This window comes from Nelumbo nucifera, chromosome 1 (genome assembly GCF_055504915.1).
Source record: "Nelumbo nucifera cultivar China Antique chromosome 1, China Antique-T2T, whole genome shotgun sequence".
Classification (NCBI taxonomy): domain Eukaryota; kingdom Viridiplantae; phylum Streptophyta; class Magnoliopsida; order Proteales; family Nelumbonaceae; genus Nelumbo; species Nelumbo nucifera.
In genome coordinates, this window is record NC_142649.1 from 7,770,508 (window position 1) to 7,892,403 (window position 121,896).

The 121,896-nt window shown below is 38.8% G+C and overlaps 1 protein-coding gene and 1 long non-coding RNA gene across 5 annotated transcripts; one reads left to right on the forward strand and one right to left on the reverse strand.

The window, feature by feature from the left end:
- The first annotated feature begins 16,406 nt into the window (after positions 1–16,406).
- Positions 16,407–121,671, forward strand: LOC104586983 (kinesin-like protein KIN-14K). 4 transcript variants are annotated; one of them, XM_088896425.1, is made up of 22 exons: positions 16,412–17,451; positions 17,525–17,682; positions 17,792–17,902; positions 20,352–20,655; positions 26,023–26,150; positions 26,261–26,344; positions 26,431–26,508; positions 26,609–26,701; positions 26,828–26,854; positions 43,594–43,932; positions 44,026–44,107; positions 44,190–44,285; positions 44,367–44,546; positions 64,318–64,424; positions 64,584–64,762; positions 110,992–111,156; positions 111,243–111,496; positions 111,671–111,792; positions 119,076–119,659; positions 120,394–120,569; positions 120,712–120,798; positions 121,327–121,671. In XM_088896425.1, the coding sequence occupies exons 1-21, from the start codon at positions 17,337–17,339 to the stop codon at positions 120,768–120,770; spliced, it is 3,441 nt and encodes a 1,146-aa protein (XP_088752551.1). In that variant the 5' UTR covers positions 16,412–17,336; the 3' UTR covers positions 120,771–120,798; positions 121,327–121,671. The 4 variants fall into 4 exon arrangements, with proteins under 4 accessions (XP_088752553.1, XP_088752551.1, XP_088752550.1 ...); XM_088896424.1 differs by having other exon boundaries at positions 16,413–17,451; positions 111,629–111,792; XM_088896427.1 differs by lacking the exons at positions 120,394–120,569; positions 120,712–120,798; positions 121,327–121,671 and adding an exon at positions 115,310–115,445 and having other exon boundaries at positions 16,407–17,451; positions 111,629–111,792; positions 119,076–119,215.
- LOC148802872 (uncharacterized) lies at positions 19,644–111,409 on the reverse strand. Its single transcript, XR_016081248.1, has 3 exons — positions 111,274–111,409; positions 19,875–19,957; positions 19,644–19,774 (listed from the first exon to the last, which is right to left on the reverse strand). It is a non-coding gene; the product is annotated as an uncharacterized LOC148802872 (long non-coding RNA).
- Positions 121,672–121,896: the final 225 nt, after the last annotated feature.

Consider the following 121,896-nt stretch of genomic DNA (forward strand, 5'->3'; position numbering starts at 1 on the left):
GTGATTTTTATGGGTTTCATGTGCAATTTCACATGGGTATGAATTGTAACTGATATAATCGTTGTTGGACTGTTGTAGCATAATAGGGATATTAACTCAAACTTCTTTTTATGGATAGATGAGGTGAAGTTGTATCTGTGTGGACTTAGAGTTTGCCAAGTGTTTTCATCGGAACAATCTAATATGCTAAACACTTTTGGATTTGACAAAACTGAAAATGAGACCTAATATGAAGATAAAATAATTAGATACAACTGACTGCATAGGCTGATAAAATCCAATCACAGAAGTGTTGAGGATTTAAATGGAATTTAGAAAAAGAGTAAAGCTTAAATACTGACGAATATAAACTTGATGATTAGGAAAATCTTAATAAATAAAGATAGTTATATAAACATTGAACCCCTCCCTGCACATATGGAGGAAACCTAATGAGGTTCCAGAGAGAGAGAGAGAGATAGAGAAAGCAATGTTAGGTTTAAGATGTGAAAGATTAAGAAATTTAGAATAAAGAGGTCTTTGTACAAGGGAGAAATGGAATGTGCATACAAAAGGTGATGGTGGTAGCATTTAGAGGACGAGTGGGAGAGAAAAATATTTAAAGAATATCGGCTTGGAAGCCTAACCAATTAGCGGTTCCACCTCAAATGAAGAATGGTGATCGTAGAAATACAACTATTGAAGCTGGAAAAGATATACAAATAAGGGATTGAGAAAGAACTCAAACTATATTTATATTAAAATGGAAAAAATCAAGGGAAAAACCAAAAACAAGTTTTTCCACATCTACAGTGACATTGGCGGCCAAGAAATCACAAAAACCAAATAGACTCAAAACATTTTTGAGAATTGACTCAGTATTTAATTTTCTGTCTTCTTGTTTGAGCAAATAGAAAAAAATTTCATATTTAATTATTGGAAAGTGATTCAAAACATTTTTTGAAGCAAACATATTCTGATTGGATTTGACAGCAAACCAAATCTTAAATGTTACAGATATCCGTTATAATGTATATGCATTCAAAAACCTCATATTTACATGATTATATAAAATGGATCCAAAAAATAATATTTAGAAACATTAGTTTGTAATTTCTTTGTCAATATCTTCGACTTTACTAATAGTAAGCTGCTTTTGATTGTTGGGCATCATAGTTAACTTGACAAAACCATACTGCATGATATATGCAAAACAAAAACCAATTTGTACAATTATCAAATACCCAAAATGGACATTGTTTTATTTTTGGGTCATTAGGTTGATTTGTGGGGTTGAAGAGTTAAAGATTCTCCAGATTGATCCTAACTTTTGTTCCAACATGAAACTAATTATGTTGAATCATAAAAGGAAGCACTTATTTTCTCAATTCACCAAATTATGTAGGGCCACTTGCTTTGACTACAGGATGGTGGTTATTACTGGCCTAGGGTTATTTTAAGACTAAAAGTAAATATTTGTTAGGTTTGGAAAAGTCTTGAGGCTTAACTGCAATAATTGCATATTTGCCTAAACTGTGAAAAGTTTTGAATTGGGAAACATATGTATATGGTTGGAACTTTTCAATGAATCATCCATCTGCACCATCTTTAATTTTTGTCAATCTAGCCATCTTATATACTAATCATTTAATCTTAGTATTTTATGTGTTTAATTTCTTTTATTTTTTATTCACTTTTCACTTTATAATTTCTATGCTACGAATTTATATCCCTTCAGATGGCTAATTAAATTAATAGTAAAAATTACACTATATTTGAACAACAAAATATGATCAATGCTTGAACAAGAATTCATATTAGAGTTAACCTATTGTCTATTTGCTCAATCTTTGCAAATAAAAAAAGAAAACATAACCCATTACAAAAAGCTAAGGACAAGAAAAGGGAAAAGAACTCATAATCGATACTTAAGTACATCTACAGTACCAATTTGATCCAATCCAGTTCTGGGCCCAGGTGATAATTTAGCATCCACCACTACTCTGATCCAATCCTAATAAAACTCTCCCCTTCCCTAAAACACTACAAATCAAATACTATTTCTGATTGCAGAAAATGTTAAAAAAAATCCTGTGGCATAGCCTATAGTATCTAAATAATGATACTATAAAGTCTAGCTAGCGGAGTTTTGAAGCCCAAAGGTACTCAGGTTAAACCAGTTCAGAGATTGTTTCAAACTTACTCTGATGTTGTGATGTGAGGAAGACTTCTGTAATGTGAAGAAGAGCTAGTGTGATGTGAAGAGAAACTCTAGTTAAGAGAGTATTAATATATTCGTTGCTGACAAATTATCACTGAGCCGCTCCCACCAGCCATCACTGCAACCAGTTAGCCATCAAGTCAATATTTCAGACTTTCAGTTGTCGCGTATCAGAAAAATAAAAAATAAATGAAAATATATAATATTAATACAATCAATAAATGAAATAAAAGAAAAATTAAATTAATTAAGGCAAATTATCACAGAGTATTAATATATTCGCATAAATTATCACTGAACCGCTCCCACCAGTCATCACCGCAACCAGTCAGCCATCAAGTCAACATTTCAGACTTTCAGTTGTCTGCTATAAAAAAAATAAATGAAAATAGAAAATATTAAGATAAATAATAAATGAAATAAAACAAAAATTAAATGAAATCAAAATAGGCAACACGTGGCCTTCCATCCAATACATTGCCTTAAATCAAATCAAATTAAATATACATTAATTCTAAATAAAATAAAAATTGATGATCTCGCCGAAGATTTTGAAGGTTGAAGCGTTGAATGCACCCTGTTAGACAACGTGTCCATATCAGGCAACATGTGGCCTTTCATTCAACACGTTGCCTTATTACTTGCATATTAAACCAAATCAAATTAAAAGTATAATAATTGTAAATAAACTAAAAATTAAACAAAATTACTACTTAACCTGATTTTAGTATTGTCGTGTTAGATGTCCTTAGCTTCAATCAAAATAATATACATTATGAATTTATTGTAAATGAATAAAGTACATATTTGATTCATGTTCCTGTGGTGTGTTTCTGTGTAATTCCTTTAAATTGGACACTTATGAGACTCATGTTAATTTAGAATGTTTACAGCCGTTGGATAAGTCTGGGGAGATTTATCCTGCCAAGGCTGACACTGATGTGCTGCCAAATGTTGAGGTGGCCTGTCTCAACCGCCAGGGTAAGACCAAAGGCACATGCAGTGTAGGATTAATTGAATCTTTGAACCGGACCAGATTTCCAGTATTGCCCTGGACCTTGGAGATTGATGGGCAAAACTGGAAAGTTACACTTGACCCCTAGACTCGATTATGATACTGCACTAGGTGTCGGATTGGGCTGTCTTTGATATGCTAATCAGTGAGATCCTTAGCGGGGGTCAAAACCTGGGTATGTTGGGACAGTCCGAGAATTCATCTGAGTGGGTGATCATAGTAATAGGATCAACCCCTTTGTCGGACAAAGGTAATGATCGGGGATGCACTCTCTCTGATGGAAACCAAAACTGTCGGCAACCGATTTCAATCGTTGAAATTTGTTTTGCAAAATATATTTTATATGAGATATAAAAGTATATATATTATGGTTTCTAAACGTTTGCAAAATGTTTTAATTCCCGGGATCCATATGAGTAGAGAGTGCAGCACTGTTCCTTGCAACCGAGGGAGATGTCCTCTCTTGTCGGGCAGTGTTTGATCATTATGGACTGAAAGGTTAAGTGTAAGACCATTAAGGGTAATACCTGATGGGCTAATCTTGCATCTGTCCACAGTCCTTGGGTGTTACAAGGTGGCTTGGCCCAGGGACCACTTAGGGTAAGTGTTGGGCCCATAGAGCCCATGTGATGGGTTTCAGGGGGTGCACTGTCCATAACAGTGTATTCGACCAGGCCTTGTAACAAAGGTTGGGCTGAACCCATGTGGCTGATGTGTAGATCAATGTTTGGGTCCCACGCCATACAAGGAAGCCCAACTGGGCAGCAGTTTAGAAGGCTAATTGAGCACATAACCTTATTGGGCCTAAAGCCCATTTCGAACTAGGCTGATTTGATTAGTTAAATGAAGGACGAATTCTGAGATTAGATCAGCAGATAGGATTGGGTCTTAACCCTATCCACTCAGAGAGTCTAGATATGAATGTGATTCAGATCTAGAAATCTCTTAATAGGATTAGGAGGGGGCCGATCTAATCTGCAGATAAGATAAGGGTTTACCCTCATCACTTAAGGGGAATTCCGATTCAAATATGATTTGGATCAGCAACTCGTAATGGGATTAGGAGCTGATCCTTTTAAACTTATAAAAGGAGGAAGGGGCGGCAACCTTTAGAAGATATTCATAATCACATTCTGTCTTCAGAGCTGAAATCATAGAAGAGAGAATTCAGCATCACTGTGCTAAATCTCTCTTTCTACCTCCTTCCTGCCGCCGTCATATCTGCCAGTTCGATCTCCTCTTGTCAGGAGTGATCAAGATTGGATCTTGATATCAGTTCTTTGTGAAATGACTGATTGGAAGTAGTGCTCACATGTCGTCCAACTGATTCTTGCGAAGGATCTGGTTCTTTTGAAGAACACTGCTGATTCTGCTCCATCCTACACTGTGCCATCTTTAGTAGAAACAATTTTTGGTTCCTTCCTTTGGCGTGAACACCTCCATTGGGAGATACTATTTCTCCGTATCAAGTATATCCCTTTCCTACTGCTTTTGTTTAGATCTGGTTCAGTTCATGATTCAAGATTGATCATTGAAAAATATGATTTTTCTAAAATAGGGAATACGATTTCGTAGTAGGATGGAGAGAAATTTTTGAAATTCGCCCATTTTATTCCGCAAGATTCGGACGTCCATACAATGGATATCTCCTCCTTTCATGTCGGATGCCCATAACACTTGATCTAGATCTGAACATAAAGGGGCTTGAAGAATATCTATGCGTAGCACCAAACCTAACTCTCCAGTTCTCTATCCTAACTTTACATCTTCAGAGAACTTCATCTGGAACACCAAGATCAGCACCAACTTCCAGATCTAAACAAAGGAGGTCGAAGAGAGCTTCATCTAGAATACCAAACGAAGAAAGAGGGAGAAAGACAGAGAGGAAAGTGGACAGGGAGAAAGCTAAAAATGAAAAACAAAGAAAGAATGAGAGAGGGAGAGAGACGTCTCTGTAATAAAACGAAGAGAGAGAGAGAGACAAGAAAGGGGAGAAGGAGAAAGAGAAAGAGGGGATGCGAAGAAAAAGGCAGAGAGGGAGAAAGGGGAAAATGAAAAATGAAGAGAGAGGGAGAAGGGAATTGGAGCGAGCAACACCAGATTTGGAGAAAGGAGCAGGCAGCACCAGATTTGAACAAAGGAGCTCGAAACCATAACTCTCCAATTCTCTGTCTCGACTTCAAGAGGGTAGCACCAAGATCAGCACCAGATCTGAACAAAGGAGCTCAAAACCCTAACTCTCCAGTTCTCTGTCCCGACTTCACATAGAAGAGAAAGACAGGGGATGAAAAACGAAGAAAGAGGGAGAGGGGGAGAGAGAGAGGTCTCCGAGAGAGACTGAAAGAGTGAGAAGAAAAGGGAGAGAGAAAGACGGGACACAAAGAGAAAGGGAGAGAGAGGAACAAAAAATTGATAAACACCCTTCGGCAATTTCATACGTGCGCTACAAGATTCCATTTACTCAAACTATAAATTGCCACGAATATATATATATATATATATATATATATATATATATATATATATATATTGTTTACTTAAATATATCTTATATAACAATGCTATGTTTTGATAACGTAGAGGAAGGTAGATGTAAATTCTATGTGGACGGGAACAAAGCATAGGGAGAAGACTCATTAAAGGAGAAACTTTTAAATTTTCCAAGTCTTTAATTGAATTAGTATTAAACCGAACAAGGACAAGACAGGGTACTTGCAGTACTAGTAACTTGGCTTTCCATTGCAAAGACGAGCACGGGAAGACCTTTGTTGGTTTATTAAATTGTTGGTTTCTTTATCATATAATATGCTTATTAAAGTGTTGGATTTTGGATATATACTATCGGAATGGATAAATGTTGTATTAAATATGACTAACTCATTCATTTTCAAAGTTGAGATTACATGAATGAACTGTCTAAGTGAAAGTGAAAGGGTACTTTGTATATATTACGTCTATCCTTTTACAACTTTAGAGAATCTAATAAATTGTTATTACATCTGTCCTCATCATGTCTAAGTTAGATGGCTCAGGTTTTCCACCCCTAGCCACTAGCCACGCATTTTCATATAGAGAACCATTGTCTTTTTTGCATCCTATTATTAGTGTTGCACTAATAAAAGGTAATTTAAAAGTTCATAGACTATATATCAGATAGTCTAACACGTTAAAATTTGTTTATTTTTCATTTTCATTGGTCCAAGTTTTATAAAATATTCTTTTAGGTTTAGTTAGATCCGGCAAAAAGTTGACCCAACCCGCAACCCAACCCAACTCGAAAAAACAGGGTTAAGGTCTCATATTTAGCTATCTGAATGTGAGAATGGCCCGACCCAAAAAAAACTGGGTTGGATTGGGTCATGGGTCAACCCACTGACCCGATTTTCATGTCTAATTGAGACTATTTATGCATTGTTAGAAGTTTTCACTCTTTAATTTTTTCTATTTAATCTTTACTCTTTAAATTGTTAAATGTTCAAGTTTTTTTATTTTATATTTGGAATTTTAAGGTTAATTCCTTTAATTTTGGCATTTTTCATGTAGTTTTACTTTATTTTTTTTAAATTTCAATTATTTTTTGGGATGACCAGAATTGACCAATGGGTCAACCCTAACCCGAACATTTAGGGTTAGGGTCTAGCATTTGATAACCCCAACCCGAATATTTAGGGTTAGAGTCTAGCATTTGATAACCTAACCCGAACCTGACCCACCCAACCCAATATGTTCAAATAATCACGTCTTTTGTTGTTTTGTGCAACAGATGCACCATAAATTTTGCCCTAGAATAAATTAGCATATTGATATGAAAATTGGCCATAAAATTCTCTAGATTAGTCCATTCACTAGTTGTTCTGGACCCATCATCCATGTGACATTTCTTATTCCTTGTGGCTAATTGAATTAATGTGAAAAATTATGCATAAAAACCAAATGTGACACCTATAAGAGTGTAGATAAGGCTACTACCTACTATAGAGTTGTAGTTTTGAGTTGGGGATGCTAAAAGTCTATCTAGCATAACCTAAAAATTGTAAGGCTGAATTATTTTATAATTACATGACGAGAGTGATAATTTAATTTGACCAAATTATCTAAAAACCTCTCTTTGCTTAATAGACAATGTCTAAAATTTCCCTAGCTTTTAGATATCTCTATAGAACCCCCTGTAAAAAGAGTGATTATCAAATGACAAAATGACCCTACATGCCCCACTTAATGTCATATAATCTATTTTTAATGTGACACAAAATGTTAAAAAACTGGCCTAGATTTCTCACTTCATCCAACTTCTAATTCCTCATTAATCCCTTACAACATAAAGATTGGCATAGCTCAAGGAAAGGCCTGGGAGCATAAGATAATGAGAATAGACTCCTCATGATAGAATACTTAACTTCTATTGGACATGCATGCATCAATAAATTCTCTCTCCTATATGGGTTTAAAAAGTCCACCCAAAACTGAAAAATGCCCAAGTTTTTAATTTTGTTATTTTTGTAGTGTAATAAGAACATATGTACAAGGACAAATGTTTTTAATAACCCTAATTCAACCCGTTAGATTCTTAGCAGGACAACTATTTTAATAATCAAATGTCTAAAATGTAAATTTATCCATTCTATAAATGTAAGGGAAACCGATATTGTAAAATGTAAGAGCTAGCATAATCTCTCCTAATCAACCATAACGATCCTCATCTATATTAACTAAAGTGATACCAACATGTGATAGAAAAGTTAAGTTTGTGTTCATTTGAGGTGTAAAGGCAAAATTCTATCGGTGTAAAAGAAGACTGGTCCATCATGTAAGCGCAAAAAATGAACCGGGGATAGATGGAGCTTTTACACTGTTGTGCGTTTGGAAGAATAGTGTAAAACATTAGCGTATTTTTTGTATGCGTTTGGATGAACAATGGTGTAAAACTATACCCATGCATCGATGACAAATAAGATTGCCAACACTATAGTAACTAAGAGATGAAGCAACAATAATTAATTATATATTTATTTCTATTGTTGTTGTTTTGCTAAAGCTTCCTCCCTTACTTTCTGTGATAAATTCGTCACAGACCGTGTGATTGGTGGTGTTGGAGTGTTAGTATATAAACACGTCTAAGGTCTAATCCAATTCGTCAAACTCAATCAACCCACAAAGCTTGTATCCTCCACACAACCCTCTTGTAACAGTGCTGGCTTTAGCTGTAATCTATGTGTCTTCCACTGAACGTCTTCGACAGTAGAAGATTATTCTTCCACTGTAACAAGCATGTGTTATCAAACCCAAGCACATGTAGGTGACCCAAGCACGTGTTATCAAACGTCTTAGTTTGGCTTTAGTTGTAGGTGACCCAAGCACGTGTTATCAAACGTCTTTAGTTTGGCTGTAGTTGTAGGTGACCCAAGCACATGTTATCAAACCCAAGCTCCAGGATTGTAAAGCCAAACTACGAAGGAGATATTCCTCATTCAAACATTGCTCGCATTCCTCTGAGCGTCTTTGACAAGGTCACCTACAACACCCACATAGCTGTAACCTATGTGTACCGACCACCAACCCCTCCAAATGCAACCATAGAGCAAGGCCTCGGCAAGGCCCAAGCAGAGTATGGAGAGTGAGCTAGCAGATTGGGAGCAAACGACAAGGGTGACCCTCTCATTCTGCTCAACAACCATGGCATCAATTTTGTGGAAGCATCGCTCGACTGCATGCTCGACCAGACCATGCCCTTCAAGCCATCACTAGCTTTGCTGAGCCTCCACCCAATCTCAAGGAGACAGAAGCCTTCTGCAGGTTCAACTCACAAGGTTCACTTGTGGGTCATTGGTGGTAGGGTTTACATCCCATCACCTGGTTGTCGACGACCATTCCACCAGTAAGCTGGAGCATCAAGATCAACCCTCGTCCCCTGCACAACCACACCATGTTTGCTCCTCGAGACCCTCCTCTGATCGAGTTCAAACACAGAGGTGTGAGGTACATGAGTAGGAAGTTCACCTAGCCCAACCAGTAGAGCGACAGTGAGAGGGGCTTGCGGAGTGCTTGACGGTGAGAGAGAGACGATCAGAGGAGACAAAGACGAAGAGCCATTGGCTTGATAATCAAAGTAAAACAAAAACGGAAATCACTTTTACACCGGTTTTCGGTGTATTTTTACACCCCATCCAAACGATCGCAAAATTGGACCAGAATGTAAAAATACACCGAACCGGATTTTACACCCCATCCAAACGCAACCTAAGGGAAAATTTCACTTTAGTACCTTGAACTTTGGGGGTAGTGTCAAGTTGGTACCCAAACTTTCAAATGTGTTACTGTAGTACCTAAATTTTCAAAAAGTGTCAAGTTGGTCCTTACCATTAACTGACCGCCAGTTATCTATTGAAAATGTCAAAACCACCCTTCAAAAGATGACACGGTTCATTGTCTTCTACCTTGAGACTGAATCGGTTATCTTCAAAGAAAAAGAGAGAAAAACATGAAATATGATAGAGGGAAACAATAACTGAAAGCAAAAAAAGAACTAGACAATAATGTATTTCAGATCTAAAGGTAGACGACAATGGCTTCATTAGTCTAGAATCTCAAACACCTAAACTGGTTCAGTCTCAAAGTAGAATACAATGAACAATGTCTTCTTTTGAAGGGTAGTTTTGACATTTTCAACAGATAAGTTGCAGAAATTAGGGTTTCAAGAGAGTGAAAGAAAGGAGAGAAGAAAAGAAGAAGAAGAGGAAGAAGAAGAAAGGGAAGTGTCAAGAGTGTGTAATGTTCACTTTATAATTAAAAATTAATAATTACAAGAAGGCCCCTATCCGGGTGCCCAAATACAGAGAGAGTACAAGAAAGGAAAAAATGACCAAAAACACCCCTATTTAACCATTCTCAACAGTCCCCCTCAAGCTGAGCATATATGTCAATCATGCCCAGCTTAGAAAGGTTCTTAGCAAACTTTGGATGGTGAACACCTTTAGTGAGGCAATCAGCTAGTTGGTTTTCTGACCTTACAAAAGGAAGGCAAATCTCTCCACTAACAATTCTTTCTCTAATAAAGTGTCTATCCACCTCAATATGCTTTGTACGATCATGTTGGATAAGATTGTGAGGAATATTTATGGTTGTTGGGTTATCACAATATAGTCTCATTGGAACATTTGCTTGGATGCCCATCTCAGTCAATAAGGTCTTCAACCAGAGTAGTTTAGACACTCCATGAGCCATTGCCCTGTACTCTGCCTCAGCAGTAGAACGAGCAACCACAGATTGTTTATTCTCCAGGAAACCACATTGCCTCCAACTAAGGCACAATAACCAGATGTAAATTTTCTATCATCGATGAACCTTGCCCAATCAACATTTGTATAAGCCTCAATCTTTAGATGGCCGTGGTTAAAATACAACATCCCTTTGACAGGGCATCATTTCAAATAGGCTAAAATTCTGTTAACTGCCTGCATACGAGATGTCCTGGGTTCATGCATATATTGGCTAACCACTCCAACCGCATAGGAAATGTCAGGTCTAGTCAAACAAAGATACAAAAGGCGTCCTACCTATCTCTGATATACCCCCTGTTTGGAAGAACTTCTTTTTCAGTAGAGTTCAACTTGTGGTTGGGATCAATTGGAGTTTCTATAGGCTTATACCCTAATTTCCCAACCTCATGAAGCAAATCAAATGCATATTTCCTTTGTGACAGAAACCCCTTCTTGGATCTTGCAACTTCAATGCCAAGAAAGTATCAGAGATCACCAAGGTCCTTAATCTCAAATTTAGAAGCAAAGAATGACTTTAACTAAAATATACCTACGATATCATCACCTGTCACAACAATGTTATCAACATATACTATCAACATTGTTACTCTACCATCAACTCTTCTAATAAATAAATTGTTGCCACTAAATATTGAGAAAAACCAATATTTAAGATGGCATTCTTGAACCAGTCAAACCATTCTCTTGGAGACTGTTTTATCCCATACAAAGACTTCTTCAAGCGGCACACTTTTCCATCACTATTAGGGAAACTTACCCAGGTGGTAAGTCCATATACACTTCCTCTTGTAAGTCCTCATTAAGGAAGGCGTTCTTTACATTCATTTGATATAAATGCCACAAGTAATGGGCGACAAGAGACATGACCACACGAATAGAGTTCATTTTAGCAATTGGAACAAATGTTTCCAGATAATCAATGCCATAAGTCTAAGTGTATCCTTTGGCTACAAGCCGAGCTTTGTATCTTTTAATTGAGCCATCTACCTTGTGCTTAACAGTATAAACCCACTTACACCCAACAAGAATCTTATCTTTGGGGCAAAGAACAATCTCCCAAGTTTGGTTCTTTGTTAGAGCCTTCATTTATTGATTCATAGCTTCCTTCCAGTGGGGGCACTACATTACCTCTGTAACATTGCGAGGAATGGAAATAGAAGAGATAGCAAAAATATGGGCACAATAGGAAGGTGAAAGAGCATCAAAAGACACATAGTTCATGATAGGATACTTGCTACATGTCCTCTTCCCTTTTCGAATGGAAATAGGAAGATCAAGGTCAGAATCAATAGTAGGATTGTTAGGAGGTTCAATGTTACCTAAGTCTGGGGAATCAGATTGTGATGGGCATTCTGCTTCAAAAGCCACCCTCTTATTGTGCCTGATGAAAAACTACTGCTAGGACCGAGGTCTATACACAGGAGGAGGAGGAGAAGGAATAGAGGTAGGAACAGGAAGGCAGAAGGGAGTCCGATTTTCACTTGCATTCTTCCCCTAAAGAGAAGGATGAGATGACTGGAAAAAGGAAGAGGATTCCAAAAATGTAATATCCTTAGAGACATATCTCTTTCTAGAGAGAACATCGAAGCATCTATAGCCTTTCTGGACTGGAGAGTAACCAAGGAATACACACTTAACGGATTTAGGATCAAACTTGCGCTAGGAAGGACTCATATCATGAACAAAACAAATACAACCAAAAACCTTAAGGGGTAGATTAAAAGGAGGTTCATCAGGGAAGAGTAGTTGATGAGGAGAATGAAGGTTAAGGACCCTTGATGACAGTTTGTTAATGAGATATATACAACTGTCTCAATAGCATCATCCCAGAATCGAGTTGGAACATGAGTTTGAAACAACAAGCCTCGAGCAATTTCAACCACATGCCTATTTTTTCTTTCAGCCACCCCATTTTGTTATGGAGTATGACTATATGAACTTTGGTGAATAGTACCCATGTCTTCAAGAAATCTATGCAAATGATGTTTAAAGTATTCATTGGCATTGTTAGATCTTATTATCTTAATTCTTTTCTCAAAATGTGTCTCGATCATATTCATGAAGGTTTGAACAATCATAGGAACTTCATTTCTACTTTTCGTCAAGTAAAGCTATGTAAACTAATTGTAATCATCAACGAAGAGAATGAAATATCTATACCCCCATACAGGGGACAGCATATGGGCCCCAAACATCAATATGGATCAAATGGAAAGCAACATTACTTTTTTTTATTCTTTGCAAAATATGTGTTTCTACATTGTTTGGATAAATGACAAACTCCACATTCAAAATTCAATTTGGACACAGAACCAAACAATTATGAAAACAAAAACTTGATAGAATCGACAAACATATGACCAAGGCAACAATGCCATAATTTCAAAAGACTCATTTTCTCATTGGAACAAGACTTAGTCTAGCTTGACAATCCATGCTCTGAAAGTCCATTTAGGAGGTAGACTCCATCCACTTCATGCCCACTTCCAATCGTCTTCCCCATGCTCAGGTCCTCAAAAACACAATGGTTGGGAAAAAAAGGTTACTAAGCAATTGTAGGATTTTGTTAGAGAACTAACGGATAATAGATTTTTTTTTGTAGCTCAGGCACATGTAGAACAGAGTCAAGAGAAAGGTTATTAGTGATTTTGACTTCACCCTGACTTGAGATTGGTGTATGAGATCCATCCGCAACAGTAATCTTGCCATTCCCCGGGGTTAACTTATATGAGGTAAAATGTGAAGACATACGAGTCATATGGGCACTAGCCCCAAAGTCTACAACCCATGGGCTAAAGGAGGTGGAACAAGCAAATGCAGTACCTGTCTTGGCATATGAACTAGATAGATTACTAAGTCCAAAACCAAATGATGAGGATGTAGCACCGTTCTCTGCAACAATATATTCTTGAATTTGTCCATCACATTAGCGGATTCAAGTACATCCAAGGGCTGAGCATCATTACCAACTGTAGCCAAGTGACCATTGCCCTTCTTCCCCATTTTGTACTTCTCCGGTTTTAGATGATGATTGATCTTCTAGCACCTTTCTTTAGTGTGTCTTGGCTTTTTGCAGTACTCACAAATAACATCCTCGACCTTCTACACAATGGGATGTTTGCTAGTATTTTGCTTGGGTCGAGATGACATTAAGGCGAAATGATCACTCACGGAGGATTGCATCATGGCGGTTCTTCAGTTTTCTTCCCCTTGTACAAGAGAGTAAGTAGTAGCAAGAGAAACAACGCCTGCACCGAGAATTTGTTGTTTGGTGAAATCAAACTCTGGGTTCAAGCCGACTAAAAAATCAAAGACTCTAGTCTCCTCTATATACTTCCTATACTTCTCACCATCTTCAAGGTCCTTCCAAACTAGAACTTTCAAGTGATCCATTTCTTCCTATATAGCCTGTAGAGAAGAAAAATGCATAGCAACTGATCTCTACCCTTGACGTATATTGCAATCTTCCCTCTGAAGCTGATACACTCTATCAATATTGTTAACTTGGGAATAAGTAGTAACTACCATATCCTAGATATCCTTGCCAGATGGAAGAAAATGTAATTTCGGGCAATATGAGGTTGCATTGAGCAAATCAGCCATGACATAACAAGGGAGTTGTTCTGTTCCCACTTTGCAAATTTCAGGTCTTTAGGATTTGGCTTTACTTCCCTTCCTGTGATGAATCCCAGTTTACCCCTCCTAGTAATGGTAAGTTTAGTAGACTGAGACCACTTTAAGAAATTAGTTACATCCAGCATAACAATGGTTATCATACCACTGGAAATATTTGCAGTTCTTGGGAGCACACCGGAAACCATCTGAAAATCCTTAGATGATTCCAAATTCTAATAAGACACCTTTTCACCAACCAAAAAGGACCTCCAATACTTTAATTGCGGTTCTAGTCCCAAAAACACGTTACCCCACGGTTAAGAACCAAAGGGAAACCCAAAAAACTAGGTTTGCGAAAAAATATAGGGACAAAAAAATCTCCCAAAAATCACATAGTGCTCAGAAAATTACGAGACCACTTCCTGTCAATCCCAAATTGAAAAGCGACGTGAATGGTCTAGGTTTTACAGCTGAAAAAAATCATTAAACCTGTTGTACATGGCTCGACATCAGATCTGGAATTTCTGTGGTTTTTTTCCTTGAAAAATCCACCAAAAATCATAGAAATTTCATATAACGACAAGAATCATACCAAAACGTTTCTAGAATTAGGGCGAATCAAATTGTGTTGGTTTCATAGATTGCCGCCGACACCTGTGTGGACTACTGACGTCATTCGACGGCGGTCTGACGTCAGCAATTCACCTCTTGGTAGGAGATCAACAAAAAACTAACTCCTAGATGCTTCTACCCGCTTTGATACCAAGTTGCAGAAATTAGGGTTTCAAGAAAGTGAAAGAAAGGAGAGAAGAAAAGAAGAAGAAGAAGAAGAAGAGGAAGAAGAAAGGGAAGTGTCGAGAGGTGTGTAATGTTCACTATTCACACCCTCAAAAGTTCACTTTATAATTGAAAATTAATAATTACAAGATGGCCCTATTTGGGTGCCCAAATACAGAGAAAGTACAAGAAAGGAGAAAATGACCAAAAACACCCATGTCTAACCATTCCCAACAAACTGATGGTTAATTAACGGCAGGGACCAACTTGACACTTTTTAAAAGTTCAGGTACTATAGTGACACGCTCGAACGTTTGGGTACTAACTTGACACTACCCCCAAAGTTCAGGGTACTAAAGTGGAATCTCTCTAAATATTAATTACACATTAAATTTGTAAACTTAAGCTTTAGTATTTACAGTTTAGGCTAAGTTTGGAAGGAGTACAAATACAAATATTTAGAGTGCAAATTATGTATTTTATATTATTGTGTATGTATTTGCAATGTATATATTTGTATTTGTACTTTTTTCAAATTGAGCCTAAGGAAAATTGTCTAAAACTCACCACGGCTTTTAACCATTTCTCTTAAACTCACCATAACTTTTCAAAACGTTAAGGGAACCCCATGTAAGTAAGTTGACGTTAAATAGACTAATGGATATTAGTAGATTACTAATTTACCCTTTAGTTTGTTGTAAATGAAAAATAAAGCAAAACTTTGATAAAAACAACAAAAATACATCTCATATATTTCAGTATACAATTTTTTCTTGCCCATTTTACATATTTAAGTAGAAAGGGAGCTTCAAATAAAAAAAAAAAGAACTCTTTTAATTCAAATCAAACTCATCTAATGTTCTATACCTACTTGCACGTTACAACTGTCACTTTATCCCTTCAAATTTCAAATGCAACAAGAAATGTGATCAATAAAAGATTTATGGTCAAGAAGATGATACGTGGCTCACAAAGGTGTTTTGAATAAAAATTAGGATGTCATAAAAATATATTTAATAAAATTGACATCCCTTCACGGGCAGTTTGATCATAAAAATTGCATTTATGGTGACGTGGCTCTTAATAAACACTATTGGTGCTCCAAGGGATGGTGGGTTTTGGAAAATAAAAAGTCAATGACATGGGGTTCTCTCAAGGTTTTGAAAAGTTATGGTGAGTTTAAGAGAAATGCTGAAAAGTCATGGTGAATTTTAGACAGTTTCCCTTACACTAACTTAAATTTATATTTAGTTAAAGTAATAATTGATAGTAATTGTAAATTAAATTATATAATTATTATGTATATAAATAATAAATTTACTCATATGATTTATCATATGTAACATTTTTATGTAATTAATTTTAATTTTTATCCAAAAAACCATAAATAACGAAGGCTCTTCTTAAGCTAAGGCTACTTAAAGAAAACCTCCTAATCGTATTATTTTTTCTTTCCTTTCTACAAAAAAGAAAAAGAAAAAGAGTTGTATTTTTTTTGGTAAGTATAATTATGGATTGAATGAATGGCTCATGGCTGGTTTAGACTTCTGTATTTTCCTCTCTACCAAAAAGAAAAAAAAGCGCTCCCACTGAAGTCCTTATATCCACGTCATCAACAACAAACAGACTGGCGCAAAAAGCGCCAATAGTCCCGCCATGATTAAGCTCCTTAAAACCCGAATCCCAATAGTCAGGTCGCCGGAAAAATCGTCTTCTCCGGCGCCGATCACAACAGCATCAATTTCTTCCACCGCTAGAGCATTGACAAAAATTTATCCCATCAAAATAGATCTCCCCGATACCATGCAAAGTATCTAACATCAGGCCCAGAGGGAAAAACACCCTTGGTTTAAAGTAATTGTCCAAGGCACGACCAGTGAAGTTTGAAATTCGGATTGATTGTTGGTCGGTCAAAACAGTGGTTCCATGGGCTCCGGGCAAAGCAGCGCCTAGGAGAGCTTCGCCGTGAACAACAGCATCTCCGGCAACGTATGCCACGACGAGCCAACAATGAGACGACGTCGATTGCGTTTTAGGAAGACCTTTCCGGTCCAACGAACCAACTAAAAGAACTAACAGAGAGTCACTTCTAGTGCATGAAATTGTCCAGAAACCGGCCTTCAATCTTCATGGCTTCATAATTGTCCTTAAAGAAACCTGACATCGAAATGCCAAAAGTTGATGGGTGTTAATTGCTAAATGACATGATCTTTGTATCTTATATCAGGCATACAATACAGAATATATGGAGTTAATTACTTGCTCATTGGTGGCGCATTTCTTTTTCCAGGAATGCTGCATTTGTGCTTAAATATATGCACAGAGTAGGTTATTGGTTCATTGGAGATAAATTGTCTCCTTTGATTTACGAAAGGACGGGATTATTTGCTTTTGGCATGGCAATCAAGAATTGAGCTCTGAAGCTAAATGCCCCTTCTCTGACAATCTCATCATGAATTCTCAACCCGAAGGTCGAATTAGAGAAAATGGGGATTTTAATAGCTCAAATTCTTCTCTATATGGGGATGTTGTTGATACGACACTAAATATCAATATTGAAGCTGAGGGTATGGAAAGTCGCTCTATCATCTTCCGTCTTCTGCTCTTTTTTATGGCACTGACTTGTAGTTTGTTTTACAGATAAGAAACGAGCAGATTTGGTGGAGTGGTTAAATGGTATTCTTCCTGATTTAAGGTTGCCGTTGGAATCTTCTGAACAGGACATAAGAGTATGTTTGATTGATGGGGCTGTTCTATGTTGTATTACAAACAGGCTCAGTCCTAGGCCTGTAAATGAGGTTGGGTTGGATTCTTTTATCCATATCTGAATGTTCAAATAAAACATTAATGCTGTTAATTGTTAGCTTTAGAAGTTGGGTTTTTCATTTAGTTTTATTTTTCCTGTAGGGGAGTAGTTATGGCCTTTCTTCTGAGGTGTATATGGATAATGTTAAAAGGTTTCTGGCTGCCATGGATGAATTGGGGCTGCCCAAGTTCGAACTATCAGATCTAGAGCAGGTATATTTTTGTTTGATGGACTTGTACTTGTTTTCTTTTATGTTTTGAATGCAAGGACTACAAAGCTGAGTCATGGATATCTCATGTATGCTTCCACAATGTGCAATTGTGCATGGTGTGTCAAGCAGTTCGAATAGAAGGAAAATAGATCTGCACAGGTGTGTCTGACTGATGACGTTACTCAGAATCCAGGTTTATTAAAGTCAAAATAGAACGAAAAAGGACCATCCTGTCCTTGCATAAGAATTACATGCGAATACAAAAGAATGATCTAGTATGTAATCTCATTTTACAATAGATCACCCAGTCTACAAAAGGTCAAGAAAGCCCATGAATTGATGATCTAGTATGTAATCTCACGATACAATAAAACGCCCTGAAATTGATTCTTTGATAAAAGCATCAGTTTGCCTATGAAAAAAAAAAAATATGCCTGGCATGTGTCCTTGCTTTAGTAACAACAACAAGCTAGAACAAGTTCTCTCACCCCAAAGCAAATTGAGAGAGCTGTTACCATCTTCTAATATCTTGCCCTTTTGTTGTGAATCTTTGGGAAAAAATTTTTGGTCTTTTTGGGTGTAAGTGGATGATGCCTCTACAAATCAGGGGGATTTTCGACCCTACAATTTTCAGGTGGTCTAAGATAAGAGGTAGAGCATTATGGAGATGAGCTAGGGCTGCTTTAGTTTGGACAGTTTGGGAGGAAAGAAATTACAGGATTTTTAATGGTAAAGAAAGGGATATAGCTATTGTTTAGGAACGTCTCCTAACAAGGTTCATTAACTGGGTCAAATCTATGGACTTATTCTCAACTTTCTCCTTTGATGATATGTGGAGAAACTGGGAATCTGTTGCAAACTCTTCTTCAGTTAAGGACAAACCTGTAGTAGACTGGAAGCCTCCAGAAGAAGGCTTTATAAAGCTCAACTTTAACGGCCTAATCGGAGTGGGGGATGTGGTTAGTGCAGAGGTGCAAGCGGCTCTACAGGGATCACAAATTACTAAAGAGTTGAACTTTAGGAGGTTGATCATTGAAAGTGACTCTAAAGTGTAACTGGGTGGCTGAAAGAACTGGAAACAGTAGCTTGGTCTTTTAGGGGAGAGATGAGAAGATTCAGGTGGCTTACCTCTAATCTCACTGTGAGAGTTCAGTGGGAGAGGATGTCGGCATTTGGGCTGGCTGACCTACTAGCTAAGCAAGGGATGAACAAGGATCACTTATTCTGGGCTCAATTTTAATTTTACTTTGTATGTAAGGCAGCAACTCGCGCCTTTTGGGAGAACTCTGTTTTTGTAACCACTTGTCAGTGTACTTTATACATTAAACTTTATCCTAATAAAATTCTTCATTATTCATAAAAAAGAGTATACTTTATTAAGAGAGCATGATTATATACATTCACAATAATGCCCATGAGGCACTGTACATCTATAAAACAGAGAAGAAACAAAGAATATGATACATCCCATCCCACAATATTACAAAAGGACACATGATTAAACTAGATTATGTACACATTTGTCTGGACTCCTCCAATTGAGGTGGTGACACCATTAGTTTATTCACAAGAAAGTTGTGTGGTGAGCATGTTGTAGCCTTAGTGAAGATGTCAGCAATGTGCTGGGATTATGTAGTAGCCCCAGTGAAGATGTCAAAAAGCTGAAGATCTGAGGAGACACGAGGGAGAGAGACAACGCTAGCAAAGAGATGATCTCAGATAAAATGGCAATCCACTTCGATGTTTGGTGAGCTCATGAAACACTGGGTTGGAGGAAAACTGAAAAGCATTCAAGTTATCTACATAAAGAGGTGTGGGGGCGGAGAGAGGAAAGTGAAACTCTTGAGGTAAGCCTTGTAACCATATAATTTCACTGTAGGCAGCAGACAAAGCACGATACTCAGCCTTTGCATAAGATTTAGGAACTGTTGGTTGCTTTTTAGCATGATACTCAGAGATAGCATGATACTTACAAGATTTAGGAACTGTTGGTCACATAAGAATTAGCATGATACTCAGACATAGCTTGTTGCTTCTACATGGTGTATACCTGATCCTACACATATAGTGTTCATCTTATCACACACTAAAACATATATATGTATATACTTATGCATATTAGTATATGCATGTATGTGTTGCACTCACAATCATACAACTTTGGATCTGCTAGAAACAACACATGGAAAGCAGGCTGGGAACATCAGTCAGAAGTAAATACGTCAATGTTCTGTACTGTTATCAGAAATACCATCAACTGGAATGTTTACTTCTGATTTGGTGTTTCTAGTCTGGCTTCCATGCCTTGTTTCTGGCAGATCCAGACTCCAATCATATATCAAAAGAGTTGTTCTTCGAAGAACATTGGCCCTTTTTTGTTTGAGTTAGTTCTCTACAACATATCCATCCACTTCTCTCAGTCTTTCATAGTTTATTTGTGTATCATGCAGGGATCTATGACTAAAGTTTTGGAGTGCCTTTGGACACTTAAGCAACAATTTGGTTCCAGTCTTGGGGGAGATAATAATTTGGTTTCAATTTCCAAGCCTGGAAGCCAGCAGAGGAAGAAATGGAGAGTTTCAGAAAATGAACATTTGGAGGGAAATACTGGCAGCCAAGGGGATGCTACTTCATCTGGACAGCATACAACATTATCCGTAGAAGAGAGACAGAAGAATCTTTCAGACTATCAATCAAAAAAGAATAGTTCAGACTCAAAATTTCAGCATGTTCTGCATAGTCCTGTCATGTCAGGTATGGTTACAATTGTTGTTATGGCGGGGGGAGGAATGTATCTTGCCAGAGTTTCATGGGAGCTGTTCTAGTTAGATGTTTACTGCCATATGTCTTGCAAATGACCATTATTTGCTAGAATTATGTATTTTTTTTTTGAAGGATAAAGAGAAAATTCATTAAAAAAAGTACAGCAGAAGGTCATAAGACATCACCAAAAGCATGAGAGCCAAACCCAAAAGGCTCAATGCAACCACAGCTTACAACCGTGATCATTATTGCCCAATCACCCAAAAGAAAAACGAAAGCATAGACCCAACACGCCCCCCCCCTCCCCCCCACAAAAAAAAAGGGCCACTAGCCCGACCCTAACCAAAATCAAAGGTCCCTATCCTAAAGCACCCATCAGTCTTCATCTGTGAATTCATCTTCTTAGGTTGAGAATTCCTCGTTCCATTCCCCTCTCCGTTGTGGATGAGCTTTGTTTTTCTCTTTCTCTTCCTTTTTTCTTCTTTCCAATTCCTCAAATGCCTTCCTAGAAAATCCCTCACCACCAAGAAAAACAGTCCCAAGCTTTTCCCAATCGTAACTTCTCTGTTGACTAGATTCTGTAAAGTCACTCCTTTTAATTCTTCAACTGCATCAGAGTTCTGCAGTGGGCTGGTCACAGTAGGGTCAGAAACATCACCAGTCCTCTTGTCTTCCTGACGTTTCTTCAACATAAGGGTAGCCGGTGACTGAATTGGCAGTCACCCCTCTATGATCAGCGTCAGTAGTCCCATTGCCTCTCCATCTTTTTCTTCTATATACCCATTTAAATTTTTTTGTAGGTCCTGCCACTGCCACGCCAAGTTTGAGCCTTGAAAATATCTTTGTCACATGAACAATGTTGTGAGATCTCGAGTTGTGCAGTTTCTTGATGATTATCCCATTATTCTGATCCTCCTCCTTTTCATGATTAACCCTTTGACCCACATCTCCTTCCAACCTGAATCTCCTCATAATGCAAATCTTCGTCATCCAAACCTTCTTCAATTTGCCTTTCGGCCTGTCCTCCAGTGAGCTCATCACTGCAAGAAATTTCCTGTCCCTCATCCTCGCCCTCAATTTCCATCTCAAAACCGGTGCTAATAATTCTTTTCCGAGTCTTTTCATCCCCCCTTCCAGCCTCACTGATTCAATTGCTAGAATTATGTATTCCTAGTTAACCAAGCAAAGTTACCTAGTATTCATTATGCATTTTGTTTTTGGATTTCTCTGTCTCTCTCTCTCTCTCTCTCCCCACTATTAGTTGGTGATGCCTAAAAGGTAACCTAAGGAAACATTATTGTTAGGGGTTTCTTTTTTTTTTAATAAATAACTGAAAAAGATTAATTAAGTAAAATAGGGAAGTACAAGGAGAAGGGAGAGATAAACTCTCTTAACTCTCCCTAAGCAGTACCATAAGGCTACAACATAGCCCAAAATAGCTAATTCTTTCCCACCCTTTTATAGCCAATACATCACCAAAGCAGTTAGCATCTCTTTTCACCCAAAGCATATTCACTTCTATTCCTTGTGTCAACCACTTAAACCTTATTCTTTTATTAATTGTAGTCCCACCAACCCAGCTCCTCTTCCTTATAAAGCCATTTTATAACCAGTTTTGAACCCCCTTCAATTATCATTTTTCGAATATTCTTCCTTCAACATTTCTGAAAACTCTCCCAATTTCTGATCAAAGTTCAGCTTAATAAAACCACTTATTGGAGGAGACCAAAGTAGCCTCATGACAGCCTTAATAGGAGCAGAATCAGCCACTTCCTTCCAACTACTCATCAAGTCAGCAGCAGAAATATCCTCAAATAATTTAAAGATTTCACCCAGTGGATCACTCTAATGGTGATGGCTTTGATTACCAGTCATATGATTAGATGCCTCAGGGTCATTGATTGAGGAGGCCTTAGGAGGGCTGGTGAAAACATGTAGTGCATCAACTTGTTTACTTGAGCTCACAAGAAAATATGTAAAAGGAGTTGAGTGTTTCTTTCCAACTGTTGAAGGGCCGTACCATACTGTTCTAGCTGGTCATTAAAATAGGAGTGACCACATGCATGGAGAAGGACTTAGCCAAGTTTAATTTTGAATACAAGGTTCATTTGGAAAATGTGCAGTCACAGATTTTAGGCCCATTTCGTACCTGAACCTATATGTTTTGCAAGGAAGGACATATGCCTCTAGAAAGCTTTATGATTCTTCTTTTCAATGCAAGAAATGGAGTATGATTTGGCATTTTCTACATAAAGTTATGACCATTTTTTTTCCAAGGGTGCAGAGCTGACTGCCAGAATTTAAAAATGTATTAATTCCGAGTTCTTTGAGTTTGTCCATGCCTTTTCAACTTTCTAAGTCCAGTTTTTCTGGAGTAGTTCATGAATCTTGTTATATGTGATTCATTGTAATTAGTTCTCTTGGAAATTACTCAAGCTTGGGGGGTTGTTTGAAGCAAGTCTAGGGACATGTAAGAACTAATAAAAAGTAGGTTGGTATGAAGTCTAGGGACATGTAAGACAGAAGATAAAGTAATATCATTGGTCACTCTAACTGTCCCCTTCCTAGCAATGGGGATATGTGAACCATCTGCTGTAGAGACTCTGTCTCTATCAGAGCACAACTGATAGGAACTGAAAAGGGTAGGGACATTAGTCATGTGCTCAGTTGCTCTTGAGTCTATAATCCAGGGAGGTCCCTCCTTACCTGAAAGTGGATGCAAGATTTGCAGTTGCATATGAACTACCTGTATGTGCAAAAGAAGTGGTGTAGTTGGCTCCTGCACCCTGTTGTCCATTTGGAAGGCTAGAGCTAGTTGTATCTTTCTTACTCATAAGCTATCCAAACCTCTCCAATTCTGTTCTCACTGCTGCTACTGCAATGGATTCCCAATCAGTTTGGGAAAGAGGGGCCAAAGAGTCTTCTGTAGTGGCCACATTTGCATTTCCCTTCTTGTTCCTTATCTGGACAGACAGAAGATTTAGATGAAGCTTCCAATAAGTATCCCTGGTATGCTTAGGCTTCTTACAATAATCACACACCAAGTCCTTCTTATCCTCCCTTCTAGTCTCACTGCTCCCCCTATCTCCATTTGGCTTAGGTTTGGTTGTACTAACCATAGCCGACTGGTCAATCCCAGGCTGTCTCAGCATGACGTTCCTCCTTCTCTCCTCTCTAGAAACAAAGGCATAGGCTTGAGAGAATGTCACACTCTCCCTAGAAAGAATATGCTGCCTAGCAATGTCAAATTCAGGGTTCATCCCTACCAAGAACTCAAAAACCTTATTTTTCTCTACCAGTTTTTGATAGGTTGCTGCATCATTTACACTTTCCCATACCATAGTTTCTAAGTGATTTATTTCCTGCCAAAGGGTTTTTAGCATGGAGAAATACATGGCAAGGGTTTTTTCTCCCTATTTTATACTAATCACCTGATTCCTTAACTGATAGGCTCTGGCTACATTTTGCTTCTGAGAGTAGGTTTCAGTCACTCCATCCCAAATCCCCTTAGCAGTATTAGCCCATAGGAAAATTTTTCCAATATGAGGTAACATAGAATTACACAGCCAGGACATTACCATGTAATTCTCTTGCACCCATCAGGAAGAATCTGTATCAGGTTTCTTCTCCTCCCCAGTGATGTATCCTAATTTTCCACGGGCACCAATAGCCATATTGGCTGATTGTGCCCACTCTAAATAATTTGTACCATCAAGTTTTACTGTAGTAATGATTCCAGACCCAAAAATATCATTACTACCTCCAACACCCAATCCCATGGTATCGGTGGATTCCACTTCGGTACTCCAAACTCTCCATCTTACTTTAAACAGTTCAACAGTAAGGTAAAAAATAGATTGGAGATCTTCCAAAAGCAATTCAATATCACACACACAGAAACCAACCCTTTTGGAAGAAGAAAACCCTATTTGGAGAGAAATCTCTCTCCTCCCCATGCTTCCCAATAGAGAGAAGAGTGAATCGATCACTCCAGGAGGCTCAGAAAAATCCAGAAACTTAACCACCCTCTTTAGAATAACAAAAGAAAACTAACAATATCTGGGCGCCCAAGATCAGATAAAAAACAAAGAGTCCAACTTTTCTGGGACTCTTCCCTGTACTCCAGTTCTTCTTGATTTTGATGTCGAACAGTAGATCACCTTCCTGATGACTAGATCCCACCAAAAAATCCAAGAATTGGGCAATCTATAGCAAATCGATCAGCCCTTTGTTACTTCATGCAGTCGGCCGATCTAGGGCTGCATGAGAATGCTTCAAGAAACCCTAGCCGATGGCTCTGATACCAAGTAGAAATCTGCTGAATTCAAAAATATGAACAGAAAAAGTAGTTTCTTGAAGAGAGAAGGAAGAGAGAAGGAGAAGAAGAGATCTTGAAAAGAAAAGAGAGCAATAATCTGGCCGCCCCCTTCACTTATTATTTATACTAAAAATATAAGAGCAGTACAAACAGCATATATAAGACTCAAAAACATAATAAAATTTGGACTCACATAACTACTGTGGTCCCCACCACCTATCTAACAACTAACATAAAACATCTAATCATAAAACAACACAAAACTGATTAATCTTCAACACTAAGAAGGGATTCTTGTATCTTGCTCTTATCTCTTTGGTGGATTCCCTGAGTGGTGAGAATGCCTATTTGAGTTCTATTTTGTGTCTCTTCCTCAGCCTTATTGTGAGATTTTTTTTTTCTGACATCAAGTTGGTATCTGAGCTTTGTTCATTACTTTGGGAGTTTTAGGCTTTTAGTTTGCTCCAATGGTTCGTGGACATGGCTTGGTGAAGTATTGATTGTTTTCCACGAGAGAGAGACCTGTATGATGTTGAAATGGATGAGTTGAGGAGGAAAATGCAGCAATTCCAACAACATCTAGAGTGCTTTGAAGCCTTGAGTCATGATGCATCATGATTTTGATCAGGAATAGTTTCATGAGGAAAGAGAAAAGATTAACCCCTTCCATCATGAAGTATTGAGTGAAGAGGCTTTTTCCTATCATAATGCTCTAGGGAATGATAGCTTCCATTGAGATTTTCACAGCAAGGTGGAAATTTTTGAATTTGAATGAAGGATATACCTGATCATCTAAAGGTGAAGCTTGTGGCTATCAAATTGAAGAAACATGCTTCTATTTGGTGGAAGCACCTCAAAATCCAGTGCTAATAATGAAGCACAAAATAGAACTTTACAACAACATTGATGTTTATACTTTTGTAATGCCTAGAAATGAACATGTCTACCAGGGTATGAGATAGATGGAGGGTTGTGCATCAGATGAATATTTATATGCTTTTTGTTTAAATAGTTTATTTTTCTGTTGCATTTCTTTGTAGAGTCATCGGCTGCATTGATACATCATGTTGGACATAAATTCCATGAGGTATTTCAATTGAAACAAGGATGTTATGCTGATCTTCCTCCTGCTAAGATTTCTGAAATGCTGAAATCAACCAGTTTAGATGTAATTTCCTGCACCTTTTTCTTGTAAATAATACTCAATATCATGCCTCCAATTCATTCTCACCTTCCCCCTCTTTCTTCTTATTCAATTATGTTATTTATTTATTGCAGAATGCTCCCACTCAGTCACTGTTAAGTGTTGTAAATGGAATTTTAGATGAAAGTATTGAAAGGAAGAATGGGGAAATACCTCATGTATGACAGTGAGCAAACAAATCAATTTTATATTAATGAATGAACATGTGAATAACAGAACCTCTAATGCAATATTCTTTGTGAAGCGTGTGGCATGTCTATTGAGAAAAGTTGTACAAGAGATTGAACGGCGGATTTCTACTCAAGCAGAGCACTTAAGAACTGTAATATATTTCAAGGAATTGGTTTTTTGAAATTAAATTATTTGTTCTCTTTTATAACTATTATTATTATTATTATTATTATTATTTTCTTGTTCTGCAGCAAAACAATCTCTACAAGGCTCGTGAAGAGAAGTATAAATCTAGGATCAGAGTACTTGAAACCCTTGCAGCTGGGACTAATGAGAAGACCAAGGTGTTTGAGCAATTGATAATCATACATTTTGAACTGTTTGGGCAATAGGCATGGGCATATTTTAGGTTCTTTATTATACCAGTAATGTTCACTCTTTTAATTTGAAAATGGTTTTTCTTGGTACAGATTGTTAACGAACTTCAGCAGACAAAGGTCCAAATCTGGTTATTGATCTCATTTTCTTCTTTCCATAGATAATACCAGTTCTTTATTACAACTCTTGTTCATCTTCAATTTCATCGTCTTTTTTCTATTCTTTTTTTTTTTTTACATAGATCCATAGATCCTTGGTTCACACTTTATATACTGCTATTTCTTTGTGCATATCGCAATTTTTTAAATCTGGATTAGAGATCAGACTGGGAAGCAATGCAGTTCCTGGTTAATCAAGCAGTTCAACCTCTTGACTGGCAAAATGCCTCTAACACATATAATTGGAAAGCTACCTGGTTCCTGGTTTTCTTTTCTAATTGGATGATCCAGTTCAGTTTTCAAAACATTGATGTATCATATCTTTCATTTTCAATATTTTCTTGGATCCATCTGTATAGTTGCAAAATTTGTTAATGAAAATTTTTGCCTCTGAACTGGATGAACACATTTTTAGGACACTGCAATATGCAATGAATTAGGATGTGGTTTATTTTTATAGTACATAACTAAAAGATGCACCTATATGTCTGGAAATCTGTTAAATGAATTATGATTTGGTTCTTTTGTTGATTCTGGGAGGAATTCCTTACTATGTGTCTGTTGATTGTGGGATTCCATATTGCAAATTGTATGTTTTGATACATAAACTGGTTCTGAGTGGTGGCTTCCTATATTGGTTGGATCTTTTTTTAATCCATTTTATGAGGGATGTATTTATTGTTATAATTAGGTTAATAAATTAAAGGGTAGGGAATCCATACATTCTCTAAACCTGATTTTTCATTCTTTCAGTCCCTGCTTCTTATTCTCCTCCACTTCCTCCTCTTTTCCTACAATTTAACCTTGTATAAGAATTAATTCAGAGGCAACAAAGAGACTGAAGATAAAGTAGAGTGAGGTTGTTGATGTAGGACCAGCTCAGTTCTAGTCCTTAGAGAATGTTGAATTGTCTTCTTTGATCAGAATTTTATGGCTGTTGATGGCTGTAATGGCTTCTTGAAGGAATAAGAGATAAAATAGGGAGAGAAAATACCTGGGATCACACTAGGGCATACTCACCATAGTTAGCATAAGCTGAAGAAAACTCAATAAATTTCTTTGCTCTTTGTTTAAAACGTCCATACATACTTATAGACTCTAAACTCATAATAATCCTAGGAGTCAAACTGTTTGACTCATAATAGTCATAGGAGTCAAACTGTTAGACTCAATAATCCTAGTAGGACTCAAACTAAGCTGTCAACTGTCATATCTTATTTCAATTCAAAGAAGACTCAATAACTCTAATCCTAGTTATGCAATGACTCTGAAATTTTGGACATAAACAAAATATAACTAGACAAGTTAAACCCTATCATTGGACCCCACAGAAAAGTGCAAAATGACAAAAATACCCCTACTGAGTACTGTCAAAAAATACTGAAATACATAAAATTTCATAAACTTCCAATTTTGACTCTTCAGCTCCTGCATCATTTGTCCACACAACAGTAGAATTCAGCCACAAGTATTAATGATCAAATAAAAACAGATGAATAGAAGAAGCAAGAAGAATTCCTAATATAGTTGTTGACTATGGTAGAAACGGAAAAGAATTCTTTTTTTTTTAAGATAACAGAAAAAATTTATTGAAACAAAAAGAAGATACAAGGAAGCTGAAAAGCAATCACCCGAAAAGAAAGGTCGACCCAAACAAAAACCCGATGAGAACAAAACAAACTCAAATCAACCATCAAACTAAAAAGACCCAACTAACGAAAGCCCCTTACCCATAACAATACACTACAGAATAAAAGGCGAAACAAACCAGAAATCAAAACAGCCCAATGCCCAGCAAAAACCCAAGAAATACACCCAAACCGCAACTTGCCACTTCAAGCATCTTTCTCAGTTTTTTGAGTACAGTTTTGTTGTCGTTTGTTGACTGATCATTTGGGTTTTCTGACGAGCTTGTTAGGTCCCATTTCGAATAGTCCACCCTTTAACCTTGTGAAAACCTTAGAGACTGGGATCTGCTGTTGGGATCTTTTATTCCTTTGATTTCTGAAATCTTCTGATTGTGTTTAGATTCCCCACCGCTGCTTTAGGATTCCCTGCTGGCTTTTGACCCCTGTCTTCAACCACCAACCCCTCAACCACTTCTTTTGGCTTCTCTCTGCAACCTCTGGCAATCGCTTCCATCTCTTGCCTTGTTGAGTTATTGCAATTAGGATTAACCGCTGGCAGATTTATCAAACCTTCATTCTTCCCAGATGTTTCCTCCACAGATCTAAAGGCTTCTTTTGCAAATTCCTCCCCTCCTAGAAAAAAAGGCCCAATATTTTGCTAACTTTCACTCTCCTATTCACTACTTCCTCAATGTTAGTAGTGTTTTCTACCAAATGGGGCTCATTGATCATTGGTTCAGACTTATTTTCCTCCCCTGAATCCACTTCCATCCCCTCCTCTCTAATCTCCTCTAGAGGGAAAGTTCTATACTTTTTCCTTTTATATGTTCTAACCCCCCCCCCCCCCCCCCTCAATTCTTACCTTCTTCACCTTCACTTTGCTCTCCTTCAATCCCCAAATCCTTCTTCCCTCCTTCCTTCCCTTCTACACATCTGTCTCCTCCTTCTTTATTCCCCCACCTCTCTTCCACAATTCTTATTTCCTTTGCTCCTTCAGTCTCAATCCTCTAATCTCCCTTTAAGTTCTCCCCCTCTTTAGTGGCTCTGCTTTCATTCCTTCTTCTCAAGGTTAGAGGATTGTCTTCCACGATCTTTCCTTCTATTGCCACTTCTTGCTCTCCCCCAGCCACTCCCTTTATCCTTTCCAGACCTTCTTCTTTTTTATTCTTGGTGACCAACAATTCTTCCCTATCTTTCTTTTTGTCCTGTTACAAGATTCTGAACTTAGACTCCGCTTGCGCAGAGTTGGAGCAGGCGTAGGATTAGGAAATCATAGCGAAGTGCTGGCTCGTAGGATTAGGAAATCCCTACCTTCTATCATTGCACCAAATCAAGGAGCCTTTGTGGAGGGGAGATAAATTATCAATCAAACCCTAATAGCAAATGAAAGTGTGGAGGACTTCAAAATATCTAGTAAGGAGTGGTGTGTAAACTTGACTTGGAAAAAGCTTATGACATGGTGGATTGGTCTTTCTTACTTCAGGTGATGGTGAACTTTGGGTTTGGAGACAGATGGTGTAAGTGGGTGATGGGATGCCTTAGAACTTGTCATTACTCCATTTTGGTAAATGGGACAGTGGTTGATTTCTTCCCGACTTTGAGGGGGAGAAGGCAAGGAGACCCTCTTTTTCCGCTTTTGTTCACATTGATGGCAAGCGTTCTGGGAAGATTAGTTACTAGAGCATATTCTAGGAATCTAATGAGAAGGTTGAGAGTGGATAGGGACAGGGCATCATTGACTCACTCAATCAATTGCAATTTGCGGATGATACAATGCTTTTTTGTGAGAGTGGTGTAGAGAACATTAATGTGGTCCCCACCTTGCTTATGTTTGTTTATTTATGTTTAGTTTCAGTCAGTAATTATTTTCCATTTGGTAGTTATTGGTAGTTATTCTCTTTTCATTGTTTATGTAAACAGTAGGGGTAATTCAGGCTTTTCCCCTATTGTTTCTGAGCTTTGCTGGAACTAGATGAGGATGTAACTACCAACAAGTGTCTTTAGTATACTTTGGTTTCTTGCAATGTTCATGTACTAGCTCCCTCTTATCTTCCTTATTCATATCCCTCTCCTTGTCACCCCCAAACTTTGGTTTGACTACTGCCAAGGCTGATTCAAAATAATGTTGATGCTATAGCATAACTTTTCTCCTACTTTTTTCACTGTGTATTAAGGTAGGCTTGTGATAAGGTCACACTTTCTCTCGTGAGAAGTCTCACAATATCATATTTAGAATTCCGACCAGCTAGGAATTCAAACACCCTATTAGTTTCAACTTGCCTTCTGTAGTTTGGGCATCCTTCTGACTTTCCCACTCAATTGTCTCTAGGTGGTCAATTTCATGCCACAAGGATTTCAGGGTTGAGAAGTAAACTGAGATTGGTTTCTCTCCTTACTTAAGGTTGTTCACTTCACATTTCAGCTCATAAGTCCTAGCCACATTAAGAGGTTGGGAATAGGTTTCTTTCATGATGTCCCAATTTTCCTTAGCTGTTTTTGCCCACAAATAATTTCGGTTGATGTGAGGCTGCATGGAGTTGCACAGCCATGTCATAACCAAATAGTTCTCCTGAACCCATTTGGCATAGGTCGGGTCCTCCTTAGTTGGTTCTTTCACATCCCCCAACAAATAGTTCAGTTTTCCTCTACCCCCAATGGCCATCATGGCTGATTGGTCCCATTCCAAGTAATTTGATCCGTCAAACTTGACAGTTGTAATCTTAAATGTGTTCTCGGACATGTTACCAGAACCACCAGCCCCCAAAACACCTTCCCCTTGATTCTTAACTCCATTCTTGTCAAGATATTGGTCAAAAAGCACCCCTTTTAGCACTGAAATAAGTGAAACTGCACCCAGAATTTGTTAACAGTCGAACTAGGAGGGTGAATTAGGTTCGGCAACTACCCAGAAATATTAGAACAGCTCTGCTAGATTTCCAGAAAACTAAATCACTTAGTCTGGAATGGTGAAACAGGTCCAACTACTGCTCCGGAATTAACAACAGTCTTGAGTTTTAGGGTTTTCTCTTGATCTACGATTAGTCCTGGGATTAAAACCCTAAAACTCAGGAGAAAAGGGGAGATTTCCCAGCCGCATCTCTCAGAATAATCAAAAAAGGCTTCTTTTCAGATCGATCTCAAAAAAAAAAAATCAACTTCAGAAAAAAAGTCTGGCCGCCACCTTCAAACTGATGTCTGAACCCAAATCTTGAGGATTCTACCCTTCTTCTGATTCTTCCTGATTGCTGGATCTCTCCAAGGCTCTACAGTCCCTTGAGTAGCAGCTGCACACTGCCAGCAACCTCCAAGAATCAGCCGATGATCTTCTTTCTGCTGGAACTTCCAACCCTAGGAAGTTCTCATGTAGTCGGCTTGATTAGACTAACATGAGAAGCCATTGGCTCTGATACTAAGTTGTATAGTAGGACTGCAGTCAGTTCTAGATATAATGTACAAAATAAGAAGAGTAGTTTGAGAATAAGAGAAGAAGGAGAGAAGAAAAAAGAAGAAGACGAAGAGGAGAAGTCAACAGAATTGTGGGTCATGTCTATGATTGTCGCGTCACAACAATTTATATTAACAACTGAAAAATAGGGGAAAAGCTTGAATTACCTCTATTGTTTACATAAACAATGAAAATAGAATAACTACCAATAACTACCAACTGAAAAATAGTTACTGACTGAAACTAAACATAAATAAACAAACATAAACAAGGTGGGGACCACATAAATAAGGTGGGACCACATTAATGTTCTCTACAGGTGGAAACCTTAGTTGGTTGAAAATTATGAAGCTGACTGTACAACTTTTTGAGCAAATGTCGAATTTAAAGGTGAATTTTGACAAAAGCTGTTTAAAAGGTCTAAACATAGAGGAGAGGGAGGTGGTTGAGTGTGCATGCTTATTAGGTTGTGAAGTTTCCAATTGGCCTTTGACGTATTTCGGATTGCCCCTCAGCGATAACCCTTTGAGACAAAATTTCTGGGATGTAGAGATATTTGAAAAGAGACCAACTTTGTGGAAGAGAAACTATTTGTCTCTTGGGGGAAGAGTCACTTTAATTAAGTCCACATTAGCTAATTTGCCGATCTACTTTATGTCAACTTTTAAAGTGCTAGAAAAGATTTCTAGGAGATTGGAGAAGTTAATGAGAGATTTTTTGTGGGACCCAGGAGAGAGAGGAATGATCATAGGGTTAGGTGGGAATTGGTTAGTAAAAGCAAGGGGTGTGGAGGTCTAGGCCTATGGAATATTCAAAATAGGAATTTGGTGTTATTGGGTAAGTGGGTATGGAGGTTTCCCTTAGAAAAAGAGAAGTTGTGGGCAAAGATTGTGACAAATATTCATGGGGTTGCTGGTAATGGCTGGGATGCTGGAATGTCGGCTAGGACTACAAGAGCTTCTCCTTGGAAAGCTATCCATGCCTCTTGGCCTCACTTTTTACTCTGGATCATGTACGATTTGCATTCTGGCTACCTTAAAGTTCAGATCTGTTAGGGTTGATCAATCTGATCAAACCAACCCAGAAAAGATGTATATATATTAAACTTAAGTGAATGGACAAGATTGTCTTTACAAAGAAAATAAAAGAGATGTACACTAATGTACACGCCTATCATAGTACAAGAAAGAATAATAAAATAAAATAGAATTACAAAACTACCCTTTTTTTCTCTACACTCCCCCTCAAATTGATGCTGGGGGTATAAGCATTAGTTTGTCCACAAGAAAATTATGTTGGGCTTTGGTGAAGAGATCCACAAGTTGTAGGCCTGATGAAACATGTGGGAGAGAGATGTGACCCGCGTGGAGAAGGTCACAAATGAAGTGACAATCCACCTCAATGTGTTTAGTACGCTCATGAAATATGGGATTGGATGCAATCTTGATTGCACTCATGTTGTCAGCAAACAGAGGAATAGCAGATGAGTGATCAATATCCATGTCATGAAGTAGCGCTTTAAGCCAGACTATTTCAGTGCATACTGAGGACATGGCTCTGTACTTGGCTTCAGTAGATGACTTGGAAACCGTTTGTTGTTTCTTGCATTTCCAAGAAATCAGGGAATCACCAAGGAATATACACCAGCCAGTAGTAGAGCGATGAGTGTTAGGGCAACCTGCATAATCAGCATTTGCATAAGCTTAGACATGTGTGGAGGAAGAGGATGGGAAAAATAATCCATGTGATAGTGTACCCTTGACATAACGAATACTCCGGAGAATTGTAGAGTAGTGAGGCTGATGTGGAGCAAATACAAATTGACTCATGATCTGAACTGCATAGAAAATGTCTGGTCTAGTCATGGTTTGGTAGATAAGACTACCTACAAGCCGCCGATATAGGGTAGCATCAGGGAGAAGATCATCCTCATCCTTACTCGGCTTACGGTTAAGCTCCAAAGGTGTATCAAATTGTATGGAGTCAGTTAAGTGAGCAAGAATCACCAAATCAGAGGCATATTTCTGTTGGTTGATAAACTAACCTTGATGACTTCTTTGAATTTCAAGCCCAAGGAAGTATGTCACTAGCCCAAGATCTTTCATTTTGAAGGAGTTACTAAGCAGAAGTTTCAGTTTGTTAATACCATCCACATCATCTCCAGTGATAAGGATATCATCAACATAAACTAAAAGAAGAGTCAACCCTTGAGCTCGCTTGAGAGTGAAAAGAGAGTAATCCGATGTACTCTGCTCAAAACCAGCCTCCAACAATATTGTACGAAAGCGGTCAAACCAAGCTCGTGGAGCTTTTTTAAGACCATATAGGGATTTCTTCAGTTTAGACACCAATTGAGGGTTGTCACAGTAGCCGGGAGGTGGTTTCATATAAACTGTCTCTTGTAACTTTCCATGGAGGAAGGCATTCTTGACATCCATCTGATGAATTGTCCATTGTCTAAGAGCAGCAATGGCTAGTAGCAAACAAATTGTTGTCATTTTATCCACAGGAGCAAAAGGTTTATCATAGTCAATTCCATACTCTTGCTTGTAGCCTTAAGCAACCAAACAAGCCTTATATCTGGCCAAAGTACTATCTGATTTGAGTTTCACGGTGTAAACCCATCGGCTACCAATGATGGAGGCATTTGGGGGAGGAGAGACAAGATCCCATGTATCATTTCCAATAAAGCCTGAACCTCTGAATCCATAGCATCTTTCCAATGCTTAATTGCTACGGCCTGGCTGTAAGACTTAGGAATATCTATGGATGACAAAACAACTAAGAAGGAGCTATGACTAGAAAAGAAGCCATAGCGATAAGGTGGACGAGAAATACGTGATGATTGACACAAAGGAATAGATGAAGGTAAATCCTCGGGAGGAGAATTTGTACTTACAGTAGTAATGGATGGAGAGGAATGACCAGTCATTGTTGCTGGAAGTGGAGGAGGCATAGGTGATGGGCGAACTAGATGCTTCTTGAAATACATCTGAAGTGGTTGAAATGAAGAAGGAGAATCACCTGCAGAGCCAAAGTTATGTAGAATAGAAATGGGTGGTGTAGGCAATTTACTAATATGTTCAAAGAATGAAAGGTTCTCAAGAAAGATGACATTGCAGGAAATGCGCAACCTACGGATTTTGGGATCATAACAAAGAAATCCCTCGTGTTCCATACTATATCCTGTAAATGCACATATAGCTGATTGAACTGTTAGCTTAGTGCGTTCATGGGGAGGGAGATGAACAAAACAAACACATCCAAAGACTTGAAGTATGGATAGGTTTGGTGGGTGATGAAATAAGGATTGATGGGGAGAAGAATTTCCAAGGATAGATGTAGGAAGAATATTGATGAGGTGAACAACTGTGCGGGTTGCCTCCACCTAGAAGGTAAGTGAGCATGAGAGTCTTGTATCAAGGATCTCACCATACTAGCAATGTGGCGATTCTTGCTCTCTACTACTCCATTTTGTTGAGGAGTACCAGGACAAGATCTCTGGGACTGAATACCATGTTATTTAAGATATGGTTGAAACTCACCATCCTCACCATCATAGTACTCTCCCCCCTGAATTTGACCTCAAAATGCTTATGGTACTTTTAAACTGGGTCATTATCATAGCACGGAAATTCTTAAACATGGATAAAACTTCTGATTTCTTTCGAAAGAAATAAACCCATGTGTATCGAGTACAATCATCAATGAATAACACAAAATACTTATAACCCAAGCGTGAAATAACTCGAGACGACCACACATCACTGTGAATAAGGTAAAAAGGTATAGATGGAAAAGGTAAAACATCACTTTTACTATAGCAGCAAGTTAAACAGGATTTATCAACATTCTTAAATGAAGTAGTGATAGGCAAACAACCAGAAGAAAATAAGTAATCCAAATTTTTAGCACGAGTGTGACCCAAACGTTTGTGCCATTAGTTCCACACATTATTACAGGAGGAAATAGAAGAACTAGGGGTAATAGACAACAAATAGGAGTCTAGTGAATCTCTCTTATTCTTGAATTCTAGAGCAAACAGCCTTCCAAGCCTATACCCCTTCCCTTTTAGCTCCCCAGTGTGTTGGTCCTGGATAAAACAACCATCACGAGTAAATAAGACATTGTTACCATTATCAACAAGTTGCCCAACAGAGATAAGACTAGTAGTCAATTTAGGCACAAAGAAGGTTTTGGGAAGATGCAAGGGTTTGGACATAGAAGTGGACAAAAATAAATCATCACAACCACATATAGGTATAGGATCACCATTAGTAGTAATAATATGGTTGATAGAGGTGTAAGGTTTAGGAGACTGACCAAAGGAGGCTTCAGTCATGTAATTTGAGGCCCCAAAATCAATAATCCACATGTGAGAAGGAGATGAATACAAATAAGCAGACTTACCAGCCAGTCCATAAGCAGAAAAAGCAGAGGAAATAGCTAAAGACATGAGCTCACGAATCTTTTCTTCAGTTAGATTTCCCTATGCACTTGGTTTATGAGCTAATGATGAGGTGACAGTATCAGTAGAAACAGGTTCAGCCAAGGCTTGATAAGCCTTATGTTGTCCTTTCTTGGGAGGCCTAGTTGGGCATTCCACTATAATGTTTCCCTGCTGTTTGCAGTAGGTACAAAAGTTTTTCTTCTTGACGTGGGATGCCACGTGACCATATTCTTTGCATTCATAACATTGCATCTTCGAGAAGTCTTTCTTACCTTTCTGTTTGGTAGCCAAAAACATTGTATCAATCTCATGTTCCTTCTTTTAATCTAGTGTAGACAAGGTAAGAAGACGAATTTCCTCCCTTAACAACTCTCCAAGAATTGCATCAAGATTAGGCACTGGCTCTTTGCTGAGTATACTAGAGCATAGAGTCTCATAATCAGGCCTGGGGTGCATCAAAAAGTGCATGGTCTTTCTCTTATGGAGGTGTTTCTTCATAGTTTTCACGCAACGGTCTATAAACAGATCCCCAAAATGAGTCAGTTCATATTCAGTCCAAAGATTCACAAACCCCGCATAATATTCCTGAATTCGCTTCTCCCCTTGAACTTAAGAGAAGATATCAATTTCAATTTGATATTGCCTAGTCATATTCAATTGCTGATTGTTGAGAATGGCTACACAGGGGTGTTTTTGGTTTTTTTCTCCTTTCTTATACTCTCAGTATTTGGGCACCCATATAGGGGTCTTCTTGTAATTATTATTTTCTCAAATTATAAAGTAATCTTTTGAGGGTGTGAACGGTGAATAACACACACCTCTCGACACTTGCTATCTTCTTCCTATTCTTCTTCTTCTCTTCTCTTCTCTTCTCTTCTTCCTCTCTCTTTGAACCCTAGTTTCTGCAACTTGGTATCAGAGAGGGTAGAAGCATCTGGGAGTTGTTCTCTGCTGATATCCTACCTAGAGGTGATTGCTGACGTCAGACTGCCGCCGGATGATGTCAGCAGTCCGTACAAGTGCCGGCAGCAACCTATGAAGCTTCTATGATTTTTGGTGGAATTTTTAAGGAAAAAATTACAGAAATTCCAGATCTGATGTCGAGCCATGTACAGCATGTTTAATGATATTTTTCAGCTGTAAAACCTAGACCATTCAGGTCGTTTTTCAATTTGGGATTGACGGGAAGTGGTCCCATAATTTTCTGAGCACTATGTGATTTTTGGGAGATTTTTTTCTCCTTCTATTTTGCCGCCAGCCTAGTTTTTTCGTGCTTCCTTTGGTTCTTAACTGTGTGGTAACCTAGTTTTTAGGTCTGGAACCTCGGTTAAAGTGTTGGGGGTCCTTTTTGGTTGGTTAAAAGGTGTCTTGTTAGAATATGGAATCATTTAAGGATTTTCAGATGGGCCTAGCGTGCTCTCGAGAATTGCAGATATTTCCAGTGGTATGATAATTATTGTTAAACTAGATGGAACTAATTTTTTAGAGTGGTCTCAGTCTACTAAACTTACCATTACTAGGAGGGGTAAACTGGGATTCATCACAGGAAGGGAAGTGAAGCTGAGTCCTGAAGACCTGAAATTTGCAAGGTGGGAACAGGACAACTCCCTTGTTATGTCATGGCTGATTTGCTCAATGCAACCTCATATTGCCCGAAATTACATGTTTCTTCCATTTGTCGAGGATATCTGGGATAGGGTGGTTGCTACTTATTCCCACGTTAACAATATTGCTGGTGTGTATTAGCTTCGGAGGGAAGCTTGCAGTATGCGTCAAGGGGAGAGATCTGTTGCTATGTATTTCTCTTCTCTACAGTTTATCTGGGAAGAAATGGATCACTTGAAATCTCTAGTTTGGAAGGACCCTGAAGATGGTGAGCAGTATCGGAAGTACATAGAGGAGAATAGAGTCTTTGATTTTTTGGCAGGCTTAAACCTAGAGTTTGATTTCACCAGGTAACACATTCTTAGTGCAGGCGTTGTCTCTCTTGCTACTGCTTATTCTCTTATACAAGGGGAAGAAAGCTGAAGAACCGCCATGATGTAATCCTCCGTGAGTGATCATTCTGCCTTAATGTCATCTCGACCCAAGCAAAATACTAGCAAACATCCCATTGCAGAGAAGGTCGAGGATGTTATTTGTGAGTACTGCAAGAAGCCAAGACACACTAAAGAAAGGTGCTGGAAGATCAATCCTCATCTAAAACCGGAGAAGTACAAAACTGGGAAGAAGGGCAATGGTCACTTGGCTACAGTTGGTAATGATGCTCAACCCTTGGATGTGCTTGAATCTACTAATGTGATGGACAAACTCAAGAATATATTGTTGCAACTAGAGAAGGGTGGTACATCCTCATCATCTGGTTCTGGACTTAGTAATTTATCTAGTTCATATGCCAAGACAGGTACTTCACTTGCTTGTTCCACCTCCTTTAGCCCATGGATTGTAGACTTTGGGGCCAGTGCCATATGACTGGTATGTCTTCACATTTTACCTCATAAAAGTTAACCCCGGGGAAGGGCAAGATTATTGTTGCGGATGGATCTCAGACCCCAATCTCGGGTCAGGGTGAAGTCAGAATCACTAATAACCTTTCTCTTGAATTTGTTCTACATGTGCCCCAGCTACAAAAGAAATTATTGTCTATTAGTTCTCTAACAAAATCCCATAATTTCTCAGTGACCTTTTTTTTCTAACCATTGTGTTTTTCAGGACCTGAGCATGGGGAAGACAATTTGAAATAGGCATGAAGTGGATGGAGTCTACCTCTTGGATGGACCTTTAGAGCATGGATTGTGAAGCCAGATTGAGTCTTGTTCTAATGAGAAAATGAGTCTTTTGAAATTATGGCATTGTCGCCTTGGTCATATGTTTGTCAATTCTGTCAAGTTTTTGTTTCCAAAATTGTTTGATTTTGTGTCTAAATTGAATTTTGAATGTGAAGTTTGTCATTTATCCAAACAATGTAGAAACACATATTTTGCAAGCAGTGAAAGAAGTAATGTTGCTTTCCACTTGATCCATACTGATGTTTGGGGCCCATATGCTGTCCCCTTTATGGGGGGGGGGGGGGGTACCATAGTTGTCAAGGCAACGCCTAGGCGATGCCTAGGCGACAAGGTGCCCTTTGAGGCTTGCCTCGCCTAATCGCCTAACAGTTTTCTACTTCCTACTGTAAAGAACTTTTTTATTCGTTCTTTTTTGAGATTATAATTATAAAATAGACATTATTAAACTATAATAATCATTTTGTGTGTTTATATACTAATTTCTTTTTATTATTTTCTTATTTATTAGGGTTTAATCAACATAAACATTGCTAAATGCTGCATTAAACCCTCAAAGACTTAAAAGCCTGAACCAATAAGTAAGGAAGAACTAAATGTTTTATCTAATCAGAACATTTTCCTCTTCCATATATTCTTCTTCTACTTCTTCTTCTTCTTCTTCTACTACTACTACTATTACTACCAATACTTTTTATTTTCTTCTTTTCCTATAACAAAAATAAGGGTTCAGCCCCTATATTTTTTGAGTTTTATTTTCCTTATTCCTTTTCTTCTCATGAATATGTTGATTTTCTATACTTTAATATGGAATTTATACTTTTCTTATGAAAATCATGAATAATTATTAAAGAAATATGGTTATGGTACCTAGGGAACTGCCCTAGGATCTATGTTTTTAACATAAAATATCCATCGCCTAGGCGGGCGCCTAGGCGACTAGGCGACTAGGCACCCCCAGTCACCTAGCCTCACCTTGGTGCCTTGAAAACTATGGGGGTACATATATTTCATTCTCTTCATTGATGACTACAGTCGGTATACATGGCTTTATTTGATGAAAAATAGAGATGAAGTTCCTATGATTGTTCAAAACTTCATGAATATGGTCGAGTCACAATTTGAGAAAAGAGTTGAGATAATAAGATCTGACAATGCCAAGGAATACTTTGAATATCACTTGCATATATTTCTTGAAGACAGGGACACTATTCACCAAAGTTCTTGTAGTCATACTCCACAACAGAATGGGGTGGCTGAAAGAAAAAATAGGCATGTGGTTGAAGTTGTTCGAGGCTTATTGTTCCAAACTCTTGTTCCAACTCGTTTCTGAGGTGATGCTGTTGAGATAGCTGTATATCTCATTAACAGACTCCCATCAAGGGTCCTTAACCTTCATTCTCCTCATCAACAACCCTTCCCTGATGAACCTCTTAATCTACCCCTCAAGGTCTTTGGTTGTGTTTGTTTTGTTCATGATATGAGTCCTTCCTAGCGCAAGTTTGATCCTAAATCAGTTAAGTGGCTGTTGTGTGTGAAGTGGTTGTTGTGTGTGGACTGCTCTCCTGCTCGCATGGGTGTTACTTCAGCGATAAGGTAAGAGATTTCAGTGCATGATTTCTGTTATGGATTAAATAGGAGGTGTGTTTCAGACCATTTGCTAGGGTTTCGGCCAGTAAGTGCTAGGGTTTATGTTGGTTTCTTTGTGCATTTTGAAGGAAGAGATATGAGCATATAGTGGTGAGATTTCAGGTAGTTTTAGGAGTAGGGTTTGTGGTGTGAGCACACTTTTCAGCAACAACAAGTGCTGAAATCAGTGTGACAGGTGTGATCTAGGGTTTGTGGTGTAAAGAGCACACATTCCAGCAACAATTAGTGCTGCAATCAGTGTGACAGGTGTGACCTAGTGGTGTGTAGTGTGCAGATCTCAGTGATAATAGAATTCAGCAAGTGTGCAGAACTGGTGATAACATAATGGGAGACAATAATGATTATAAACCTAGTGTGATGGTGCCTACAAACTACCTAAATGTTCAGATGACCTCCATTAAGTTAAATTGAGAGAATTATGTGCCTTGGGCTAAATCCGTTGAAGTCTTTCTGAAGGCAAAGAAGAAGGTAAAACACATCAGAGAGGAGAAACCCTCCTCTGACTCTCATGAGTATGAAGACTGGGAGCAAGAGGACGCTCAGATCATCACATGGTTGTGGAACAGTATGGAACCCAGGATTAGTGTGAACTTCATGTTCCTTGATACTGCCAAAGATGTGTGGGACCATGCGAAGAAATTGTATTCGGTGCAGGACAATACAACCAGAGTTTATCAGCTTTATCAAGAGTACTTTAATTTGCAACAAGGCAATCAGAGTCTTGAGGAGTACTATGCCAACATGAGGAACATACGTAATGAGTTGAATGTCTATCATCCTCTCACTTCTGATGTCAAGATTCAACAACAACAGAGAGAGTAGCTTGATGTGACTAGATTTTTGGTGGGACTAAAGTTTGAATATGAACCAGTACGGGCTCAGATATTTGGGGGATCAGCTCTTCCGTCCCTAGAAGAGGTATTTGCTCGACTTCGGAGGATTTCTATTGGATCTACTGAGAACTCTAATATCTCAGATAGATCTGCCTTTGCTGCATCGAGAGGCTGTGGTGGTAGAGGTGGAGCTCGGGGAGCTCAGTTTAGTCGTGGTGGTGGTAGTGGTTCTGCATATGGCCGAAGTGGCAATGGTGGGTCTACTTATAATCGTGGTGGTGGTCGTACTGGGAGCAGAGATTCAGGGGGAGCCCATGGTAGAGGACGTAGCTCAGGCTCGAGGAAGTGCACTCATTGTGGTATGGATGGACATACCATCAACTATTGTTATGATTTACATGGTCCTCCCTCAACCTGGGCCAATCATGCCGTGACCGGTGACTCAAGTTCCAGCTTTAGACAGGAGAATCATTCATCTGACCAGTTGCCTCCTACATCCACAGATGGTCCCATGAAGGAGATGGTGAGTGTTCCCCGTGATGAATATGAGAGGTTTATCCAATCACAGCAGAACACGACGACTTTTGCTCACTCAGGTATGGCTTGTCTGGCATCTACACCCAATCCTTGGATCATTGACTCTGGAGCCTCTGATCACATGACTGGAACTCCAGGTGTGTTTTCCTCCTTATCTCATTGCTCAACATCATAATCTGTCACCCTTGCTAATGGTTCCACATCCTCAATTTGTGGTGTTGGTAATGTTGACCTAGATCCTATATCCCTCTCATCAGTTCTGTATGTTCCTAAATTGCCTTTTAACCTTATGTCTGTTAGTAAGCTAACCAAATCACTTAACTGCTTCATTACCTTTTATCCTTCTATGTGTGTCTTTCAGGATCTCAAGACGGGGATGAAGATTGGTGGAGGGCATGAAGCAGGTGGACTGTATTATCTTGATCGTTGATTTTGGTCAGCAAACCGCTGACCCGGGCGGTTAACCGTTCGAACCATTCGAATGGTTTTGACCGTTTTTTATTTTTTTATTTTTTTTGTCAGAACGGGCCGACCGTTCGAATGGTTTTGACCGGTTTGTTCTCCAGGTCGGTTTTAAAAACCTTGTTGGAAACCCATGTCCTTCAGGTATTGGGGGTGTCCTAAGAATTGAGGAGGGTAGGGTGTTAGCTATGTTTTCAGGGCCAATTGGAGTGGGTGATGCTCTCCGGGCTGAGATCTCAGATGTCCTAGAAGGAATTCAAAGGGTTAATGAGATGAACATCACTAAATTGGTTATAGAGGGAGATTCTAAATTGTAGTGGGCTGGCTAAAAGAAGATAATGCTAGCTTTTGGAACTACAGCAATGAGAAGAGGACATTTATGTGACTGACTAAGGATACTGAAGTCAAACTGAACTGGGTAAAAAGAAGTGCGAACTCCTTTGCTGATGGGTTAGCCAAACAAGGGATGACTAGGGACTCTATGTTTTGGGCTCACTTGTAATCTTGTTCTCTTTGTTTTTTTTTGTTTGTCTAATGGTGTGGGAGTAAAGAGATTTTATCTCCCTTTCTACTGTATTTAGTTCTTTTTATTAATGAAAGTTATGAGTTATTGATAAAAAATGAAATTCATTCTGTTGTTAGAAAAGAAAAAGAGAAAATAGGGAGAGCAATAGACATTCAACCTAATCTTTCTAGTCCACCCAAAAAGGTGTCTATTATAATAAATGCTGAAATTACAACTCTGCTCTCATAGTTATAAGCGTGTAACCTGTATTCTAACAATCAACATATTACTAAACTACTATTACAATGCATTAATCATATTCTTGACATATTACTTTACATGTAACATGTATTTGCATATTTAATTGCTGCATTACTATTCTCATTATCTATTGCTCATTGCAGACAGAGAAGACCAAAATGGAAGAGAGAATGAAACATGAGCAGGATGTGCTTAGACTAATGAAAGAGAAGGACCTCACTGATAGTGAAATATCTTCCCTGAAGCAGGAATTAGTAATGGCCAAAAGGACTTACGAAGAGCGTTGTTTGCAGTTGGAATCGGAGGCTAAGGGAACTAAACATGACCTGGAGGAGAGATTAAAGGAGCTTGAATTCCTTTTAAAAACTTCACAGGAGGAAGTTAAAGAATTTGAGGCATTTTCCAGTTCTAAAGCTGAAAATTGGAAGAAAAAGGAATGCAGCTACCTGAGTTTTATAAAGTCTCAGTTTGAATCTCTTCAGGTTTGCTAAATTTACTGTGTTCTGAACTCTTTCCTCATCTTTTTCAGTGCTCTTACACTTAAGACCTTTCATTCATGCTTTGAAACCATTCAGGAACTGAGGGTAGCTTCTGAGTCCATCAAGCAAGAGGTTATGAGTACACAACAAACCTATTTAGAGGAATTTAGTCACTTGGGTATGATGTATTAACCCAATAGATTCTTATTAGAGTTATACTGGTATGTCCAATTTTTATTCTCAACATTCAATTTGTGCAGGTAAAAAGCTTAAAGGATTAGCAGATACAGTTGAAAATTATCACGTAGTTCTTGCAGAAAACCGGAGGCTTTATAATGAAGTTCAGGACTTGAAAGGTGCCATTAATTAGTAACTTACAATTAATGGCTGTGTTATAGTTAATTATTTTGCTTCTTAGTTTTGTTTTTCTTTGATAGGTAATATTAGGGTGTACTGTCGTATAAGGCCATTCCTTCCTGGGCAGAATGGAAAGCAGACAACCATAGAATATATTGGTGATAACGGTGAATTAGCTGTTGTAAATCCCTCCAAACAAGGAAAAGACAGCTGCCGGATGTTTAAGTTCAACAAGGTCTTTGGTCCAACTGCTACTCAAGGTTTGCATTTTTATTTTTGTCAAATTTATCAAATTGTTTCTGTTGTTAGAGTTGTTATTTTTCTGCTGTTAGAGTGCTGTCAGCATGTTCTTATCCTCTATTTATTGTTTTATTATTAGGGTGTGCTGCCAGGGGCAAGAATGTCTTTTTTCTTCTTTTATTTATTTCATGTTATTAAAAATAAGAAGCTGGGCGCCGCCAGCCAGAACTTTTGACCCTCAAACATCTTTCTCCCTCTCTTCTTCTCTTCTCTCTTCTCCTCTCCCTCCTCTCTCTCTTCTAGAAAGAAAACATGGTATCAAAGCACAATCTGGGCAATAGGAATCCTTTTTTCTCTCTGAATCACATTCACTTTACTCAGATTTCTGATTTTTGGACAGGGAAGACAAGAAACCCTAATCGGACTGGTCAGAACACTCTTTTACTGGTTTTTTTGGGTTCTTGGTCGTAACACCAAGGTAACCCTAGTTGGAGGTGGCCGATGCTGTGAAGGCTCTTTTCCTTTGGGTTTGCACCTTCATACAGGTGCTGTACAGGGGTGCGTGATCCCCTTTGTCACAGGTATGCGCTGTGATTACTTGGTATGTGTTGTGTGTGATACCCTTTGTCACATGCATGTGCTGTGATTGTTTGGTATATGTAGTGTGTGGTCTAATGGTGACTAGAACTTAAATTTCTGGACTGTTTAATTGCTGCCAATGGGATTTCAGCAGTATTTTCTTTACTTCAGAAGCAGAATTTTTGGTGTTTAGTGTCCTAATTGTGACTGTGAGTGGTAGTAGCTGAGTGAGGACAAGTCTTGTGCACCTGTGGTTCTTGTTTTTTGTCCTATAGAATTTTTTCTCAATGGCAAATGATGATTCTGCTTCATCCGGGTTTCCTATGCCAATTACCCCTTTAAATGGCCTGAACTACCAGAGTGGGCTAAAGGTGTAAAATTTTATGTTACAACAAGGGGAAAAGCTGGTTACATAAACAGAAGAGTAAAATGAAGGACCTAAGAGTGGGAAAACTGAACATGATAGGTGGGACCAAGAGCAGAGCATAGTGATGTCCTGGCTTCTTGCAGCCATGGAACCTGATGTGAAGAGCTTTATGTGGGTAGAAACTGCTAGTGAAATGTGGGAATAGACCAAAACCACCAACTCTAAGCAAAGGCACTATACCAAGATTTACCAGCTACAAGCTGAATCCTCAACCGATAAACAGGGTAACCGTAGTTTGTTAGCCTATTATTCAGCCCTTACTTCAGAATGGAAGGTGTTGGACCACTATCAGGCTATAGAGTGGAAACTTGATGATGATGCTAAAGCCTATAAGAAGTTGGTTTCTCAGCAATAGGTTTTTTCTTTCTTGTTGGGACTAGACCCCGTATAAGAATCTCTTAGAGTTCAGATTTTGGGAAGTAAAGAGTTGCCTTCAATTCAAGAGGTGTATGCTCTTGTCCAGTTTGTGGAAAGTAGATGGAGTGTGATGGTTATAACTAAGGGGGCCGGGGAGCAACAGGTGGCATTAGCTACAGTGGGTGGTAACAATATGGGAAAGAAGAGTGATTCCAAGATAGTTGACGATAAAGACAAGTTGATCAGTACTCATTGTCGGCGTTCAAGACATATACCTGACACATGCTGGAAGCTCTATGGAAGGTCAAAGTGGGATGTAAAGAACCAAGAACAGGTTAAGGTGTAGGGTCAGAAGAAGTCTAATGCAGCAAATATGGCAACCCCAAGATACTCAGCCTGCTAGGGTGTCAACTCGTACTGCTCAGGAGCACTTCACTGGTTTTGACACCAAGGAAGATATCATTAATTCCTTTCATGGTCATTTGGTAGGGCCTTACGCTAGATGGATAATTCAACTATTGGTATTCCTACTTCATTTGCTTCTACATCAGGTAATGTAACCTTTGCCTTCCATTTCTCCATTGCCACTGATTCCCCTTGGATCATTGACTCAGGGGCCTCTAACCACATGATTGGTAAGCCAAATCTTTTTTAGTCTTATAGCCTTTTGTTAGAAAGGGATAAGGTGAAGCTTGTAGATGGATCATTCTCCTTCATTGCAGGCTAATGATCAATATCCTTTCCTCATGGACTTAACCTGAATAATGTGTTGCATGTACCTCAACTTCCCATCAATGTTCTTTCCATTAGTATCATCACAAGCTGTTAAAACTGTAGTTTAACCTTTTTTTCTTGGTTCATGTGTTTTTCAGTATCTAACTTATGGGAGGACAATTGGTAGAGGAAGCTTAGTGGATGATCTCTACACTCTTGACAACAAGGCTGGTTTCCCAGTGTCATCTCTAGAGTCACATAGTTAATCAAATAGGAGTATTTTTTCTGTGGAATAATCGGTTAAGTCATGTGTCATTTTAAGTAGTGAATTCTTTGTTTCCTTTTTTATTTAAGTCTTGTTCAATGTTAGATTTCTAGTGTCAAACATGTTAGTTGAGCAAGCAATGTAGAATAATATTTCATTCAGGTAATAAAAGATCAAGTTTCCCTTTCCATATTGTGTATTCTGATGTTTGGGGGGCTACTACTATAACTTTAGAGGGTGGGTATAACTACTTTATCACATTGATTGATGACTTTTCCTGCTATATAGGGGTATTTCCCATGCGTAGCAAAGACGAAGTTCCAAAGATTGTGAGGGATTTCTAGAGGATGGTGTTTACGCAATTTCATGTTGAAATCTATATTTTTCAATCAAATAATGCAAATGAATATTTCCATGGTGAGCTCAATGAGTTTTTTGCTTCTCATGGATCCCTTCATAGGAGTTTATGTGCGAGAACACCACAATAGAATGGTGTTGCAGAAAGAAATAACAAACACCTTTAGGTAGCACGAGGGATGATGTTACAGATGAATGTACCAAAATGATTTTGGATAGATGTTGTACTTGCTACTGCTCATGTCATCAATCGCATGCCCTCCAGAGTGTTGAACTAGAAGGTTCCTCATTAGTTGTCCCCTCAGTCTCCTTTATTTTCCATCCCCATGAGTGTTTGGTTGTCATGCTTTTGTCCATGATTTATCTCTGTCTCATGGTAAGTTAGACCCTTGGTCTATTCCATGTATCTTTTTGGGGTATCCCTCCTCTCAAAAGGGTTACTGATGCTTTGATCCCATTGGTCATAAGTTTTTTGTCTCTATGGATGTTTCCTTTATTGAGTTTGAACCATTCTTCCCTGCTTCTCCTCAAGGGGAGAGTAGCGTGGAGGAGGAAAAGCGGGTTTGTCAAGTATCCCTTGCTTCTGTTCTAGATCCTGCTTCTTTTCATGCCTTCATATGTAATTGCCGTAGAGATCAGCAACATGATAAAGATGTGGAGCTACTAGATACTGAGTAACCGACACCTTCAGATTCCCAAGAGGTAAGTCCAAATGACTAGGCACCCATGCTCCTGTTGATGCCCCTGCTCCCATTTCGGTTGTGGATGACCTTGACATTCCTATTGCTCAAAGAAAGGGAGTCTGGTCATGCACTACCAAACACCCCATTACCTAGTATGTATCATATGATAATATTTCCCTCTCTTACCGTGTCTTCCTATCTGTAGTTGATAGCATTCCCATGCATAGAAATGTGGCAAAGGCTTTAACTTGCCCTAAATGGACAGATGCTATGAAGGAGGAGATTAATGCCCTTCATAAGAAGCACACTTGGGAATTGGTGGATCTTCTAAAAGGGAAAGACCCAGTGGTGTGTAAATGGGTGTTTACAGTAAAACACAAGGCGGATGGAACAATTGAAAGGTACAAAGCAAGGTTGGTAGCAAAAGGGTACACTCAAGTCTATGGTGTTGACTATGATGGAACATTTTCTCTAGTAGCTAAGGTGAACTCAATTCGGGTTCTTATATCATTGGTTGCAAACCTTGATTGGGAATTGCATCAACTTGATGTAAAGAATGCCTTTTTAAATGGTTATTTGGAAGAGGAGGTGTATGTGGTTCAGTCACCAGGTTTTTGTGCCAAAGGAAGTGAAGATAAGGTGTGCAAGTTAAGAAAGTCCCTCTACGGCCTAAAACAATCTCCCAGAGCATGGTTCAATAGGTTTCATATGGCGGTGCAGCAAGTTGGATTCAAACATGTCAGTCTGATCAGACTCTCTTTGTGAAGAGGTGCCAAGAACAAGTTGCAATGTTTATAGTGTATGTAGATGATATCATCATTGTAGGGAACCGGAGCTCGAAAATACAAAAGTTGAAGGAATTCCTAGCTTCCCAATTTGAAGTGGAAGATCTGGGTCCACTAAAGTACTTTCTTAGAACTGAGGTTGTTCGCTCAAAAAGGGGCATCTTCATTTCTTAGAGGAAGTACATCCTTGATCTGTTACAAAACACATGCAAGTTAGGTGCAAAGCTAGCAGATACTCCTATGGATGTTGACTATAAACTGGGTGATTGTGATGGTGACCCTCTGAAAGATGTAAACCAGTTTTAGAGGTTAGTGTGAAGGTTGCTTTATTTGTCTATGACATGTCTGGACTTTGCTTAGGCTGCATTTGGCATTCCTTATTTAAGGACTTATCTCCTTTTTTCTATAAAAAACTCAGTATTAATAGGAGCATTTTAATTGCAAAAAGGAGATAAGTCTTTAAAATAAGGAATGCCAAATGCAGCCTTATTCAGTTGGGGTCCTAAGCCAATTCATGCGTTCCCCTAAGAGACCACACATGGAGGCAGTGGAGAGAATTCTCAGGTTTTTGAAGAAGTATCTAGGAACTAGTTTGCTATTCAGTAAACATAACCATTTGAAAGTGGAAGTCTATACAGATGCTATTTGGGCAGGTGCTGTGGATGATAGAAAATCCACAAGTGGGTATTGTACGTTTGTGGGAGGAAATCTAGTGACATGGAGAAGTAGAAAACAGAGTGTAATTGCAAGGTTAAGTGCTGAAGCAGAGTATAGAGCTATGGCACATGGGGTGGCTGGAGTATTGTGGCAGAAGAATCTTCTAGGGGAGCTTGGGGTTACTGTTCACAGCCCTATGTCCCTCTACTGTGACAACAAGGCAGCCATAAACACTATTAGCAATCCTGTCCTACACGATAGGACAAAGCACATTGAAGTGGACAAGCACTTCATAAGAGAAATTGGAAAAAGATGAAATTTGCACTCCTTATGTCAACTCCAAGGAGCAACTGGCTGATGTTCTCACAAAAGGGCTTCCATACTTGCGGCATAATGAGCTGTGTGACAAGTTGGGCATGATAGATATATTCAGCTCAACTTGAGGGAGAGTGTTGTTAGAGCTGTTATTTTTCTGCTGTTAGAGTGCTGCTAGTTTAGGGTGCTGTCAGCATGTTCTTATCTTCTATTTATTGTTTTATCATTAGGGTGTCCCACTAGGGGCAAGAATTTATTTTTGCTTCTTTTATTTATTTCATGTTATTATAAATAAGAAGCTGGGTACTTCCAGCCAGAACTTTTGACCCTCAAACATCTTTGTCCCTCTCTTCTTCTCTTCTCTTCTCTCTTATCTCTTCTCCTCTCTGTCCTCTCTCTCTTCTAGAAAGAAAACAATTTCATTTTCTTTTATTAATATCTCCATTTTCCACTCATCGACTGCATGGAATTTGAAGCCTTTATCAACATTAATGTTCATTCGAACAAATAGAACTATGAACTTTATTATTATAAAACGTTCCAGATGTACAATAGAATCTGTTCTTAGTGATGAGACAGACTTTGAAATGGTCATATTTATTGTTCTACCTAGTTAGGAATGAGGAGGTCCATAATCACCATGGAACTAATCAGCATCTAATTCATTGGCTAATCTAGGAATGCACTTGAATGAGCTGTTCAACCTAATGCCAAAGACCTTACTTCTCTTACTTAGTGCCTTGGGAATGAGGAGATAAGTAAACCAGGATTCCAACTAACCATTTGGTACCTCTCAGCATCAACAAGAGGATGCTCATTTTGGTCTCCGAAGTGATGATTTTGCTCGATTGGCCCTGGTTTTGATCTCAATGTTCCTGTCTCCTTTAGTAGATTCCCCTTGTCTTTAATCCCAAGAAAATCCCCCTTTTGGATCTTTTAACTTTAATCCCAAGAAAGTATCTTAGATTCCCCTTGTCTTTAATTTCAAACTCTTTTACTAGAAAGGATGTTATCTGCTCAATTTTCTTGCAATTTTCTCTAGTTATAACAATATTATCAACATAACAATTGCTGTTGTCATACCTATAAGACCCTGCTTAATGAAGAGTCTGCAAATTGCTTGATTCTAATTGTATCCTATTTTTTCCATAGCACAACTGAATCCCTCAAACCTTGGTCTAAGAAACGGTTTCAATCCATATGGTGCTTTTTTCTACTTACACAGCTTTCCTTAAGCATTAGGATAATCAAATCCTAGTAGAATCTTCATGTATTCTTCCTTTTTCAAATTCCCTGAAGTTGTCAAGGCAATGCCTAGGTGACAAGGCAAATGTGGAGGGTTGCCTTTCTTAAGTTCCTAGATATTTTGTATATGGTATTATAAAATATTATTATAATCTTTATTTTTTAACATTGTAGTGATAAAATAGATGTTAGAACAAGTTATTAGTTTATTATTTAGTGCTGCAGGGGCACTGTTGTAATTTTCTATCCTTTTATAATGTTTTTTGGTCGCCCTAGTATGAATACAACAGCTGGCACCGCCAGCCTAACTTTTTGACTCTCTAAACTTGTCTTCTCTCTTCTCTTCTTCTCTTCTACTGTGTTTCTACCAAGATAACATGGTATCAGAGCATCGGTTTTGGGGTTGAAGACAGTCCAATCAAAGTCTTTCTCCAGATTTCTTTTTTTTTATCAAAGCAGGAATAGTACAGCATCGACTGATCTGTAAGTAGTTTCTGTTTGCTTTTTTTTTTTTCTTTTTTTCTTGGTCGTGTGCCAAGAAATCACCTGGAAGAAGGGTGAACAGATGCTGTGAAGCTCCTTTTTTCAGTTCCTTGTGGATCGTGTGATCCTTCTGTACCCAGGTTGGTGAGTTGTGTAGGTCTGGATGACCTGTATTTGCAGTAACAGCATAATTGGGCATTGTCTTTGATGACAGTAGTATCCATGTGCCCTAGAAGACGTGTGTTTGATATTCATAGAGCCTATCCATACCTTCTTGATCTGTTTTCTATCATTGTTTGGTTTCTGAATCAGTTCCAGAGGTGTTCCAGTACCTGTGTTGTGTCTGGACAGTGGTGAATATTTTTTTTGGGGGTTGTGAGTAGTCTGGTGATTGTTTCTTTTGCTGGCTGTGTGACTGATCTGTAGAAAGAGTCCTTGTTACCATGTCGTCTGAGAATTCAGCCACATCTGGTGTGTGTTTGTTAGCCATGGTGGAGTGAGTGGGGGGTTGGATATAAACTTCCCTGTGCTGTCATTTATTTTGATGGACTCAACTACCTAGAGTGGTCGAAGGGAATTAAAGTACACATAACAACAAGGCGGAAAATAGGCTACATATATGGAAAATGAAGGAGCCAAAGTCTCGGAGTGCAGAGCATGAAAAGTCGAACCAGGAGAATAGCATGGTGATGTCATGGCTTTTAGTTTCTATGTTGCCATAAGTCAGAAAAAAATTTATATGGGCAGAGATAGCCTATGAAGTTTGGAAGCAAGCTGAATCTACATATTTGGAACAAGGACATGCAAAAATCTATCAGTTGCAAGCTGAGTCCTCCACTTGTAGACAGGGGGAGAGGAGTTTCTTAGCTTATTACTCAGATTTGACATCTATTTGGAGGGATTTGGATCACTACCTAAATATGGAATGGGAATGTGATGCAAATACCAAGGCCTACAAGTCTCTGATTTCTCATTGAGTTTTTGCTTTCCTCTTAGGGCTGAATTTTATGTATGAATCAATCAGGGTACAGATTTTAGGAAGTAAAGATCTTCCTTTAATTAAAGAAGTGTATGCCTTGGTGCAGTTAGAAGAAAATAGGAGAAATGTAATGAACTCTAAGGGGGAGCCAGTTGCTTGGTAGTTGGGGAGGGGGGGGGTGCAAATGCAAGCAATGGAAGTTCCTTCAAGAAGAGTGATTCCAAAAAGAGAGTAGATGATAAAGATAAGCTTTGGTGTACCCATTGTCATCAATGTAGGCACACTAGAGACACTTGTTGGGATCTCCTTGGGAAGCCCAAGTGGGCTCATGATTTAAGTGAGAAAGCAGAACAAAATAAGAAGCCTAATCTGCAATCTCAAAGTATAATTTAGCAAACATGGCCTCTCAAGAGCACCAGTCTACAGGTTCCACTATGACTCATGATCACCCTTTTGGTTCTAATCCCAAGGAACATCATCAATTCATTCCGTGATCATCTAGAGTTGTATGGTAGATTTCTTCTTCAGATGGATTCTAGCACTACCCCCTCGATTTCATTTGCGTCTACATTAGGTAACTCTTCCATAGATTTCCATATGTCTTTTCATTCTTCAGATTCTCATTGGATTATAGATTCTAGAGCCTCGTACCATATGATTGGTAAGTCAAATTGTTTTCGATCCTATAATCTTAAATTTGGTAGGGACAAGGTGAGACTAGCTGATGGATTGTTTTCCACCGTAGTTGGTCAATGAACCATATCACTTCCCTTCGGCCTTACCCTTTCTAATGTCTTACATGTTCTAAAATTGCCTATAAACTTGTTTTCTATTAGTAGTATTACAAATTCATTAAATTGCTCAGCAACCTTCTTTTCTTCCTCTTGTGTAATACAAGATTTGGCCTCGGGGAGGATGATTGGTAGAGGCAGTATGGCAGATGGTATATACATGTTGGAGAACAAAGCTGCTCTTGCAGTCACAGAGTCTAAGAGTCGGTCTAGTAAGAGTTAAGCCTATTTGTGGCATAGTCATTTGGGTCACTTATGTTTTGAGTTGTTAAATATCTTGTTTCCTGAGTTGTTTAAGTCAGTGTCAGTGTCCAAATTCACATGTCAAACTAGTCAATTGAACAAACATTGTAGAAATCATTTTCCTTCATGAAACAATAAATCTGAATTTCCTTTTCATATTGTTTATTCTGATGTTTGGGGCCCTATACTTTACCCTCTGAGACTAGATATAAGTATTCCATTACACATATTGATGACTACTCTAGATATACATGGTTGTATCCAATGAGATCCAGAAAAGAAGTGCCAAAAATTGTAAAAGACTTCCAACGTATGATATTCACTCAATTTCAGACTGAAATCCAAAATTTTCAATCCAACAGTGCTAAAGAGTGTTTCCATAGCGATCTCATTGAATTTTTTTCTTCGTGTGGTTCCCTTCACCACAGTTCTTGTACCAAAACTCCCCAATAGAATGGTGTGGCTGAAAAAATTGCCATCATCTTGAAGTTGCTCGTGGATTACTACTACATATGAATGTTCCAAAAAGGTTTTGGGTGGATGTTGTTTTATGTGTTGCATATCTCATTAACCATATGCCATCTCAGTTGTTGGAGTACAAGGCCCCACAACAACTCTTATTTCCAAAAGTACCCTTATTTCCTATCCCATTATGTGTGTTCGGTTGTCATTGTTTCGTTTAGGACTTATCCTCTACTCATGGTAAGCTTGATCCTCACACTACTCCCTATGTTTTCTTGTGCTACCCTTTATTTCAAAAGGGTTACCATTGTTTTGATCTTGCTTACAGGACGTATTATGTCTCAATGGATGTATCTTTTTTCGAAAATGACCCTTTTTTCTTTATTTCTCCTTAGGGGGAGTGTAGGGTTGAGGAGAAACAAGTTCAGGCTCAGGCTCGGCTCTCTCCACTCCCTGATCCTCCTCCTTTTTGTGTATTCCTTTGTCGTCGAAATCCAAACAAGTTCAAGAGCGGTGGAGCAACCTGAAACTATATCAACAACACCATCAGATTCACTGGGGCAGATCCTATCCAACCAGGTACTCTCATTCCCATTGATATGTCTAATCCCATTGCTATTGACTCTTCTAGTACTAATGATCTTGACATCCCTATTGCACAAAGAAAAGGAGTTAGGTCCTACACCATTAAACACCCTATTTTCCATTTTGTTTCGTATGAGAACATTTCACCCTCTTTTTGTGATTTTATATCCTCTATTGACAATATCCTTACCTAAGAATGTGGCAGAATCTCTTTTAATGCCTGAATGGACAGATGCAACAAAATAGGAGATGAATGCTCTACATAAAAATGGTACATGGGACTTGGTGGACCTTTCTAAAGGAAAGGAACCCACAGGGTGTTAGTGGGTTATTGTGAAGCATAGAGCCGATGGCAACATGGAAAGGTTTAATGCCTGGTTAGTGGAAAAAGGCTTCACTCAAGTGTATGGGGTTGATTATGCAGAGACCTTTGTCCAAGTAGCTAAGATGAATTCTATTAGAGTCTTTTTTTCTCTGGCTGCAAATCTTGATTGGATCTCCATCAATTGGATATCAAAAACGCATTCTTGAATGATGACCTTGAAGAAGAAGTGTACATGGTTTAACTCCCAGGTTTTTTGTGCTCGAGGCAGTGAGCAAAAAGTGTATAGGTTGAAGAAATCCTTGTATGGGCTGAAACAATCACCAAGGGCTTGGTTCAGAAAGTTCCATTTAGCGGTGCAACAAATAGGCTACAAACAGTGCTAGACATATCATATATTGTTTGTGAAAAGAGGGGAAGGGAAAACTATAGCTCTGATAGTATATGTTGATGACATAGTGATTGCTTGTGATTGGAAAACTGAAATTCAGAAGTTAAAGGAGTTTCCAGCCACTCAGTTTGAGGTGAAGAATCTAGGTCCCTTGCGGTATTTCCTTGGAATTAAAGTTGCCCGCTCACAAAAGGGGATCTTCATTTTTCAGAGGAAATATGTTCTAGATCTGCTACAAGATTCAGGAAAGTTAGGAGTGAAGATGATCAACTCTCCATTGAGCCAAATCGTAGGTTGGGTGACTATTGTGGTGAGGCTATCAAATATGAAGTAGTTCCAGAGCTTGTAGGAAAGCTTCTATACTTGTCCATGACGTGACCAGACATTGCCTATGCTGTGGGCATTTTTAGTTAGTTCATGCATGCCCCGAAGACCATACACTTAGAAGTAGCTGAAAGAATTCTTAGGTACCTTAAGAAATTTCCATGGGCTGGTTTACTATTCCAGAAACATGGGCATTTGAAAATTGAAGTGTATATAGATGCTGACTGGGCTGAAGAAGTCAATGACAAAAAGTCCCTAATGGTTATTGTACCTTTGTGGGAGGGAACCTAGTTACGTGGAGAATCAAGAAACAAAATGTTGTGGCTAGGTCTAGTGCTGAAGCAAAGTATAGGGTAGTGTCCCATGGAGTGCTTTAGATTATGTGGATTAAAAATATGTTGGGTGATCTAGGTTTCTCTGCTGATAGTCCCATGTCCTTGTATTGTGACAACAAAGCTTCCATCAATATTGCATCTAATATAGTTCTCTATGATAGAACCAAACACAGTGGACAAACACTTTATTTGGGAGAAATTTTAAGTGGGGAGGTGTGTACTCCCTATGTTAGTTTTGAAGACCAACTATTTGGTACTTTACAAAGGGTCTAAATCACTTGCGACACAATGACTTATGTGACAAGTTGGGCAAGGTTGACATCTATGTCCCAACTTGAGGGGAGTGTTAGAACAAGTTATTAGTTTATTATTTAGTGCCACAGGGACACTGTTGTAATTTTCTATCCTTTTATAATGTTTTTTGGTTGCCCTATACTAGGGCAACCAAACTTGTCTTCTCTCTTCTCTTCCTCCTTCCCCCCCCCCCTCTCTCTCTCTCTCTCTCTCTCTCTTCTTCTCTTCTATTGTGTTTCTACCAAGATAACAATAGAAATTATTATACTAAGTTATTCATTGTATGGGTTATATGCTACTTTCTTTTTGTTATTTTCTTATTTGTTAGGCATCAATCAACACGTCAATGTAGCTGACTTGAACCTATGAAGGCTTCAAAACCTGAACCAATAAGCAACGAAAAACTTAAAGATTTTGTCCAATCAACACATTTTATTATTTTCTTCTTCCATCTTTTCTTTTTTTTTTTTCTTTTTTAAGGCAAAACTAGGGGCTCAACACCTATATTTTCTAAATCTTCTTTTCATCATTTTTTCTTGTTATGAATATGTTGATTTTGTAAGTTTCAATAAGAAGTTTCTACTTTTTTATGAAGACTATTGATAATTACTTGTGAAATATGTTTGTTGGTTGCTATGGAACCTAGGGAATTACTCTAGGATTTAGGTTTTTTTTTTTTGTTTTTTAACCATTGCCTAAGCAATGCCTAGGCAAAGTAGCACCTCCTATTACCTTGCCTTGCCTTGGTGCTCTGAAAACTATGGAACCCATTTTCCACATTAAGTTGGTAGAGAAATCAGTGATTTAAAAGACGTGCCCGAGGCACGCCTAGGCGCACAGACGAGGTGCATTTTAGGGCTGGCACCTTGTCTAGGTCTGCGTGCAGCCCCTTTACAATGACATACACCTAGTGCACCTTGTGCCCCAGCCCAAATGTGTGCCTTTTTATATTATTATTATTATTTTTATTTTTTTCGACTTTTGTGTTTTTTAAGCATGGTGGATGGGTTAGGGTCTAAGTTCCCAAAAACGTGATCAAGCCCCTTGAAGCAAGCCCAAACAAGTCCATATGTCCATGTTAAGGTCTTAAGTTCTTAATCCCATAAAAAATGGTTTTATAATTTGAATTTTATTTCAAAAATTTTCTTTTATTAGGATGAAACCCCCTATTTGCTAATGTTGTTCATTTCGTTCATCCTAGTAAAAGATACTTTTAAAATTTAATTAAAACTATAAAATCATTTTTTTTGTAGGGATTAAGATTTTAAGACCCTAAAATGGACTTGTTTGGGCTTGCCTCAAGGGGCTTGGTATAAAGGCAGCTTGTAGAGATAGGAATGAAAGATGATTAACATCATATTAGTTATTTGAAATAATGCAATTGGCAATGATATAAAGAAATGGTTTTATATGCTGTTTTTTATTTTATTTTTGCATTTTCACTTTAAATTTGTTTTATATGTTATGTTTATGTATTTAATTTGAGCTAATGGGCTTTTTAAAATATTTAGTTTAAAATTGAAGTTTGATTTTTTAATTAATATTTTCTTAATTTATTTTGAATTTGTTTTTACATTTTTTTTTTAATTTGTGCCTTTAAAAAGTCCTGCATGTGGCCTTGTGCCTTGTGCCTCAGGCACAAAATGCCTTTTGCTCTTTTTTTTGGTAATCAATAGCATAAGTTTGAATGACCCAACTCTTCTAGTTTGAGCTTGTATTACTTTGATGGTCCCAAGCCCGGATAAAGGAGGGTTGTGTCAAGTTGGCAATTGTCATTAAAACTTTTTCTAAACTCTTATGGTCTTGGATCTAATCTTTTCATCCTCATACTAGGGCATTCCTTAGAAGCAATGTGCTTGATTATGGTGGAAATAGGAAAAGGTTCCTACATTGTTTTGGACAAGTATTGATAAATAAGTCATTCCGGGAAATATGAATTTGATTTACCACTTCTAACATAGAAAAATTAACAAGAACAACTATAGAATTAATAGACACAATTAAGAGTAAAAGGACTAATATTGCATGCTTACAAGAAAATAAATGCAAGGGAAAAAGGCTAAAGAAATTGATGGCTACAAACTATGGTAGACAGGGAGAAAGAAGTAAATAATAGAAAGGGAGTAGCTATAATAGTAGTTATGTATTTAAAAAATAAAATTATAAATGCAAAATGATTTAGAGGTATAATAATTTTAATTAACTTGTTTTAGGTGAAAACATCATTTACATAATCGGTACATATGTACTTCAAGTGGTTCAAAGGAGCTTTAAGAGGTTTAGATACACTTAGTCATAGGCTGATTATACCTTATTCATTAAGCAAGAAGGTACTTTTTTGACTGCACTTATTGTTTATGTTGATCATATAGCAACTGGTAATAATCCTATTAGTTGCATTGGCTGAAACAGTTTTTACATTAGTAATTTGAAACAAAAGATCTTGGAGAACTTCAATATTTCCTAGGAGCCACTTATATCCTACCCTCAATCTATTTTCATTTACAACTGTGCCTAGAACATTTGATCTCTCCCCACCCATTGTGCTAATGAATCAGCCATGCTATTACCCTCTCTTTTCATCCAATGAAATCTTGCTTCAATGTCGCTAACTAGCCACTTTTTTTTTCAATTCATTTCTGTAGATCCATAGAGAACTCTCCTTTTTTGAAGCCACCCTATCACAAATCATGAATATCCTTCCATAATCATTTTATTCACATTTATATCCTTTGCTCTTTGCACACCCTGCATAACAGCCATTATCTCAATCCTTAATGAATCTCCAATACCATTTGGTTCCAAGAATAACACAATAATGTAACCAGAGTTTTTCTCAGAAATACCTCCCACTCATGAAGGCCCTAGATTTCCCCTACAACTACCATCAAAGTTAAATTTAATGAACCTTCTTTCTGGTGGCATCTAACACCTATAGAGGAAAGGTTTTCTTAGTGAGAGCAAATAAACTTGATTCAATCTAGATGGTTCCACCTGCATTCAAACAAAGTGAAAACTATCCAACTGTAAGTAACAAATGGATAGGAGATCAATAAGTTAAAGCAGGTCTCCTCATTTGCTTTGCAAAGAATGCACCAATGAGGAGATAAGCAATAATTATATCTCAATTTCCATAGCAAGTCACGTGTTAATCTTCTAATGTAAACCTCCCAACTAAAAGCTCTAATTCTTGGTGGTATAGGCTTCTGCCGAACTTCTTTTACAGGATAAGACTTCAAGGTCAAAGGGAGCAATAATTGGAGGAGAAAAGGTGCTGGGAAGGATTTACACAGGGTCTATTACTGGAAGAAAAAAAAAATGGTGGGGCAAAGTGTGATAGGAATCAGGGTTGAAAGGGGAGAAATGGGGGAGCAGAGGGAGAATGGGGAAGCTATAGGGGAGGGAAGAGGAGAAAGTGGGGGCAAAGCTGAGAAGGCTATTGGGGAAGATAATTTAGAGAAAGGAGTGAGTATTGGTTGGTTGTTGGATAAACAGGTCGAGATTGGGAAATCATTGGGTCTATTTTTCATGGAGTGGAAGGAGTGGTGAGGAAAGCAATTGAACAGTTTGAGAGAAGGGGAAGGGAAGAACAGAATAGAAAGAAAGATATTGGGGAAGAAGGGGAGGAGAGGGAAGAAGGAATTGCTGATGAGGAATAGAGGGAGGGTGAGGTTTGGAGGTTGAACTTGAAGATAAAGCTTGTCTCATGGAATGTAAGGGGCCTGAGAGATGAAAGGAGGAGAAGGGTTGTAAGGAATATTTCGAGAAAACAAAATCCAGATGTGGTGTGTTACAGGAAATGAAACTGGAGTCATTTGATATAAGAATGAAGGAGATATACTGATAAAAAAAAGAATGAAGAAGATATGGGGGTCTAAGGTTGGGGCGTGGGTGGAAGTGAATGCAGCGGGTCTCTTGGGAGAGTTGGTGGTCATCTGGGACCTAGGAGTCTTTGAAAAGGTTGGGGGGGAAGAAGGGGGTGTGATGCCTGTAGAAATATTTTCATCAAGGCCAAAAATAAAAGTAAGGAAGATAGCGAGGATGGTTTGGAGGTGCGTACCATTTGCAATTTTCTGGAATATATGGAAGGAAAGAAATAGAAGGATTTTTGAGGACAAGGATTGTAACCTCGAAAGGATGGTGGTGGCTGTTAGAAAATCTGTTGCAGATTGGGTCTTTGTATTACCAGAATCTAGATAAGTTCTGGTGAGAGAAAAACTTGGGGAAGTTTTGAGTTTTCAAATGGAAATTTGAAAGCTTCTATTGTATTTCTCACAAAAGTTGGGTGTTGCCTTAACAACTGGATATGATGCATCTTTTTTCTTTTCTTTAATGAAATTTTATTTTTATTTTACTATCAAAAAAGAAAAAAAAAAGAGACTGCAAGGGAAGAAGGGGATGATAAAGGACCTTGAAGAAAGAGCATAGGAGAAAGAGTCTGAGGGTGACATAGTCCAAATGGTACCATCAAGCTTGGAAGGGTCCAAGAACAACCTTCAAGAATTTTAATCAAACTAGTAAGTGTGTACGTCCTTTGCACATGGCAAGGGCAATTTTTGATGATGATAGAAAATAAAATGTTTCCAAAATTTTCTACATTTTTATATTTCTGTCTATAAAAATTATTTTTATTTGTCACACTTATTTTTGTATAATATGATGAATATACAATATTAGAGATGTGCCCAAATGTTTTCTACAATTTTGTATACTTTTTTTTGTTTTCATGTTTTTTAATTATTATTTAATTATGACATCAAGGATTTACACATTTGACCCAAAAGGTTGAATTGTTGATTCACAACCAAATAGGAAAACAATTCCATCTTTGTGTTGGTTTTAAATTTCTATTTTATTTCTATCATTAATAAAAACAATTATTCTTTATCACACTTATTTTTCGTTAATATAGTTAATTAATATAGGATTCAGTGAAAGAATGAGAGTTTTTTTTTTTTTGATAAATCCAGAAGGGGCTGCACAAGAACCGGGGGGGGGGGGGGTCCCCACACATTGCTAAAACAAATAAAAGAAAGAGACCAGGGAAGATCACAAAGGTTAAAGGAAACAAACCCGTTCACATCTGCTAAAGCTTCATGGGCAAGCCAGTCAGCAGCTTGGTTAGCCTCTCAAAACATATGCCTATACACTAGACCCTTCCTTAGTCTCAAAGGTGGGTCGAGAAGATGTTGCAGACAGGAGATCACCAACTTTGAATCGCCTTTGATAATAGCGGGATTGTCCTTGAAGTTTAAAGCCATGTTATGGGCTTTTCATGCCATCCATGCTTCTTCCATATTGATGGTTGTAGACCCTAGGTAGTAAGCTTTAAGATCCACTTCTCCAAGATGATTTCTTGCAATGCAGTCCACCGAGCAAAGCACATCCTCAATACACAAAGCATCAAAGTTTTATGGGGGTGCCACGAAATTAGGTTCCATTACTTGATGGAATTTCCTAATCCCTTACCAATAATAGAATTATGGTTTTCAAAATAGGACTCATTAGCCCTTTTTATAACCACTTGAGGGGGGTCAGACAAGCTATTGAAAGTCTTTTTATTTCTATTCTTCCAGAGATGCCATAGAATAAAAACACATTTTCCTTTATGTATTCTTCTCCTGAGATATCATTAATACAAATTTTGGACCACCAATCTTTTATAGAGGCATCCATGTCATTCAAACCCTCAATAGATGGAGAAAAATTCTGCCAAATTTGTCTAGCTATAGAACATCTCTTGAAAATATGATCCAAGTTCTCATCCTCCTCACAAAGGCTACAACAGCCATCAATATTAAACCCTCTACTTCTAAGCATGCTTTTCAATGGAAGTCTATTGTTAAGAAGCAAAAATAAGAAAATCTTCAATTTTGGAGGACAATTGATACTCCAAACCTTAGTATCCCAATTAAATCCATCCCTTGAGTTCATCTAACTACACTTTAAATTATAATGAGAGGGAATTGAATGAGAAGAAATGTAATAGTTCAAATTACATTTTGTGCCCTCACAATTATAGAGAGATCAAATTCAAAAAATAAGGGTAATCTAGTCAAGAATAGGATTCAATGAATTTTAATGGGAATTAATACCTTAAATATAAGACTTAATGAGAGAGATTTGAATGAGGAGAAAAGTGGTTGTTCAAATTACATTTTTATCCTTATAATTAAAGAGCAACCAAATTAAAAAAATTAGGGTATTTTAGTCAAACAAAAGTTCCACATTTCCATTCACACTTTTAATAGTAGTATAGATTGAGCGCATTAGGAAGTTAAGATTCCCTTATACCACAGTTGTCAAGGTGATGACTAGGTGACTAGGCAACAAGAATGACAACGCTGAAACCTTATTATAATATCATTCATATTGCTATATGTTTCTAATATGTATGCTAATATCTTAATACATTCTATTATATGCTATACATGCAATTTATATGTTGTTTTAAAGTTCTACTTTTCAAATTTAAAAGATTCAAGGGTTTTAAGAAGAGAAAAGGAAATCAAGAATAGAACTATAAAGCGGTTTCTCTTTTTGCTCTCTCTCTCTCCCCCCTATTAAATAAAGCAGCAGCCGAAGGGAAAGTTTGTTGTCTCTAGAAGTCGTATGGTTTGAAACAATCTCCTAGATCCTGGTTTGGTAGACAGGAGAAGGTGATCCAATTGCTATACTTGTTGTTTATGTGGGTGACATTGTTATTATAGGGAACTGGGAGGTAGAGATACAAAAGCTAAAGGAATTTCTTGGTGCTCAGTTTTAAGTGAAAGATCTAGGCCCCTTAAAGTATTTCCTTGGAATTGAAGTTGCAAGATTGGATAAAGGCATCTTTATGTCTCAGAGGAAGTACATCCTAGATCTTCTTCATGACACCGGTAAACCTGGAGCCAAACCAGCTAATACTCCAATTGATGTTGATCATAAACTTGGTGAAGAAAGTGGTGTTCCCCTCTCTGATGTGAGACAGTTTCAAAGACTTGTTGGGAGATTGTTATACTCGTCTATGTCTAGACCTGATATTGCCTATGCGGTGGGGGTGTTAAGCCAGTATATGCGTGCCCGTAAAACCACTCATCTTGTTGCAGCAAAGAGGATTCTTAAGTACCTGAAGAAGTTCCCTAAGGTATTCTCTTCTCCAAGCATGGTCATTTAAAAGTAGAGACTTTTACGGATGCCAATTAGGTTGATGATAGAAGATCTGCCGAAGGTTATTGTGCCTTTGTTGGAGGTAATTTGGTAACTTGGAGAAGTAAAACGCAAGCTGTGGTTGCGAGGTCCAGTGTGGAGGCTGAGTATAAAACCCTGGCACATGGCATAGTTGAAGTGTTAGGGTTTAAGAATATGTTAACGGAGCTGGGAATTGATGTTCAACATCCAATGTCAATGTATTGTGATAATAAGGCAGTGATTAATATTGCCCACAATCTTGTGATGCATGAGAGGACAAAACATATTGAAGTGGATACACATTTCATTCGTGAGAAAGTTGAAGGTGGTGAAGTCTGCATTCCATAGGTTAATTTTGGGTATCAGTTGGGTGATTTCTTCACCAAGGGTGTTGCTACTTACTAGTATCTGACATGTTGATATTGTACCAAGTTGGGAAAGATTGATATATACAGCCCGACTTGAGGGGGACTGTTGTTAGGACTGCTGTTAGGCTCTTATTAGACTTCTATTGTTATCTTTTCTTTGTTAAATTGTAACCAAGGGGTACTGTTGTAATGTTCTATTTTCTTTAGACACCCTAATATACAAGTCAATGAGGCAGCTGCCACTGACACTTTTCCAGAAAATATTCTTTCTTCTTCTCTGTTATTTCTCCTTCTCTCTTCCTCTCTTTACTTCTAGAGTATGCATGTATGCATGTGTATACATATGTAAGAGAACAATACCTGGAGAATGTCTGGGCCCAGGCCAGGTTTGGGCTACCTAAGGGCTAGGCCTAGACCTGGCCCAAAAAAAATATAAAAAAGCCCAAACTTTTGGGCCCAGGTCAAGCCTAATTTCTGAAAATCCAAGCTCAGCTCGTGTGTAATCGCTGGATAGGTTGGTCCGGGCTCAGGTTGGGCCCACTCAATGGTTCTTGTTATTATTTTCTTGTTTGCATTTTAATATTCTTTACTTCTCTTGTTGATTCTATAAGAAAATTTATGATCTTTTGAATTAATACTTGGTCTTATTAATGTTGACAGCGGAAGTATTTTTAGACACCCAACCATTAATACGTTCTATTCTTGATGGTTACAATGTATGCATTTTTGCATATGGTCAGACTGGTTCAGGAAAGACCTATACAATGGTATGCTTGCTGTATGGACTCTCCTTATACCTTCCTCCCTATGTGAACCACTTATTTTGTACATAGATATTACTTGTTTTGGTTCGATTTTATAAGCTATTTCATATTTATTGAGAAGTTCTAAATACCTTGTGAATTTAAGTATGTCTCTTCAACTAGACTGGCCCAGATGCAGCACGTAAGGAGGATTGGGGTGTCAACTACAGAGCTCTAAATGACCTTTTCGAAATCTCTCAAAGTAGGAAAAGTTCTGTTTCATATGAAGTTGGTGTTCAAATGGTTGAAATATATAATGAACAAGTGCGTGATTTACTTTCAAGTGATGGTTCTCAAAAAAGATATCCTTAATTTCTTGAGTTTGATTATTGTTCTTTTGTAATTGATAAATTTGGGGATTTAGATCAGACTGGATTCTTAGTTCTGTTGCACTGAATGAGCATTCAGTTTTTAGTGCTAGACAAATGATTTTTTTTTTGATAAGTAAAAAGAAATTTTATTAAAAAGAAAAAGCAAATACAACCTAGATAGGTGAGTAAACACCTCCAAACAAAGCTAAGGAACAACATACATCTAGAGCCCAACACCAAAGGCCCCCAAACATCTTACAAACCCAACCACCTCAAAGGAAAACATAAAAATCAAAACCCAGAACTCGAAACATCTTCTTGAACAAACAAGCTGAGCCTGGGAGCCATTGTAAAACAACCACTGACATCCATGCCTCACTCTCTCGCCTGTGTCATTACCAGCACCACACTTCACTCTTCATCAACGAGGTCTAACTCCTCTCCTTCACCTTCCTCCCATTTCTCACTCTCTTCCCCATTTGCGTTCCTCTTATTGCTCTCCTTCCTTCTATTCTGTTCTAATTGTTTGATTGCCTTCCTCACCACTGCTTCTCCCCTGAAAAAGGAAAATACCAAGAGATTTCCCAACTGCCACCTGTCTGTCTACTAGTTGATCAATGCCGACTTTTCCCTTCTCCAAGATATTTACCTTGGGGATTTCTTCAGCTTTATTCCATCCTATTTCCCTCTCCCTCTCACTACTCCCCCCTTTTTCATCACTTTTCTCCTTAACCTTCTTCCCGTTATCTCTCTCTTCCTCCAAGTTCTTCTCAGTAGACTTTTTCCTATTCTTTTCCTCCATCTCCCTTGTGAGAGCTTCCTCGTTTTGATTACTTAAGTTGATGTCCTGAGCCTTTTTGTCTGAGCTAGGAACTAAACCATCTGCATCACCTCTGTTTGTCAAACAGTTCTGAGTTCTAGATATGAACTTTGATCCTTTCCTTTTGTATTTTCTCTTAAATCTGCAACATGGCCCGTCCCCGACCAGTCCTTCCTTGAGATGATGAAAAACCTTGGTTACATGAATGAGCTGCCCATTGCTGGATCCTTTCTTTTTTCTCAACTCCCTTGCCTTGGGGTTCTCATGATTAGTCAACTTCGACACAGCTTCAAATCTCCTCCTACCTAAATCCCTCCCCTACTTTCCAATGAAGACTGATGATCTCAATCCTTCTTCTTTGCTCGTCACTCGTAACTCCCCCCAATTCCTGGACCAGTTCCCTACTACTAAAGTCACACAAGGGAACCTTACTTTTTGAGGTGGTAAGACTCACAAATGATAGTTAATCATTTGTGCCAGACAAATGGTTAACTATCATCCATCACAATTTTTCATTTATTTGTTTGTAGTTCATAACTATTCTGAAAATATAATGACATTTCTTTCCTTAGTCATGAAGCATGTCTTTTGTTTAAGAATGAAAAGAATAGTTGCATTTTCTCTAAAATAATGGTAGACATGGTCAAGTCCAAGAGTGTTCTTACTGTGGCCATGAAGGCCATATAGTTAACTTTTGCCATGCCTTGCATGACAACCTCTTGGGCCAATAATGCCTTGGTAGAGGATGGCACTTGAAAGAATGTTCCTACTGATGAATCACCTGCTATGGGAGTTGGTAAGGATAAGGAATTGGTTTCTTGCCTATTCTCTTTTAGGACTACTGCTACACTTGTTCATTCAGGTACAGCATGTCTTGCTTCCAGTTCAAAAACTACAGCCTAGGTAATTGATTAAGGAGCTTCAAATCGTATGACTGGAACTTCAGACTTGTTTGTGTCCCCCTTTTTCCACTTTTCAAACTGTAACCTTAGCTGATGGAACATCCTCATTTATTACGGGCATCGATAATGTGTCTCTTGGTTTTGACCTCCATTTAACTTCTGTGTTTTATGTACCTAAGTTTTCATTTAGTCTTTTGCATAGTTGTCAAGGTGCCACCTAGGTGACTAGGCGACTAAGCGCTTGCCTAGGTGACAAAAATGACAAGGTAGGCACCTTATCATAATATCATTTATATTGATGCATCTTATTAATATGTGTGTGAATACATTCTATTATATGCTATATATCATATCATACTTTTTTAAATGTTTTTCTATTGAAATTTAAAAGATCAAAGGGTTTTGAGGAGATAAAAAGAAAGAAAAAATAGAAGTATAGAGAGGTTTCTTTTTTTTTTCTCCTCTCCCTCCAATTAAATAAAACAACTGCATCTTTTTTTATTTTACTTTCCATCTTGAATTTTTATTATATAAAGTTAATAACCTTCTTTAGTTGCTAATTGATTTGAAATTGCTCTATTAAATACTTATTATAGTAGTATTAATTTTGAAATAATGAAGAGAATTGTTATTTTTTTCAATTAATATGCATGTTGAATGGTATACAAAACTAGGGAACTAGCCAATAGTTCTTTATATTATTAAATTCTTATTGCCTAGGTGTTGCCTAGGCGACTAGGTGCCCTAGTGTCACCTAGAATCACCTAAACACCTTGACAACTATGGTCTTTTGTGTATAAGTTGACTCAATGACTTAATTGTTCTATAATCTTTTATCCTTCTTATTGTGTTTTCTAAGATTTCATGATAGGGAAGATGATTGGCGAAGGTCGTGAAGTTGGATGACTATATTACCTGGATGACAATGATCCAAGAAGAGCTCTTCACTCATCTCTCACTCATTAGTGGTGTTGTCATTTGGGTCACCCATCCTTTCATACTTTGATGCAGTTGGTCCCTAGTCTAGAATCGGTTACTTAGTTGGAATGTGAGTCATGTCAGCTTAGTAGACATCACAAAATCCATTTTGTTCCCAGAAAAGATAAATGAGTCATGTGTCCTTTTGCAATTGTTCATTTAGATGTTTGGGGTCCCAATCGTGTTTGTGATACAATGGATTTAGATATTTTATAACTTTTATTGATGAGAAATGTTCTATAATTTAGTTTCTGTTTTGTTTATTAGGTGTTATTGGGCCTTTGACCCATGGGCTTAATGCTTTTAAATTGTGCTTTTAAGTGAATTTTTAGTATCTACCCTACTGAGGATATATTAGGCATTGTATCCCTTTCTATTCTTTTAATATAAAAGATACTGAGAGAGGCAGTCAGATCTTAATCGGCCTTCTCTTCCTTCTACTCCCAACTTCTTCTCTTTTCTACTTTCAAGAAACCTTCTTCTCTTTTCCTTAAATCTTTTTGGTTCTTTTATTTTCTACTTAGCATCAAAGCCATTCTTTAGAGATTCTTGGACTTGATCCATGCATCTCTAGAACAACCGACTGCATAGAGGAATAGGGAGCTGATCATTGGTTCAAGAAAGGTTCAGTTGTTGTATTTTTTTGGTGGATTTCAAACACTAGGTGAGTGATCATGGATTCATCATCAAAATCAAGAAGAACTAGAGAGAGAATAAGAGTCCTAATTGCAGTGGGTTCTTTGGATTTGACTTGGAGGCACTTTGGTTTTTTTGGATCTCTAGGAGAATTCTTTAAGGGGAACTCAGTTTCTATATGTTTTTGGGGCTCCTAGGGTGATCGCAACCTTTTCTCTTGCTTCTATTATTTTCTAGGAAGGAGAAATTTCTCTAGCTGAGTGTTTTGTGTTTGCAAGAGAGCTTTTGGGTTGCTTAGAAGAGATCAATCTGATCCCGGAGGTTTATTGTCTATTTTTTTTATTTATACTGAGTGGTTTAAGAAGCTATGGATGGTGGTGGAGTGAACAAAAATTGACTAGTGACCTTGGACTGGGTATGGGAGGTGCTAGTGACCCTTTGGGATCATGTACTATCACTACTGTTAAGTTAGATGATACAAACTATCTAGAATGGTCACAATTGGCCAAGATGGCAATTGGTGCATATGGAAAACTGGGATATATTATTGGTAATGAAAAGAAATTTGAAACAAATGTTCCCAATGGGTGCAAGAGAATTACATGGTGATGACTTGGCTATGTAATGCTATGCTTCCTCATATAAGCAAAAACTTTGTGGGAAAATACAACCAAGAAAATTTGGAATAGGCCTGCGAAGACTTACTCACAAAGTCAATATGTGTCTAGAGCCTACCAGCTAGGAAACCAAGTTATTAGCGCAAGATTGGGAGATAAGCCTCTTGTAGTATGTTTTTCTGTCTTAAAAACTTTATGGCAAGAGATAAACCATTTAGAGATTGTGGTTTGGGGGAGTACTAAGGATGTTGCTACCTATTAGAAATTGATAGAGAGGAACAAAGTGTTTGAGTTCCTGGTAGGCCTTAATCTTGAGTATGATATTGCACGACCACACATTCTTTCCCATGATAGTGTAAATTTCTCAAGCATATTCCTTTGGATTTTGAGAAGATGGTCGGAGGAACGTTATGATGAGAAATTCTAGTATTAAGCAATTGGCTAATGCTAGCACTATCAAACCTAAGCCTAGTGAGCGTAAGGGTGGTAATGAGAATAAAAGAGAGGATAAGAGGGATTTATTTTGTGATTATTGCAAAAAGCCTAAGCACAGCAGGGATACTTGTTGGAAGCTCAATCTTCATCTTATACCAACTTGACTCAAGAACAAGAAAGGGAATGCTAATATTGGCAGTGATTGGGATTCATTATGATCACTTATTCCAGCTTCCTTGATGTCTCTTGCAGAAGTGAAAGTTGGGCTGAATTTGGAAAGATGTAGCTAGTTCCAGTTCTTCATAAGGTGGACAATAGGGTGTAGATAGCTTGTGAACTGGTCATACCACTTCTTTTGCTCATACAAGTAATTCATATGCAACTACAGATTATGTTTCCACCTCAAGTAAGGAGGGACCTCCCTGGATTATAGACTTAGGAGCCTCTAAGCACATGACTAGTGTATCTACTTTATTTTCTTGATACCATTTGTGTTCTAGATTTCTAATAGAGATTGTGTCTGTATAGTAGATAGTTCCCATATCCCTATTGTTGGGAAAAGGTTAGTTAGAGTGACTAACATCCTTACCTTAACCTCTTTTCTACGTGTTCCTAGATTGCAAACTAATATTTTATCTATGAGTAGTTTAATACAAAAATTGAATTGTTAAGTGACTTTTCTTCTTGGTCATTGTGTTTTTCAGGATCTGGAGTCAAGGATGATGATTGGGAGCGGTCGTGAGGTGAATGGGGACTACCTTCTTGATGTGTTTCCAAGTTACCAGAGTCATTACACCAATAGCAGGAGTAATGGGTCAGAGTCAGTGAGTCAAATTATGCTTTGGCATAATCAATCCGGGCATTTATCCTTTGTTCCTTATGTTTTATATTTCCAAAGTTATTCAAGTCTTTTAAGATGTCCAATCTGTAGTTTGAAAGTTGTCAACTTGGAAAGCATTGAAGACATTCATTTCAATCAAGTAATAAAAGGTGTTCTTTAGTTTTTTATATTGTTCACACTGATGTTTGAGGACCATATCACATTTCTTCCATGGATGTCGGTCATTATTTTATTTTCTTTGTGGATGATTATTCACAATATTCTTAGATATATTTGATGTAATCTTTTGTTGACATGCCCTCCTTTGTGCAACAGTTTCATTAGATGGTTCTCACACAATTTGTAGCTAGGACTAAGGTTTTCAGATCAGATAATGCTAGGGAATATTTTGAAAAGGACCTGGCATCTTATTTGTTGGAGCATAGGGTGATTCGTCAAAGCAATTGTACATATGCACCATAGAAGAATAAAGTGGAAAAAATGAAAAGCAAACATATTGTGGAGGTGGCATGAAGTTTTATGGTGTATACTTTAGTTCCAGTTCACTTTTGGGGTGTTTTGGTTCTTACTGTTGTCTTTTTGATTAATCATTTACCTTCTTGTGTCATTGGGTTCAAGGTACTATATAGTCTTATTTTTCTTGGGGGGGGGGGGTGGATGTTTCATATTCCTTTGAGGATTTTTAGGTGCATTTTTTTCATATTCTTGGTTCTCATTGTACTAAATTGGATCCCAAAGCCAAGAAGTGTCTTTCTTGGGTATGCTCAAAACCAAAAGGGGTATTATTGCTATGACCTAGTGTCAAGGAGTTGGTATGTCACTATGGATGTCATTTTCTTTGAGTCTATGCCTTTCTTTTCTGCTAGTTCTCCTCCGGAGGAGTGTTTTGGGGAGGAGAGTAAGCATCCTATTTCTCTTTCTACTCTTGCTCCTTTACTTGCATTAGTCTCTCTAGCTCCTTTGCCTGCTCCATTGTGTCTTGTCTCACAATTCTTTACATGGAAACATAGAAGGTTGACTCTATACATGCTCTTATAAGGGAATTCATACCACTTTCCATTGACTCATTTGAGATTCTAGGTTCGGCATAGATCCAAGTATTCCTTTTGTGTTTATTGATGTTTTTGTTCATATTGATGATACATTTGTGCCTAACACTATTGATGCAAATGACTTTGATCTTCCCATTGTTCTCTACAAGGGTAAGAGAAAGTGTACATCCCATTATATCTAACACCATCTCTCTTATAGTAGCTTAACTCCCTCCTACCGTACATTTCTTTCTTCCCTTGGTTTTGTGTCTATACCTAGGAATGTTAGTGAAGTTCTTTCTAAACTTGAGTAGAGGATAGCTATGTAGGAGGAAATAAAGGCTTTGATAAAAAATTAGACATGGGAGATTGTTGATCTATGTGTTGATAAGGAGACAGTTAGATGTAGGTGGTCATTTATTGTAAAGTACAAGGATAATGGTAGTATAGAGAGGTACAAAGTGGAGCTGGTTGGAAGGGACACACACAAACTTATGGGATGGATTATCTGGAGACCTTTGCTCCTATGGCCAAAATGAGTTCAGTTTGGGTTCTCTTGTCATTACTGACCACCTATTCCTGGCCACTCTTCCAGCTTGATGTAAAGAATTCCTTCCTCAATGGTGATTTGCAGGAAGAAGGTGTATATGGTTCTTCCAATTGGGTTTTATGATCATGTCAATGGAGGAAAGGTGTGCAGATCAATGAAGTCCTTATATGGAATGGAGTGGTCACCTAGAGCATGGTTTGATAGGTTTAGGGGAGTTTTGATTCACTTTCAATACACACATACTTGGTCAGATCATACACTCTTTGTGAAGAGGAGGAGGTCACTTGTGTAAGTTCTAATCGTATACATTGATGATATTGTAGTTCTAGGGAATGATCTGATTGAGATTAATGCCTTGAAAATGTCCTTACAATAGGAGTTTGAAATCCAGGATCTTGGTGAGATGAAGTATTTTCTGGGTATCAAGGTGGTAAGATCTAGACATGGAATCTTCATCTTTCAGAGTATGTGGTAGATTTGTTACAAGAGAATGGAAAGTATGGAATCAAACTAGATGATACATCTATTGATCAAAACCATAGGGTTAATGCTTTAGATGGTGAGTTAGTGAATGATGTAGGGAGGTATAAGATATTGGTGGCTCACCTACTCTATTAGTGCACGACACATCTAGATATCCTTTATGCTATAAGTGTGGTAATCCAGTACATGCATGCTCCTCAGGTTTAACACTGGGCAGCTACTAATAGGATTCTTGCCTACCTAAAGAAACATCCAGACTGGGTAGGATGCTTAGATGATAGGAGGTCTACATTAGAATTTTATACCTTTATTGGGGGTAACATGGTTTCTTGGAAAAGTAAAGAAAATTAGTTGTGGCCCAGTCAAGTGTAGAAGTCAAATACAAATCTATGGCTCATGGTGTTTCAAAGCTTCTTTGGATTTGGTCCTTATTGGTTGAACTTAATTGTTGTAGAAGAACCTATGGTGTTGTATTGTGATAATCAATGCAATCAACATTGTCCATAATTCAGCATGATAAGACAAAGCATATTGTGGTAGGCATATGCTTTATAAGAGAGTTTGAACATCAAAAGAAGTATGCCTACCATATGTTTCATTTGACGTACAACTAGTTGATGATTTCACCAAAGGAATAGCAAAAAACAAGCTTGAGCTGATCCATGCAAGTTGGGAATGTTTGACATTTATTCCAAAATTGAGGCGGAGTCTGGAGGAATTTGTTGCAATTTAGTTTCTTTTTGTTTATTAGGTGTTATTGGGCCTTCGGCCCATGGGCTTAGTGCTTTTAAATCGTGTTTTCAAGTGAGTTTTTAGTAGCCGCCCTATTGAGGGCATATTTGGCATTGTACCCCTTTTATTCTTTTATTATAAAAGATATTGGGAGAGGAAGACAAATCTTAATTGGCCTTCTCTTCCCTCTTCTCCCAACTTCTTCTTCTCTACTTCTACTCAGAAAGGGTATAAATGCTATGATCTTGTCCTCAGAGTAGTCGATCTAGACTACAATCAGTCTTGAATTAAAAGAAAAAAGGATGAAATAATTGAAGAGAAGAAGTGAAGAGAGGAAGAAAAGAAGTACACGAAGAGAGTTTCAGAAAAGAGAGAGAGGAGGTCATAATTTCTGCCGACCCTCTCTTAGTATTTATAACTATTGGCTAACTGTAAAAGGGCTGAATTGCCCTTATTGCTTACATGGCAAATAGAATAAAAAATAACTAATAATAAAGCTGAAATAACTAACTGAAAATAACTACCAACTAACACTATCATATCTAACAGAAATATTGCTGCCATACGAACACTTTGGGGACCACATCAGTGTTCTTTACACTCCCCCTCAAATTGGGAATAGATATTTGTCATTCCCAACTTGCATAGATCTGCCTCTAATTTTTTACTTGGAACAGCCTTCATGAGAAGATCTGCAAGCTGCATGCTGGAGGTGATATACGGAAGACACACTTCTTGAGACGAAACCCTTTCTCTGACAAAATGTTGGTCTACTTCAATATGCTTAGTTCTGTCATGCTGTACCGGATTATGAGATATATTAATAGCAGCCTGATTATCACAATACAGCATTAAGGGCTTCTCATAAGCAATACCCAACTCCTCAAATAGTGATTTCAACCATAGGATTTCAGCCACACCATTATCCGTGGACTTGTATTCAGCTTCTGCACCAGAACGAGAAACAACACTTTGCTTCTTACTTCTCCAGGAGACCAAGTTACCTCCTACAAAAGCACAATATCCAGAGGTAGACCTTCTATTATCAATACTCCCAGCTCAATCAACATCTGTATAAACCTCTATCTTCATGTGATTATTATTCTTGATTAGTATACCTCTACCTGGGCACCTCTTCAAATATGCTAATATCCTCTCAACTACAAGTAAGTGAGTAGTCCTACGAGAGTGTGTTAGACAGTTTTGTATGCCCTTAGCTTCAATCAGAATGATGTACTTTATGAGTTTATTGTAAATGAATAAAAGTGCATATTTGATTCATGTTCCCTTGGTATGTTTCTGTGTAATACCCTTAAACTGGATACTTAATGAGACTTGTGTTAGTTTAGAATGTTCACAGCCAGTGGGTCGGTTTGGGGAGACATATCCTGACAAGGCCGACACTGTGGTGCCACCAAGTCGGTTGGGGTGGCCTGTCTCAGCTGCCAAGGTGAGACCCTAAGCACACACAGTGTAGGATTAATTGAATCTATGAACTGGACTAGATTTTCAGTATTGCCCTGGACCTTGGATATTGATGGGCAAAACTGGAAAGTTACACCCGACCCCTAGACTCGATTATGATACTGCGCTAGGTGTCGGATTAGGCTATCTTTGATGTACCAATCAGTGAGATCCTTAGCGGGGGTCAAAACCTGGGTATGTTGGGACAATTTGAGAATTCATCTGAGTGGGTGATCATAGTGACAGGATCAGCCCCTTTGTCGGACAAAGGTAATGATCGGGGATGCACTCTCACTGATGGAAACCAAGACTGCCGGTAGCCAATTTCAACCGTTGAGATTTGTTTTGCAAAGTATATTTTATATGAGATATAAAAGTATATATATTATGGTTTCTCAAATGTTTGCAAAAAGGTTTTAATTCCCGGGATCCATATAAGTGGAGAGTGCAACACTGTTCCTTGCAGCCGAGGGAGAGGTCCTCTCTTGTCGGGCAGTGTATGATCATTATGGGCTGAGAGGTTAAGTGTAAGACCATTGAGGATAATACCTGATGGACTAATCTTGCATCTGCCCACAGTCCCTGGGTGTTACAAGGTGGCTTGGCCCAGGGACCACTTAGGGTAAGTGTTGGGCCCATAGAGCCCATTCGATGGGTTTCAGGGGGTGCACTGTCTTTAACAGTGTATTCAGCCAGGCCTTGTAACAAAGGCTGGGCTGAACCCATGTGGTTGATGTGTAGATCAATGCTTGGGTCCCACGCCATACAAGGAAGCCCAACTGGGCAGCAGTTAGGAAGGTTAAGTGAGCACATAAGTTTAATGGGCCTAAAGCCCATTTTGAACTGGGCTATTCGTTTAGTTAATTAAAGGGGCAAATTCTGAGATGGATTAGCAGATAGGATGGGGTCTTGACCCTATCCACTCAGAGAGTCCAGATCTGAATGTGATTCAGATTTAGAAACCTCCTAATGAGATTAGGAGAAAGCTAATCTAATCTGCAGATAAGATAAGGGTTTATCCCTATCACCTAAAGAGAAGTTTTATCCAAATATGATTTGAATAAGCTGCTCCTAATTGGATTAGGAGCTGATTTTTTTAGGTTAAAAAAAAGGAGGCGGCAGCCTTTAGAAGACACACAACATCAGATTTTCTTGAGTGCTGAAATCAAGAAGAGAGAATTCTGCACCCTGCGAATGCTCTCTTGCCGCCCTGTTTGCCAGTTCGATCTTCAGTTGTGGGAGAAGTCAAGATTGGATCTTGACATCAGTTCTTTAAGAAAGGATTGAAAGGAAGTTGTGCTCACGTACCATCCTGCTAATTCTTGCGAAGGACCGAGTTCTTGGAAAAGAACACTGCTGATTCTGCTCCATCCTATATTGCGCCATCTTCAGTGGGAGCAGTTTTTGGATCCTTCCTTGGGCGTGAACAGCTCCATTGGGAGATACTACTTCTCCGTATCAGGTATAATTCTCTCCTATTCCTTTTGGTTCAGATCTGATTCAGTTTAAGGTTCAAGAATGATCCTTGAAAATATGATTTTCTAAATAGGGAATGCGATTCCCAGTTGAAGGGAGAAAAATTTTTGAAATTCGCCCCCTTATTCCGCAATCTTTGGGCGTCCATAGGATGGATCTCTCATCCCTTCAGTGGTATCAGAGCCATGGTTCAAATCTTGAACCAGTTTGTTTCAGATCTGAACCTGCGCAAATGGGCAGAAGGTGTTCTACCCGATTTGCGCAGATATGGGTTTTGGGAAATTTGTTCCCAAACTTAATGGGCGAATAATCTGAAATTAATTTTACATAAATCTGATTATTATTTAGAATTGTTCTTTATGATTTTCTTGATTTATGGGCTGTTCGTACAAGAGGAGATCGAATTCTTGGTTTGCGCAGGGAACCTGCGATTCTGCAGTTCTTGAATTATTTTTTGGTCTGTAAATAATTTTTTTTTTTTATTTTCTAGACTCAATGTATAGGTATTCGATCTGATGTAATTATTAATAGAAATAGGATTTCTATTTATTTTATTTTGGATCGAAGATGGTGGCGCAGAAAAGGAGATTAAGCAGAGGAGATTTCGCAGATGGGAGAATCGCTATCTGCGATTTGCAGTTTGTGAATCTGCATTCTGTGATCTGACCTCTGTTTTGCAGGATGGATTGTGCGAACAGCCCTGATTGACTGATTCTTGTTTTTCTTTTTTCAGTATTTAATTTCAGATTATTTTCTTGAATTAAAGGCTTAATTAAAGATCAAACCCTAGACCCATTCGATCCAAGATTGGTTCAAATAGTTTGAACCGAACCTAGGGTTTAATCAAGGCTGAAAGTCAGCCCTAATTTTCCCACTAATGGGCCTAAGGATTGGTGTTTAATTAAATGGTTAATTCGGCCCAACCTGTAAAGGTCCAGTTTTAAAAGGTTAAAACTGCTAAAAGCCCACTTAACATTTAAAGCTATATGGGCTGAACCATTCAGCCCACATACCTAGATAATATTAATGGTTAATATTATGGATTTAAAATGGGCTTCAAATGGGCCTTACAGATGATTAATTGATTGGATCAATTTATCCCTGCATGTGATGTATGGATGTGTGATGTGCTACGTACATGGGCCATAAATACTTGGCCCATACTCAATCGACAGTGGCTCTTGCGCACACCATGGCTGAATGCACATCATTGCCATGGTGTCCCTTTTGGTCATTGGATGACCTGCCTCAGTGGTGGGCCCCACACCTCATCAAGAGGTTACGTACGGAACCCTAGCCGATTTAGGCCCACCGAAATCTAGCTTTATGAAAGTTGGTGGGAGCCACTTTGGTTTGACCTAAAATAAGAACTAGGGCGTAATTAACTGTTCCCTCTGGCTAATATGAGTGCATGTGATAGGGAGATTCATATGATGAACTCTCTAAAGGCCTTCCATCATTAGCATGAGGATGGGTCCTTCAGTAATGAGGAAACGCACCAGAAAATGGGCTATCCATTTGCTGTTGGGCTTGTCTGAGTGTTTCATAAGATGATAGGGGCGTCATAGACCGATGTGGGAGGGGCTTCACCAAAAAATGGGAACTCTCTCACGGTACCTTGGCATTCAGGAATATGATGGGTAAGCACTCACTGGACAGAAAGGTTTACCTGAAAACGACTCTGAACCTTGTCTGATAGAGGCCAAAGGGAAAACTCATATGATGAGTGGATATGATCCTTCACAGAAAGGTGGTGGGGTTATGCAGCTGAAACAGTTGGCTCCATGCACCCAATGTGATTTCCCACATTTCCAGAGACAACCCGTAGTCTCCATCACTGAGAAAGGAGGGAAATATCAGAGACAAATAAATGGAAATGGATCGTAGATTAAAATCCATATCTATGAAATGAACATGAATCAAATTAGGTTGTGGACTGATGTTTGCTCTTTTATCAGAAAATGGCAAACGGATCATTTGCAAAACTGCTTGATGACAACAAGTTGAAGGGCCCAAACTATGCTGACTGGTATAGGAACCTTATGTTGGTCCTAGCTTCTGAAAAGCTGGACAAAGTGGCAAAGAATCCTACCCCGGAGCATCCGGGTGATAGGGCTTCTGAGGCCCGAAGGAGAGACTATCAAGAATGGGAGGAGAAAAACTCCCTTGCCCGGTGTTACATCATTGCCTCCTTGGACAACCCGATACAGAGGCAGTTCGATCAGATCGAACTTGCCAAAGACATATTGGACAGTCTCAGGACAATGTATGATGACTCGACAAAAGGTCTTGAAACAGTTCATGACCGCACAAATGTCCAAGGGTCAACAAGTTCACGATCATTGTCTTCAGATGATGGGATACATCAACGAACTGGAGGCTCTTGGATCCGGGATGGACCTTGCGACCCAGATAGACGCTATCCTTAATTCTTTGCCTCCTTCCTTCAATCCGTTCATCATGAACTATAACATGAACAAGCTGAATGTCAGCTTGCAAGAGCTCAGCAATATGTTGCAAAGAGCTGAAGAACTGATTAGAAAGGATGAGCCTGTAGCCATGCTTGTTGAAGCTGGCAAGACAGGCAAGAGAAAGAGGAAGGCAAAGAAGCCTCAGAAGAAAGCCACTAAGAGCAAGAAGCAGAAGAAAGACAAAGCATCGGATGCCTGTCACTTCTGCAAGAAGACCGACCACTGGAAAAGGAATTGTCTTGCCTACCTGGAATCCAAGAAAGGTAACTTCGAAACTTGTGTTATAGAAACCAATTTGTTGGTAGCTTCTGCGTCATGGTGTATTGACTCCGGGGCTTCAACTCATGCGTGTAACTCACTGCAAGAGTTTAAGGTAAGCAGAAGGCTGAGTGAAGGAGAAGTCACACTCTACTTGGGGACTACTGCAACTGTTGCAGCCGCGGCCATAGGAACCGTGGAGTTATTTTTTAGAGAAGGAATAATTGTACTGAAAGATTGTCTTTATGTACAAAATTTAAGGAGAAATTTGATTTCTGTCTCAAAACTGTGTGCAGATGGTTATTCTGTCTTCTTTAGTAATACGATTACTATTAAAAGAAACAACAGATTCATCGCATACGGGGAACTAGAGAACGGTCTCTATGTTCTACATCCTTCTCTAGAAACTAACATAACCGAAACTACGTCGGCTGAAATCCCCAAGAAGAGAGCCCGTGATACAGTTAATCCCACGTGTCTGTGGCATTACCGACTTGGCCACATCGGTGATGACCGAATCACAAGATTGGTAAAGGATGGTCCTTTGGATTTTCTAACTGTAGAAGATCTTCCCACTTGTGAGCCTTGCCTACAAGGCAAGATGACGAAACGGCCATTTAACGGTAAGCCTGAAAGATGTACAGGCACACTTGACCTAATACATACTGATGTATGTGGTCCCCTGAGTGTTAGGACACGAAATCAACACGTGTATTTCATCACCTCCACAGATGATTTTTCACGATATGGTTACGTGTACCTAATGAGACACAAGTCTGAATCCTTTGAAAAGTTCAAAGAGTTTAGACAAGAGGTCGAGAAACAGTTAGGGAGAGAAATTAAAGCCCTTCGATCAGATCGAGGTGGCGAGTATCTCTCTGACGAATTCAGGGACTATTTAAAGGACAATGGGATAGTATCACAATTAGCTCCTCCTGCTACACCACAACTTAACGATGTTTCAGAGAGGAGGAATAGGACCTTATTGAATATGGTCCGGTCGCTTCTCATACACTCAGAGTTACCCACATCCTTTTGGGGTTACGCATTAGAGACTGCGATTTATGTGCTGAATCGGGTTCCAACCAAATCGGTTCCGAATACTCCATATGAACTTTGCACCGGAAAGAAACCAAGTGTCAGACACTTGAAGATTTGGGGTTATCCAGCACACGTTAAAAGAATGAGTGCAGACAAGTTGGAATCCAAGACCAGCCGTTGCCTATTTGTAGGCTACCCAAAAGGCTCTGTAGGTTATCTATTCTATGACCCAAGTGAGCAGAAAGTGTTCTGTAGTCGAAATGCACAATTCTTGGAAACTGATTATATCCTGGACACCCATCGTTAGGAAGTTGTTCTTGATGAGGAGAGCTCAGGAGCAGTGGGAGATGTCCCACAAGTTCCAGGTGGTGACCAACCTAGAAGATCCACTCGGGTATCCAGGCCACCAGTCCATTATGGTTATGACCAGGATAGTTACCTGGTGGAAACCTTGACTAGTGAGGAGGATCCCGTGACTTACGCGGAAGCTATGTTGGACATAGATTCCCAGAAGTGGGTGGAGGCCATGAGAGCAGAGATGGACTCAATGGAGACCAATGGAGTCTGGACTCTAGTAGATCCGCCCTCCGGGGTAAAGGCAATCGGTTGCAAATGGATTTACAAGAGGAAAAAGGGCCCCGATGGTAAGGTTGAGACCTTCAAGGCTCGTCTGGTGGCGAAAGGGTACACTCAGAAAGAGGGCATCGATTATGAGGAAACCTTTTCGCCTGTGGCCATGCTTAAATCCATTAGGATCCTGCTAGCTGTAGCAGCATACCATGATTATGAGATTTGGCAAATGGATGTCAAAACTGCATTCTTGAATGGAGATCTTACTGAAGATATCTATATGCAGCAGCCACAAGGCTTCATTGCTGCAGGATAGGAAAACATGGTATGTAAACTTAACAGATCCATTTATGGACTTAAACAAGCTTCTAGAAGTTGGAACATCCGTTTTAATTCTGCTGTCAAATCGTTTGACTTCGAGCAGAATCCGGATGAACCATGTGTCTACAGGAAGTACAGTGGAGATAAGGTTACCTTCTTGGTTCTGTATGTAGATGACATTCTACTCATTGGGAATGATGTAGGAATGTTAACTACGGTGAAAGTATGGCTATCACAGCAATTCTCCATGAAAGATCTTGGAGAAGCCTCCTATATACTGGGTCTTCGACTCTATAGAGATAGATCGAAGCGGATAATAGGATTATCCCAATCTGCTTACATTGACAAAATAGTCAAGAGATACAGCATGGAAAACTCCAAGAAAGGAAATGTTCCTTTCAGGCACGGAGTCACTCTCTCCAAGAAGATGTCTCCCAAGACTTCTGAGGAGATTGATGGCATGAAAGACGTTCCTTATGCCTCAGCCGTAGGGAGCATCATGTATGCCATGCTGTGCACTCGTCCTGACATAGCTCAGGTAGTGAGTGTAGTAAGCAGATTTCAGGCCAACCCAGGGCAGGAGCATTGGACTGCTGTGAAAAACATACTTAAGTACCTTCGAATGACAAGAGTTTTGTCTAGTATTCGATGGTAGCTCACTACAGATCCAAGGGTATACATCTGGATATGTTTTCACGATAGGATCGTGTGTTGTTTTCTGAATGTCAGCAAATAGGGGTCCTAAGTAGCAAATTAAAAGTCCACAACCGAAGCCGAACACATTGCCGTAAGTGAGGCTGCCTTATGAATGAAAGTGTTCATTCCTGAATTTGGAATTCAGCACATCACCCATTCCACTGTTGTGTGACAACAGGAGGTTGATGTTGAGAGGTAGCAGCAGCGGAGAATGTGGCAGACCCATTGATTAAGCCACTATCACAGAAAGTGTTTGAGAAACACGTGGAAAGCATGGGACTCCGGCTAGTACCTGATTGGACCTAAGTGCAAGTGGGAGCTGTTAGACAGTTTTGTATGCCCTTAGCTTCAATCAGAATGATGTACTTTATGAGTTTATTGTAAATGAATAAAAGTGCATATTGATTCATGTTCCCTTGGTATGTTTTTGTGTAATACCCTTAAACTGGACACTTAATGAGACTCGTGTTAGTTTAGAATGTTCACAGCCAGTGGGTCGGTCTGGGGAGACCTATCCTGACAAGGCTGACACTGTGGTGCCACCAAGTCGGTTGGGGTGGCCTGTCTCACCTGCCAGGGTGAGACCCTAAGCACACACAATGTAGGATTAATTGAATCTATGAACTGGACCAGATTTTCAGTATTGCCCTGGACCTTGGAGATTGATGGGCAAAACTAGAAAGTTACACCCGACCCCTAGACTCGATTATGATACTGCGCTAGGTGTCGGATTAGGCTGTCTTTGATGTACCAATCAGTGAGATCCTTAGCGGGGGTCAAAACCTGAGTATGTTGGGACAGTCCGAGAATTCATCTGAGTGGATGATCATAGTGACAGGATCAGCCCCTTTGTCGGACAAAGGTAATGATCGGGGATGCACTCTCACTGATGGAAACCAAGACTGCCGGCAGCCGATTTCAACCGTTGAGATTTGTTTTGCAAAGTATATTTTATATGAGATATAAAAGTATATATATTATGGTTTCTCAAATGTTTGCAAAAAGGTTTTAATTCCTGGGATCCATATAAGTGGAGAGTGCAACACTGTTCCTTGCAGCCGAGGGAGAGGTCCTCTCTTGTCAGGCAGTGTATGATCATTATGGGCTGAGAGGTTAAGTGTAAGACCATTGAGGATAATACCTGATGGACTAATCTTGCATCTGCCCACAGTCCCTGGGTGTTACAAGGTGGCTTGGCCCAGGGACCACTTAGGGTAAGTGTTGGGCCCATAGAGCCCATTCGATGGGTTTCAGGGGGTGCACTATCTTTAACAGTGTATTCAGCCAGGCCTTGTAACAAAGGCTGGGCTGAACCCATGTGGTTGATGTGTAGATCAATGCTTGGGTCCCACGCCATACAAGGAAGCCCAACTGGGCAGCAGTTAGGAAGGTTAAGTGAGCACATAAGTTTAATGGGCCTAAAGCCCATTTCGAACTGGGCTATTCATTTAGTTAATTAAAGGGGCGAATTCTGAGATGGATTAGCAGATAGGATGGGGTCTTGACCCTATCCACTCAGAGAGTCCAAATCTGAATGTGATTCAGATTTAGAAACCTCCTAATGAGATTAGGAGAAAGCTAATCTAATCTGTAGATAAGATAAGGGTTTATCCCTATCACCTAAAGAGAAGTTTTATCCAAATATGATTTGGATAAGCTGCTCCTAATTGGATTAGGAGTTGATTTTTTTAGGTTAAAAAAAAAGGAGGGGCGGCAGCCTTTAGAAGACACACAACATTAGATATTCTTGAGTGCTGAAATCAAGAAGAGAGAATTCTGTACCCTGCGAATACTCTCTTGCCGCCTCCCTGTTCTTGCCACCCTGTTTGCCAGTTCGATCTCTAGTTGTGGGAGAAGTCAAGTTGGATCTTGACATCAGTTCTTTAAGAAAGGATTGAAAGGAAGTTGTGCTCATGTACCATCCTGCTGATTCTTGCAAATGACAGAGTTCTTGGAGAAGAACACTGCTGATTCTGCTCCATCCTGCACTGCGCCATATTCAGTGGGAGTAGTTTTTGGATCCTTCCTTGGGCATGAACACCTCCATTGGGAGATACTACTTCTCCGTATCAGGTATAATTCTCTCCTATTCCTTTTGGTTCAGATCTGATTCAGTTTAAGGTTCAAGAATGATCATTGAAAATATGATTTTCTAAATAGGGAATGCGATTCCCAGTTGAAGAGAGAAAAATTTTTGAAATTTGCCCCCTTATTCCGCAATCTTTGGGCGTCCATAGGATGGATCTCTCATCCCTTCAGAGTGCATATACTGATTGACAACGTTGATCGCATAACTGATGTCCAGTCATATGAGACAAAGATAGAGGAGTTTTCCAACTAACTGTTGGAACATAGCTTTATCTTCAAGTGGCTCTCCACCCTCTACACTGATCTTGTGATTCTGTTCAATAGGTGTATCTGCAAGCTTAACACCTAACTTTCCAGTTTCTTCTAACAAATCTAGAACATACTTTCTTTGGGAAACAAAAATCCCATGTTTAGATCTAGCTACCTCAATACCCAAGAAGTATCATAGCTCTCCCAGATCTTTCACCTCAAATTCTTGATGAAGGAATTGTTTGAGAGACTCAATCTCACCATTATCATTCCCTGTCACTACAATATCATCCATGTATACAGCAAGCAAGGTCAAGGTAGAGCCCACTCTCTTAATGAACAATGTATGGTCTGACTAGGCCTGTACATAGTCGAGCCTTTCAAGGGCTTATCTGAATCTATCAAACCAAGCTCTGGGGGACTGTTTTAGTCCATACAAAGCATTATTCAACCGGTAAACCCTCTTTCCTGTGTTTGCATCATAAAATCCAGGAGGCAACTGGATGTAGACTTCTTCCTGCAAGTCTCAATTGAGGAAGGCATTTTTGACATCCATCTAGAATAAGGGCCAAGAGTTACTGGATGCAAGGGAGAATAAAACTCTAATAGTGGTCATCTTTGCTACTGGAGCAAAAGTCTCCAAGTAGTCTATACCATAAGTCTGAGTAAATCCCTTAGCAACTAACTGAGCCTTATACCTTTCAATGGAACCATCAACATTATGTTTCACAGTAAATACCCATCTACATCCAACCGGTTTCTTCCCTTTAGGATGGTCAACTAGCTCCCAAGTATTATTCCTCAAAAGAGCATCCATTTCAACCTTTATTGCATCTTTCCACTCAGGAACTGACAAGGCCTCCTGCACTGTTCTGGGGATTGGAATATCAGCAATAGATGTAAGAAAGGACCTGTAAGAGGGGGACAAGTGATCATAGGACAAGAATTGGGAAATGCAGTGGCCTGTAGTACCTGGATCTGGATCTGCAGAAGGAACTGGGGCTGGCCTGGATTGTTGATGACCGAAATCAACCTACCTCCACCGCTTGTGATAGACTCTCAAATCCCGGCACCTCTGACACCCCTCCCCATTACATCCCTCATCACTCAATGGAACAGGTAAAGGAACTTCTAATGAGTTAACCCCACATTCACTACTTTCCCCCTAAGGAGAAACCCTAGGATAATAGGGTACATCCTCGAAGAAAGTAACATCCATAGAGACAAATCTTTTCCCAGAAGTGGGTTCATAGCAGCAATATACCTTTTGAGTTTGTGCATAACCGAGAAAAATACATTTGGAGGCCTTAGGATCAAATTTAGAACGATGAGGTCCAAGAATCTGAACAAAGCAAGTACAACCAAAGGTTTTAAGGGGAACATTAAGCAAGTCTTTATCAAGGTATAGGAGGGTAAATGGTTGCTTCATGTCAAGAACCCGTGAAGGAACTCGGTTAATGAGATAAACTGCTGTAAGAATAGCATCTCCCCAGAAACGAATAGGCACATTGGAGTTAAACATGATGCTTCTGGCCACCTCCAATATGTGCCTATTCTTCCTCTCAGCAACCCCATTCTGCTGTGGTGTATGAGGACAAGTACTTTGGTGGATAATCCCATGGTCAAGCAAATAGGAGGTTAATTGGTTGGCAAAGTATTCTTTCGCATTATCGGATCTGAAGATTTTGATTTTGACCCCAAATTGGGTTAAAATCATCTGATGAAAGATCCAGGTCAAAGTAGGAACCTCATCTCAAGAACGCATAAGGTAAACCCAAGAAAACCGGGTATAGTCATCAACAAACAACAAGAAATATTTGTACCCCCCATAGCAGTGATGTGATAAGGACCCCAAACATCGGTATGCACAATATCAAAAGGATTATTACCTCTTTTATTACTCAATGAATAAGATGTTCTACAATGCTTTGCAAGCTCACAACTCTCACATCTCAAATTGGACATCTGAACAGACTCAAATAAATCAGGAAACAAACTCTTCAAAGATAGAAAAGATAAATGACCCAACCGATTATGCCAAAGCATAACCTGACTAACAGACTGAGAAACAAAAGACTTCCTATCTTCACTATCTTCCCAATGTGAACTCTCTCCAAGTAGATAGATCCCATTCGTCTCACGACCAGTCCCAATCACCTTCCTTGTCTCCAAGTCCTGAAAAACACATCGGTCAGGGAAAAAGGTTACTGGACAATTCTAATGTTTTGTAATACTACTGACTGAAAAAAAAATTAATATTAAGCTTAGGAACATGTAGAACTGAAGATAAGGATATGGCATTAGACAACTTGATGTCTCCCTTGCCAGAAATGGGAACAAGGGAACCATCAGCAATGGACACCTTATCTCTACTAGAAGATAAGTGATAGGTAGTGAACAGTGATGGCAAGCCAGTCATATGGTCAGATGCACCTGAGTCTATTACCCAAGAATGTTCAGTGTTACCTGGAGCTGAAGCGTAATAAGTTGAGGCCCAAGTACCTGAATGAGCAAAAGCTGATGTGGGAGCTGATGGTGGCTGAGATGATTGAGCTGAATTGCCAACTTCCTTTTCCAACTGAGTTAGGGCAGCCCAAACAGCAGCTAGGGTGTCTAGGGGTGTGCCTTTTGTGCCCGATGAGGAGGCACAATCAGTATGAACAGCCATATTAGCATTTTGTTCCTGAGTTTTGCTGGGACTAAATGAAGGTGCAACTTCCAACAAGTGTCTTTAGTATGCTTGGGTTTCTTGCAATGTTCACATTACTAGATCTCGCTTGTCTTCCTTCTTTATATCCCTCTCCGTATCACCCCCGGACTTAGGTTTGACTGCTGCCAAGGCTGGTGGGAAGGGCTGATGCTGCATCATAACCTTTCTCCTAGTCTCTTCACTATGCACTAAGGAGTAGGCTTGTGATAGGGTCACACTGTCTCTTGTCAGTAGTTGCTGTCTCACAATATCATACTCAGGATTCAGACGAGCTAGAAACTCAAAAACCCTATTAGTCTCAACCTGCTTTCTATGAGTCTATGCATCCTTCTGGCTTTCCGACTCAAGTGTTTCTAGGTGGTCAATTTCATGCCATAAAGATTTCAGTGTAGAGAAGTAAATCGAGACTGGTTTCTCTTCGTTGTTAACCTAACATTTCAGTTCATAAGCCCTAGCAACATTAAGGGGTTGGGAGTAGGTCTCTTTCATGACATCCCAGATTTCCTTAGCTGTTTTCGCCCACAAATAGTTCTGGTTGATATGTGGCTACATAGAGTTGCACAGCCATGTCATAACCAAATAGTTCTCCTGAACCCATGTGATATAGGTTTGGTCCTCCTTAGTTGGTTCTTCCACATCTCCCAACAAGTAGCTCAGTTTTCCCTTACCCCCAATTGCCATCATGACATAACCAAATAGTTCTCCTGAACCCATGTGGTATAGGTTTGGTCCTCCTTAGTTGGTTCTTTCACATCTCCCAACAAGTAGCTCAGTTTTCCCTTACCCCCAATGGCCATCATGGCCGATTGAGCCCATTCTAGGTAGTTTGATCCATCAAACTTAACTTTTGTAATCTGAAAGGTATTCTCAGACATGTTACCAGAATTGCTAGTCCCAAAAACACCTTCCCCTTGACTCTTGAACTCCATTCTTGATCAAGAATTAATAAAAATAAAACTTTTTAATTACTGTAATAGGAGAAACAACACCCAAACAACTTATAACAGTCGGCCTAGTTCTTCCAAAGAACACAGAAAACAGAATTCTGAATGAAACCAGTTCAAATTCTGATCTGAAACAAATAACAATTCTGAATTTTTAGGGTTTTCTCTCAAAACCCTAAAGAAAACACAAAAAATTCTGAAGCCGCACCTCTCAGACTAAACCAAGATCATCTTTTCTGAACAGAGTCACAAGAAAAAGCTTACTTTATGAAAAAATCTCTAGCCACCACCTTCTGGTTTGTTAGAATGCTCGAGTCAGGGGCATTTTGGTCATTCGGGTGTATCTTATTGAAAGTGAAATGTCTATTGTATCTGAGTTTAAGTTATGTGTCCCATCTTCTATGAGGGACAAAATTGTCTTTCTTGTAACTCAAGTTTTTCATGAATAAAAGTCAAGTGGGTCGGCTAGGAGAGTGACTTTTGAACATCCTCTCTTCTAGTCTGGCCGAACACTCTTCTCCTCTCCTTCTTCTTCTTCTTTCTCTTTTCTTTCTTCTTTCTTCTTCTCTACTTTGACCTAGAAACAACTAGGGTTTATTCACATGGTATCAGAGCATTAAGCTCTGGTGTTCGTTTTCTTGCTGCTGTCTTCTTCCTGGGTTCGCCGCCAGCTTCACAGTAGGTTTCATCATCCTACAGCTGATCTGATTGAAGACTCGATAAAGGGCTGAAAAGGAGTTGTCGTTTTGAGGGCCTGGAGGTGAGAATGCCTCTGGCCGGTGCTGTGGTGGTCGTTGAAGTGGTATACTAGACCCTCTATTCAGTGTACGAAGAGGGCTGGTCGTATACAGGTATGGACACTGCTGTCGTGTGCTCAGAAATGGACTGTGAATGCTGATTTTTTTTTGTGTGCTTCAAAAGTTAGTTGTTGTGGTGCTGGGTGAAACTGATACACATATCAGTCATGTTTTTTTTTTTGTGTTTTCTTGCTCACATGTGTGCTGAAAGAAGAGTGGTAGACTGCTGATGTCCACGACAGCAGTGGTGTGGTGTTGATTGTGTTGTGGTGGCTGACATATCTATGTTTTTAAATGCTTAAAAGTGAACCCCTAGACCTTGTGTGTAATCAGTTCTGCAGTGTGCAGAACAAGTGTTCGATGAAATGACTGAGTAATTTCAGTAGTGGTGTGTTGGTGGTAAATGGTCCTGCAGTGTGCAGTCCAAGTGTTTGATGTGTTGACTGAATGATTTCAGCTTTAGAGTGTAGTGTGTAATGTGCAGTTGAAGAAAGTGGGTTGGTGGTATTGTAAGTGAGATAAGTCTTGTGACAAGTGTGAGATTGTGGTGTATATTCAGAGGAGACATAATTGATATGGCTTCAACTGTAGTTGGGAATGACAACAAAACAGGCATCATGCTCTCTTCAGATTATCTAAGTGTTCAAATGACATCCATCAAGTTGAATGGTGAGAACTGTGTACCATGGGCAAAATCTGTGGAGGTGTTCTTGAAGGCCAAGAGGAAAGTAAAACATGTGAGGGAGGAGAAACCTTCCTCTGATTCTCCTGGGTTCAGTGATTGGGAACAAGATGATGCACAGATAATGACATGGCTTTGGAACAGCATGGAACCAAAGATTAGTGTGAACTTCATGTTCCTAGATACAGCCAAAGAGATCTGGGATCATGCTAAAAAGTTGTACTCTGGACAAGACAACACAACTAGGGTATATCAGTTATACCAAGAGTACTTCAATTTGAAGCAAGGAAGTCAAAGCTTAGAAAAGTATTATGCAAGTTTGAGAAACATCCGCAATGAGCTAAATGTGTATCACCCTCTAACATCAAATGTCCAGATCCAACAACAGCAACGTGAACAACTTGATGTGACTAGGTTTCTTATGGGCTTGAAGGCTGAGTATGAGCCTGTCAGAGCACAGATATTGGGGGGATCAGCTCTCCCCTTACTTGAAGAAGTTTTTGCCCGTCTTAAGAGGACATCCATTGAGCCAGTGGAACATTCTTCCTTCTCTGATAGATCTGGTTTGGTAGTGACTAAAGGGAGTAATCGTGGAAGTAGAAGTGGTGGTGGCAGCAGTGGTCCTCCAAGCAACCGTGGTGGACACATGTTTAACCGGGCCAGTGGCCGGACTGGAGGCCGTGAGTCAGGGGGAGGCCGTGGAAAAGGAAGGGGTAATGCTCAGAGAAAATGTACACATTGTGGCTTAGAGGGGCACACAGTTAATTTCTGCTATGATTTGCATGGTCCACCCAACACTTGGGCTAACCATGTTACATCTAAGAGTAGTAGCACAATTACTGAAAGCCAGCAAACTGCACCAACCCCCTCCACACCCACTTGTGCTTCTGGGCAGGAAATGGTGAGTGTACCACAGGCAATATATGAGCAGTTCCTTCAAACATCTCAGCAGAACACAACTACACTTGCCCATTCAAGTATGACTTGTTTAGCTTCCAAAGCCTCACCCTAGATCATTGATTCTGGCACCTCGGACCATATGTCTGGGACTCCTGATGTATTTTCTTCCCTTTCTCTCGCACCTCCACATCTCAGACAGTTACACTTGCTAATGGTTCTACATCTCCTATTTGTGGTGTTGGTGATGTTGATCTCTCATTGTCTTTAGCATCTGTTTTATATGTTCCTAAGTTCCCTTTTAACCTTATGTCAGTTAGTAGATTAACCAAGTCCCTTAATTGTTCTGTAACCTTCTATCCTTCTTCTTGTGTGTTTCAGGATCTCAAGACGGGGACGAAGATTGGTGGAGGGCATGGGGCCGGTGGTTTGTATTACCTTGATGGTGGTGGCCCTCCATTGGCTTTTCAGTCATCTCTTACTCCTCTCCAATGGCACTGCAGACTTGGTCATCCCTCTCTCAAGGCTTTGAAGCTACTAGTTCCTTCCTTGAGTCATCTTTCATCATTAGATTGTGAGTCATGTCAGTTGGGAAAACATCATCGAATCTCATTTAGTCCAAGAACTGATAGTCGTGTCTCAAGTCCTTTTGCTTTAGTTCATTCTGATGTATGGGGTCCAGTTAAAGTGGTGTCATACAATGGGTTTAAGTATTTTGTAATCTTTGTTGATGACTTTTCAAGGATGACATGGATCTATTTTATGAAAGACCGTAGTGAATTGTTCTCTATTTTTCAGAAATTTCATGCTGAAATACGCTCTCAGTTTGGTGTTCATATGAAAATACTTCGCTCCAATAATGCCAAAGAATACATCTCCTCATCATTTCAGCAATACCTAGAACATCATGGAATAATTCATCAAACTTCTTGTGCCTACACCCCGCAACAAAACGGTGTAGCTGAATGGAGAAATAGACATCTTCTTGAAACTGCTCAGTCCTTGATGATCAATATGCATGTCCCAAAGCACTTTTGGAGTGATGTTGTTCTTACATCCTGTTTTTAAATAAATCGGATGCCCATGTCAATCCTTGGAAGTCAATCCCCTTTCTCCGTGTTGTTCCCCACTTTGTCTCCCTTTCCTCTCACCCCAAGAGTCTTTGGCTGTGTTTGTTTTGTTCAGCACTTGGGGCCTGGAGTAGACAAGCTAGATGCTCGGGCTACGAAGTGTATTTTTCTTGGCTACTCAAGGACTCAGAAAGGGTACAAGTGTTATAACCCTAAGTTTCATAAATCGTTTGTGTGCCCTGATGTCACCTTCTTTGAGTCAGTTCCTTTTTTCTCCAATGTCGGGGTCTCTTCTTCTCCCTCTGTGGTTCCTCTTCCTGTTCCGGTTGTGGACCCCCTTCCCGTAGTTCCCACTCCTACTGCAGATGCACATCATATGCCAGTTACTACAGAGAGGCCGCCAATTACTCAAGTGTATACTCGTAGAAGTGCTTCGGCTCCTCCTCCACTTTAGCACCCGCCGACAGATCCTGCTACTACTCCTTCTCCCTCAGATCTTCATCTCCCTATTGCTTTGCGGAAAGGTAAACGTACTTGTACTTCTCATCCCATTTCAAACTATGTTTCCATTGCTCACCTTTCTGCTTCTCATTGCAAGTTTATATCATTACTCTCATCGGTTCCCATTCCCAAGACTGTACAGGAAGCCCTTGCCTCTCCAGGGTGGTGGCAAGCCATGGAAGAAGAACTCTCTGCTGTACAACATAATCATACGTGGGAACTCACCACCCTTCTTCCTGGTAAGCACACTGTTGGGTGTAAATGGGTCTATATAGTGAAGCATCTTCCTGATGGCAGTGTGGAACGATTGAAGGCACGGTTAGTGGCCAAGGGCTATTCTCAGTTATATGGTGTGGACTATATGGGGACATTCTCTCCTATGGCTAAAATTGGTTCAGTTCGGGTGTTGATCTCATTGGCTACTATGTATGATTGGCCTCTCCTACAACTTGACATAAAAAATGCCTTCCTACATGGTGATCTTGTTGAGGAGGTGTATATGGAGAAACCACCAGGGTTTGTTGCTCAGGGGGAGGCTGGTAAGGTGTGCAGGCTCAAAAAGGCAATCTATGGACTGAAACAATCTCCTCGTGCATGGTTCGGTAGGTTCAGTGAAGTGGTGAAGGCCTTTGGAATGAAACAGTGTCAGGTTGATCATTCCGTATTTAGCTATAACTCAAAAGATGGAAAAATCTTGCTAGTTGTGTATGTGGATGATTTGTCATAACTGGAAGTGACAGCAATGGAATTGACAAGCTGAAAAAATTCTTACAGGACCACTTCAATATGAAAGATCTGGGGAAGCTAAAGTATTTCTTAGGAATAGAAGTTGCGAGGTCAAAACAGGGGATCAACCTATGTCAGAGGAAATATGTTCTTGATCTACTTGAAGAAACAAGGTTGTTAGGTGCTAAACCAGCAGAGACTCCTATGGAACTCAATGCCAAGTTAAGTGTGGATGTAGGTGAAGAGTTTGATGATCCTGGAAGATACAGAAGGTTGGTGGGAAAGTTGAACTACCTGACCATTACCTGACCAGATATATCATTTGCTGTGAGTGTGGTGAGTCAGTTTATGCAACATCCCCGGGTTCCTCACTGGGAAGCTGTTCTGAGAATTGTTAGGTACCTAAAGGGTGCTCCAGGTCGTGGTTTGTTATACCAAAAAGGAGGACCTCTTGAGATAGTAGGGTACACAGATGCTGATTGGGCTGGCTCTATATCAGACAGGAAGTCAACCACAGGGTATTGTACCTTCCTGGGTGGCAATCTTGTAACTTGGAAGAGCAAGAAGCAAACAGTGGTAGCAAGAAGTAGTGCAGAAGCAGAGTACAGGGCTATGGCCCATACCACATGTGAACTAGTATGGCTGAAGAACCTACTACAAGAGATGGGTTTCTCAATTGACAAACCCATGAAACTATACTGTGATAACCAAGCTGCTGTTCACATCTCATCCAATCCTGTCTTCCATGAAAGAACTAAACATATTGAGGTGGATTGTCACTTTGTGAGAGAGAAAGTGATAAGTGGGGTAATAACTACATCTCATGTGAGCTCAGGAAATCAGTGGGCAGATATCTTCACAAAAGGATTGTCTCGGGGAAGAATAGATTACATTTGTAACAAGCTGGGACTATATGATATATATTCTCAACCTTGAGGGGGAGTGTTAGAATGCTCGAGTCAGGGGCATTTTGGTCATTCTGGTGTATCTTATTGAAAGTGAAATGTCTATTGTATCTGAGTTTAAGTTATGTGTCCCATCTTCTATGAGGGACAAAATTGTCTTTCTTGTAACTCAAGTTTTTCATGAATAAAAGTCAATTGGGTCGGCTAGGAGAGTGACTTTTGAACATCCTCTCTTCTAGTCTGGTCGAACACTCTTCTCCTCTCCTTCTTCTTCTTCTTTCTCTTTTCTTTCTTCTTTCTTCTTCTCTACTTTGACCTAGAAACAACTAGGGTTTACTCACATGGTTGATGCAAAACCCAAATCTTGAGGATCCAAAGCTTCTTCTGATTCTTCCTGACTACTGGAACTCTCCCAGACTTCTACAATCTCTTTAGTAGCAGCCGCACACTACCAGTAACCTCCAAGAATCAGCCGATCCTCCTTCCTTGTTGAAAAACTTCCAAACCTAGGTGGTTCTCATGCAGTCGTTCTAATCAGACTAGCATAAGAAAAAAGGATGAAAAAATTGTAGTCGATCTAGACTACAATCAGTCTTGAATTAAAAGAAAAAAGGATGAAAAAATTGAAGAGAAGGAGAGAAGAGAGGAAGAAAAGAAGTACACGAAGAGAGTTTCAGAAAAGAAAGAGAGTAGGTCATAATTTCTGCTGACCCTCTCTTAGTATTTATAACTATTGGCTAACTGTAAAAGGGCTGAATTGCCCTTATTGCTTACATGGCAAATAGAATAAAAAATAACTAATAATAAAGCTGAAATAACTAACTGAAAATAACTACCAGCTAACACTATCATATCTAACAGAAATATTGCTGCCATACGAACACTGTGGGGACCACATCAGTGGGGTTTACGTCAGTGTTCCTTACACTCAGTAAAGCATTTGTAGTTGCAATACGTTGACTTCTTTGAGAGTCTACTCTACTTTTCTAGATGGGAGCCCTCACTATCTGTTCCTCTTCCTTCTGATTCAAGTGATCCATTATTCCACTTCTTACTGTTGATGAGCCTTTACGACCATTGATTCATAGTGTTTTCTAAGACAAGATCATGAGCCAACACTAGTATCTATACCAGCTCCAACTCCGGCTTCCGACCCACCATTGATGTCTTCACTGTTTCCATTGCCGGATCCTCCTCAATTAGACCTTGATCTTCCTATTGCCTGTTGTAAGGGTAAGTGTGCTTGTTCTAATCATCATATTTTGTGTCATATTTCCTTGGCTCACTTATCTCTTGCCCTTCAGAAATTTGTTTCTCCTGGCTACTATTTCCATTCCTTGTTCTGTTTAGGAAGCTTTTGCCTCACTAGATTGGAAGAAGGCAATAGATGAAGAATTTCATGCTCTTCAATCAAACCATACATGGGACCTTATCTCCTTGCTTCCTAGGAAACAAGCAATTGGTTGTTGGTGGGTATATACAATCAAGCATCAAGACAATGTTAGTATTGAAAGGTTTAAAGCCTGACTTGTGGCAAAGGCTATATATAGATATATGGTGTTGACTACTTGGAAACTTTCTCCCCATTGCTAAAATGGGCTCAATCTAAGTGCTTATCTCCTTAGCTACTCATTTTGATTGGCCTCTTTTTCAGCTTGATGTCAAGAATACCTTCCTCAATGATGATCTACAGGATGAGATGTACATGGAGCAATCTCCTAGGTATGTTGCTCAAGGGGAGGTAAGAAAGGTATGTAAATTTCAAAAGGCTTTCTATTGGCTAAAGCAATCTCCACAGGCTTGGTTTGGTCGATTTAGTAGTGTGGTGCAGGAATTTGGCCTAAAGTAGTGCAGTGTTGATCACTCTAGTGTTTAGTAAGAACACCTTATTTGGGAAGATTGTTCTGGCTGTATGTTGATGATATTATTTTTACAGGAATTGGTGCTCAGGGAATTATTGAATTGGAGTAGTTTTTTTTTTTTTGCAGCAATATTTTCAAATCAAGGATATAGGTTCCTTGAAGTACTTCTTGGGTATTGAAGTTGCCTGTTCAAAATGGGTAATCTCTTTGTTACAAAGCAAGTGTTTTAGTTCTGTTGGATGAGATCGGGCTATTAGGTTCCAAACCAGTTGAGACACCTATGGATTCCATTGTGAAGATAACTGATAGTCAAGGGGAGTTATTGAGTGATCATAGAATTTATAGATGGCTAGTTAGAAAGCTGATTTACCTCACTATCACTCGTCTCAATATCTCCTTTAGTGTAGGTGCGCTAAGCTAGTTTATGCAGAATCCTACTATTGTTCACTGGGAAGGCATTGTTAGAGTGTTGAGGTACCTAAAGGGTGCTTTGGGCTGTGGTCTATTGTATAAGAACGTGGGAGAACTGTCCCTAAAAGGGTATTCAGATGTAAATCAGGAAAGGTCCTCAATGGACAAGAAATATACTATTGACTATTGTACCTTCCTGTGTGGAAACCTAATCACTTGAAAAAGTAAGAAGCAAAGTGTAATTGCCAGAAGTAGTGCTAAAGCTAAGTATAGGGCAATGGCGTACACCACTTGTGAATTGATTTGGTTAAAGCATCTTCTACAAGAGATTGGCATTCTTGTTAGCAAGCCAATCAAGCCCTTCTATGATAAACAAGTTGCTGCCCACATTACTTCTCTCTTGGAAGACCTTTTTCTTCTACTTTTCATCTTCCATTTTGCTTCTACCTTGACTGAACTTCTTTCTCTAACTTTTCCTTTAAGGTTTTACACAACAATCTACATACCTTATCAGACTCCCCCTAAGCAAGAAATCTTGATGATTGCTCCTTATAAACTTCTTTGTGGAGGTCACCATGAAGAAAAGTATTTGTAATGTCAAGATAAAGTGGATAGTTATACATAGCTACATGGGAAATAATAACACATAGGGAAGTGATCTTGGAAACTAGGGAGAATGTCTCATCTTAATCCATCCCATACATTTCAATATATCACTTAGCTACTAGTCTTGCCTTGAGAAATTCTGCACACTCATCATGTAGAAATTTCACTATATAACCCATCAACAACATACAGCATGTTTCCTAGGTGGGAGAGTAGTCATTTTCCAGGTATTTTTCTCTTGTAGAGCATCTAGTTCCTCCTCCATTGCTTTCCTCCAACCAGGAGAAGCAGGAGCTCATAGGCTGCCAAGGGTTTTGTGATTTAAATATCTAAGTCCCTGTTCACTTTTGGGTAAGTTACTTACCCAGGTAAGTGTTACCTAGGAAACATTTACCTGAGTAAGTGCATTTACCCATGTTCTTTTATTTTTCAGGTAAGGCAATGACTGTTTTTGTCCCATTCAAGTGTTGGCAACTTTCCCCCAGGTGGGAAAGTTATTTACCCACCTAGGAGATGGGTATCAGGTAAGTGATACCCAAGAAAATAAATTTTCCCTGGTTCCCACATAAATCTGAAAAAAGAACATGGGTTTCTTGGTCAATGGGAACCAAAATCCCATTGACCAACTTTCCCCCCTCTCAAAATCCAAAAAACGAACGCCCCCTAAGTGTGATTGGTGAGAGGAAGAGAGAAAGGGGAAAGTCTAGACTACAATCCCATTGACAGTCTAAATCTTTTCCTTCTCTCTCTCTCTCTCTCTCTCTCTCTCTCCTCTTCTTTCATTGATTCTACTTGTTGAACTCTACTCACACCTTGAACACGTCAGTCCCTCTTGTTAATAGTCCATTAGAGGGCTCAAACTACTAGACAAATCACACCATAGTCACTCATGATGACTGCAACCAGAACCAAGGAGAAAAGAGGACACCACAGCTCTTACATTCTTGATTCTTTAATAGAAATAGATCAGAAATAAGAAAAAAGGAAAGAGAAGAGAACAGAGATGAGATTGCAACCTTCTTCAAAGGAGATTGTAGCCTACAACATGCTCTCATATCATCTTCTGCATTAGACTTGATGATAAAAGAAGGAAGGAAAAGATCCACTGATCTATCCCAGTCAGCTGCTTTATGTTGATCTCTTTTACTGATTACAATTACTGTTCTTCCCCTTATTAAGTATGGGGCACCCATATTAAGATTTAAAATCCTTGTTGACTTGCCACTTAGCATGCCCTATACAATATTTCTAGCCTTGTCATTTTATAAAATTTTCCTTTTGTCTTAAGTTATATTCTCCTATCACATAAGAAATCATTTTACAAAATTTTCCTTTTATCCTAAGTTGTATTCACCTATCATATAAGACATTAAACCATCCTCTATCTCTCCCTTGTTATGAACTATCAAACCAAGACAACGAAAGAGGCCACATTGAGTTATTTCTTGCTTTCCAATCTTGGTAGTATTCTGGATAGGGATGAGAGTAGAAAAGTGTAGAAGATCTGTTTTGATAAAAAATCTGTGTAAGGAAGAGAAAAAGAAAGAGAAGAGAAGGTTTATGCAGAGAAGAAGAGAGGAGAAAAATTGAAGAGAATGGGAGAAGCCAAAAATTTGGTCTGGCTGCCCCTTTCATTAGCTTATATACTCATGAATAGAACTGAATAGAAAGACAAGTATTCCCTTAGTAAGTCGGCTACTTGTAAAATCTAAATACACTCTTAACTTAAAGCATAAACTAATGGGCCTTGGGCCCAATAACTCCCTAACTATGCCATGTAAATAAAAACAAGTGATATCAGCCCAAAACTTAATACTCATCAAGTTGGGAATAGATGTCACACATTCCAAACTTGCGTAGATTGTGCTCCAGCTTGTTTCTTGCAACACCTTTTGTAAGAACATTTGCAAACTGCAAGTCAGATGCAACATATGGTAAGCACACTTCTCCGAATGTCACCCTTTCCTTTATAAAGTGTTTATCCACTTCTATATCCTTCGTCCTATCATGCTGACCTGGATTGTGGGCAATGTTAATTGCTGCTTGATTGTCATAGTATAGCACCATAGGTAGGGGTGTCTATGGTATTCGAAATCCGATTTCGAATTCAATATTCGACATAATCGAATCGAATTCAGGTAATTCGAATATCTAATCAGTTGAATTCAGATATCCTATTCATACCAAATAGTTAATCTGATTCGAATTCGGATATGACCTTATTCGATTCGATAAATATCCGAATTCGACCAATTATTTAATTCTTATATATAATATATAAAATATTTTATATAATTTATATATATAATAATTAAGTTATATAAATAATTTATATATTTATATACTTTATATCAATAAAATATTTATTTTATATATGTAGTAATTATCTAAAATAATTAATTAATCGAATTCGAATCGAATCGAATCGAATATTTGAATATTTAATCGGATTCAAATTCGAATATTAATTTTCAATATCCGTCAGATATCAAATCGAATTCAGATGTCGGAATTTCTAATAGGATTCAAATTCGGATATTGCCTGATCCAATTTGAATTCGATCTGTTTACACCCTTAACCATAGGTTCTTTGGCCTCAACTCCAATCTCCCCTAACAAGGACCGAACCCAGAGGAACTTTGAAACACCATGTGCCATAGCTTTGTATTCAGCTCCTGCACTTGACTTTGCTACAACTGATTGTTTCTTACTCTTCCATGAAACTAGATTACCTCCAACAAGAGTGCAAACTCCTAATATAGATCTCCTATCATCTAGGCACCTAGCCCAATCAACATTTGTGTGAGCCTCTAACTTCAACTGTCCATGGTCATCAAACAGTATGCCTCTACCTGGTTGTCCCTTCAAATAGGAAAGTATCCTATCAATGGCCTCCAAATGCTGAACTTGTGGGGCATGCATCTATTGACTCACTACATTCACTGCATAAGAGATGTTTGGTTGTGTCATACATAAGTATAGAAACCGACCCACTAATCTCCGATACCTTCCAACATCCTTCACTAGCTCACCTTCTGAAGCATTTATCTTGTGGTTCTGATTGATAGGTGTATCAGCTACCCTTGCCCCAAGTTTTCCTATCCCCAAGATCCTTAATCTCAAACTCTTTGTGCAGGTTCTTCTTCAAAGTATCTATCTCACTCATATCATTTCCTGTGACTACCATGTTATCCACATACACTATCAAAATTGACACTAATGACCCCCTCCTTTTCACAAAAAGAGTATGATCAGATTAAGTTTGAGTATAGCCAAATGCAACCAATGCACTTCTAAATCTATCAAACCAAGCTCTGGGTGATTACTTCAAACCATATAGAGACTTCTTTAATCTACATACATTTCCTTTATCCACATCACTATAAAAACCAGTTGGAAGATCCATGGACACCTCCCATTGCAAGTCCCCATTAAGAAAAACATTCTTCACATCAAGTTGGAAGAGTGGCCAAGAGTATGTAACTGCTAGTGATAGAAGAATCCAGACTGAGCTCATCTTTGCCATTGGTGCAAAAGTCTCCAAGTAATCTATTCCATAAGCCTAAGTGTACCCTTTTGCAACCAGCCTCGCCTTGTACCTTTCTATACTTCCATCAGCCTTATATTTCACTGTATAAACCCATCCACATCCAACTATCTCCTTGCCATCAAGTAAATCCACAATCTCCCATGTCTGATTTTTAATCAGTGCTTTCATTTCCTCCTGCATAGGTGTCTTTCACTCAGGTTTGGAGAGAGCCTCACTAACACTCCTGGGTATAGACACAGAGTTGAGGGAGGAAAGGAAGGCCCAGTAGGAAGGAGATAATCCGTTGTAGGAAAGATAGTGTGAGATGCAATGAGCAGTACACTTCTTCTTCCCTTTTCGTAGTGCAATAGGGAGATCTAGGTCATCTACAATGGTGTTAGGAGTAGGGGTAGTTGTATCAATAGGAACTAAACCATCATAGGAAACAAGAGGCATACTTGGGTCTATGTCAATTAAACCTAGAATCTCCAATGAGATGATAGAGAGTGATGTGGGTTCCTCTGCTGTGGAATCAACCTCCCTGTGTTGTTGTAAGTGTTGTCGTGTAAAACACAAAGAGGCATGACGCAATGGAGGTGGCAAAGTGGGTGGAGTCACTAGAGTGAACAAAGGAGCTGGAACAGGAAGTGTTATAGATTGCTCACTTCCTTCCCCAAAACACTCCCCTTGAGAAGAAACCCCTGAGAAAAAAGTGTGGGCTCAAAAAAGGTGGCATCCATAGTAACATATCGACTGTTGGAGACTGGATCATAACAACAATACCCCTTCTGTCTTCTGATTTCCTACATACCCAAGGAAGACACACTTCTTCACCTTAGGGTCCAACTTTAAGTGGTGAAGACCAAGAACATGGACAAAGCATACACATTCAAAAACCCTTAGAGGAATATGGAACATCTCCAACTCAAGAAAAAGAAGGCTGAACGGAGTGCTATATCCAAGAACACGAGAAGGCACCCGATTAATCAAAAAATTGTTGTAAGAACTGCATCACCCAAAAATGAACAAGAACTATAGAGCTCAACATCATGCTTCTTGCTACTTTCACAATATGTCTGTTCTTCCTTTTTGCTACACCATTCTATTGTGGAGTGTATGTACAACTACTCTGATGGACTACTCCATGCTCCAATAGGTATGATGCTAGGTTTTTTCAAAGTATTCCCTGGCATTATCTGATCTAAACACTTTCACTCGTACCCCATACTACGTCAGCACCTGTGAAGATATATCTTGATGTACATTATTAGAGTAGTCCTTGTTGTACAGTATCGTAATTCTTATTATTTTATTTGTTCTTTTTATCTTTCAACCCTGTAAGGGAATTCTTGTAACTGTGCATACCTTTTATCTCTTTAATATAAAAGACTCTTTGGGTGGGGGTCGACTATTCTCGACACTCCTAAATCTGTTTTCTTCTTGCTCTCAATTCAGTTCACATGGTATCAGAGCAGGTTGCCCTTTGATCTTCCTTCTCTCTGATCCACCTTGTTTTCGTGATCTATTGAGAACCTACATCTCTGTCGAGTGATCTTGGACTGTTTTGATCTCTCCAGGAACCCCTTTTCTGTTTTCTACGCATCCAGAGAGAGAGATTTTATTGGATCTCTCTCGTTTGACTTCCGTTTGCAGCAAGAATTGAAAGGAGTTGTCATGTAGCCCTTCTCAACATATTCTGAAATTTTTACGGAGATCCGTGAAGTTTTGAGAGAGATCTGGACTCTTCTTCTTGGCGGCTGCGCCCAGACTTTCCTTTTCTGGACTGTGTGTTCAACTTTTCTTTGTTTTGGATCTTGAACAATCTCTGGTGAAAGTAAGGGGTTTCTATCTCAGTTTTTTGACTCTCTTGGATTGATTACAGCCTATTTCACTCGTTTTTGGATCAAGTTTTACTTCAGTTTAGTTTCTTTAAACTTTAGTTGAACCCTGTTTTGTGCTATTTTCTTGCTGTAATGGCTTCAGACAGAGGTGATATCATTCCCGTAAAGATGAATGGACAGAACTATGGGATGTGGAAGTTCCATTTTGACTTTTATGTTGAAGGAAGGGTTTAGAAGGATATCTGAATGGAAGAGTCACCAAACCAACTAAGACCGAGGCCAAATCTTTACAACAATGGAAGTTGGATAATGGTAAACTTGTTTCTTGGATTCTGAGTTCTATTGACTATCATATATCTGTACCCATGAGGAGAATGAAAACAGCATATGAGATGTACGTGTATCTAGAAAAAGTCTATCAACAGTCCAACGTATCTAAACAATACCAGATAGAATCAGAAATATTCTCTTACAACCAAGGAGATAGGAGGATACAAGAGTATTATTCTGGTTTTCTTGATTTATGGGCTGAATATGATATTGTTGACATTGAACCCTCAGATCCAGTAGAGTGTGAAATATCTTCAAAAGCACTTTGAGAAGAGAAAGGTGACTCAATTCTTGATGAGACTTAGACCTGAATATGAGATAATCAAGTCCAACATTCTGAGTAGGCGAACACTTCCAGATATGGATTCTGTTTTAGGGGAACTTCTGAGGGAAGAAACTAGACTTCTTGCTGCAGCCGGGTTTGATGGGAAGATGGTTGAAGTTGGGGCTAAAACAGCCTTTGTTGCTCATGGGGGTAAGAAGCGAACCTCCAAGGACTTCTCCAAAACCCAGTGCTATGAGTGTAAGGGTTTTGGACATATTCCATCTCACTGTAAGAAGAAGAATGTGTGTACCTATTGCAAGCAATATGGTCACATCATTCCAGACTACCTAGTCCGACCAGCTAAGGGCTCGCAGAAAAAGATAGCCCCAGGCCTATCGGGCAACAAATGGACCAGCAACAGACACTGTATGTACCAAGAGTGAGTCTTCAGTGAAAGGTTATTCAACAGGTGTCATAGATGAAGAAAGGGTTCAGCAACTGGTATCTTCTGCTATTTTCTCTGCTTTCTCTGCTATTGGTTTGTCTGGTAAGTTCTTTGTATATTGTTTTTCCCTTTCACATGCTTGGATTATAGATTCAGGTGCCACCAACCATATGACAGGAGCCTACCTCAATCACCCAATCCCTTCCACTAAAATTCACCATAAACATATTATTACTACTAATGGTGAAAAGTTAGACATCATTGGTAGTAATGATCTGTCCCTAAAACTGTCACCAACCAGATCCTTCCCTCTCTCCAAAACCCTCTTAGTACCCAACCTTACTACTAATCTAATTTTTGTTGGCCAACCCTCAGATCCAGTACACTGGGAAGGTGAAAGGGAAGGGGCGTAGGCTAGGCCGTCTCAATTGGGGGCATCCTCATCTTTACTTAGTTCCTCTTTGTCTGATTCTCTGTTGAGTTATAGAAGTAATGTTTGGGATTTATGGCATAAACGATTGGGTCATCCATATTCCCAAAAATTAAAATTTTTGTTTGACTTTGGTTTGATTAAGAATAAAATTCCCCCTGTTGATACTTATGATGTTTCTTGCACTACGTGTTGTTTGAATAAAAGTCATGTTTTACCATTTCTTCATACATCTGAACATGCCACTAAACCTTTTGAGATAATACATAGTGATGTTTGGTCTGTTTCTATTACTTCACGATTGGGGTATAGATATTTCATATTATTTATAGATGATTGTACCAGATATACTTCGATTTATTTTCTGCGACACAAATCAGAAGTCTCTGGTGCATTTAAATTGTTTCATACTATGGTGTAAAATCGATTCAAGTGCAATGTGACTATCCTTCGCTCAGATTCATGGGGAGAATATAGAGATGGAGACTTCTTGGCATACTTGAGGAGTTATGGAATTCAGTCTCAGCGCAGCTGCCCAGACACTAAACAACAGAATGGTGTAGCTAAACAGAAGAACGGACATATTCTTAGTGTTGTGCCGACATTACTATAGGAGTCTCATACTCCAACTTCGTTTTGGGTGGAAGCAGCCAGTACAGCCGTGTATTTGATCAATTTTCTTCCATCCTCTGTTCTAGGCAACACTTCTCCCTTCCAAAAACTTTTTGGTTATCCCCCAGATTTCTCTAGCCTTCATGTTTTTGGTTGTCTTTTTTTTGTTCATCTTTCTATTCGTGAAAGATCTAAATTAACTGCTCAATCTGCTATGTGTGCCTTTGTGGGATATAGTCCTGACCACAAAGGATATTTGTGTTATGATCCTGCTATTTGTCGTATTCGAATTTCTCGGAATGTTGTGTTTCTTGAACATATCTCCTTCTTTGCTGGGGTTGCTAGATTGCCTGCTCCTTTCATCTTTGTTTTGTAGGACTTTGATTCAAATGACACTACTACTTCCTCAACTGAGAGAGATCTTCTTGTCTTCACCCGCAAGCGACTACGTGTCTCGGCTCCTGCGCTTACAACCCTCCTTTCACCCTGTCCAGAGCATTCATCTCAGATATCCTCTATAAGTGATACCTTGACCCAAGATCCTCTTATTTCAGATAGTAGTTCGGTTATTCCACTTTGTCATTCTACCCGTATCTCTCGACCTCCTGACCACTATGGTTTTCCTTCAAACCATAGTTCCTTTTCTGTTGAACTTTCTTCCACAGATATCCCTAGACCTTATCAGCAAGCCATTAGAAGTTCTCAGTGGAAAGAAGCTATGGATGCCGAAATTCAAGCCCTCCATGAGAATGATACTTGGGATCTTGTGCCAGTTCCTCCAGATGCTTCTATTGTTGGAAGCCGTTGGATCTATACGATCAAACTGAAATCAAATGGTTCTCTTGATCGATATAAGGCCTGGTTAGTTGCCCAAGGATACAATCAGGAATTTGGGATTGATTATGGAGAAACATTTGCCCCGGTTGCTAAGATCACCACAGTTCGGACTCTTATGGCCATATCTGTTGTTTATTCCTGGACTATTTACCAATTAGATGTGAAGAATGCTTTCTGTTACGAAATTATAGGCTATAAATATGTAGTATTAGCCCAATTAGGAATAGCTTGATTATAGGAATTATTCTTTCTTTGATTTTCTTCCTATTTAGTCTCTACCTTTTTTGTATCTGCAAGGCTGTATGATTTTCTTCCTTTTTAGTATCTACAAGGTTGTATATATATGTACTACTTTCTCAATAGAAAGACATCAATTTCTTCTAATTCTTGTTCTATCACATGGTATCAGAGCTGGAGACACCAATTCCAGTCTGAAACTAATTTCTAGTTTTCTTCCCTCTGCTGCCCAAGTGAGAAGCTTTGAATTCTTTACGTTGCCCAAGTGAGCAGCAGCTGCGATCTCTAGGTCAGCCATTCCGAGTGACATCTGCATCTCACCGACCCTACCAATGGAAGCGGAATCCCAGATCGGCCTACCCACCTTCACCCATCTCTTCTTCACCTCAATCGGGAGAGGGCTTTCAAGTCTGCAACAGGTCGGAGAGTAGCACAACAGCCTCGGTGTTACTCCTGTGGTGTTTGTTTGCCCATCAGGAAAGTCTTTCTTCTCTGTTCTTTTTTATACAGTTGATATTTCGGTGCTGCCATTTGTGGTTTCTTGCTGTTTGGGTGTTGCATCTGCTGCCAATTCTGTTTTATTGGCTTTGCTGGTTGTTAAAAGTTTATTTTCCTGTGTTTATGATGGCGGTTGAACAAAAGAACTTGGCTATGCCTAGTGTTATCCCCATTCTGTCTAAGATCACTGAACAAAAACTAAATGGAACTAATTATTTAGACTAGAATAAGACTGTTCGTTTGTATTTACGGAGTATCTCTAAGGACAACCATCTAACTAAGGACCCTCCTACTGATGAGACCCGCACTGAATGGCTAAGGATTGACGCTCAATTGTTTTTGCAAATCCGCAATTCTATTGAGAGCGAGTACGTCAGTCATGTCTCTCACTGTGAGTTTGTAAAAGAACTAATGGAATATTTGGCTTTTCTGTTCTCTGGTAAAGAAAATATTTCCCGTATTTTTGATGTTTGCAAGACATTTTATCGGGCTGAACAACAGGATCAGTCTCTTCAGACCTATTTCATGAATTTCAAGCGCACTTATGAAGAATTGAATGCCTTGTTACCTTTCTGTACTGATATCAAAGTTCAGCAAACTCAACGTGAACAAATGGCTATTATGAGTTTTCTGGCTGGCCTTAATCCTCAATTTGATGGTGCTAAGTCACAGATTTTGTCTAATCCTGAGATTACCTCTTTAAAAGAGGTCTTTACTAGGGTCCTTCATACAGATACTGGTTCCCATACCTCACCTATACAACAACCTAGTGCACTTGTCAGTCAGAATAATGGATCAACTGGCCGGTCTCGTTCTCAGAATAGTAGCAGAGGTGGCAGTAATAGTGGTTGGAATGCTGGAACTCAGGCCACAGGGGGAGTAGTTTGCTACTATTGTCATGAACCAGGACACTAAAAGGACTTGCCAGAAATTGCTAAAGAAAAACCAGAAGTCTTCTGGGTCTGACCATACTACTTTCTATAAGCAGTCCACATTTGGCATCATTCTACTTGTTGTATATGTAGACGATATTGTTATCACTGGGAGTGACACGAAGGGAATTTCATCCTTGAAATCCTTCTAGCAGAGCCAGTTCAATACTAAAGATTTGGGGCACCTAAAATACTTCTTGGGGATTGAGGTGGCAAGGAGTAAAAGAGGCATTTTCCTGTCTCAGATGAAGTATGTTTTGGACCTGTTAACAGAAATTGGGAAACTGGGAGTCAAACCATGCAGTACTCCAATGCTTCCTAACCAGCAACTCACAAAGGATGGAGATGCTTTTGATGATCCTGAACGATATAGAAGATTAGTTGGAACTATCTCACAGTGACTCGTCCAGACATTGCTTACTCAGTTAGTATTGTAAGTCAATTTATGTCCTCTCCTACAGTGCACCATTGGGCAACCTTGGAACAAATCTTGTGTTACTTGAAAGGAGCTCCTGGACAGGGGATACTGTATCGGAATCATGGTCACAGTAACATTGAGTGTTTTTCTGATGCGGACTGGGCAAGTTCCAAGATTGATTGAAGGTCCACTACTGGCTATTGTGTTTTCGTTGGTGGTAATCTAGTTCCATGGAAGAGTAAGAAGCAAAATGTGGTGTCGCGATCTAGTGCAGAATCTGAGTATAGAGCAATGGCACAAGCTTCGTGTGAGGTTATGTGGGTTTCTCAACTCTTAACTGAGGTCGGTCTTAAAGTCTTAGTTCCAGGGAAGCTATGGTGCGATAATCAAGCTGCGATTCATATTGCTTCGAATCCAGTTTTTCATGAACGAACTAAACATATCGAGATAGACTGTCATTTTGTTCGTGAGAAAATTCAACAAAACTTGATCTCTACAGCATAAGTGAAGACTGGAGAGCAGTTAGGAGATATCTTTACAAAAGCTCTTAATGGAGCTCGGATTTCTTATATTTGTAACAAGCTGGGCATGATTGACATCTATGCTCCATCTTGAGGGGGAGTGTTACGAAATTATAGGCTGTAAATATGTAGTATTAGCCCAATTAGGAATAGCTTGATTATAGGAATTATTCTTTCTTTGATTTTCTTCCTATTTAGTATCTACCTTTTTTGTATCTGCAAGGCTGTATGATTTTCTTCCTTTTTAGTATCTACAAGGTTGTATATATATGTACTACTTTCTCAATAGAAAGACATCAATTTCTTCTAATTCTTGTTCTATCACACTTTCCTTCATGGTAAACTAAAGGAGACAATATACATGAAACCTCTGCCTGGATATTGCAGTGATCCTTCACATTTCTGTCGCCTAAAGTAGTCTTTATATGGCTTGAAGCAAGCACCAGGGCTTGGTTTGAATGCTTCCGGGATGTTGCAGCTGGGTATAATCAGAGTTCCTCTAACTACTCCCTCTTTGTTAAGAGAAGACTCCAAGGTATTACTATTCTTCTATTGTATGTTGATGACATGCTTCTAATGGGGGATGATCATGACGGCATTTGTGAGCTGAAGTCCTTCATAACTCATTTCACATGAAGGACCTTGGTCCTCTCACTTCTTGGGTTTGGAGGTTCATCATAGCAGTTGAGGGTATTTTATTTGTCAACAGAAATACGCCTCTAATCTCGTCAAACTAGTTGGAATCACTGACGAGAAACATGTTGATACCCCCCTGGAGCTGAACGTCAAGCTATCTAAATCCAAAGGCCTCATCCTTCCTGATGCTACCTTGTACCGTCAGCTTGTTGGCTCTTTGATCTATCTTACTATGACCAGGCCTGATATTTCACATGCTGTTCAGGTCGTCAATCAATTTGTCTCTGCTCCGAGACAACCTCATATGACTGTTGTTCGCCGCATCATCCATTATGTTAGAGACACAACCTCTTAGGGACTGTTTTTCTCTTCCTCATCATCCATACAGTTGAGGGTTTATGTTGATGCTGATTAGGCTGGTTGCCCTGACACTCGTCAATCCACTACTGGGTGGTGCGTCTTCATGGGTGACTCTCTCATCTCCTAGAAGTGCAAGAAACAACAAACTGTCTCTAAGTCTTCTACTGAAGCCAAGTATAGATCTATGTCTTCTGCATGTAGCGAGATTGTTTGGCTGAAGTCACTTTTTATGGATCTTGGTATTTCTCTTCCTACTCCTATCCCTCTGTATGCCGACAACACCAGCGCTATCAAGATCGCATCTAATTCAGTCTTTCAAGAGAGGACTAAACATATCGAGGTGGATTGTCACTTTATTAGAGACCTCCTTGCTGCAGGCTCTATATCTCTTCTTCATGTAGCCTCTCACATGCAGATTGTCGACATCTTCACCAAGGCCATGACTAAAAGTCAACATCTCATTCTTGTGGGCAAACTGATGCTGATGTCTATGCATCAGTTTGAGGGGGATTGTGAAGATATATCTTGATGTACATTATTAGAGTAGTCCTTGTTATACAGTATCGTAATTCTTATTATTTTATTTGTTCTTTTTATCTTTCCGCCCTGTAAGGGCATTCTTGTAACTGTACATACCTTTTATCTCTTTAATATAAAAGAGACTCTTTGGGGTGGGGGTCAACTATTCTTGACACCCCTAAATCTATTTTCTTATTGCTCTCAATTCAGTTCACAGCATCATTTGATGGAACTATTGAACCAAAGATAGTACTTCATTACGGGATCTCATCAAATATATCCAAGAGTATCGAGAATAGTCATCCACAAACAGAAGAAAATACCCAATGCCACCCATAGAGGAAATATGGTATGGCCCCCTACACCAATATGAACAATATTAAAAATAGAAGAACATCTTTTATTGCTTGCTTTAAAGGAATGTCTACAATGCTTTCCAAGTTGGCAACCCTCACACTCCAAGCTGGACAAACTGACAAACTCAAACAATTTTGGAAACAAAAAACACAAAGAAGCACAAGATAAATGCCCTAACCGATTATTCCAAAGCATAATCTGACCCATTGACTTTGACTCAATGTTCCCTCTGACATGATGACTCTAATGACTAGGAAGTGCATCAAGAAGATAGATTCCATTCACCACACGACCATTCCCAATTGTTCTCTTTGATTTCAAATCTTGCAAAAACCAGGAGAAAAAAAAATCATTGAATAGTTCAAATTCTTTGTCAAGCTACTAACAGATAAAAGATTAGTACTCAGTCTAGGAACATGAAGGACAGAAGGTAGGGTAATGGCATCAGTTATCTTGACAGACCCTTTTTCATCAATGGGAACATGTGATCCATCGGCTTCGGAGTCTATAATCCAGGGAGGTCCCCCCTTACTTGTAGCGGATGCATAATTTGCAGTGGCATGTGAACTACCTATATGTGCAAACGAAGTAGATTGACTACCTCCTAATCCACCTACACCTTGTTGTCCACCTGATAATGAGCTGGAACTGGTTGTATCCCTCTGATTCAAAGACTGCCCATATCTCTCCGATGCGGCCCTCACTGCAGCTGTTGCAACAGACTCTAGAGAAGTTGTAGTAGGTGGTCTTGATAAATCATCAGTCACTGCCATATTCACGTTTCCTTTCTTGTTTCTGAGCCGACTTGGTATAAGGTGTGGGTAAAGCTTCCAACAAGTATCTCTAGTATGTTTAGGTTTCTTATAGTAGTCACAAATCAGATCTTTCGTGTCCTCCTTCCTCGGTTCATTTCCACCCTTATCCTCACTCGGCTTAGGCTTCATTGTGCTAACCATAGCTAGCTGCTCAAGGCTTGGATTCTTCATCATCACATTCCTCCTACTCTCCTCTCCAGACACAAAGGCATATGCCAAAGAGAGAGAGTTACACAGTCTTGGGAAAGAATATGCTGTCGTGCAATGTCATATTCAAGGTTAACTCCTATTAGAAACTCAAAAACCCTATTCTTCTCTACCAACTTCTGATAAGTTGTTGCATCTTTTCTACTTTCCCAAACCACAGTCTCCAAATGATCTATCTCCTGCCATAAGATTTCGAGGGTTGAAAAATAAATGGCAACAGGCTTATCTCCCTGCCTAGTAGCAATCACTTGGTTTCTCAACTGGTAGGCTCTAGCAACATTCTCATTCTGTGAATAAGTTTCTGCTACTCCATCCCAAATCTCCTTAGCTGTATTAGCTCATAAAAAGTTCTTACTTATATGGGGTAACATGAAATTGCACAGCCAAGTCATTACCATGTAGTTCTCTTGTACCCACCAGGAGTAGTTAGTCTCAGGTTTCTATTCTTCACCAATGACATACCCCAATTTCCCACAAGCTCCAATGGGCATCTTTGCAAATTGTGACCATTCTAAGTAGTTTGTACCATCCAACTTGACTGTAGTGATGGTCCTAGCCCTGAAGAGATCACCAACACCTCCTTCACCTAGTCCTATTTCACCTACAAATTTGTATTCAACTCCACAACCCTCTATGACTCCCAAAACAGATTAGGAAATCAATTTGAGATGAAAAGAAAGAGGTTTATCTCCTTTAGAAACCTTAAAGACCTTCCTAGTACCCTAAAAGCTCCTCTCTCCAAAGATTCCCTTCTCCGTGGGAACAGGAGAAGAAAGAGAAGAGGCTACCGCTCCCTCTAGAGGCCTCCAAAAAGGTTGGGATTTGAACAACCCTCTTCAAAAAACCTCAAGAAACCCTAAAAAGCCAGAGAGCCACTTCTTAGGTCAAAATTGAAGAGTCCTACTAAATCAGGACTCTGGACCAGCTACAAGGGATTGCAAATCCACCAAAAAATTCAAAAACTAGGCTTACCAAGTGGATGGAACAACTCAAACAATCTCTAAACTTGCTCTGTTACCAAGTAGAAAAGTGTAAAAGATCTGTTTTGATATAAAATCTGTGTAAGAAAGAGAAAAGGAAAGAGAAGAGAAGGTTTATGCAAAGAAGAAGAGAGGAGAGAAATTGAAGAAAATGGGAGAAGCCAAAATTTTGGTCCAGCCACCCCTTTCATTAGCTTATATACTCACAAATAAAAACTGAATACAAAGATAAGTATGCCCATAGTAAGTCGGCTACTTGTAAAATCTAAATAAACATTCTTAATTTAAACATAAACTAATGGGCCTTGGGCCCAATAACTCTCTAACTATGCCATGTAAATAAAAACAAGTGATATCAGCCCAAAACTCAACAATAAGATTTTATAATATTTAGAACAATGTTCCTTAATTTTTAGGGGTGCAGTTCTAAGGCATTTCTATTTCTTGGATTTAACATTTTGGCATGGCAATGGTTACAGCCTTTTATCTCTTAAAGCTGATCTTTAGCCCTCATAGTTTCTTTTATGGGATTCATTTGAGTCCTCGGTCAGTCCAATAAACAAAAGTTAGACATGTAGAGAGTCACGCTATTCTATGCATAATGTAGTCCCTGTGTAAGGTGATGGCATCTTCTTCCATTTTTTTTACTCGATAAACTTTGTGTTTCCTTGACTTCCAAACGCTTGGGATATGGACCAGTGCACAACCCAATGGGCTAGCTGTCCCTGATGCAAGCATGCATCCTGTCAAATCAACCACAGATGTACTGGATTTAATGCAAATTGGACTAACGAACAGGGCTGTAAGTTCCACTGCTATGAATCAAAGAAGTAGCCGGTCCCACAGGTTTTTTGTCTATTATCTTAATCACACTTGTCTCCTAAATAGTTGACCTCTTGGTGTCTGTTTTTTATATAGATTTATGTATGCAGTGTTCTCACTGTTCATGTTCGTGGAATGGACCTGGCTTCTGGTGATGCTTTGCGTGGCAGTCTTCATTTGGTAGATCTTGCTGGAAGTGAAAGAGTTGATCGCTCTGAAGTAACTGGAGAAAGACTTAAAGAGGCGCAACACATAAACAAATCTTTATCTGCACTTGGAGATGTCATCTTTGCTCTAGCACAAAAGAGCCCTCATGTGCCATATAGAAACAGCAAATTAACTCAAGTCCTTCAAAGTTCTCTAGGTGCATTTACTTACTTTTATTGCTGATCATGCTTACTTCTTGTACCGAGTAAAATGATATTACATTTGCAGCTCTCAATATTCCTCTCAAATTCATTGATTAGATTATTTTCATATCCCTCTCGCACTATAGGTGGTCAGGCAAAGACTCTCATGTTTGTGCAACTTAATCCAGATTTGAATTCTTACTCTGAGACTCTGAGTACTTTGAAGTTTGCTGAGAGGGTCTCTGGAGTTGAGCTAGGTGCTGCACGGAGTAGCAAAGAGGGTAAAGATGTTAGAGAATTAATAGAACAGGTACTTGATATATTGTGTCCTGTTTTTCATTTTACAAATGTTACTTTTTCAATCATCTCAAAACATTTTGCATTGGAAGTCAATTTCTGATCACCCTCTTCTAGTAAATAAATTCTTGGTTAAAGAGTTATGGGAAAATGTGACAACTATGAAATGTTCTTATCCAGTAAGATTAATAATGTTAGTGATGGTAAGTGCCATAAATTTCTAAGCATACATGATTAGAAGTGTTCTTATCCTTTTGGAGTTAACCCAAAGAAAATATAATACATTCCTTCAACACTATGTATGTTACTCAACTAACACCAGGCATGTAGATTCTGAGCTTTTTGGCTAACAATCAAAGGATGTTATCTGATTTCTTTTGCTTTTCATTTTGCAGTTCTCATTAGATTAATTGATTTTCATAGCAACCTACTTGCTATTATTTAGTGGCTTCATCTCTAGTTTTCTTCAACTTGTTGAGTTTCAATTTAGAATGTAGTAAAAACTTTTATTGGATTTCATGACAATTTAACCATAGAAACTAATCAAAGTTGAACAAACAAATAACAACAGAACATGTAAAAGAACGAAAAACAAAAGTAAACAAAATAGGCTATAAACATTATAGCATTAATGGTGTATGAAGCACAAAGACCCTTGTTGGCAAACTTTTTGTTGACTAGTGCATACTGATTACACCTTTATCAAAGCAATGAATAATCAACTAACTAATTAGTTGAGGGCATTACTGTTCGCATCACTAACTTGTCAGTTGATACCAGTGATGTGGTCTCCTGGGACAAATAAGCATCAACTAGACCAACCAACATCGAGTCAACCAAATCAACCAAAATTTGTTTCATACCTTTATTATCTCATATACATGCTAGTTGCTTTACTTATTTGTGATGACACATAGTTGGGTGATGGTATATAAAATACTACTAACAATATAAAACGAAAGAACAATAGGGGAGGAGTTCTTTCTGGTCCTCTTATAATTAGTTATCTACTGGTATAAAATTGTGACAGGGGAGCACCTGGTCACCTTGGTGTAAAGGATTTTCTGGAAGAACTTAGATCTTTTTCTAAGTCATTGGGTTTCATAGCAATCAGCAATCAACTTTACCAAAAATTAGCAATAATCTTGATCAAATAAGTTTAAATTTCATATGAAAACATTATATTGATGAGGAGATAACCTTATAAAAATAATAATTTCATTTACTAAAAAAATAATATATATATAATAATTTCATCATATTCATCTGACAGAAGGGATGATACCAACATCTCGCAAATTGTGCAGTCAACAGAGGATGGTTAGATCCCTGCTCTGATACCAAGCACGAGATTAATAACAATAAAATGAAGAATGGAGGAGGGAGAAGAAAGGAGAAAGAGAAGAGAAGAACGAAAGGAGGGAATGAATAGCCAGATAAAAGTGACTTTCTGCCCTTCTCATTTGTGAGTTTTCTCCTAGAAGAGGGTGTGTTAAGAGGCCAACATTGAAACCTCAGTCTTGTTCCTGTAAAGGTGAGGTGTTCTAGTTACTCTTGTTTAAGAGAGGCTGTATTTGGTGTTCTTTGGGACTTGACTTTCCTTCTTGACTGTTTATCATGTCAACTAAAGATTTAGAAGCATTAGGGATCTATTCCTCTCATTCCGTGTCTAATATCAGCATGGATACTATAAATTTTCCTACTACATGATCATCTAATGATTGCAGGGAAATTTAAATAATAAACAATAAAAACCCTAGAAAACCAAGCATCAGAAGTGACCTCTCGAGGGGAATCAAGAAAACATCTAAATCACCTTTCAGATATAACAATAATGAAAAACCAAGGAACAAAATCAAACCCTAATTCAGATTACAAGTGCCCTGAGAGAACCAATCTCTAAAAACTTGAGATGCGCTAGTTTTTATTAAATTGCACAAACCAGCTCTACAGGGAAAAATGATTTCAAGAAGGCTTCAAAGGCCACTTGGTCTGAACCAAATATGATCTAATCTCTAAGTTTCAGACTTGCTCTGGTACAAATTTTAATCAGAAACGGTGAAGTAATCTAGTTTACAACTTGGTGAATTTCAAAATTTTAACCTGGGAAACTGCAGTATGTTGAATGATTACAACACTAGGAGAAACCCTTTATCTAAAATTAGATCGAACTGGGGATTTTTCCACAATGTTTCAGACGCAAAACAATAGAAAAAGAAAAACAGACCTGATGAAAAATCCCACCTTGAGTGCAGCAGGTCATTATGGTGTTCACACCCATTTTTCTATCTCTTTCACAGATCCTGATTCTTGTCTAGCTGATTTCCCATTCTTTGAGAGCTTGAACTGAAGAAGAAAGGTGCTAGATCAAATCAGCACACCAAGGTTAGAAGAATAGGGTTGATCTCAAATTGTAAATAGGGTTTCTACTACTGTTATAAGAAAATGCTAGTTTATGGTCGATCTCAAAGTTGTGAAAACTTGTAAATTGGTTTTCTAAGAATCTTCTTAAAGCCTCTCTTAAACTCTAGAGCAATCCCTATTGAATTATGAGAGAGACCCTTCTTAGTTCAGCCAGGTCACTCCTCTCACGGGACAGGGAGTGTTCAAGTTGCACTAGTGGTCTCCTTGAATAGTTTAATTCAGCCTTGATTTCTCATTCAAATAGATATATGAGTAAGATAGGTAGTTTGTATTAGTGTGGGATTCATAGGAGTTCAAATCAAGCCAAGCTTTAGAGTCAAATTCACAGAGTGAATTTGGACCTATTCTAGGTCCAGTCCATTGGCCTAATTTGAAACATCTTTATTAGGTTTTGGGGCCTAACAAACATTTGCAACATAATTGTTATAAACAAGGGAAGGACTTATTCCCCATTGAGATAAAAGCAGCATCATATCTTCTGTCATGGTGGAATCCCGGGAAACTTTGAAAACCCATTTTGAAAATAAACTATTAGAGAATGTAGACATATATTGTTTGGTCACGTGCATAGAAGTCAACAACACCCATAACCATAAGAAGAAGTGATTTGTTGCAAATTGAAAGAGATAAAAAGGGCTAGGGGTAGATCAAAAAGAACTTGGGTAGAAGTAGCAAAAAGTGATTTAAGCACCAATAGTTTAACAATGGATATGGCTTTCAACAGTATGGAATGAAAAAATAGGATTCATGTTGTCAATCCTATATAGTTGGTATAAGGCTTGGATGATGAATATAATGATTATGATTTTGAAATGAAACCATTTTTTTAATATAATATACATTTTGCAAAACCGGTTTCAAACCAATTGAAACGTACTGCCGGTAGATTTAGGTATCCATTAGAGAAGTCACTTTTAGGGTATTCACTCTATCTAACAGAGTGGTAGATCCTATCACTGGTATTGGTAATATGTCTCTTGATTATGACCTCACTTTATATTCTATGTTATGTATCCAAATTCCCCTGTAGTTTTTTGTCTGTGAGCAAACTAACTGAATCTCTTAATTGCTTAGTCACCTTTTATCCTTCTTATTGTGTCTTTCAGGATCTCAAGATGGGAAAGTTGGAGAATTTTACTATCTGGATGGTGATGGTGGTTCACAGAAAGATCTCCATTCTTCTTTCACACCTCACCAGTGGCACTGTCGTTTGGGTCATCCTTCTCTCCAAATCTTAAAGAAGTTAGTTCCTACCTTCAAGTCAGTTTCAAGTTTAGAGTGAGTCATGTCAATTTAGTTAAGTGGGGACTCAAATCTGGACTGGTTATTAGTCCTAATATATTTATTGGTAAAATGACTTCTACAAAACTGAATGGAGAAAATTATGTTCCTTAGTCCAAGTTTATTGAAGTATTCCTGACAACTAATGGAAAGCAGAAGCATATCTTTGAAGACAAACCGGAAACCACTTCATGTAACTATAGTGAGTGGGTACAGGAAAATGCATAGATAATGACCTGGCTGTGGAATAGTATGGACAATGGAGGTGAAAATCAGGACCAACCTTATGTATCTGGACACAACAAAGGAAATATGGGATCATTGCAAGCACTTGTATTCTGGACAAAATAATATTACCTGAATATATCAGCTTTATCAAGATTACTTTCTACTTCAACAAGAAGGTAAAAATGTGGAGTACTATTCCACTCTCAAAATATTCAGAATGAACTGGATGTGTATCAACCCCTCACACTTGATTTGTCAAAGCAACAAAAATACTGTGATTAATTAGATGTAGTAAGGTTCTTGTTAGGACTTAGACCTAGTTTGAACCAATACGGGCCTAGATACTGGGGAATTGTGAGCTTCCTTCTCTTACAGATGTGTTTTCTTGGGTTAGGAGAGCCTCCTTGATGAATCATGGTGCAGTTTCTAATACTCTTGGGAACAGAACAGCTATGGTAGTAGTTAAAGGTGCTGGATGTGGAGAAAGGAAGTGCAAGGGGTGCCAAGGGTGGTAGATGTGCTCCTCAAAATATTGGTGTTGGACGAGATGTAGGTAAGGAGCTGGGGGGAGTTCATTGAAGAAATGGTTGTGGAAGGGGCATGACTTGAAAGTGTTATTATGGAGCTGATGGCCATACCATTAACTCTTGCTATGATTTACATGACCCACCTTTGACGTAGGCCAACCATGAAGCTACGACTTGTGAGCAAGGTTCAAAATTTCGTTACGTATCAGGCCATATCGACCGATACGTATCGTATTGGTGGCTTCTCGATACACCCCTACAGGGGGTGTTTCGGGGTCTGACCTGGTTCAGGGGGTAGAAGGACCTTAAACCGACCCCTCTGAACCAGTTGGAGAAGAAAAACTAAAAAATAACAAAAAAAATAAAAGGCAAGCCACAATAGAGGCTGATACGCCCCTACCGGCGTATCGGCCTGTATTGATATTTTGAACCTTGCTTGTGAGTCACCTACTCACCTAGTATTGAGAATCCATCAACTGATATAATGGTTGCTTCAGGTGGAGAGATAGGGAAGGAACTTTTATCTATTACTCATAAGGAGTATGAACAGCTATGTAGCTCTTCTTCCAATAATACTGTGACTCTTGCAAAGTCATGTATCGCTTGTATTGCTTCTCAATCAAAATCTTCTTCTTGGGTTATTGATTCTAAGAACATAAAGTTTCTAGCAATATGGAGTTGCATAAAACTAAAAATTAAGAAGTTTCCTAGAAACACGAAATTAGTTAATAAACCTTCAAGAATTGTTAGAAAAGTATAATTGCACATTTAAAGCTTAAAAACCTTAGCAAAGTAATGTATAAATCAAATAAGAGAAAATTAAGAGATGTTAATAGGAATCTTTCTCTGTCTCCCTTTTAGTCTTTTAGCATCATTAAATATGTCATTTACTTGCCATTTTGACTCTGTTTTTTTTTTTTTTTTTTGTTACTATATGTTTTGATTAGATTGAGAATCCTTTGAATTATAGTTCTAAGGGGATAGACATGCCTATTGTCATGGCGCTGCATTAAAGCATTGTGATTCCTTACTATTCGGATTCTAAGATTCGCAACATTTGTTGAGTGCGTAAATTAGTGAATCTCACAGGAGTATTCGCCAAAACCTGGCTTCACAGCCCTCACATCCAAACAAATTAGTACTTTACGCATGAAGGGTATAGAAGCTTAGATCGCACCATGTGGTGAGATCGTGAAGGAGATAGGGAAAACCATGCAAGTCCCCTCCGGGAATGTGTCTTCACCCAAGACAACCTAGGATCTGTAGCTGCAACTTACAACTTCCTCAGAATGTTCTGGAGTATCGAGAGGCCATGCCTATCTGCATGGCCACCTTTTCCTATAAATAGGGGATTTGGTACCCTTGGGGATGGACTTATAAAAACATTTTTCACCCCTTGTTTGATTCTCTGTTACTTTTTCACCGGCATACCCCTTCTGGCATTTGTATCCAACTTCAGAACATATAAACCAACCTTAATGGTAACTTGTAAGTGAACCATATCAAAATAGTAGCCAATTATCTGATCACTAGTTCCCCATCGGTTCTTTTAGGAAAAGATTTAAAAATTTATAATGATTTTATTGAAATATCGAAAGTTGTTAGTAACATTTTAAAATCCTAAATCTTAGATATATATTCTATCAAGAAATCTAAAATATCACCAACAAATTGGCAAAATGTTGGAGATGTTGGAAAAAAATATTCTCAGAAAATTTCATATCACCACCTATCAAACAAATATCACCAATATTGTGAACCATTGTGAGGCCCACGCCCCATGCATATATGATCATGTATAAAATTACAAAGATATCCTTGATCCTTGATTAATAGAGAGATAGAAAAGCCACATGAAATGATATAAATGCTTCAATCAAATAAGGTCCGCCTTCAAATAAGGTCCGCCTTCAAAAAGAGGGAACCTCCACAACCACATCTCAATCAAATAAGTACTTCTAACTCTCATTGTCCCTTTGTCCCTATCTCTCATATTTACCAACACTATCCCAATTCCTAATTGATTAGATGGTCGTTTTTATTTTCTTTTTTGTCAAGATGTTCTAAAGAAATACTTTCCTTATTGTTTTCACTCTTAGTAATAAGTCATCGTTTTCCTTGTCAGGTATCTACTTCCCAATCAACCAATTCCACTAGATTAATGTCAGTTCCTTAAACTTTGCCTTTACAAAATGGACTTTGCATTCTTTAGGTACAGCGTCTAATAACCCATTCTTGTTCAGATATTTCTAAGAAATCTCTAACTTCAACTCTGGCTTTGTCCATAATTAATGAATACTTTTGAAAGGTGCGCTATATTCAAACCAAAACCAAATTAGGGGTAAGCATTTGGTTTATTCGGTTAGAAACAGAACCAAATAAACCGAAATTAAAAACTAAAATCCAAACCAAAACCAAACTAGAGGAGAACTGAAATTTTCAGTTCAGTTTTTGGTTATTTCAGTTAAAACTGAATTTCAATAATATATAATATATATTATGAAACCATATTTCATTAGAATATATTATATATTATACATTAATATAAAAATATAATATATTATATAACAAAATTCGTTTAATTTGGTTTTTTTTGTTAACTGGATTTCTAATTTTAAAAATCGAAACCAAAACCAAAATATTAAAAAACCGAATTAACCAAAAACAAAACCGAAATTTCCAATTCGGTTTTTTGGTTTTAACTGAATAATGCTCACCCCTATGTAAATGTACATTTGAATATGTGAATATTTTACTAATGATCAATGAAATGTTATCTTACATATTTTTTCAGCTCATTTACATGATTATCATCTATTTCTTGTTGACCTTGCAGGTGGCATCACTGAAAGACACAATTGCAAAAAAAGATGAGGAAATTGAACAGTTGCAACTACTAAAAGATCTTAGAACTATGTCTCCCAGTGTCAGTTGTGAAAAGCAGGACACAAGCCTTCTGTGGTGCGGATCTTCCTTACCAAGCAAACACTCTCTTAGTGCAACTCCTTCACAAAGCCAAAGACAGTCAGCGGAGAAAGGCTCAAAACATGACAAAGCAACTTCTGACCAGGACAAGTGCTCAGAGAACAATGATAAACACTCTGAAGCTAGTTCTCAGCAATCTCTGGACGACTTCAGGCATCATAAGGAACTTTTCTGTCAGTCAAAGCTTGCTGCAGGGGATTCAGGACAAAATTTTTCTGCAGACGTTGAGCTTTTAGGGTTTGGAAATCCAGATTCTGAGAGATCAAGTGACATATCTGACAGTGGCCTCTCCATGGGTACAGAAACTGATGGTTCAATATGCAGTGTTGTCGAGTTCAGTCCTTTCTCTGAGGGTTCAAAACCACCAGAAAGCCCTGAGGGTTCAAAACCACCAGAAAGCCCTGAGGGTTCAAAACCAGCAGAGAGCACAGAGAAGTGAGTATTTTCTCTTTTTTTTCGTTCTTTTCCATGTGTCTTTTCCTGTTTGGGGACATAATTCTTACCATAGTAGTTACAGAAAGTTGAAATTCCAAAGTTTTTGATGGTTTGCTTAATTAGTTGGAGACACAAACAACATGTTAGTGCTTATATTATTCTAATTGTTTTTCTAATGCAGCTAGTTGATTGATGTGCAGAAACCAGCATTCTCATAATTACATCACTACACATACCATAATGCTTTGTATTTATTTGAAAGGGCTATGTTCTATATATGTTCCACATTGATGTTCTGAATTATTTTTCTTTTCTTTTTTTTTTTTTTTGTGAAATGGTTATTGGGGCTCTATATGATAAATTAAGTATTACACATGATAAATGATAGAATGCAAAAGATTTGTTACCTGAATGAAAACTACAAGAAACCTTTTACTTATATTTTATAATTGGACTACTGGTTTCTTATAATTTGTTCCAACTATGAACTCTATTGAACTTTGGGGAGGCTACTTGCCTTCTAACCTAAAGCTAAGTGAAATGGATTTTACAGCACAATTTAATTCTGCAATTAATCACCCATTGGTTAAACCAAAATCATGTCAAGGTTTCCACCTTATTGATGCCAGTTTTGGTTGGGTGATGGGATATGTGGCATGCTACTAAATATACTGCACCATTAAGGTAACTTTTGACTGAGTTTTGTTATTAACATACCAAACTATATGACGCAGGGATAAAGCACCATCCAAAATGCTTCGACCATCACTACAAAAGCAGAGACAAGCAAAAATGGTTCGGCCATCATCATCTAAGGACTTGTCTAAGTTGTCAGCAATTATACAGAAGCAGGGGCAAGAAAAAATGGTTCGGCCATCATCGTCTAAGGACTTGTCTAAGTTGTCACCAAGTATGTATAGTTTGATATCTTGCTGAGTTAGCTGATATTCCTTGAAAATTGTACAGTTACCTTCTTTACTGGTCCAAGGGCTGTATTACCTTTTTTTTTGTCTAATTAGCTCTAACTTTTCCCATTTTAATGTGCCTCCAAGCTTCAAGAAAAACCACCAGCAGCTCTTCTTTGACCAAGCCACCCAAACGTGGGCAGTAAAACTAGAAGGCATTTTTTAGTTTTAAAGGTTGGTTACTATGAATTACAGTTCCTGGAAGCAATGTTATCACTTTTTGTATTAGTATGATATTATCATTTTCAAATTCTTGTTACCTCAATATTTTTAGTCTGGGTATTGCCACATGCGTACATAATGTAGGCTCACTTTACAATATATATGTTAATGTAACCAAAACTACAAGAACCATAGCCTGTGGGTGCCTAGATTCTGAAAGAAACCTTTCACTTCTATTTTATAACTTGACTATGTTTATTACACTTTGCTCCAATTCTGTGCTCTATGGAACTTTGGGGAGGCCATTTGCCTTCTACCTTCAGGCTAAGTGAAATGGATTTTTCTGCATAATTTTAATTCTGCAATTAATATTCCATAGGTTAAAGCATTATCATGTCAATGTTTTTCCACCTTGTTGGTGCCATTTTTGGTTGGGGTGATAGGATAATTGATCATTCTACTAAAATACTGCACCCTTAAGGTAACTTTTGGCTCTGATTTTTTTTTTTTTTTGTTAACATACCAAACTTTATGATGCAGGGATAGAGCACCATCAAAAAAACTTCAACCATCACCACAAAAGCTGGACAAAATTAGAAGGCATTTAGATGGCAAATAATTCTTTTTTTATTACAGTCCCCCACCCCCTCTTGTGGTCTCTTGCCACCATCTCTTGGCTGGTGTTTTCAAATGTCAACTCTCATTCTTATTTATTACTTGCCATGTCTGTTTTTTACATGGGCATCAGGTATTGCATGAAGCTGATTGCCAACATTCAATGTAAGAACTGTAGTATATGTTTAACTTTTCTTTTCTCCGATTAACTTGTTTGACTTTTCAAGATTGGCTAATGGCCATAGCAACTTTCATCTATTTATTTATTTGTTTCCTTGTTTGTTTATTTGCTGGAACTGAGTAGTATAACTAGGGGTGAGCATGGGTTGGTTCAGTTTCATTCCAAGGCAGAACCCAGGACCAAGGTTCAAAATATCAGAAATGCCAAGTGTATTATAATGGCAATTTTAAGAGATGTATCAGGATACACCTTAGATATGCATGTGTTGGAGAAAATTTAAGATACATACATGTAAACACTAAAAGATACATATG

Coding starts and splice junctions, on each gene's coding strand:
- LOC104586983 (XM_088896424.1), top strand. CDS start 17,337: ATGAATTCTCAACCCGAAGGTCGAATTAGAGAAAATGGGGATTTTAAT. Junction 44,286..44,366: donor TGAAGTTCAGGACTTGAAAG/GTGCCATTAATT, acceptor TTTCTTTGATAG/GTAATATTAGGGTGTACTGT. Junction 111,793..119,075: donor TTAGAGAATTAATAGAACAG/GTACTTGATATA, acceptor TTGACCTTGCAG/GTGGCATCACTGAAAGACAC.